Source organism: Canis lupus, chromosome 4 (assembly GCF_011100685.1).
Source record: "Canis lupus familiaris isolate Mischka breed German Shepherd chromosome 4, alternate assembly UU_Cfam_GSD_1.0, whole genome shotgun sequence".
NCBI lineage: Eukaryota > Metazoa > Chordata > Mammalia > Carnivora > Canidae > Canis > Canis lupus.
In genome coordinates, this window is record NC_049225.1 from 87335253 (window position 1) to 87451277 (window position 116025).

The window sequence follows — 116025 nt, forward strand, 5'->3', positions numbered from 1 at the left end:
AAATTGACCTGTTTCCGATGAGCACTCAACCTCTGAACTTCATTCTTAAGAATATTATTCAGGCTCAAAAGTGTTGATTTTTCCAACCAGAAGGCTAATGAAAACCTGAGAGGAAATTCATAAGACCCAAGTCGGTTAAGCCTACACTCACACCTGCATGCACATGTCCACGTATCACATAGCTTGTTTTCTCCTATCATTCTGGGCTTGAAAAATAAATTGTTCTCAAAGAGAAACAAACAGACAAACAGCTAAGAACCCTTGTAGGCTTGTCTGTAAGAACATGGAACAAAATAACTGTAAGGAGAACAGGATTCTATGAGATCATGTTGGCTAATTTCTACGTGTGCCATTGTAAACACGATCTGTAACGAGTAAAAATGAAGATAATACATTTCTTTATGGCTGGAAGATGAAAAGCGTTGCTTTGTTGATATTCACTCTTTTTATTATTGTTCTTATAAGTACCGAGACCAGCCTTAAAGCAGACTCCCATTAACAAACACCATGGTAAACACCGGTCTACAACACAACAGCAAACGTAGCTGTTCCCAACACATCAGAGGTTGCACTCATTGAAATACTTTTAAAACAGGCTCTACTCTTTCCATTGTGATAGTTTTATTGTCACAGGCAAGCACAGCTAAGTGAGCATGGTCACACGTTAATATCCGGCGGGTGTGCATGTATACATTTTTTTAAAAGCACTCTCCTTTCTCCAACTCTTACTGATTTCAGCAAAGCCATGAGAAGTTCAGAATCCTTCTCCCATAACTGCAAGCACAAAGATATTTTTAGGGTAAGCATTTTATTCCGTGAAATGAAAAGAAACACCACCAACAAAAAAAAAAGATTCAAAGCAAAACACACACACACACACACACACACACACACACAAGACAGAAATGAATCTGTCGGAAAACAGAAAACTGAAGCGTTAATTGAACATTACCTTTTTCTCATAGTGAGGAAGATGCATCATGGTCATTGCTATCTTTTCTCACTGTGCTGATTTAAAACCCCCAGCTGAGAAGGCAGCTGTGCAGAGCAAGGATCTGGTGAGCTCAGCAGGAGCTCTGCATCCTAATGCTACTCCCAGAAATTCATGCTTGCTTTCAGTTTCTGTGTTGTCATTAGTATTGCCAGAAATGTGAAATGCTGTCCTCTTTCTGCACCAGTGCCAGAGAGATCACAGAGATAGTGTCTTTAAAGACTTCAAAAGCCTGGATCACCCTCTTTTATTGTTATTTATTTTAAATGTAGCCTCCAAGGAGCAGGCGTTGGCTCCTCTTCAAGGTATTTAAAATTCTGGAGACTTTCATTAATCATGACGTTAATGGAATAGATGGCAAAACAGACGTGAAAGTTGAAACATATGGGGGAGGGAATGGTAAGGCTGCTGTTTCCCACCCCCTTCCATGCCAAAAGAAAAAAAGAAGTCTTCACTGTCATATAGTATTTTTTCCCTAGATTGCAACAATGAAATCCTTATCTTAACACAACAAAAAATGCTACATTGTATGCCTCTGACAAAGGTAGCCATACAGAAGTGACTTCAACCCAAAATAAAGTGACATTTCTTAAAGCCCTTGAAAATGGAATTAATTTATTTCTGCTTCCAGATAGTGGCATTAAAAATACTATGGAAATGACTTGAAAAATAATTACAGGGAAAGTACTGGGCAGCATAATGGCTGCAGTTGCTACCGCAGGACATGATTGATGTTACAACGTTGTCATAAGTGAATAAACCGCATCATATGAAGAGCTAGGAATTCTGGTGAGGGTTAGCCTTCAACATCAGAGGACATAAATGGCTTATGTTTTTGAAGGTAGAGATGTTAAATACATATTTTATATAATATATTCTGCAGGCATAAATGTTAAACACACAGGTAAGTGTACATATGCTTCAGGTATAAAACTACATGTATATGTACAAAATACGCACGTGTTTTGGTGTGTGTATTCGAGGACATCAGGCCTCAATATTTAAAATAATATGTACTACAAGTGCTTCAATGCCTAAAATAATTATTAAAATATTTAAAGTGAAATCTGGACGGTAACATAAAATATATAACTTATTGGCTACATTCCCTTTTTACCTGAACCTATAATCAGATATAAAAGTCAGTGCAAAATAACCAATAAAAGGGAATAGACTCTAAGTCATTTTAGGAGTTTCTTCTATTTCTATTCACTTAATTTTGTAAGTCCATTTTGGGAAAGACAAAGGGCTGAAATAGTAACATTTACTGTGGATTATGTCATTCAATAAATATTTATGAATATACTTGGTGTCCAGAATTTTACCTTGCTAGCTTAAACCAAGATTGCATTAAAAAAGATTCAAGATACATGCATCACTGAAGCATGCCCTCCTTTCAGGACGTGTCTTTTGTTTTTTAAGTTGTGTTCCAACAAAAAGTATTTGGGAAAACAGAAAACTAATACATGTTTTATTGCTGCAAACAGAATGACCACAAATTTAGCAGCTTAAAGCAAAACACAGTTGTCTTATTTGGGGAATTTAAATGTACTAATTTTATAAAGAAAAGCATGTGACTCAGAAACGTTGCCTTAGCGTCTTGTTGTATGTTTATAATAATATCCCTTAGTTTTGTATTCATTCATTCATCCATCCATCCATTTATAGTATCTATTGTTGTGATTTCTGCCAATAGTTGAAATTTTTGCCCTGACAGAATTATTTATTTTGCCTACCAACACACTGATTCTAAAAATATCAAATATTTAGTTTTAGTCTCAGCACATATATGAAAGTCTGCCTAAAGATGCTATTCTGTATGGGAAAATGAACATGAAGCATGATGGGAAATTAAATAGATAATATTTTAGGGATTCATGTTTCACCATTTTTCAAAATAATTTCAGGTAGATTAAGAAGTTCAATTTGATCATAGAGTCGAATTTGGAAGGATAGAAAGAAAATATGAAGAGCATACTAAAAAGTTCAAAGGAAGAATATTGACCAATTGGACAATATGTAATTTTTGATATTCTAAAAATTATTTTTGGCTAGATTATAAAAATCATTTTCAGCTTATTACTTGAAGAGATAATATGGACTCAGTAAGAAATATAAAAAAAAAAAGAAATATAAGGTCTCAACGGACTAATTGACAAAGAACATGAACAGATAATTTGAAAAAAGTAAATGCAACCCATAAAGACACATATAAAATAAATTCAATCTCACAAATAATTATAGAAACTCAAGTTAAAAATTTATATTCCATTTTGCCTATTAAAGAAGTCATCTTTAAAGTGTACAAATCACAATAATGGTAGAGGTACAGTATCAGATTGATACTTCAACTGATCGTTCAATCTGGTATATGGCAACTTGGCAGGATCAGAATGATAATAGGGAAAGATCAAAAGAAAAATGACCACAAGTTGATACAAATAGACGTCTCTGGGAGCCTATTCAAAAAAAAAAAAAATGCTATATGTATAGTAGTGTTCATCATACCACTCATAGAATTGAAAAATGGAAAAACTAAGAGCCCTACAATAAGTAAATATTTTCAGAAAGTGAAAATCAGCCCTGGCAGCACACTGTTAGAACTAGGCTATCATCAGGACGCCCGGATGTTACAGTTGAGTATGTGTCCGACTCTTGGTTTTGGCTCAGGTCATGATGTCAGGGTTGTGAGGTCGAGCCCCACTTCCAAGATCCACGCTCAAGAGAATCTGCTTCAGATTCTTTCCCTCTGCTCCTCCCCACTCTTATGCTCTCTGTCTTTGTCTCTGTCTCCTCTCTCCTTCTCTCTCTCTCAATAGATAAATCAATAAATCCTTTTTGAAAAGTAAGTAGTAGGCCATCATGAACAGCACACACAGAACACCACTCATCAGGGGGGTGTGGCTGTGACCACATCAAACAACTACAGAAATCCCTCTTTGTATTAACCCAAGTGACTACTACTTCTCCTATGACGGCCAGCATTTTTTCGATCTTCTCACCTCCAGGAAATGATTGCCATGACAGCCAATCTCTGTAACACCCCTGAATTCTGAAATATCCAATTTAGAAATGGCCTGAAGGGATCCCTGGGTGACTCAGAGGTTTAGCACTGCCTTCAGCCCAGGGTGTGATCCTGGAGACCTGGGATTGAGTCCCACGTTGGGCTCCTGGTGCATGGAGCCTGCTTCTCCCTCTGCCTGTGTCTCTGCCTCTCTCTCTCTCTCTCTCTCTCTCTCTGTGACTATCATAAATAAATTAAAAAAAAAAAAAGAAAAGAAATGGCCTGAAAAATCACCCAACATAAGCCCCCATCTTTTATTAGTCCTTTGCCAGAACCCTCCCCTTGAGACCCCTACGGTTCCTCTGGAGAGGACTCTCCCTCACTTCAGCGGACTAAAATCAGGCTTATTTGGCATCACATAGACAGGTTGTGATCCTTGGCTGGTGGATTTCAGTAGAGTTCACCTGTGACCACTTGCTATGTTGAGAATAATGCCGCCATTGTAATGACAGCATACAGAATGGTCAAGCATGATGATAATTACGTGAGAAGTACGTAAAGAAAGTATATCAGGTAAAGCACTGAGTTTATCAGTAGTTTTCCTCCCAATAATTTCTTGCTTATTTTCTTCTCTACATTCCTAACTTTCTTAAAGTTGAGTACATTGTATTTCTAATTAAAAAATCATTTCGTTAAAAATATGCAAAATATGAGTGCCATAATGCATTTGGGCTACTGTGACAAAAATACCATAGACTGGATGGCTTATAAAGAACTGAAATTTATAAAAAAAAAAAAAAAAAAAAAAAAAAAGAACTGAAATTTATTTCTCAGCATCTTAGAGGCTGGGAAGTCCAAGATCAAAGGGTTGGCAGATTCTGTACCTGAGGACATCTCACTTCCTGATTTACCGTGTTCTCATATGATCCGAGGGACAAGAGAGCTCTCCAGAGGGCCTTGGTAAGGGCACTAATACCATTCATGAGGGTGCCGCCAAAGGCCTCCCTCCCAATGCCATCATATTGGGGATTAGGTTCTAATATGTGGATTCTAAAAAATAAAATAAATAAAATAAAATAATAAAATAAAATAAAATAAAATAAAATAAAATAATAAAACAATAAAATAGAATAGAATAAAATAATAAAATAAAATAAAATAAAATAATAAAATAAAACAATAAAATAGAATAGAATAAAATAATAAAATAAAATAAAATAAAATAAAATAAAATAAAATAAAATAATAAAATAAAAAATAAAATAAAATAAAATAAAATAAAATAAAATAAAATAAAATAAAATAAAAGTGGATTCTTCAGGGACACAAACATCCAGTCCAATCCAGGATACAAAACAAAATCCCCTCAGTTAAATAAGAGAGTTTATATGTGCATCTTATACACTTATTTTTTTTCTTCTCAAATTATTCAACAAGAAATAAATGTCCACATAATCAATTGAAAGATATTATTAATTGACTGGATGGTCCTAAGTTGATAAACACGATTGATTAGTTCCTGTACATAATTAGTTGATTAACTGATACATGTAATGAGTTCATTGATATGCGTTGGTAATTATTTGATATGTATAACAAGGCACTAATTCCTTCCTTTACCTGTTCATTATTTTGTCTGTGCGTACCATTATTATTTCATCAAATATATATTGAGCTTCTTTACTTGTCCAGACCCAGGGCTAGGTGTTCGTAAGACAGAGTCGAACGTTCGAACGTGATTAAGTGCCTACCTGGACAGGAGCGCACTCGGTCCTGGAGAGGCAGAGAGGGCAAATATCGTATCAAACAGAGGGATACATGCTCTGTTCTCATGCAGATGGTGCCACGGGAGCAATGTCCAGGGGACACTTACTCCCTTGGGTGGTAAAAGGTGGGAGTGCTCAGGGATGACTTCAGGGAAGAGGTGAGGCTTGCCATGAGCCTTTCATAACAAGAATGTGTTTGTCAGGCAAAGGAGAGAAGGAACGGTGTTCCAGCCTGTGTCAGAGTCTATAATTAAAAGCTAAAATGAGGAAAACAATTACGGCTTCAAGAGATTAGAAAAGTTGAGATAATGTGGGTGTAAACAGTGGGACTTGTTAAAGAAGTGATACTTGACCTAAATCTTAGAAAATGAGAAGGTTTACGTGCACAAAGAGGATTCAGCTGCAGAAACCACAGAAGCCATTGCCCTGGTCTGTGACGTGGCAGGTGATGTAAATGGGGGCAGGGTGGTGTGGTTGTGTCCACGAGACAGTCATCAGATAAATTAGGAAACCAGCTTTCAGTTTGGGGGCAGTCACTCCAAGGACTGTTCTATTAACTACAAATTAAGCCAGATCTTCCATGTGATAGAACTTCCTTCTTGTGGCAGTAAAGGGTCACCAGTCTCAGGAGCTTTCTTGAGCCAAGGGACGTTCACACACAGAGTCAGCTGTAAAGCTGAGACGAGAACTTTCCGATCCAACCCAGTTGTCCCATGAAGACACCACCTACCTGACAGCATTGCTCTCACACTACTACACAGAGATTTCTGACACTCTGCTATATTTTTGTGTTCTCTGAACTCAAGAGTTAGGCCAAAAACGATAAAAGTAGGAGGAAATACTTCTTTAAAATTAATTAGCCTTAAAAAAGAAAAAAAAAGGGAAAAAAGAGATCAGTCAGATTTTGATAGAGAAAATTGATGCCAAGTTTCAAAGGCATAGAAATGCAAAATACAGAGAAGGATATTTTTCAAACTTCATTTTGGGTCTGGAAATGTTGCAGGGCTGGATACATATGGCAGGCAAACAGAGCACATGCCAAAAAAGGCAAAAGTGAGTGTGAGTAGGTGTGAAGATTGATCTGTGCATGTGAGGGAATATTAGCAAAAGAAAATATCTGCAAAGGAAATGGGCCACATTTGTATGGAAAAGAGAATCCCATAGAGGGAGAAGTTTTGAACATTATTTGAGGGAGGAACCAAACAGATTACAGCTTGTCATTTTTAACTTCAATTTTACGTGATTTTTATTTTTCCCTCTGGTTTAAATAGCACTCTTTTACTTATATTTTTCTTCAGATTTTTTATTTGAATTCTAATTGGTTAACATATAGTGTAATATTGGTTTTAGGAGTAGAATTCAGTGATTCATCATTTACATGTAACTCCCAGGGCTCAGGGGGACAAGTGCCCTCCTGAATCCCCATCACACGTTAGCCCATCCCCCACCCACCTCCCTCCTCAGTTTGTTGTTTATCTAGAACCACTCTTTTCTCCTTTCCATTCCACTAGCAGCATGTGAAACAAACCTGTTCCCCACGCAGAGTTAAATGTAGACACATCTAGTAGTAATCAGAAGGCAGAATCAAATATTTATTTTGTCCTACTTCATTTTAAGGGCACATCTTTCTTTTTTTTTCCTTCAATGACTGGGGAGTCAGCACTAATTTGGGGGAAAATCACATGAAAGTGTAATTGAATGATCATGTATCAAAGAATTCTCTTTGAAATATAGTACATTTAGAAAAGTATCATTCTGGAAAAGCAGAAGACATAAAATTTTTTGTGTCTAGTTTCAAAATTCCTATTTACAGAGATAACTGTTAACATGTATTGATTCAGGACAAAAATATTTTCACAACATTTCAATATCATCCTTCTTATTTAAAGCAGAAGTCTGAGGCATGTGTGTGGTGCAGTTGGTTAAGTATCTGGCTTTTGATTTCAGCCCAGGTCATGATCACAAAGTCAAGAGATTGAGCCCCAAGTCAAGGCCACACTGGGTGAAGAGCCTACTTGAGATTCTCTCTCCCTCTCACTTGCTTGCTCTCTGTCTCTGTCTCTCTCTAAAGAAACATAAAATAAATAAATAAATTTAAAAAGCAGATGCTCATCTGGTGACTTGGTTTTTCATTTTGTTTTTTGTTTCTGGTGACTTGGTTTTAATGGTATATAAAATGTATGATAGGATTATATTGCTGCATAACAAATTACCTCAAAACTTGGTGGTTTTTTTTTAAGATTTTATTTATTTATTCATGAGAGGCACACAGAGAGAGAGAGAGGCAGAGACACAGGCAGAGGGAGAAGCAGGCTCCATGCAGGGATCCCAACATGGGACTTGATCCTAGGACTCCAGGATCATGCCCTGGGCTGAAGGCAGGCGCTAAACCACTGAGCCACCCAGGAACCACCAAACTTAGTGTCTTAAACAGAAAACATCTATTATCTCACAGTTGCTGTGGGTCAGACACCTTGGTACAGTTTGGCTGGGTCCTTGGGCTCATGGTCTCCCATAAGGCTGCAGTCATGTCAAGACTCAACTGATAGAAGGCCTGCTTCCTTGGCCACCACTGATTTGGCTTCTGTTTTTACAGTATTTTTCAGAACCTCGTCTAACTGGAATCATAAAGTATATAGTATTCTAATACTGGTTTCTTCCACTTACTATATTCATTGAAGAGTCATTGATGTCTTCACATGGCCTGATAGTACATTCTTTTTGTTGGTGAATAATACTCCACTGTATGGATATACCACAATTTGTTTCTCCATTTGCCTTTGAAAGACATACTGATGACTTCCAGGTTTTGGCAATTATGAGTAAAACTCCTATGAACATTCATGTGCAGGTGTGCCAGCTTTTGTGTGGGCCTAAGTTCTCAGGTCAATTAGGTCACTACCTAGAAGGGCAAAATGATGGGTTATAAGATAAGTTGAGGTTTGGCTTCATGTCAACTAGAATCAGTGATGTATATGTATGCTAAGTTATACAAATTTTTAGTGTGATGTGCTTTATGCATTTTTTATCACTGTCCCCTCAAAAAAAAAGAAAGAAGAAAAGAAAAAAGCAAAGCAAAGCAAAGCAAAGCAAAGAAAAGAAAAGAAAAGAAAAGAAAGAAAATGCTTTCTCGTAAACCATAAGAAGGTTGGGAGAGAACCAGGTCAATGGTTACTGTAAGGTAGCATTTCTTAGATTTAATTCTACTGGGGAGGGGAGTAGTGGGAGACAAGGATTTAAATGGAGACAGAAAATGTCAGTTAAGTTGTAAAGATGAAAGGGCTATTTGAGGAAGTAACTATCAGGAACGGCAGGATGTGTTTCATATCTGAATTTGGGTTTTAAAATGCAGACTGGAAAGGAATAGCAGAGAGTCTATAAAAAAAAAAAAAATCAGTCCTGGGAAAAGAAAGACATATGAGAAAAAAACAGACACATAGTTAAACCAGGGAGAGAAAGAGCAGAATGACAAAAATATAAGAGTATACGTGGAGGTCCATCATGATGACTGAAGACGTGAACTCTGGAATTATTAGAAGGATGAGGATTTTGGTGTGATGGACCTCCTTGACGGCAAGCCTAATAGCAATCTCAGTTTCTTTGATTGACAGGAGACTTCAATGAATATTTTTAAAAACTGTTCCTCCCTGTGCCTTCACCCCTTTTTATGCCAATGTCTTTTATAGGAGTGTTTAACAAGTGTTCACCGAATCTCCTCACACTCCACCCACATCTACTTCTCATATATGTGGGGACTTATTATAAAAGTCATAAATGTAATAAAAAATGAAAAGCATCCAAAAAGTTGTTCTATAATCCAATCTTTATGCAGAAATGTGATGTTTAAAATGGAATTTATTGTGGCTTCTGAAATATTCCTTCTAGGAGCGTGTGAATGAATGGTGAATGAATATGTGGGCACTTAAATAATCAAATGATCATTTAAGGAAATAGGGCGCAGAAATGCTTCATCAACAGATGCAGCAGCATTGCTGTAACCATCTCACATGCTTCCCCAGGACTTGTTTTCTATACTCGCTACAAAGGAAGCGCCTGACTTGCCCCTTCTGATCTCTGAAATGATGGTAGAACTATCTGCTTCTTAAAGTTCTGATAGTTAGGAGCCCAAATTAAGATGCTCATAATGGATGCGTGATTAAGCATGTTTTGTTCATTTTCCTGGAATACATATTTTCCTTATAAACTTCTAGAATATTCTCATGAGGCTTGGTTTCTGTTTTGAGCTAGCCTCACTTAAACATGATCCTAAGTCTCAATTGTCACCAATATTTCTTCAGAACTTTGGAATATGAAGAATCAACATTATCAACTGTAAAATATATGCATAATTGAGGTAATTTGTAATTCTAGCATTGAAAAAATATAATGAGCCATTTAACATCATTTATAACCTCCCAGTTAAGTAGTAATAACCTTTTTTAAGGACAAGTTAGTGTGTTCTTTCTTAACTATTTCTCCACTTCCACCATTTCTACTCTAGGATTATCTATCTACAAAAAGTGGAGGGAAAATAAAATCTGAGCCCTTTTGTAATGGCTTTTGTGATATAGCCCTGATATATTTATATATATATATATACATATATATATATATATAAATTAGCCCTGATATATATAGTTTTATATATATATATATATAATTTATGATTTTATTTATTCATGAGACACACAGAGAGAGGCAGAGACACAGGCAGAGGGAGAAGCAGGCCCCTCACAGGGATCCTGATGTGGGACTCGATCCCTAAACGGGGATCACACCCTGAGCCAAAAGCAGACGCTCAACCGCTGAGCCACCCAGGCGTCCCTAGCCCTGATATATTTGTATTAACCTGTCATCATTTCTTGATTTCTATTCCATTAGCTTCATATTCGAAAGGCTTACAAAGTTATCTCAGATATGAGAGACATACAAGTATACATTTTTTAAATAATCAAAATGCATAAGAAGCTGAGTCTAAAGGTAGTTCTTCATTTCACTGGACAGTGAAAATCAGTGGGGTATTAAGCAGGCAGCCTTCACTGCATTAGCAATGTAGGATTCTTCTTTCATTAGGTAGAGGCATTAGATCATATAAGACAGGCCCACAGACTTGCAAGGATCCTCAGTAAAAACTCATCAATATTTTCAAAACACATCACATTCTTCTTGAGCTCCTTTGAGATACATTAGCAACCTTATTAGGTTCTCTGCTCTGAATTATCTCCCTGTCTTACTCCTTGACCTACTAATGTCTCAAAATGCATTAAGACAACAATTAGTTCTTTCTCTTTATGCTGATCGGGCATTTGGCACTCTCAGAAGCATAATACAACTCATTTTTCTTTGCCTGCTTTGTGTGATAAGGCTTTTATTTTAAATAAGCGAATATAAATTACAGCATGATGTCCAACAACTTCCACGAGGAGACTATGGGAGTGGAGATGGGATAAAAGGAACAGGGGGAAAATATTGAATTGGGAAAATATTGATGATTCAAAATAATGCTAGTCTAACCCTATTAAATAGAACAATTTTTAGACATCTTATTTTAGATTTTAAAAAACAAATTTGAAGTCTACAGTGTGCTTTATTTTCACACTATTTTTTCCTTCAGCTGAATTTCCAGTAAACAAGCTTTCTATTTCCTGTCACCACCCACAGATTCTTCTCTTTGATGTTTTATGTTCTCAATAACATAAGCCATCACTTCTCCATGTATTTTGATGATCCAAATAGAGTGCCAAAGTTCTATGTATAGACAAACATATATACACACATATACAATCAATATTATGTGTATTACATGTAAATGTAATTATACATATAATTAGTCATGAAAACAGATACTCATGCAGACTCCAAAATTGTTTCTTTTTTTTGTTTTTGTTTTTGTTTTTGTTTTTGTTTTTTTTAATTTTTTTTTCCAAAATTGTTTCTAAATCATTGCCAAATTGTTCCTTAGTCATACGGTACTTTTCCTGGTCCCTCAGAAAGCCCTTCTACACCTTTGTACTAGTCCTACATAGTAGCAGCTAATACAACTTCCAGTCAGAAATGCGGTTACTGGGGTACCTGGGAGGCTCAGTTGGTTAAGAGGGGCACTCTTGATTTCAGCTCAGTTCATGATCTCAGGGTCATGAGATTGAGCCTTGCATTGAGCTTCCCACTGGGCTTGAAACCTGCTTAAGATTTTCTCTCTCCCTTTCCTCTGCCCTGCCCCCATGCTCTCTCTCTCTCTCTCTCTCTCAAAAAAAAAAAAAAATGTAGTTACTACTGATACAAATTTTCTTGAATTATTGCTAAAAATGAGACATTTATTATTGATTCAGCTGAACCCAAAAACCTGGAACAAAAAGTAGCCCCCAAACATTCTTCTTTAAAAATGGGCTGCTGGATCCTCAGTGGATTATCTGACAAGGTGAGGCCCCACAGAGTCCTGCCCATACCAAAGAACCTCTATGGGAGACCGAGGACATGAGTTTGGATAAGGTTGCTAGCGGAGAGTAAAGTGTAAGGGCAGCAAACCAGAAGGAGCTTCAAGAAACCACCAAGGAACTTGATGTTTGTCTCTGAAGTTCATGGATGTGGCTTGATTAGGCGGTGATATTTGAAATATCAAGCAACTGTCATTCACTTGTGCTGACGGATGCTGAAGCAGGATCCTAGAGCCCTGGGGTGACAGAAAATATGTTTTGGTTACCAGATGGTGGGAGGGTAAACAGAATCACAGAGGATGGGGAATGGGGCAGAGGCTCTTGACTTGATTGGAGATTCCAGGGTAACCTATGTGTCAAACTTAGAGAAGTATTTTCACAGATGAACCAGCCTCAGGCTCTGCCACTACAAAAAGATCAGCCTTGACTAGTACCTGACTTATCTGGGCAAAATAGAAGGTCAAGAGAATCTGATGCCATTGACCTCAGCCAATAGCAAAGAGAGAGACAGAGACAAAGTTAGAGAAAGAGAGAGAGGGAGACGGAGAGAGAACTGAATTTAGAATGGGAAACACTTTCACTCTGGAGCCAAGCAGAAAGAAACATTAATTTTCAATCTCTGAATTTGATTATTACTCTGGTCTAGACATTTTAATGACTGAAGTGAGACTGTTCTTTGGAGTTTTATTTGAGCTCTTTATTAACTAAGTGTAATTGAATCAAACTCTAAGGCAACTCTGAGAGTCATGTAGGGGCAAGGAGAGGACTAACCCATAGTCCGAATAAAAAGGTTAGTGGCAGGAAAAATGAAGTTTATTTTCTATTTGCATCTCAACATCCACTCAGTAAAAAGATTACAAGAGCAAGCCATCCCGTCTGAACTTCAACTGCCATTTGGACAGGGCTGGTTGTCTCATCAACTGGCAGGAGGAGCCACGGGCATTTGTTTGACATGATGGTTTGCTGGGTTACATTTGGTTGGTTTGGGGTTTGTTTGGGGTCAGCACCAGACAAGAAAAGAGTATGGAAAACCACAACTGCCCCATGGTCAGTTGCATGAGCTCCTGACTGAGGCTTTAGGAGAACACTTCATGCAGATACAAGGGAAGTTGTTTTCACAGAAGTTCACCTGAGAAGCAGGCCATCTGCAGCACAGCTGCAAGGCAGTGGACAAGCTGGAACCCTCAGAGCACAAGAGAAAGTGTCCTCCTACTATACACACCATAGTGGACTCTGCTAGCTTGAAGATTCCAAGAGATTAACACCACATCAGAACTCTAGACCTTGGAGATTCCTGGGGGGGCTCAGCACTTGAGCACCTGCCTTTGGCCCAGGGCATGACCCCGGGGTCCCAGGATCGAGTCCCACATCAGGCTCCCTGCATGAAGCCTGCTTCTCCCTCTGCCTGTATCTCTGTCTCTCTCTCTCTCTCTCTCTCTCTCTCTTTCATGAATAAATAAATAACATTAAAAAAAAAAAAAAGAACTCTAGACCTCATACTTTGGGGAGTATAGAAGATGAATTTGTGTCCTGAACTCAGGCCAGTCCTGGTAGGTCCAGTAGCAATAGTCACTGTGAGGTGTTGCCCAAATGACTCAGAAGGATCCAGGGCAACAGAACAAAGAGAAGGTGAACCCCAAGAATAGGCTACATCAGCAGTTACTACACCTGAGGTCCAGAGACCCCCTCCACACTTTTATTTTATTATACACTGCCAAAAATCCACAGTCATTAATATGGCCCGTGCCTCAGTCAGCTCAGGCTGCTGTAACAACATATCACAGACCTAGTGGCTTAAACAACAGACATCTGCTTCTCACAGTTATGGAAGCTTCTGTGGAAGATCAAAGTGCCAGTTAATTTGGTTCCAATGAGAACACTTGTGCTGGCTGACAACAGCACCCTTCTCACTGTGTCCTCACAAAAATGACAGAGAGAGAGAGAGAGAGAGAAAGGGAGAGAGTCTACAGTCCTTCAAATAATAACCTCAACATCTCTGTCTCCATCACTCTCTTTGCTATTGGCTCAGGTCAAAAGCATCAGACTCAACTGACCATCTACGTTGTTGATAAATCAGGTACTGAGCAGGGCTGACCCTTTGTCAGAGGCAGAGCCTCGTGGTTCACCTGCGAATATACTTCTCTAACTTTTGTACATAGGTCACCCTGCATTCTCCAGTCAAGTCAATGGCCACTGCTCCATTCAGCATTGTTTGTGATTCTCCTCACTTTTCCACCATCCAGGGCACAGTCTGATCTCTCTTCCTCTTCTTCTAAAGGCTCTAACCCCATCATAGAAGCCCCATCCCCATACCTCCTCTAAACCTCATCTAAACCAAATCACCACACAGAAGCTTTGCCTGTAAGTACCATCACATTGGGGACAGGGGCTGGGTCTTCAACATATGACTCTTAGGAACCATGAACATTCATCCATAATAACCACCAATCTTTTCAGATTAGTCTTTACATATTATGAAGCTGTTAAGAAGGGATGAAAACCAGTTTTTTGAAATACTTTTCTTCATTTGAAATCTCCAATTTTATCTTAGCTACAAATATCATCTTTCATTTCCCTTGAAGTGGTGGGCTCACCTAATTCATTTTTCAGAACCATGTTTGCCAGATGTCCAAGTCTGAAAACCAGAGATTGTCTGTTGGCTGGTCTTTAAGGTGGAATGAGTATTCCATGAAAACCAACCAGTTTAGCTAATAACGCAAACATTTGCCTGAGTGTTTTTCCCTCAGAAACCATCACACATCTTCACCAGCATATTAAAAAGACATGTAGTCGAGAGGAGATTTAATAAAATCAATAATTTTCCAGCTTCATCCAAGACCGTCTCAAGTGAAACTAGCATATTTTTTTTTCACCCTGCCAGTGGATGGTGGTGAAGTAGAAAATGACTGCTAGTCAAGTTTGGTGCCACCGCCTTGAATCATGCAAAGATCCCACCAGTTTTCCACTCCATTACTTTTGCTCCTTTGGTAAAAAGGACATATTAAGTTTATTTGGCTCTTTTTTTTTAAGATTTTATTTATTTTTTCATGAGAGACACAGAGAGAGAGGCAGAGACATAGGCAGAGGGAGAAACAGGCTCCCTGCAGGGAGCCCAATATGGGACTGGATCCCAGGTCTCCAGGATCATGCCCTAGGCTGAAGGTGGTCCTAAACCACTGAGCCACTCGGGCTGCCCTATTTGGCTCTTATAATGAAAGTAATTTTTGACCTTTCAGTCCTCCCAAAAGAGTGTTGAGAAACCCTCAGGATCCATATACCACATTTGAGATCTCTTGGACTAGATTATACTCAGGCAAGGGGGACATATTCAGTGGCTCATCCGAGGGAGAGATAGCATCCTGGTGTCTTGAGGTGAATTGGCATAAGCAAAGACACAGGGCTGTCAGTGACAAAGCCAGCTTTGGATCCCAGGCACCCTGGCTGCAGATACAGGACTGAATCTTTCACACCACATTAAATTCATGATTAATTGCTCCATTCCTTGTCTCATGAGCCTTAGTTAAAGCTACATAAAGATAATCTTACATCCTTACTATTTTTCAATACCTTACAAAAAAAAAAAGAAGAGAAAGATAAAAGGTGTCAGATAAGATTATTACCCTGATTTAAACCACAGGATAAGATGCCTGTCCTGTGAGCCCTGTTGATAAATGCATTCAAGTCAGGCACTTGATATGCTTCAGGAGGGAATTTGTGCTACTGCAAATACAGTCTCTGTTAGCAGCTTGGTGACATGGTCTTAATAGAGCATAATGGCCACCAAGCGACAGGGAATGCTTAGAAAAGCATCACCGGCTTTTGGAAGAAGAGCTAAAGGAAAAAAGTTGATTGTTTTGTTTTATTAGAAAGCGTCCTCCTATACCTGAGAGTGACGGTATTTATCAAGCAGAATTGTGTCATTTCTGAGCTGCAGAATTGAAGGCCTCCCTATGACAGCCACTAAAACAAAAATACATCTTTCACCTCTCTTTTATAAAGGAAAACTAGAAGAAATCTGGAGCAATTTAATACCAGTAATAGAAGAAAATGCTATAGGGATGTGGAGGCGGGGTGGGGATGGGGTCAGAGTGGCAATAGATTTTGAACCTAGGAGGTGCTTGATATTAAGATATTAACACTTAGCTTACAAAATGAAAAAAAAAAAAAAAAAGAGCCTGCTTTGTCTAATGATCATGCAGCTTGGGTTGCCAGCACCATTTGGGCCTGAAAATATTCTCTGCTGATTGTATATGAAAGACATGAGTAATGGGAAATTTTCAAGGTAAAAACAATGAATGTCATGTGTAAAGAATGCATAAAATGCCAAGGGTACAAAGCAGTTGCAGTATTGATAGTTCTTACTTAGAATTTTCAGTACATAGGATGAAACAAAAACCAACCCTGAATATTTCATATTTGCATGTATAGTCTATATTTGTTCTATAATAGCAAATAATCTAAAATAACCCAAGCTTCAGAGATAACATAGAAAGATGGATGTCTATTACTTAAAAGGCCTTTTAAATTTACTGTATAAATGTTACTTCTTTCTCCAATTTCTGCCACCCTTCTGATTATTAAAAAATTTAGAAAAGCTATATAGTATATTTGATTAGCTTTGTAAGTGCTGAGCTGTTTCATGCTAATACATTTACCCTGCAATTTTGGAGTTATTAACCATGTCTGCGATATAGTTATTTGTGAGAATTTATTAAAAGGTTGTGCATAATGATTTTTGATATGACTATTCACTTTGACTATATAAAATAATTTTCAGTGACGAAAAATAGGACAGTATAAAGATACCGCATGGGTCAGCAAAATTATTTGCTTAAACATTATTGAAGCAATTTTCAGTACCACTGCGATTCTCCGTTTGAAAGATTTTGCAGAGATGTTTCCTAAACCAGTATTTGCTGTGTTTCCAAATGTGGAAGAAGAGATCAATAGGGGTCTACGGTCCTTCAATACGCTCAATGGCTTGTGTCAGGGTCAATGTTTGTGTCTTTCAGAATGTGTCATTTGCCCAACACAAAACTAGTTACTGTTATCCATCAATTCCATGTGTCATAAGTAAATTTGTACAGTGACATGTGTACATGGTACAGTATAGTTAGGCCCAGCTGTTTGCATGAAACACGGTAGCTATGAAATTTTGTGATTCAAAATTTTAATTTTATTAAAAATTTTAAAAAGAACTATTTCCTTATGAATGTCTTTTATTTCAGGGAGATGCTTTTTAATAAACCCCTATGCTTTGTTTCCTCCCATGCATTCAAAATTACCTTCAGAAATTCTCATATATCAAGTATGCTTAATGTCAGACTCTTGACAATGCTTTATTAAAGGCAGTAAAAGAGTTTAAGGTGATACTCAAACGAATAGAGGGTCCTATTTAAACAGTGGCAAACAAAATGGAGCTGGCCTTTCTGTTCACATTTAATTTCAGTGTGTATGATAAATTGATGAAAATAATTAATACTCAATGCAAATGTGGAAGAGAAAGGAAGTCTTGATGACTTTATCAATGTGCTTTTTATACAATCTTTCTTTCATTCCAATAGTCCAGTTCTTGGGATTCTCAAAATATTTTTTTTTATTGCCACCCATGAAAAGGGGGAAAGAAACAGCATTACTTTCTTCTAGTACATTTAGAAATAATGCTTACTCAGCTACACTCAAGGAAAAAACCTGTCATTCAAATTAAGAGGAAATAAAGAGGATCACCCACTCACCTGATAATTGCACAATTAAGCTAATTTATACAATATAACAATAAATGCCTCCAGCTGCCACTCCTGCTTCTATTCTACTGCATTCTTCCCTCCAAGTAAAATAATCTCCTTCCTTTAATATTCTATGCGCTCATGGAATACAGTGTTTATCCTGCCATAACCTGTAACTTTGCAAATAAGTTTGCACTCAACACACTATTTTCCCATAAGATGTCACATAACCTTTAACAAACAAACTCCTATCATCATTCCAACAAGTACTTTTTTAGAGCCCGCTACATACTTGATGTCGTTGGAGACACCAATTCTGATATTCCTGGCCAGAAACTTTCCATTGTCCTGACAAGGGCAGTCCCAGGGAGGCCTGAAATTAGTGATGTGGTGAGAATTAGCTGGCATTAGTAGAACCAGTACAGATGCATCACACTCATGTCATTTGCTAAATAAAACGGTAACAAATTAAAAGGAGAAATGATGTTTTTTCTTTTTCTTTTTCTTTTTCTTTTTTTTTTTTTTTACTCTTTGCTAGCTAGGCACGCCCACAGTAGTCATTTACAAACCACGGATCCATCTGATAAAAATGATGCCTTTGATCAACCCATCGTTAAAGAAGTAGCAGAAACATTCCCCACTTTCTATCACTTTCTATTTAATCGTATGAAAATGACAAAGTGTTTCTGATCACTATTATGTAAAATTGAAATGGATGGCATCTCTCTAAACTGCTAAAATATTTCTCCTAGCACGATTATAAAGCCTTTTGGTTTAATAGAAAATTTACCTCATTAAATATTTCTGTGGTCCAAAATAGCATGTTTCTGGAAGATAAAGTCCTTCTGCCACCTTTTCTGACTTTGCCTTCTCTATACCTGTATGAAGAGGAAACCAAATACACAATGTCCAGGTTGTCTTCTACCTTTCAGATTCTGTGACTTCTTTTATGTGAAATATATCCTTACTTATTCAAAAAGTCTAAAAATATACATTGCAGGCATAGCTCTAATCAACACATCGTATAAAATTCTTAGTAGGACAATACGTATTAAAGAATACAATGACTCATTGTAGTCTCTAAAATAATTTTTAAAGGCTAAACATTTTGATCTAAGAAAATTGAAGCAAAATAAGATAAATTCATGTCTATGTCATTTAGGAGTGATCTACATAAGCAAGAAGATGATTAACTTTAAGAATTTATACTTTGGGTTAAAACATTAGTATTTTCTCAAACCTGTACTTAATTTTCCTAGAGAAAGATCCTGACATAAATGTTAGAAGCATTTTTAGAACCAGTCTTAGCTTGAGGTGCTATAATACATACATAATAGACACATAGCTTCTGCCAATATCGGAGCCGAGAGTTTGGTATTATCTTTCCACACATACAAAACACAAAAAAAAAATTCATTACGATTACAGACTGAATGCTTGTTTTCCAAAAATTCATATGATGTTGACTCTATCCCCAGATATCATGGTATTAGGAGGAATGGGGGAAGCTTGGGTGGCTCAGCAGTTGAACATCTCCCTTCGGCTCAGGGCATGATGCCAGGGTCCTGGGATCGAGTCCCATGTCGGGCTCCCTGCGTGGAGCCTGCTTCTCCCTCTGCCTGTGTCTCTGCCTCTCTCTGTGTCTCTCACGAATAAATAAATCAAATCTTAAAAAAAAAAAAAAGAAGGAGGAATGATTTTCAAAGGTCGATTAGGATTGCACAAAGTCATGAGATTGGAACCCCCATGAATGGGATTAGTGCCCTTATAAATCACAAGAGAGGTTTTTTTCCCTGCTCTGCTCTCTGCCACGTGAAAATACAGTGGAAGATCATCCATCTGCAACATTGAAGAGGGCCCTCCTAGAACCTGACCGTGTTGGCAACCCGATCTTGGACTCCCAGCCTCCAGAACTGCGAGTAGATTTCTGTTGTTTACGAGCCACTTAGTCTATGGTACTGTTGTTATAGCACCTCAAGCTAAGACAGTTACCTTAAGGGATATTCATTCATGCATACATGAATGCTTTGCCCAAAAATATTTAGTGAGCACCCACTATGATGAATCTTATGCAGGCTATTTTTTCAACAGTAGTTATGCTGGGGTTCTGTTCACCATAGTATTCAGTGAGCCAGGATGATTGCAACCAACTCATGATGCCAACCTCTCAACAGGAAACCATAACTGTTTTCTGCGGCAGAGTTGAGACCACACTATTCCTCAATGATTTTTTTTTTTCTAAAAAGGACACATATCACTGTGCTTACATTTTATTGCCAAAGGAAGGCACCTGGCCATGCCTGACTTTAAGGGTCAGAGGAATGTAATCCTCTAGGGGGTCAGGAAATAAGGGGAACTAGGAGTATTGGTGAGCAAGAGTAATGTTTGTCATGAAACCCAAATTTAGCTAGCCCCCCAAAAGATATTTTGACATTTGATTGTATTCCATCCATAACTTTGAAATGTGCAGTTTAATTGTAAGAGGGCGTGTCATGTAACCCTGTAGATTTCCCAAGGTGTTGGACTATACATTGGAAACTCAAAATTACCAGAAAGAACTAATGAATTAATTACTGAACAAACAAGTAGTGAACATTTCATTGTCATCTGGGCATGCAAATGCTACAGGAAGATGAGGTTTTTTTCTAATAAAGAATAACAGGAGCAACATGAGGTCAAGTTGTGCTAATCAAGGTTGGCTGCATGCCTAGGCTGAGGGAACGAAGCATATGCAGTGAGTTGAGGGGTGAAATCCTGTCTATCCAAGAGAAACTGCCATTGCCCTGTCAAGATAACTTTCCCCTTCCCACGGAACCTAGAATTCCCATTCCTAACCAGCAGATTTATGCCTCTTTCTCTAAATTTTGAAGGCTAAGGGCATTGCCTTGAAAAGGACAGAGTCAAGGTTACTTATCATAAATGGCCATTGAGGGATGCCTGGATGGCTCAGCAGTTGAGCTCTGCTTTCATGATCAGGGCGTGATCCTGGAGTTCAGGGATCGAGTCCCATCGGGCTCCCCACAGGGAGCCTGCTTCTCCCTCTGCCTGTGTCCCTGTCTCTTTCTCTCTGTGTCTTTCATGAATATATAAATAGAGTCTTAAAAATTTAAATAAAATAAATAAAATAAATAAATGACTGTTGAACTGAATTTTTGAATAATGATGAAGTTACTAAAAAGAAACAAAAATGCAAGCTTTGACTATATTAGTAAACATTGTATATCAGAATGAGGAAGGTAACCGGCCCACTTCTCAATGCTAGTCAGGCCCCATCTAGAAGAATAGTGTGCTTGGGGAACTCTACATTTAAGAAAGTTGCCAATATACTGAAACTTACTGAAATATGAAAAGGTGAGAAGCTATATTGTAAAAAAAAAAAAAAAAAAAAAAAAAAGCCTTGAAGTCTTGAGCATCTTTTATGCCCAGAATGCCTAGAACCATCTTCTTCCAGGTCAACGGCCTGTCTTAGTCAGTCTGGGCTGCTATAACCAATTAACTTAGACTAGTTGGCTTAAATGACAGATACTTATTTTTTATAGTTCTGGACACTGAAAAGTATGGGATGCTGATTACTTGGAATATTGGTGAAAGATTTTCAGACAGCCACCTTTTCATTGTGTGCTCATGTGCCCAAGCAGGCACTAGTCTCTGTCTATTCCATAAAGGCACCAATCCCATCATGTGGATCCACTCTCATGACCCCATCTAAACCTAATTATGTTTCAAAGGTCTTACCTTCTAATACCATCCCATTGGGGGAGTGTTTCAATATATGAATTCTTTCGAGACCCAAACATTCTGTCCATAACATGGCCTTATATCTTTTTTCTAGGACAAAACAGCTGCTGTCTCATTCATCCATTAGCACCTGCTTCAGTGGGAGGGAACCCAGAGCAGCGGAGGACAGAACAACCCATCACAGGCATTTGCTCAGGTTAAGAATTAAGATTCTGACTGCCAGTTTGTTCCAAGCTGAAACCTAGTACAGACTTCAACCAAAACAGGACATCAGAGTTCAATCTTAATATATATACTCCAGTAGTGCTAAGATGATGTGCAGCACTAATTCTTTGTTTTTTTTTTTAAACTATTTTATTTATTTATTCATGAGAGACACACAGAGAGAGAGAGAGGCAGAGACACAGGCAGAAGGAGAAGCAGGCTCCCTGTGGGGAGCCTGATGCGGGACTCGATCCCAGGACCCCAGGATCACAACCTGAGCCAAAGGCAGATGCTCAACTGCCTAGTCACCTAGTGTCCCTAATGCCTTGTTTTTGACATGACTTTCATTTTAATAATTCTGAAGAGCAGATATTATAGGAAAATTGAAATCAAAAAAGAGAAAATTATATTTGAGTATGTTATTGTCCTATATATCAAGGCCAGACTATAGTATCCCTTTCCTGTGTAAGATCCTAGTCCTCCTCTAAGCATTAAATTGACAGTGACTAAAAGAAATGCCATGTCAGATTTGCAGAATCACTATCTTTATAAATAAAAAGAAGTGCTTACATCCAAAGTGGCCAGAAATAGAGGAACATGCAAATAAATGTTAATATATCAATTTAGTGGAATATCATTCCACATTTAAAATAATTATGAAGACCATGAATCAATACTGTATGATGTTAAGATTCATGGCATACTATGTAAAATGATGGCACATGTAGTAAAATGATGTTTGCATAGGAAAGATTATTAGAGGGTAATTTAGATTAAAACAACTACATTAAAACAGTTGGTATTTTAATTAAATTAGATTAAATATGTTAGTCTAGTTTACTACCAAAACTTTGCTGAGTTTCATCCATTCATTTAAAAGTCACTGTGCTACATTTGAGAAATACTGAAATACAATCACTTTTCTCAGAGCACTGAAAGATCTTTGTAAGTAAAGAAAAAAAGATGAATAAAATCAGGCATTTACAGTGCAGTGTGATAAGAATGATAGAAACAGAGGCCCTGGGAACTAAGAGAATCCACAAGAGACACCTGACCTAAACTGGGGTGAGATGGGTAGTGAATATAGAGTGAAGATTTCACAGAAGTCAGGACTCCTGACTGAAGTCTTAAGGGACAAATAGGAACCATCCAGGAAGAGAGATGGTTGTAGGAATGAGTGATCTTGGGGTAAGGAGCAAGCACCAGCAGGGACTTACGGGGACAATTGCATGTGTTCGGCACACTTGGAGCTCGGAGTGGGAGAGGACAGAAGAAGTGGCAACTGTAAGAAGCTGGCAGGTTCCTGATCACAAAGAGCTCTCAGAGCTCATCATTCTTCCAGAGACGTAGGGCCTCATCCAAGGCAGAAATAAATTCTACAAAGGGCATTTTGATATATTATGGGAAGTGGTTTCAGATTCTCACAGTTGTTCAAGAGGAAAATCATTAGAGCCTGATTGCAGTCAGGGTCAGTGAGGATGGATACAAAGAGCCCACGGCAGCAACATAGTGGATAAATGAAGCTTGAGAAAAGATCTAATTTGGGGGGCAGGAGAGAGAAGTAAATCCCAGAATGGTCCCTATGTGGATGCTTCAGTCAGCTTGATTCATTAAGGTAGAAAGTTCAGGAAGAGATGCAGGATGGGGTGGGGGTGAGTTCTATTCGGGTGTATTAGAGGTCAGGGACCCTGACAGATGTTGGATAGATGATCCAGAGTGCAGGGAAAGGTCAAGACTAGAAATAAAAATTTGAGGGTCATTTGCATATACAAGATTATTTGAAGACCTAAGCGGATCAGATGTCTCAAGGAAGCTTGGTTGTGCTGAGAACATTAGCAAATCCTGGAGGAACTCTAGCATTTACAGAGCGGGTGGAGGGAGGCAGAAGAGTCCACAGGAGACTGGGAAAGAACAACCAGAGAAGTTGAAGGAGAAGCTGGAGAGGGAGCTTTATTTATTTATCAACTAAAGATAGAGCCTCAAAATTTAGGGGGAGAAAACAGAGCCAAATGCAGCAGAAAAGACATTGTAAAATGTCTGTTGGCCTAGTAACTAGGAAAACGTGGAAGCAGCCACATGTCCTTTACCAGAGTGGTGCAACAAAAGCCAGTGCGCAGGGGATCCCAGGGTAAATAAAAGGACAGGAGGAAATGGGAAGTAGGAGGGGAGGCGGTGATCAACTTTGTCATAAACTTAGATGTGAAGCCAAAAGAGACAAAGTGGACAGGTGGAGGAGCAATGAGAATGGATGGAGAAATAGAAAAAGAGTGGAGTAATCAGATTTATGCCCCAGTGAAAAGGGAAATTGTTTAACTTACCTTAAAACCATTCCGTTATCTCCGTCCACAGGGACGCCCTCTTACATCAGCTTTCTTCATGGGGGCCAGGATTATGATAATGAGTCCCCATTCTCCTCTTGTCCCTTAAATGGGCTGTAGAGGGAGGTCTGTTTGGGTTTCCTTCTCTAGTCATGTTTTTTAAAGATGAGAGACTGTTGAGAAGGTGAAGGATCAAGAGAAAAAAAAAATCCCAAAGCTGGGAAGAATGGAAAGACTAAACATTCTCGAAAAGGGGAAAACAGAGAGTGGGAATGTGTATCGGAGGCCAACAACTCACTGCAGAGGAGGGACATTTCTATCTCTGAGCCAAAGCAAAGTGGGCAAGGAAAGGTACAGAGAGATATGCTTACAGGCAGGGAGGAGGAACAAAAGCGGAAAAAACTGTCTTTTGTGTGTGTGTTTAATTCTTTTGTCCAGCAGCATTTAGTCACTATCACAACCAATGATATATTGTGAGGTACTTATTTATGGCATGACCCTGGCTAAACGAAAAGTTTAGGCTGGTGGTTGTAGTAAAACCCCAACAAAGCCCTACGCAGCATGTAATCACCAGCAGCAAGACAAGGGGAGAACCAAAAGCTACAGAACAGCATTTCTAGGGAGATTGATCAAGGATACCCTTGAAAGGGAATCTTTAAATCACTTGTGAATTTTTTTTTTTATTAACTTTTAATGGAGAGGGCAGCCCGGGTGGCTCGGTGGTTTAGCACCTGCCTTCAGCCCAGGGCATGATCCTGGAGACCGGGGATCAAGTCCCACGTCGGGCTCCCTGCGTGGAGCCTGCTTCTCCCTCTGCCTGTGTCTCTGTCTCCCTCTCTCTCTGTGTGTCTCTCATGAATAAATAAATAAAATCTTTTTTAAAAAAGTTTTAATGGAGAAAACAGTATTATCTAATTTGCAGGAAACAATCCAGTCTATGATTCCCAAAGATCACATTGAGTGATCTGGGCCCAGGGTCAATCAGTGGCGCTACAGGGAACAAGAACAAGAGAAGGACAAGCACGTGATGGGACACACAGGGATAAGGAGGGGACAGAGCTCCAGGGAATGCCTCCCAGACCCGCACACTCGGTCACCTGGGAGCACCATCTCTGGTGACACCATCTCTGGTGACCCTGTTCTGGGTCCATTCATGCACCCAGGCATCCTCCTCCCCTACTGTGATTCCTCCTGGGCCGTGTCTTGCCTAGCCTTCCCTAGTCTCACCGTGGTTATGACCTAACTCACTTCCCTCCTTCAGGCAGAACTGGTAATTAGAAGAAAATCTACCCATTGGTAAAAACCTCCATCCCACCAATTGCACATGCTCAAAACCCAGAGTACTCCAGGATAAAGTCATGGAATGTTTCATATTCAGTCTCCCTTGAAGGAGGCTTATTCTTTGCTATTTTCCTACTCGAAATCTCGGACACTCTTCTTGAAGCGTCTGGATGTCACATTATTGACCAAATTCCCTGCTCACATGTTATCCACGCTCCCATGCAAGGAACTGGTAATACCTGTCAGTATTGGAGAATGTCTGATCTATAGTTTATTTGTTTGATTTTTTTAAAGATCAAAGTCTTGTTGGAAAGATATTTTATGTAAATACTTTATCCATGAGGAGGGGGAAGTGGTTTGCCTGTTTTAAGGAAGGGGGTGGCCACCATAATAACAATGGAAAAAGCTTGAATTGAAGAGGAAAAACATTTTAAAAATAAATAAAGAGGGATTCCTGTTTAGGTAATGTTTTCATGTGCTCTCAACGATTAAAAAAAAGAGTATGTATAGTGCTCCACCCAGTACTGGAACACAGCAGGTGTTTCTAAACCTTTTCTTCCCCTTCTTTGCAAAAAATTTCCAGTGACCACAGCCACAGGTCTCTGTGGATCCACTGCAAAATGGATACACACACACACACACACACACACAGAAAATGGATACACAAACCTACCAGTTCTACAGTATCATAAGCAAAAACCAGGAAATCCCTAGTTAATGAATGTCTTGGCAGCTGGCTTTTTTTTTTTTAATTGGGACAAGTGATAATTAGCAATAAACAAAAATTCATCATGAAACCAAAGAATTAAAAAAAAATCACCTCTCTGAGAAAAAAAGTTTAAAAAAAGATAAAGCAATGGAAGAAGGAAAAAAAAACTGAGCTGAAAATTCTCAGGCAAGAAAATGAAATTTACTACAGACATAAAAACCACATAAGGAAAAAAACAACACATAAGGAGTAACAAAAGGAGATTGGATGGTACAGAAAATATTCAGTCAGGGACGTGGACCTCAGGCTTGACAAAATGAGCAGCCGTGACCAACTTTGAGTTATCTGCTGAATTATATTCTAGACAAGTTTTCAGTTTAAAATTTACTTTTTGGCTGCTATCTGGCTCTCCTTAGGAGGTGTTATTATTTTTGTTCAGGTTATTAGTAGTCTTCCCCAGAGTCTCTGTTTCTTTAGGGCCTTCATCTGGCGGTTCCTTCCTTCTCTGGCTGTAGGCCCCCTTACGTCAGATGTCCACCAGCTGGGGGCCTTACCTACAGTCATGGAGAGTGATGGGAGTGTAGCACTCTCTCTTCTGAAAGGCAGCAAAATTCTAGGACTTTCCTATCCAGATACAGAAAAAAACCTTCCTGTATTGATCTACAGCCTTGAGATTGTAGAGGACTCTGCTGGTGACTTTAATTTCTTCTTAAGGCCCCCAAGGGTAGGAAGGAGTGGGAGAAAGAGATACATACAGACCAAAGGTGACCTTCCTCCTGAAGAACCAAGAATCTGACACCTGCATGTTCTTTCCCCCAAGACCCTCCTATATTAGCACCCAAATTCCCACCCACATCAAAGCTAAGCAGTCATTCCCCTCCAGAGGAAGCAGTAGGCCAGAACTTCTTGGCTCTGGGAAGTAGACAGGTTAAAGGAATTGAGTAAACAATCCAGAATCCACTTAAAGAGATTATCTAAAGGTGATAAAGAAAAACAGATAAAGTATATCAGCCACATGTGAGTTGCAGACAAGGACATAAAAGATAGTGAAATTGTGTCAATGTTCTTATGTTTATAGGGAAGGGCAATAGTTATTTTCTAAATGAAAAAAAAAAAAAATCCAAACTAGAATTTAATTATATTCTAAAAACTAATTGAAATAATTCTATATTATCAAGAAAAATCCAGAATGTAATGAACAAAAACTGACGAGAAAGCAAATTATCAAAGCAAAAGCAAAGAAGGAATTTATTTTTTTAAAGAAGGAATTTAGAACAGAAAATAACAGAAGAAAATATCTCATTTACAACAGCAACACACAGAAAGCGTAAGATATCTAATAAAGATTAAATCTCATAAGGCTAGGCAATAGGTCTTTGTGTGAAGAAAATATAAAAACTCTCTTGAGATACATAACGGACAACGCCAATACATTAAAATAAATACTGTGAAAAAATTAAAAGTAAAAAAATAAATATTGTGTTCTCAGAGAAAAAGAGTAAATATTTTAAATGACCCAGTTTTCTCAAAATTTATTGATCTATTTAATATTCCCAATACTATGCTATAAAAGAAGATTTTTAAAAAATCAACAACCTAATTCTAAAATTTAAATTAGAAAACAAGTAGGAATTCCCATAAAAATTTGGTATTTCCATGAAAAATGGTAATAAGATAAACTTGATAGTAAAATAACAATCAAAACATTTCAGTACTGGAGATCAAATAGAGAATTCAGAAACATCTCCAAATTTAACAAAAAAATAAATAAAAATAAAACCATGGAAGGACTTACGTGTAGGAAGATTGAGTAAACATACTTCCTGAGTGCTTCTACTAAGTACAGCTAAAAACCCTGGACGTTATCTGTAAAACAACGATTAGAAAACTTTCAAATGTGGAGAGGTGAAGGCTGATGGCTACGAACCACAGGACATGTGAGATCACTCAGTGGTGAGTCCCTTGGATTTCTTTTTGCCTCATATATCAGACACTTGTGGCTGAAGAAGCCAAAGCTGACAGTCTGGAAATACTAATGGATCCAGACAAAAAAGAAAGAGAAAGAAAAGAAAGAAAGAAAAGAAAGAAGAAAGAAAGAAAGAAAGAAAGAAAGAAAGAAAGAAAGAAAGAAAGAAAGAAAGCCAGCCTGTTCTCTAACCAAAAAGACCAGGAAAGGACACCTAGTAAGAGAGAAACTTTTGTTTTGTTTGTTTGTTTGTTTGTTTGTTTGTTTGTTTAAAGATTTATTGATTTATTTGAGAGAGAGAGTAGGCAAGCAGGGGGAGGGGCAGAGGGAGAGAAGCAGGCTCCCTCCTGAGCAGGGAGCCTGATGTGGGTGGGCTGGGTGCGGTTCCATCTCACAAACCTCAGATCAGGACCTGAGCGGAAACCAAGAGTCAGACCCCTAACCAACTGAGCCGCCCAGACACCCCAGGAAGACGGAAACCAAATACCACACAAAGAGATCATTGTCCCCACGCCACCTGCCTCAGTGGGGACTGACACGAAAAATACAGACTCCCACCCTCTCTAGGTTGTGGCGAGGACCTCACCCAAGACTGGTTTAGGGAGTAACATGAGGAGACCAGCCTTCCCCCCACAGCTGGCAATGAGAAGCCACCACCACACCTCCAGGAGAGTGTGGCCTTAGGGGAGGCCTACTGGGGTCAGGACTTTCACCACCGCCCAGCAGTAATGAGGTCACCCCACTCCTCTGTGGGATCAGTAGTGACCACGTGGACTTACTCCTAACCCTCCCAGCCAGGGAGCCCTCGAGGAACAGCGACTGGGGAACCCAGCTATAACAAAGATCCCCGACACCAACCCGACAGAGATGTTGGAATGATCTGAGGAAGACTTTCAGTCAGGCATCATAGATATTGTTCATTTGAAACTAATGATAAATGGAAAGTATTAGCAAAGAAATAAAATCTATAGAGAAGAACAAAATAAGATTTTTTAGCTTTTGATTCCAGTATAGCCAACATACAGTGTTATATGAGTTTCAGGGTACAGTAGAGTGACGCCACGATTCTATAGACACTACTCAGTGCTCATCATGGTGACTGTGCTCCTAATCCCCTTCATCCAAATAAGAATTTCAGAACAGAAAAATACAATAACTGAAATAAAATCTCAGTAGGTGGGCTCAATAGCAGAATCGAGGGGGCAGAGGGAAGGATCAATGAACTTAAAGATAAATCTATATAATTTTCAAAATGTGTAAAAAGAGAAAAAACATTGATTAAAAAAAAATAACCAAGTCTCAGGGACCTTTGGGTCTATAAAACGAAGGATCTAGCATTCTTGCCATCAGTCTGAAGAAGGAAACACAACTTAAATTTTCCAATCTGGCAAAAAGACAAATGCATAAATTCAAAATTCAAAAATGGACTGTAAAGTACCCCCCAGGAAATCCAAACCAAGAAACATCATGATCAAACTTCTAAAAATTGAAGACGAAGACAGAGGCAGAGCAGTGACCAGGCCTAGTACAATCTCTGGTCCGACTGCATTTTTCTGCCAGTGTGCTTGGGTTCTCCTGCATTCTCAGGCTCACAGAAAGATGGATTCCATCTGGGTCTCCAACCTCTTTCTCGAAGGCCCTATTTTAGGGCTGAGAACACTTTCTTTCCCAAAAGCTACCAGTAAACCTTCTGTTGTGTTTCATTTAGCCAAGTTTGGTTATATGGCCCAATTCTCAAGCAATCCCTGTGCAAGAGAAGGCCTTCTGCTGATCGGCTGTGGCTAAATTTTCAAAACCAATTTTTATGGCAAAGGCAGAAATTTCTTTATTAGATTAAACATTAAGTCCCATCCTGGTGCTCTCCTGCAGTAAATCCCTCCCAGTTTCCCAGAAGCCATCGTATTGACTTCTGTCAATGAAATATCAATCAGGTCCTATCCTCACGCTAATGGATGAGGCCAGGTTAATAGGGTCGATCTTGAATTCACCCTTTTCTTTTTCAGAGAACTCGTGCAAATCAATTGTTTTTCCTGTAATTAAAATCCCCAGCCTCTGATATTTGATATCTCTGAGAGTAAGAATTCCAACCCAAGTAGGAAGGGCAGCAGTGGGACAAGGGTGACAGAAGCAATGCTCCTTCATTTGCCTTTCTCTCATAATTTAAGAATATATGCATATTTTTTAAAGATTGTGTGTATTATTTATTTGACAGGGGGAGGGCAGAAGGAGAGGCAGACGCCCCGCTGAGCAGGAAGCCCAAAGTGGGGCTGGATCCCAGGACCCTGAGACCATGACCTGAGCTGAAGGCAGACGCTTACTGGGCTGAGCCACCCAGGAGCTCCAGGAGTATATTTTTAATAACTTGTGCCTGCCTACCGACATGTTTTTATGATGCAGACTCCCTACAATAAGTTTAGAAAAAAGTATTGAAGACATCTCATGACATCCTATGCAGACGAAGGCCTCCACTAGCCTGAGGTGGTTCTGAGAGGGCGAGGAAGCCTGGCCCGGGGCCTCCGTCTACCCCCACACGTGCTCTGCTCTGCTCGCAGCATCAGCTTCTCAGTATGGGGCAAACAAGATCCTGCACATGAAAGGTCAGGTGCCTTCCCCCTTCCCCAGCCTTATTGACAAAAGAAGAAACTATGCCTTAGAGAAATTATGACTTACCTAATGCTGTATAATTATATAATCATAATTATATGAAAGTTTCAGATTCATACCCAGCTAGCCTAACTTTCAGTTCAGGATTGTTGTCACCGTACATCTAAGATTTTTTTTTAGATCTTATTTACTTGAGAGAGAGAGAGAGAGAGAATGAGCCAAGGTGGGGGGTGGGGGTGGGGTTGGGGGTGGGGGTGGGGGGGACAGGCAGAGGGAGAGGGAGAAGCAGGCTCCCCACTGAGCAGCTCGATCCCAAGACCCTGGGATCATGACCTGAGGCGAAGGCAGACGCCTAATTGCCTAATCGACTGAGCCACCCAGGCGCCCCTCCACCTAAGACTTTTAATTAGCTGATGTTATCGTTCACCAAGATAATTTTAACTCAAAATCGTCACCGTGTGTTATTAAAAATATCTTTACATTAATAACCCCTCTGTTCTATTTCTTCTTAAATGCAAGTAACTCAGAAATAGACGTGCCTGCTGTGAGGAAGCCACCGTCACAGGTAGACATGTGGCTGAGACAAACACAGTGGGTCCTGATTTAACCATGAGGGGGCCCCAAAATATGGACTTGTGAAAGCAATATAACTGGCACCCTCGGCTCGTCTTCCCATGTCAGGGGACATGCACGACTTCTCCCTTAGAGGCCATCCTTAGGTACCAGGGGACTGTCAGGAATTGCTCTAAAACTCCTATGTCAAATGATTCAGAGGAGTGCATCCAGCGTTAGGTTCCACCAAAAATAGGGGATCCCGGGGTGGCTCAGTGGTTTAGCACCTGCCTTCGGCCCAGGGAATGATCCTGGAGACCCAGGATCAAGTCCCACATCAGGCTCCTTGCATGGGGCCGGCAGCTCTCTCTGCCTGTGTCTCTGCCTCTCTCTCTCCCTCTGTCTGTGTGTGTGTGTGTGTGTGTGTGTGTGTGTGTGTGTGTCTCATGAATAAATGAATAAAACCTTAAAAAAAAAAAGTTCCACCAAAAATAATAGAATAATAAACATTTCTGCCACGAGAAGACTTTTCGAATTCATCAATTAGTGTCATGATATCAGTCCTCTGGCCCCCAACGGAGGGATGAATTTGAGCAATTCGGCTATTGAATCGCTGTGTTACTTCATCCTTCTCTTTGTCGGTCGACACTTCATGCAGCGAATTGCAGACATTTCCCGCCAACCTGCCACACGAGGGGCACCAGATACTCCTTGTGTTCCCCAGAGCCTTGGAAAGTTCGGTGCCCATCACTGCAAAAAGTCTCCCTGCTGGGCCACCAGCAGATGGCAAGGGAAACTTCCTGATGTGCTTGCTAGTGGACGTCTAGTTCAGCGCATGCCAGCGAGAGTGGCCTAATAAAAACATGTGATTATGCATCAAGAACAGTCCTAATTGTTTTATGAATTTTACGCAGAGTGTAGAGAAATAGCACCACTGAGGGTTGTGTGATAAAAGCGTGGTCTACAGACAAACGAAACAAAATCTCAGCCTCTCCTTTCGGTGCAGCCCCATACCTGGAACTGTCTTTACAACCCATAGCCTGGAAGGGCAGTCGGTGAAGGATCTAAGAGCTTTGCGGTAAGCGGTGGAACTCCTTGCCAAAATATTTAACCTGGATTCGGGGTGACAAATTATCTGTGTTTCCCACAGCCGCCCGTAATGAGCCTGGAAGGAAATAGAGCCTCCACAGCAGCCAGGCTGTTAAAGTGAATAATAAGTGGGAAAGTTCATAAATTCAGTAAATATGACCCGTTATGGAAAAAAGCAGCTGGCTTCTGACAAATTTAAGAGTGTTCCTGGGGGTTTGTCAGTCAACGATTATTTATTGAGCACTTACTGTGTACAGACAACGTTTCTGGCACAGGGGATACAGAAGTAAACAAAATCCTGAGCATATCTATCCTTCAGAAATTTATATCCTCAGGGGTGTGAGGAGCGTGGCAGCTAATATACACAGAAACTAATAAATAAACCTGATGCTCTCAGACTCTCCAAAGAGCTACACTTAAAGGTAATATCCTACCGACGTGGAGTAGTCAGAAAGGTGCTCTCTGAAAGCGGACAGCTAGGTTCCGAAGAAGATTCACGATGCTGGAGGGGCAGGAGAGAACAAGCTCTAAGACAATTTGTGAAGCTGGAATGACCTTCTGATTCCCCCCCCCCAACCCCCCTATCATTGTTAATTCAATCTCACGTCGACACCCCCACCCTCACCCCGGGTATGAGGTGCTTTCGCATCAGAATTTAGCTAGTTCTCAGGCAACCCCGAGACAGGCATACCATCATCCCTGTTTTGCCTATTAGAGGACAGAAGCTAAACAGGGATGTTTAGCAACTCTCTCAGGGTCACCTACACATGCACAGCACAGTCTGAACGTAAACCCAGTCTCTTAATCTCAAATTCTGGGTAACACATCATCTTTCATAGATGTCAAAGCTCTGGCGTGTTAAGAACAAACTGGAGCATTTGTGAGACTCCCTTGTCATTATCATTATCCAGGATAATAAATATGTCCTTCGACATATCTTTGATACCGCTATCAAAGAAAGAAAGAATAAAGTTGTGGTTTCTTTGAGAAACCAGGTGTCACAGCTGAGCACCCGGCCGAAGGCTGAGTCCCCTTTAGTACAGTGCAGCTCGTGCAGCTGACATTTCATTGCATTTGTCACTTGCGAAAAGATAGTTTGGATTCTCTCTGTGGAGGCAAAGAGATAATAAGTAAGAAGAAAGAGGCAGAAATAAAGGAGCACAGAACTTTACGTTTCAGGTGACAAGAGGACATCATAGACCCAAAGAACAGGGAACTATTTGGATCATGTGATGCTCAGAACCATCCACAAAGATACCGTTCAGTGTCGATGGTGATCGACATTTGTACTCAATGTGGCGGAATGACTGAGCACTGACTTTTTATTGACTTTCACCAAGGTTCAAAACCACAGATGTGGGACTGAGAAAACAGAAAAAAAAATAAAATGAGTGGGGAAAAAAAAAATCAAAGACATAGGAAATTGTCATTAGTACAGCAAGGCAGCACCGTTCCATGGTATCAATGTGGTGGGCAACGTTTTTTTGTTTTTGTTTTTTTCTAATTTGATTTTGAGACATAAACCAAAGGCACGTACATAGAAGATACACATGCTCCAGTCAATTAGCAGTCCCTGAAGTCAACCTACCCATACGACTGTGCTCTGATCTTTCATGTGGGGATAGATTATGATGATGAAATCGTAGTATCAGAGGAATCAGATACTTTAGAATCTAAAGATCTGTTTGATTTTAAATTTAAATTAATAAAATAAAAATGAAAATTTAGTTGCTGGTCATACTAGCTGGATTGCAAGAGCTCAGTACCCACTGGTGGCTCATAGCTTGTGCATTGGGCAGCACAAAATAGAACGTTTCCACATCCCAGAAAGTTCTATGGGACATGACTGAACCAGATGGCATTTGTGCAATGAATCTCACATCTACTCTATTCAGTCTCTCACATGCCACGTGTTTTTCACTCCCAAAATCTCCTTGTCCCACATCTCATCCTGGTCTAATTTTGATGTGTTATCTTTAATCTCTGCCATATTAGTCATAGCATAAAGAAATTTAGATATAGAAGTGAATTTAATTCCATTTGCTCCAATACTATTATTTCATATGTGAGGAAATTGTAGTAAAATGTATCCATTAATTTAATGAATATTTAATTAGTGTCTATATATCCTAAGCAGTTAGGACAGACCAAACCCTGACCCTTGTGAAGCTTAAAATCTAATGCAAAGGACAGGCAATTAAAAAAAAAAAAAAAGAAAGAAAGAACAAAAAAGAAAAATGCATAAAGCTAGGAGGGAAGATAATATAGGACAAAGGGACAGAAGGAGGGGTTGGGGGCACAAAGAAGGGGAGTGGAGAGAGTAGCTGTAGCTCCTCCATGGAAGGAAGCCAGAGAGAGCTTCTCTGCAAAGGTGATAATTGAAACAAGATCGAAAAGGTGAAAGGACAGCCATGTGAAGGTCTAGGGTAAAAGCGTTCCAAACACAGGAAATTGCAAATGCAAAGTCCACGGATTTGAATAGGCGTGATGTGTCCAAGAATAAACAAGGGAAGAGTTTCTGGAGAAACGTGAGCAAGGGGAAAGTGAACAGAAACAAGGTCTGAAAAGCAGTCAAGGACCAGCTCCTCTAGGGCCAGCTGTATCCTCCTTACCTATTGCTGCGTAACGATTAATCCAAGACTCGGTAGGCTGAAGCAGCATTATTGTTATTCCACAGTTGATATAGGTCAGAAATCTGGGTGAACCTGGGCTGGATCCTCTGCTTCACAATCTCTCACGGGCTGCAATTCAGATGTCGGCCAGAATGGGGTTCGTCTGAGGTCTCAAGGAGGATCTCTATTGGACTCATTTACACGGTTGTTGCCAACATTCAGTTTTGTGTGGCCTGCGGTTTCTCCGCGGTTCTTGGCCATCAGGCAACCCCGATGGAAGTCACAGTCTTTTGTAATCTAATTATAGAAGTCAGGTCCCGTTACTTTTACCATATTCTGTTTGTCAGAGCAAATGGCCAGGTCTACCCAACACAGGAGGGGAAGAAATTATGTAAGGGTGTGAAGAGCAGGAGGCGGGCATCACTGAGGCACATTTTAGACGTTTGCCCAACACAGGTGTTGGGAAGGAACCGTGGTAAGGAGTTGGAGTTTTATGTTAGGAGTGTTTAGGAGGCACTGGCGAGCTTTCATCGGGACATTGATACAATCTGATCTGTTCAGGACTGGCTGTCAAATGGAGAAGGGATGTAGCAGGCCGGTCGTGGAACTAGGAGGAAGGTAAGAAGCTATTGCAACAGCTCAGGGACTATCTAGTGAAACTCCACCAAACTTGAGATCTGTTTTAAAGATAGAGCCTACAGTATTTGCTGAAGGATTGGACATGGAGAGGGAGAGAAAGAGATAGAGACTCTCTCAAAAAAGCTTGGACAGATGGACAGGTCCTCACAGAAGAATTTCCATAGAAAATGTTCCAAGAGATGCACCTCATGTTTCCCTGCACTTTCTCCTTTTTTTCTCCCTGCATTTCCTTTAACGCTTACCTGATGATCAAAGTCACTTCATAGTGTCAATGCTTAGAAAAATCTAGAGCTTCCGCATTTTTAATATGCTATGAAAGATGTCACAGTTTAAGAGCTATAGAGAAGGTGGGGCATCAAAATATAGAGGGTCCCTACCTGACGATGATGGTTCAGCTTATGAATTTTTGACTTAAGAATCATGGGAAAGTAATGCATACTCAGTAGAAACCATACTTTGAAGTTTGCGTTTGAATTTTTTCCCATCAATGACATGTGGTCGATGCTCTCTCGTGATGCTGGGCAGTGGGGGCAGCTCCCAGTCAGCCTCATGATCACAAAGGTCAACAACCGATGCGCTGACAACCATCTGTCCCCATGCAATCATTCTGTTTTTCACTTTCAACATGTTAGTCGATAAAGGACATGAGATAATCAACATTTTCTCATAAAATAGTCTTTGCATTATAGATGATTTTGCCCAACTGTAGGCTCATGGAAGTGTTCTGAACATGTTTAAGGCAGGCTGGGCTAAGTTGTGATGTTTGGTAGGTTAGGTATGTTAATACACTTTTAAAAAATGTTTTTATTAATTAATTAATTCATTCATTCATTCATTCATTCATCCATGAGAGAGACAGAGAGAGGCAGAGACCCAGGCAGAGGGAGAAGCAGGCTCCATGCAGGGAACCCGATGTGGGACTAGATCCCAGGACCCCGGGATCACAACCTGAACCGAAGGCAGATGCTCAACCACTGAGCCCCCAAGTGCCCCTGTTAAATGTATTTTTGACTTATGATATAGTAAACTTATGACAGGCTTCTGAAGATACCCCATTGTAAGTCAAGGAGCTCTATAGTTGTCATTATTTATTACTAAAAATGTGATACTATCTTTCTAAGTTTGTGCCCCAGTTTCTCATATTCACCAGTAGATTTATCCCTCATCATTCTTGTTTTCTTTAAAAACTGGAAATACTCTCATTGTCTTAAGGAAAAAAAGCTAATAATGAGAGAAAATGAATAGCTTTTTTAAGGATGTTAGGAAGCTGGTTATACATTTTTAATGTTTTGATTTCAATAACAAATCATTGTCCACTTTAAATTCACTGATGTCCAGGAGAATCTGGCTTCCAGCACCCAACCTCCCTACAGCTACTGGGAAGAACCCAACAGGTTAAACAGGGTAAAGGGCATATTTCACGCGCCTGCCTGATTCACTCGATGTCCTGTCTTAGGCCAACACTGTGTAGCCAAATGCCAGACAAACACAATTTAAACAGGTCATAGTCGGTACCAAACAATACATTTTTCTTCTCCAGGTGTGATAATTAACCCACATTACTTCACAACTACAGCAACTGGTACCATCTTTGCCCTCAGCAGAATACGATTTCACTTGGAAGTGGCTCACTTTCCCTTCCACTTCTTTTTTCTATCTCTCCCGCACACTCCCTGTACACAAGGTCATATCTTGGGGTTTTTGTTCCTCATTGGGAATAGAACCCCCCAAAGACAGTTAAGACCCACAGAAAGAAATGCCCCATAGAGCATGAGCGTCTCCCATCACTCATCCTTAATAATGTACCTGTTACCTGTACAGACAGGTAACCTTGGCAGGTAACTAAAAGCATGACGTCCTCCATTTTATATGAAACGTGTGCACTCATCCAATCTCTGGGGTTTCTAGAAGAAGTGAAATTTAACTCAATAACAAGGGAACACATTTTTCCTGACTTCCACGTTATATCCTTCAGAAAGAAAAAAAAATTTTTAGACTGCTTCTCATAATCATTCCTGATGGTTTCATTTTTCTCAGCGTAGAGAGACAAAGGAAGAGGGAGAGAGAGGGATGGAGGGAGACAGAGCAAGAGAGAAGGGGAAGGAGAAAAACAAGAAGAAGAAAGAGGAGGGGTGGGAGGAGGAGGAGGATATGGAGGATGAAGATGAAGAGGAGAAGAAGAGGAGGAAGGAAAAGGAGGAGGAGCAGGAGAGGGAGATGGAGAATATGAAAGAACAGGGTTAGCACACTGAAGTCGCAAAAGCAACAGTGGCTCCAGATTATTCCTGAAGGGCCCTTGGAAATTGACCAGCTCGTGAACTCTGTCCACGTATGTTTCATCCCAGGCTATAGCTATGGACAAACAGAGATTACGGGACATGTCTTAAGCCATATGGTTGGGGGTGGGGGGGTGGAGGGGGGATACCTGAACGATAACACGGGCTTCCTGACGGCCAGATTTCAGTGTCTAAGGCACTCACAGACACCTGGAACCTTTGTGGAGGACGACCTCAAAGACGCAGCCTTCACGTCAATGAACGCAGGGCTCTTCAAACTCTACACATCTGCCTTTTTAAACCAGTTCCTTCAAACAATACCTCTTACACCTTTAATTTTTACTGTCAATATTGATGGTGAGCAACTTGAAGTTTCTTTTTTTTTTTTTTAAAGATTTTATTTATTTATTTATTCATGAGAAACACACACAGAGAGAGGCAGAGACACAGGCAGAGGGAGAAGCAGGCTCTATGCAGGGAGCCTGACGCAGGACTCGATCCCAGGACCCCGGGTTAACACTCTGGGCTGAAGGCAGGTGCTCAACCACTGAGCCACCCAGGGATCCCTTGAAGCTTCTTTAAGTAACACACACAATGTCAGGTACGGAGAAGACAGATGAACATGAGCCCTGGAAGTCCTGTCTGCCAAGCCCCTTCTGCGATTCAATCCTGTTTTCCAGGCTGCAGCAACAGCCGCCCCCAAGACCAGCCTCCGCAGCCTGGCTTCACTCTCACTGTTCTCAAATCCACCCTTCACGCCGAGTCAGCTCGAATATACAACCTTTCTCCGCCCTGCCTTAAAACCCTTCGCTTCCCATTTCCTATGTTTCCATTTGCTCTTCTGCTACTTTTCCACATGGACCTAAGAACTTCTCATGTTTCCTTACCTAACCCCACGTCTTCCCACTACACTAACATTACAGTCTCTTCCTTTTGCCCATATGCCACTTTATGCAGGATCTTCCTTACAAAAGTCCACTCGTTCTTGAAGATGCAGGCCAAATCTCATCCCTCAAACCGACCTTCTTTCATGAACAAGTGCATGCCTGCCCTGACATTGGACATATGTCTATTTATACATTACATTATAAGCAGTGATTTGTATGTCTATCTTTCCCACCTTATTATAAGTCCTTCCCAGGAAAGATTGGATCTTAATTCATGCCCAGTGCCTCGACTAACTGCCTAACCTTTGTCAATACCCAATACAATCTTGTAAATAAAATAATGTACCGTGATAATTAATGATAATAATAGCTAATATTTACTGAGAACTCTGGCAACAGTATAGGTACCACTGTAAGCTCTTTTCATAATTTAATTAACCTAATCTTCATATCAAGCTTATGAAGCAGGACCTGTTATTATCCCCATTTTTACAGAAAAAGAAACTGAAGAGCAAAGTTAAATTGCCCAAGGCCACAAAGCTAGGAAATGACAAAGGTGGGATTTAAACCCAGGCACTCTTAACCACTGGGCACTTTGCTGGCTGTAGATTAGACATCAGCAAACTTTTTCTATTTTCTTTTTTAATATTTTGTTTATTTATTCATGAGAGACACACAGAGAGAGGCAGAGACCCAGGCAGAGGGAGAAGCAGGCTCCATGCAGGGAGCCCGATGCGGGAGTCACTCCCAGGACCCCAGGGTCACACCCTGAGCCGAAGGCAGATGCTCAACCACTGAGCTATCTAGGTGCCCCCAGCAAATTTTTTCTTAAAGGATCACATAATAAATAGTCTGGTTTCCTGGGATAGATGTAACTATTCAACTTTGCTGTTACAGCAGAAAAGGGGCTGTAGACAAAGTATAAATGAATGAGTGTGGTTGAGTTTCAATAAAACTTTATTTATAAAAATGGACAGTGGCCTGATTTAGCCTGAAACATGTGGTTTACTGACCTTTACTGTAGACTCTGCCCTATGTATCTCAATATTGTTCACTGAAAATATCAAGAGAGCACATCTAAGCACCCAAGTGCTAAAAGAGCCCCACTGATCAGTCAGAGAAAAGTAAGAGATATCCCTTATCAGCAGAAGAGAAAATAGTTGCAAATGCCAAAGACCTTTCTGGCAATTTCATCTCGGGCTTGGTGTTCGTGTGGCTCAGGAGGGGCCTCCAGAACAACCCTACTGCTCCACATCCTGTGGCTATATGCCTAGAAGATAAATTAGGACGTATGTCAAGAAAACGTCTTGGTCTGTTTCCCATCCCCTCAGCGACGGCTTCACTCAGAACCACTGCAAGCCTCACTGCTGCAATTTCCAGGCCACGCTGGCCGAAGCCCACCCGTCACAAAGAAAAACAAAATAAATGTAAAGATCTACAATCTATCTATATTCTGAAAGTGGAAGGGGAATGGCTGGTGGTGGCATCCCTATCAGATTTTCAGATTCCTGAGGAAAAGGAATTAACCCTGATATGTCTTTATAACCCGGACATCAAACCCACCAGACAACCAGTACTCTTTGTCCGTGTTAGGTGGGGCTGCCTGTTGCCCGTTGATATGGCCTGGCTCACGCCACGTGGGTTCAACCCTCACAGACTCTGGGCGGCTGCAACCCCTGATATTTTATTCTTATTGCCAAGTGCCTGCCTGTTGTTTGTTAAACTCAATAGGTTTCCTTTAAGCACTACTACTGCATTCAGAGATTTCTGAAGGACCCGCCTGGCTGCCTCTGCATTTGCAGACTGAACTCCTGAACTGATTGGATCAACTTTCAGCAACTTGCAGTCTCCTCACATTGTCCCAATCTCACATCACCCACCCTGGCCACCTGTCTGTCCTTCACTTCCTCGCTCTTCCAGTTGGACATAAACATTCTCTCTGGACTCTCAGCCTCTTTGCTTACTTTCCTGATTTGACTTTTGTCTTTTTTTCCGGGCTTGGTATTTTAGAATCATTTGGACAGCTGTGCCTTCTCATCTCAACCCAGTTCCTCCCCTTCCTCCGGGATCGCCTGGAGGCATTTGCCATTCATCAGTTTGGGGCCGGAGCAAAGAACTTGTATTGACCTTTTGTGACCTCTTATCTTGTAGGTGTGGTTCAGTCTCCCACCTGCCAGGGTCCATTCCATCCGCATAGTTTTTTGTGCTTTACAACCTTCTATAGGAGTGGAGGACTCTTCAAGGTCTTTTTAAAAATTTATTATTACTATTCAGATCTTGTTACTTCCTTGTCCAAATTCTATCCAAGAAAAAGTTAGTCAAGTTCACTGAATACTTAAGAAAATCAGTGGCTCTATGTGTGCAATTAAAAATGAAATATCTCATTGTTTACTGTCAGTATTTGCCTATAAGGGCAGGGAAAAGATGATGACATATGTTTATTATTTACTTTTTTTTCTGTAAAGAATATATAAAATGGGTTTAACGATCCATTAAATGAAGACTGTTCAGGGACTTTGCTTATATATTAAGAAACAGCTCTAAGAAGCCCAAATCTTATGTTCACTTACCGGAAGCACAAAAATTAACTCAAAAAGGAGTCTCATTGCTGATTTGATTTTATTTTTTACCCATATTTTTATTTGTAACATGATCCAAAAGAGATGAGAATATATTTGTTCTCAGTTAATTTTCAAATCACTCCAGAAAATGTCCAATGTTGTGTTTCTTTGTGCATTGTTCAGAGGCTGCTCTGGTGGCTTGAAAGAGACAAAAGACATCCCCTAGTGAACACTGCCATTCCTCTAGGGGAAAGCTCTACCCAGCTAATAGCTATTTTAAGATGTTGAAGACACATTACCACAGGCTGCAATTACTCTGTGAATTGCAATTTGAATTGAAGTATCATCTCTCAAGGGTGTAATCCCAGGGTCACATTTCCTTTTCCAGGCAAAGTCAACCATCTCTTTGACTATTCAGGACACTGTAAGAGATCTCAGACAAAGTTCCTCTTCATTTTTATGTAAATAAAATTATCTTTACAAAATAAGCAATTTGGTATTCACAAAAACAATAACCTCCAGTGATAAAAGGAGCAAATCAGCCACAAATAATCACTAATTATGGTCAAATGTTGAATGAAGATCCCATTTAACCAATGAAGAAGGTCCTTTAAGCATCATATCAATGTGGTAACATAAGAAATCTTATAGAAACCTATGATCTTTAAAACTTCAAATGGGCTTTTACAAACTCATGGTGCCATGTCTTTGTGCAACAATTCTTATTTACTGTATTTCTTCTCCCAAAATTAATGTTCCAAATGCCTTAATGCCTTTTTTCAACCAAGCGGACAGAAGCTCCAGCCTGAAATGCCCTCTCAGCTTTTTGGTCTTTATCCATGGTCTCCATCCCCTTCAAAGGAAAGCACAAAAGACCCTAGCTCTGCATGTGATCTAACAGCGTTATCTTCTAGGGCTCAGAAGGTATGTATATTAAGCACAATCCGTCATCTTGTTTTGATTTTGTTCTCAAGTGAAATAGTAAACTTACAGGTTATCAGAAAAGCGTCGCCTCTATTTACATTTCCTTGTTTCTTCTACATCTTCAATTGTGACAGCTTCATCTATTTTGCTAAGAGAAAAAAACTAAACACTAGCTCTCAATAATAAATTATCAAAAATTATTACTTTCACAAGTTTGATACAACTGACCTGCATAGAAACATATTTTTACCTGTGTCTTCTGACTGTGAAGACTCACTCATTTGGATCTTTTCTTGTTCTCTGAGACCCTTATAACAAAGAGTTTACCTGAATGACACCAAATGACTTTTTTTTTTTTTTTTTTTTTTGTATCCCTGAGCCACCACCTAAGATCAGGTGACCCATCGTCTCTACCTGGATTACCGTACCACCTTCTAATTGGCCTCCCAAGCTCTAGTCTTGTCCTATCCTCCATGGTAACCCATTCTCTGCACTTCAGTCATCATGAGAACTCCAAACACTCTAAGCAGTTAACTGAGCCCTTCACGTTCTAGCCTCTACTCACACTGGCCACCTCATCAAACCTTCCTCCCTGCTTCACCATCCAAGCCCTAGAAATACTGCAATGCTTTTTGTTCGTAGAACTTGTCACATTCTCTTCCCTGTAGGTTTGCAGGCACTGTGCTTCAGTCTGCCTAAACACTACTGCCCCTCCACATTCCTGGGCCAAGCCCTTTCACGCCTTTGAAATCTCAGCATTATTTTCATTTCTTCCCCACACTTTTTTAGACCTTTCTTCCCCATCTAAAGGCCTAAAGGCCTCTACTCTGAGAAGTACTCGAGACAAATTTTTTCTATCACATTTTACTTATTGGGCTTAATATTCTCTTCTTCCCATAAGATCAGGGCCTTATCTCTCTTGCGCACTGTTAGATCACTAGAACACAGGCTAGTACTTACAGAATGAATGACTGGTTGATCAGCTGGTTGAAAGAATGGATGGATGGATGGATGGATGAATAGATTTTGTTTTAATGTGTAGAGTTAGGATGACTACCTGAGAAAGTTAGAGACAGTAGAACTTGTAGTTGCACCTTTGAAAACATTAGTGCATCTTTAAAAATATTCCACTGACTTCAATGCACATTGCTTTGGTGTACAACATATTAATTACAAAAAAAAGAAGAAGAAGAATGTTTACAGGCTCATTTATATAATCAAGTTTTAAAGAAGTGAGTCAAAAATATTTATGTATTCATTTTAGGTATATGACAGTGATTGAGCTAGTACTTCACGATAATTAGATAAAATGTATTGTTTCTTTCCCCCAAGAAACTTAAAGCCAAGGGATGTGCTATATAATGAACTTTAAAAAAAAAAAAAAAAAAGTCTTTTTGGAGAAAAAAAATTAAGCCATAATAATTTTACATTTGTCTCTAAAAAAACAATTTTATTAATCACTTTTTTAAAGTCTTAAAGAATACTAAAAATGGCTTTGACTGGAAAAAAAATAGTTAAACTTAGACTCTAGAGTATTTCTGATTTGCCAAGTATTCAATCTTATGAATTCCAAAAAAATTACTAAAGTGTATCTACGTGAGGGAAAAAGCAAAATAAACACAGAAGGGGGAGATTTGAGAACTGGGACCTTGGAAAAATGTTCTGGAAGGGCTGAGAGCAGAATCTCACTTAAAGAAATGCTCTCTTGAGGTGTCCTGAGTAAAATACTCTCTCAGGGTCTCTTTGAAGGTCATGAACCCTGGTCACGTCCAATATGGAAACCAGGGCGGAGAGGAGGCAGCCCTGCCATTCTGGTAACGGATAGACGGTGCTTTCCAGTGATGTGAGGGAGGCTGAGGTTTCCCAAAATAACTCCAAGAACGTGAGCCCTGAACAGAGAACCCACACAGTGCCAGGCTGCCTAGAGACTCAGGAGGGAAAGCAGGTGATTTCAACAGCGCTTAATAGGCTGTCACAAAAATGTGGTTGTGGCAAAAACGAGGACTCTAGGAAGCGCTGCACGTGAGCACCTCCATGCGGCCCAGCCAAGGGCCAGTACACGTGTGATGGCAGCACTGATCACAGAGTGAGGGAGAGCCCAGGACCTTTGTCTGCATCGCGATCTGCTCCACAGCAGAACACAGAATGAGGGCAAGGGGAGGAATCTGAGCGTAACTAGTGATCTCAGCTAAGGCTTCCCTTTCCTCTTCCTTCTCTTCTCCCGCCATCCTCTCCGCCTGGGCGGTGCGCCCCTACACGCGCTCACACAGGAACTGTGCAAACTCCCTACCGCTCTGCCTCACCCACAGGTTTGCCGGGAAAGGTCGAACAACCTGCTCTCGTGGAAGAAAACTCGGGGAGGCAGACGGGTCCGTAATTCTGCTACAATCTCTCGTGAGGCAAAGGGGTGTTAGTACACAGCTTATGAAGACAATAAAATACACAGCGCTCCTTGTTGTAAACATGACGTAGCTCATTTATCTTCCCAGAATACTTAGCCTGGTTTTTGCTGAACTCTTGAGCTTGTAGCCAAACCATGATTGCAATTCAACCGTGATTTCACAAAATGAGACTATGAATAAACGCTTGATTACTTCCCAATTCAGAAGTTGTTCGTGCCATTGACAAACTGATACAGTTCCGACATAAATATTAGTTGATATTTCCATTTATCTTAATGAGTAAAACAAAAGGGGAAAAGTGTGGACGCATTGACAACTGCCCTCACTCATCAATGACATGAGGGCTTATTTGCCAGATACTAGTCTGCAAGCCCTGGAAGATATTTCCTCGATTTTTTGGTGCTATTTGTAACGTAAGGGCTGAAGATGTGACATCACATATTTACGTTTAATCTGCATCACTAACAGTGTCTCTATTACTTTCTTAAGTCTAGATAATCAACAAAACATCTAATCCTGATTAAGTGAGATGAGGGGGGAGGCATTTGCCAATTTCTGTGCTCTAAAGACTCGTGTTGTGATCAATTTTAGGCTCCAGTGTAATGTCACTGACACAGACATCAGAAGACACGCACAGCAGCTCACCACTATGTGAGACGTACATTGAGACAGAGCTAACAGACATGAAGAATCTCTACAGCATACGTAAGGCCAAATAATTAGGAAGTGATGAGTTTTGAGTCCATATTAACTTTGTTTTAATATGGTTTATTTCACGGTAAGTTTGTATAATTTAGTTTTTAATAATGCCTGTATTTAGCAGGAATGTGGCAAGGCTTTCAAAAACTTAGCAACTGCTCTGTTGACCCAGTATGAGCCATTCCAGCCCACCGATAACCCTCCCTGGGTCATCCATCCCCTCTCTTACTACATGTCACAAGCGTCGCACTATGTCACGAGTGTTTGTTTTCTCCTGAATATCAGAGAATTGGGAATGACATCTTCCTTCTCTGTGTTACACGTGCTCGCAGTGCCTGGAACGTCATCGAGGCTCAGTAGATGCTTAGTAAGTAGACTCGTAGCGAATACATGCAACGCTCAACAGTCGCCGTTTCCGGCCTGCAAGCCAGGGAAAGGCTGTTGCAAACACTTCCCAGTCTTTGCTTCTTACCTTCATCTCATCATCGACTCAGTTTAACAGAGGCCACTCTCTCTGTATTGTTTCCCATTAGGGGGAACTCACACAAATATTAATTAGGCACTTTCTGTTTGCGGCTCACCTCTAGTGCCAACCTCACAGTATCGCAGTAGAACAGCAAGGACCCTCGCACAAAGAAAGCGAGTGAAGTTTCTCACAGCTGGTTGCTCTTCGGATCCACTCCGCCTCGGTAAATCTGTACAGGAGCTGCTGTGGTGGTCGGCCCAGACCCACCCTTCTCAGTCCTCCAGCGGCTGCGGGCATTGGTAATCGAAAGTTCTCAGGTGAGTTTCACTCCAGAAACTGTCCTTGTCTGAACAAAGCCACCAGCCCAAGATCACTCCTCCCTCCCTGTGTCGGCCTGTAAGAAACGGCTGGTCACCGCAGGGGCATGAGGACCTGCTCTCTTCCTGTCCTCTGGGACACCTCTATTGGGCCAAGCTCCAGTGCTTTCTGGGGCTCCTGCAGAGATTTCTGGTGAACCAGTCTTTTCCCTCTGCCCAGTTCTGCTTCCTTAACTCTTTGGTCACCTCAGGGTCTGTTTCTTGGGGGACCCACAGTCCTGTGGCCCTCAATACTGTGTAATGCTTCTCAATGCGTACGTTAATAGAAACCTATGCCAAACAATGCACATTGTGAAAAATACTGAAATAAAAAACCTGGAGCCTAACATTCATGAATAGAACAGATAATCAATTGCGGTAGAATTTAGGATTGATTTAACAGAACCATCTCAGTTCTAAAATCATGATTTTAAGTGCATCTTTGTGGTAATAAAACTATATATCAGCTAGAATACTCCATCTTCCTATAACTCTTAATTCTGTTTTCCAATATAGAAGTCTTTCAGTGTGTTGTAAGAGTTATTTCAAGGCTTGCATGAAAGAGAACACTTTACTCCAAATAATAGTTATACTGAGCGTATTTAATCTTTTGCCTTACCAGTGCATTGTTGGGAAGACTGAGGTGAGTTGAAATCGGGTGTACAAATAATAAGAATTTGCTTAGTTACCATTAACAATCATTAAAAGGCAAAAAATACCTTAATTTCTAAAAAAAAAAAAAAAAAAAAAAAAAAGAGGAGTATAAAGATCCCTCATTAGTACTCCTTTCTTACCCAATTCCACATAGGCAGCTCCATACACAGGAAATAAAACATGGCTGAAAAATCACCATTTCAGGTGGCATGGTTCCTTCTTTTAAAGGGGTTTTTAGTTCTAAGATGTGAAAGACAAAGCTAAAAATCCTTCTCTTAATATCCTACCCCAGTTAGCCATATTCAATGCTAAATGACCGCGTGGTGTAAAGCAATTAAATGTTATATCTACACAGGCACTTAACGCAGAGAAAAAGCAGAGGACAAGTGACCTACGACCTAGTTATTTTTTCTCATGAGCATGTAGGCATTTCAACAGTTTTGCGCTTTCTGGGCACTAAGCAATGACAATGAAACGTTTGGATGACTGTAAATCGCTCAACTTATATTCACCCGTCTCAAAAATAGCCAAAGTAAATGCACTGAAATTTTTACAGATAGGAGAAATCGCTTTGAGGCCAAATGGGAAATATTAACCTCCCAAAGTGAATTTAAGACACCCTGAGTGACTTAAAATAACGCCTCTGGTTTTTAATTTTTTTTTTTTCATCCTCGACACACATCATAAAAATACACTCTTTCAAATGGTCTTTGACGGCTGTCACCTATGGTTTTCACACTTATCCTGGATACTTTTATTTATTTACTTATTATTCTTCTTCCACAAAAACAATTTTATTAGCCCGGCCGGGGAAGAGCCCCGTCCCTTTCGGCTCCCATCCCCCCCTCCCCCAGAAGGATTGGGTCGAGGGAGGGAGAAAGAAACCTGGGGGGTGGCGGGCAATGGTCTCCAACCCGTCGAGGGGAAGACTGAAGGGAGTGTGCAAGCAGGTCTTGGGGGGGGGCGCTGGAGGGGAGCATCAGACCAGGACACCAGCAGAAGAGGAAGAGGAGGATGGGGAGGGCGCCGGATCACCTGCAGACCCGGGAACGCCACCCGGGGCTGGGGCTAGGGAGCCGAAGGAGGCGGGAAGCGGGAGGCTGGAGGCCAGGAGGGGCGTCCGCTCGGTGGCGGGGGGTGCCCTCGGCGCCCCGGCCTCGTCCCCCTCCTCCTCCTGCCCCCGGGTCTCCTGGCCCGGGCCCCCCGCCCCGGGGCTCCGGCGGACGGGCTGCTTGCACACGGGGCAGGTCCTGCGCGTCTGCGTGAGCCAGGGGTCCACGCAGCGGCTGTGGTAGGCGTGAGCGCAGGGCAGCACCCGCAGCCGCTCGCCGACCTCGTAGGCGTCCAGGCAGATGGCGCACACGTCGTCCGGGGCTCCCCGCTGGTAGTCGCGCGTGGGGATCCGCTCCAGCTGCTCGCGGGTCAGCCGACTGCGCCGGAGCCGCCCCTGGTGCCGCACGAAGCGCACGACCAGCCCCGCGCCCGAGGCCACGAGCAGCAGCCCCACGACCCCCGTGAAGGGGATGAGGCAGTAGCCCAGCAGCAGGTTGTCGTCGGGCACCAGCAGCACCTGCGCCCCCTTGTCGTAGACGAACAGGGCCCGCAGGTAGTCGGCGCTCCTCTCGCCCACGAACACCGACGGGATGGCGATCTGCTGCTGCGCCTCGGCGCCGCCCCGCACCATGCTCAGCAGCGCGTCCGAGTGCACGTTGTGCACCACGGCGGCGCCGAACCCCGCGCGCTGGGCGTTCAGGACCTTCAGGTCGAAGTCGCAGCCGAACCTCCGCAGCAGCGCGATGAACACCGACCCGTTCACGGCGCCCGGGGGCGGCGGGGCCACGGCGCTGCAGGCGTCGGGCGGCCGCGCCTCCACCAGGAAGCCCTCCAGCCCCTCGCGGCTCAGCGCCGCCCCGAACAGGGCCGGGAGGTCGGCGAAGTCCATGCGGCGGCGGTGCGCGGAGGAGGCGCGGACGAGCGCGCGGGCGGGGCCCGGCCCCCCCAGCACGGCGGCCAGCAGCGCGGCCCGCAGCACCCCGAGCGCGGAGGCCGCGGGCGCCATGGCGGCGGGACCCCGACCCGGGGAGGCCCACGCCCGCGAGCGCCCCTCACCGAGGACAGGCGGAGGCGCCCCAGCGGCAGAGGCACACCCGCAGGGCGCAGGGCTCGAGCCGCCACCTCCCTCCCGCCCAGCCGCCGGCTCCCGGCTTCCCGCGAAACGGTTCCCAGGACGAGAAGCAGCGCCCCGGCCGCCCCGCCCGGCCGCCGACGGAACACTTCCGGTCTCCTCTCCGCCCGCGGGTCTCGCGAGACTGCTCTCCACCGTCCGTCCACCTGCTGAGACCTCGCCCGGGGTTCGGGCTCCTCAGGTCTCGCGAGAGTGCTCTCCACCATCCGTCCACCTGCTGAGATCTCGCCAGGGCTGCGGGCTCCTCGGGTCTCGCGAGACTGTTCTCCACCATCCGTCCACCTGCTGAGACCTTGCCTGGGGTGCGGGTTCCTCTGATCTCGCGAGAGTGCTCTACACCGTCCATCCACCTGCTGACACCTCGCTAGGGCTCTGGGCTCCTCGGGTCTCGCGAGAGTGCTCTCCACCGTCTGTCCATCTGCTGAGACCTCGCCCGGGCGAAGGGCTCCTCGGGTCTCGCGAGAGTGCTCTCCGCCGCCCGTCCACCTGCTGAGAGCCCTCTTAGCTCCGGGCTGTGTGCGCGCTCAGTCTGCTCGGAGGCAGCCCGCGGTGTAGCACGTCTTGCAAATTATTGTTTTGATGTCGGTTTTATGGCAGATGGATCTGGTTTACGAGTCCCCGTCAGTATCTACCAGTGTGAGTCCTTTGTTGGCCTACATGCCAAACAAGTGTGCAAAATCCGAGATGATTCACCAATAAATGCCACATGATGATTCAGAAACCAAGGATCATCTGTGTTTGAAAGAATTTAACATTTTAAATCTTTTTTTTTTTTAAAGATTTATTTATTTATGATAGACAGAGAGAGAGAGGCAGAGACACAGGAGGAGGGAGAAGCAGGCTCCATGCCGGGATCCCGGCGCGGGACCCGATCCCGGGACTCCAGGATCTCACCCCGGGCCAAAGGCAAGCGCCAAACCGCCGAGCCACCCAGGGATCCCCGAAAGAATTTAACATTTTAATGATTTTATCCCCATAACTCGATATGATCATTTAAACCAAGGAGTTTCTATTTCCATTCCAGACCCGGTTTGAATGGAGAGTCTTGTCTCCGTGAAATCTCACCTCTTTATGAGGACCAGTTTAGGCTAGAAGCTAACCCGCTGGGGGGTTGGACGGTACATTTGTCTAACCTGTGGCAGAGGCCTGGAAATTATGGTGCAGAATTGGGCTCTGTAACCCAGGAAATGACGAGATTATCAAATCGTGGGAAACCAAGACAGGGTCTTTCTTGTGGGCCCATTTACAACATGAAAAAATATCCGCTGGTTCTTAGACTTTACATTTCCATACAGCTGCGGTTTACATTTCCATACTATTCTACAGTTTTCTGTCTTTATGGGTAATACCTAGAAGTCAAAACCTAGATTAGAAAAGGAAATTATACACCACTTTAAATAGAGATGGGCCCGATTTGCCAAGTCAGAAATGGAAAGGTTTTATTCTGAGCTCACTGCCCTCTGGCCTTGGGTGGTCACCTCCTCACGTTACAGGATTATCCTCCCATTTTTGTACACTGGTTCCATTTGCCAAAATATTCTTTCAGACTCGTTTCATCTCCATTTTCCTTTGTTTTCCAATTTGGGAGTATAACAGGTTATTACACGCCATTCTTCCCACTTCAGCTTAATCTCGCTAAGGTAAAGCACAGAACAATAGGCTCTAAGTACACCTACAGTTGAAGAGCGATGCTAAACCATTCCTTCAGGAATTTTTAAATGGTGGGGAGGAGAGAAGACGGCCCCCACACTGGTCCTGCTGGTGTTAACTGATTGCTGACCGCAGCCTAAAAAGATCAAATGATTGAGAAGATCTCTTCAGTGCGAGTTGTCAGAGAGCTGTGTTGACCCACACACACCCATGGGGAAGCAGAGGTGATGGTTCCCTTAACCTCGAGCCAAAGGAAGGTGACCTGAGAAATTCAAGGCCTAGAGAAAAGGAGAAGGGAGTGTATTATGTCAAGCTGCATTTCCACACCCGGAGAAGTTTCTCAAAACCCAAATGTGGGCCTTCCCATGGGAAGCCCTTAAAAAGAGATCCCTTAAGCAGTTCTATCTGAAAGGGCAAAGGGACACCAAAACAGAGGGTGAGCACTAGAATGAACCTAGGGGTCAGGAGGAGTCCCAGGTGGCCAGCCCAGGGAAGATGCTGTCTTTATCAGGTGAGCAGCAGAAAAGATTCAGAAGAAAATATTGCCAAGAAATACACCAAAGCACTCATTATGTAAGAAAAAGGGGTCAGTTTGGGATAATTTGCTACACCAGCACACACCCATACCACAGTGCTACTGCACAGCCACTTGGGGTTACTCCCCCTGAGGCCAACCCCAGAGAGATCACGAGGAGAAGCTAAGTAGAGCAGGAGGGAAGCAAAGACGAGAGAAGCGTGTAATACCCCCCAACCAAACATTCGGAAACTTTCAAGTCTGACTTGGACACAACCTGGAGGAGGAGTCACTGTGTAATGCGTCTGGGGTTTTATATAATATCAGACCACACCAGCCTTATGCAATTGCCATTTTGGACTGAACACTTAAAGTGATGGAAGACAGGGATGGATTCAGGTTTTTGTTTTTTGTTTTTTTTTAGTCTTGGAGTTTATCAATTTGGAAATCTTCAATCAAAAAAACAAAACAAAACAAAACAAAACAAAACTGTGGTTTCAAAATGAGAAATAGCCTTAAAGAAGCTTGTATACATGGAGGGCCATGAGACATTGTCCCAGTCCAGGGGAGCAAGAATCTTCTCTGTTGCCTCTACTACAAGGATTCTGTCCCAGAAATGAAGTTGCTGTTTAGGAACTCTTTTTTACCATAAAATTTGTGTTAAATATGTATTTTTTACACACCTATATTTTATGTGTATAATACATGTTATTCTAGAGATATCTCTAGAGATAATATATTACATATGATACATACACATGTATAATTGTCTATACATTAATATATACTTTTAAAATATATATTTTATATACATATATACTAAATATACTTTATACACACATTTTATATTTAATAATATTATCGCTAGAGATATCATCTCTGATAATATATATTAGATCTATCTGGAGACATTATCTCTAGCAATAATATATATTATATATAAAATATATACATTTACATAATCATATACATATGAATGTATAATTTTAGAATAACCATCTCGTAAATCAAATACAAGTTCATTAGCTTAAGCTGTTAAACTGTCTTCACTTTGTGGTTAGATATTCCAGATCAAATCCTCTTCCTCAACCACAGACGAACGGTAATTGTCTCAATCTGGGATGTTTAGCTGGTAATGGTGATCAAAGCTGTATATGCCTTTGATGCTCACTATTCTTGAGATGGGTGGAATATTTTTAGGGATCTCCACATTCAGCAGGTTCCCCATCTATCTTTAACTCTTCCAAAAGAATCCAAAGCTCTTCTCTTCCTTCTCCTCTTCCTCCTCCTCCTCTTATTTAATAATGGCTTTCTGAGGAAACTTTAAACAAAAGGAAATGTCTAATGTAGAACAATAGGGCCCCTTGATATAGTATCTGACTATGCAGGGTCCTGTGCAAGCCTTCAAATCCATATTGTGTCCTTCCAGAGGGAGAAAACAGTCAGTCAATTCAGCCATGGAAAAAGAGTGAAGTTGTTGATGGGCATTGCATTATCTAAACAATTAGTGATTATATAGGGATTTTTCTCAATTTTCAACTCATTGTGTCCTTACAGCAGAGAAAAAATTATTTTATTGAAATGTAATCATTGATCACTCCAGCTTGCAAATATAAATGATTTCCAAGAGATAAAAAAAGATATGGAACGCAAAGTATTCCAACATCACAATGCTCTATGCCCAACCATCTCTCTTTGTGGTTTCCATGTCTTCTTCACCATTCTTCCCCACTGGATTCTTTTGGGTAAGATTCTTTATTTTCCAGCTTGTAAGGGATAATTTACATTTACATTATTGGAGAGAAGGGGGAAAAAAAAAGCAGAAGGAACTAAAGCAGGGTCCAGACCTCTGACTTGTCATTCCAAAACTCCCAGCCAAACAGACCCTGCACCTATGCATTAGATCCCCATCCTTTACTGCGCCGTCAAGGTCACTCATCGCGCTAGCCATTCTCCCTGTGTCTTCTCATTATTTTCCCCCTCTCTAATGGATCAATCTGTTGGCCAATAAACATTTCTCCCAGGGTTAAACATGAAAAAACGAATGAATAGGTAGATAATTGAAGGATAGATAAATAAAAGCTCTCTTGACCTCACTTTCCTTCCCAACTGTTGCTCCTTTTTCTCTTCTTTGTTTTAGCAAAACTCCTTGGAAAGGGCCTTCTATATCTCACTTTCTCCAATTTTCCTCTTTCTGTTGAACATTCAATGATGATTTGTCTCACTTGCTCCACTGAAACTACTTCTTCTCAAGGCCACTAATGATCTCCGTATCATTAAACCCAATGTTCATTTTCCAGTTTTCTCCAGAAATGATCTATCAGAAGCATGAACCCATCTGATCGCACCCTTGCCTTGGAAGTGCTTTCCTCCCTTAGCCTCCAGACCAGTACCTTCACCTGTTTTCTCCCCATCTCTCTGGCTCTTCTTTCTCCTCTGTACTCCTTTTCTTCCCCCCATGTCTGAATATTGCAATGCCCAAAACTCAGTCTTTGTACCTCTTCAATATGCTATCTGTCTTCACTCCCTTAGGGATTTCACCCAGTTCCATGGCATGAGATACTTCCTCCAAAATTCATATCTCTTGCTCAGACTTCTCTTCAAAATCCAGACCCAGACCCATATTACCATCTGCCTACCTGACCTATACTTCTGAGTATGTAGTAGGCATCTCAAACTTAATTATATCTCAAACTGAGCTCTTGGAATTTGTCCCCAAACCAACTCATCCTCAGAGCCCGCTATCATAAATAACGACTCCATTGTCTCTCTTTTAACTCCCAAATTGTCTATCAAAAATAATCACGGTGGTGCTGACTTCAAAAAAATATTCAAGATCCTGCTATTGTATATGACCAGCCTGGTCCAAGACACCATTGTTTCCTAAATTATTGTAAAAGTCTCCTGATTGAGTTTCTTGCATCTACCCTTACCTCCCTTCACTCTAGTGCTTCTTTTTCAATTCAGAGCCTGCTGAAATGTAATAAGATAATGTCAGTCCTTTACTCAGAAATTCTCAAGGGCCTCCATCTCATGCAGAATAAAGACAAAAGTCTATTACATATAAAATCACATGCATTCTCTGATCCCTCTTCTTACTAGTTGTCTCCTTCTACTCTTTCCTTCAGCCATAAAGGCCTCCTTTCCCATCCTTGGACATACCAGAATTACTCTACACACAGATTTTTTTCGTATTTGATTCTGTCAACCTGGAATGCTTTCACCTCGTATATTTACATGGCTTGCTTTTTCTTTCTTTACAACTTCTATCCAAAATCCCCTTCTCGGCAAGAAATCCACTGGCCACCACCCCCTCCAACGGATGTTGTAAACTCACTATCCTTGTTTTGGGTTCTCATTATTTATTACTATTATTTATAACTACATAACTGTATATATTTTCCTTAAGTGTCTTTTTTATTGTCTCTTTGCCACCCAAAACCCTCCACCCCCCTAGAATGAATAACAGAGGATCATGAGAACAGGACTGCTTTTCTGTTTTAGGCACCAGTATATCTTTATCACCCATCATTGCTTCAGAGACTATATATGTTCAACAAATATCTGTCATTATGTATTGGGTTTAGAGAAGATTGAGTGGAGACTGAGATGGGAATGGAGACCAGTTTGAGGACTGGAGAGTGAGGGACATGGAAAAGCAGCTACAAGATATGGGAGATACTGACAGAGAAAGGAGTGGAGGAGAGGATTTTAAGATGTGTTACTGCCGTTTGCAAATTAGTGCCCTTCCAACATTTTTAATATCAATTTAATCTCTTTTAATTAATTTTTATGACTGGACTGCGTTTCTTTTAATGTGATCTATGTAGACAGCATACCACTTAAGACCAGGTTTCTTAATTAAATAAAATCTAATCACAAACGTTTACTTTTGTGTATATCATTAAAAGAAATACAAATTTACCCTTGTTGCAAATCTTAATTCTGTTTGACCTCTATCTACCCTTGACTCAGGTTTCAGCTCCTTTACCAGCTTCTGTAAGAAATCCAACTGCCCATAGAATAAGGTAAAATTAAGGTAGGATTATTGAAAGTTTATTTCAACAGGATCCTTGGGATGCCACTAAAAAGAAATCTTCATTGAACTATCTCTTGTCTTAAGTGCTTTCCATCCCCAGTCATTTGCTGCCCATCCCTCTTGCCCCTGCACCATTGTACCCATTCCTACCCCCTCCCTGCTGTTACTTATGGCAAGGAGCCCTCTTCTCCTGGAACCTGAATGTGGAAAGTGTCTTTGCAGCAAAGCTGATCTCCTCCTACAATGAATATCTTTAGGAGTTGCTAAAAATCTACTTGCTCTATGTTCGTAGACTAAGAATGGAACAAGAAAATCCGAAAAAAAAAATATTAATTGAAAAAAAAGAAAAAGAAAGAAAAAGGGAGAGATGTCAACTTGTCTGAAACTATATATGTAAACCATATAAACTTTAAAAGTCATCACAAGAACACTTAGACTAACATTTTTTCCTTTTTTTTCCTATTACTAAATTGGATTTAAAAGCTTGGCACTGAAACCCCCAAAGTTTGGAATTTATAGAAATGTATTAGGTTTCTTAGGATTTGGGGGACTAATGTAAAATTCATTAAAAAGGCATTATTCACAGGATGAGAGTGCATCGAGGGATTAAATTAAAACATAGGTTTATTTTTAGGAATAACTCACCATAGGAAAAAATAACACTGGTCTTCAGCCAAAAACTTAACTTAATGTGCTAAAATTAAGTAAATATCACTTATTGTTATGAGGAACCATCCCTGGGAATACTCCATGTTTGTTTAGTTTAAAATTTAAGCTCCCTAAATTCATAAAAGTAACAAACCTAAAATTGTAATACCAAGGTGGAAGAAAAACTAGCTAATGTTTACTAATAATAACCGAACTAATAGGTTGCAACTCAAAGTAATTGTTTTCACTAAAGAAAGAAATGGAATATAGAACATTACAGATTATTTCTTAATTAATAGTATGATACTATTTGCTCTATAGTAACCTTACTCCCAACTCAGTCACCCCACTTAAAAACTACAGAAAGAAAGAAAGAAAGAAAGAAAGAAAGAAAGAAAGAAAGAAAGAAAAAGAAAGAAAGAAGAAGAAAAAAAAAGTCCTTCTAAGTCTTTCACTGACTCAGGAGTTGTCAGCCTCGGTCTTAAGACTCTTTTGGTCTGCTCTGCAGTCTTTTATGATATATTTCATGTATGATTTCTGAACTAATAGTAGCTTATTGCCCATAATTTAGACAAAATGTAGTCTATACCCTCAATGATCTTAAACCTTAAAGCAACTTGGAAAAGAAAAATGAATACACATTCAACAAAATTCATGTATTCAGGCCATATGTCAAAAACTTCCTTGAGGGAACCATACAGGATTCAAAGCCCATAAGCCAAAATGTGTCCCCATACCCTCACTTTGCTATATTTTAGCCTAGAACTAGAACATTTAAATAATGTGTTCCTTTTAATTTGAATTTAAGGACCCCAGTTCAACAAAATGGATAATAAATATGAGCAGAAACAGTTTTTCAGGAAGTAACAAGATTAATCCCAGAAGAAGTGATGGTCTGTGGAGCCTACATGTCCAGGAAAGCCCTGAGCCCAAATGAATAAACTTGACCCAAGAAAGCTTAACTCATGAACATAAAGAAAGTGTCAAAAGCAGTACAAAGAAGTTTAACTTCTCAACCTTGAACATGTCATAAACCTTCTGTTAACCACAAGTTTGTCACTCAGAAACCAAGAAACCCTCCATGTGGGAATAAGCTCTGCACATTCCCACCATCACATAGGTGTGGGCTCTGTTACAGATAGACGTACTGTTAAACCATGTGGCCTTGTTGTGCCCAAGATTGTGAATCCAAGAAACCACCAAGGAGCCGATACCGATGCAAGCACACTAGGGTTTATTAACAGGCTCGAGCTTGGGTCCAAGTGTACCCGACACAGCAGAGCAGGGACTTTGACCCCAAAGTGGGTTACAGCTGGGTTTTTTATGGGCTGGTCTAAGGGATTTTCAGAAGGGGTAGAGGAATTTCTCAAGTTCTGTTAACATTCTGATATGGGGCTTTCAAGGACATTGAGCTCTGTTCTCATTCTAATATGGGACTTTCTACCATGGGTATGGGCTCTGTTGTCTTTCTGATATGGAATTCTCTGCCGAGGGCAATTCTGATCTCTGTTGTCTTTCTGATATGGGATTCCCTGCCAAGGACACTGAGGACATTCTGCAGTTTTTCCTGTAAAGTTCAGCTCTTATTCCCAAGGGCCTAAAATGGCTGGACTTGAGCTAATGCTAAACTTGAGGTGGGATGGCCTTGATTTTTCTCAGCCTCCACAGCCTGACTCTGACTTTTATCCATTTTGATACTCCTTTCATCTCTTTTCCAGCAGAGCAACTTAGCTTCCCCTAGCTCAGCCTGGCCTAAGTAGACTAGCCTGGGCATATGCTCGATACTCTCCTTATTTGGCAGCGAAAAGCCCCAACCATGAGTTGTTCAGGGCAACCTGCTTCTGCCTTTGGAAGGAGTTTGTCTCCCTCTGGACCGACAAAGGGCTCGCCAGTACCCATGAGGAGCTGGTCAGTATCCATTTTTGTCCTTTCGAGGGCAATTTTATTTTCTGCCACTCAAGTAAGCAGTGTCTTTCGTGCCTTAGCGACTCTATAGGGAGATCTAACTAGTTAGAAGCAGCAGATGAACTGCTCAGAGTTGTACTAAGAGAACATCTCGGTGTTTGGGAGGAAGATCAGACTACAGAGCCACCCAAGGCCCTAAGGGCGGGGTAAACAAATAGGCGCTTACAGTGGCGTGGTTGCCATTGGAAGGAACCCGAACTGCTTGCACAAAAACAGAAATGTATGGATTCATGAAATTCCAACAGATAAAACAGCATACACAGAGTGAAATGGGGGTGCAGGTGGTAGTGCCATGGGTTTATCTAGGGCAGAACCATACCCGCTCCTGCTTCTGCATTTCTGTATTCATTAGCCTCGTTCTCCTTCAAAGCAGACTGGCTGCCTTCACTCAGCAACAGACATGGGCCCTGACAGCTGAGCCTGCAAAGATAAAAACAAAACCTTCATAGGAGCCAAAAGATCATTGCATAGATTCCGCTTGAATAGAATACATTTTAACCTTCTTCTGAAAGAAAAAAAAAATATTTCCCAGATTTGTCATTACATGTGTTTTCATAAAAGTTATTCTAAAAGATAAAAAATTTGCCCCAGAAACTATTACAAAATCAACTCATGAAAATGCCAAGGCAACAAAAATGACCAGGATGGTAGGATGGTGACTTAGAAAAAAGATACAGCCAGTTTCTGTTTTGAATGCTTGTTTTGAAGTGCAAATTTTGTTCCACCACAATTGATATGTTAGGGGGAAATTTGAGCTTAACAAGAGTCTTGAATTTCTCAGTAGCTTGTAGTTTCATCTGCAAGAAGCACTAGGTGAAAGTAGAAAATATAACTATGCTGAACTGCGCTGAGTGGAAATACAGAAAACTCACAAAGGAGCATTTGCCAGCTACCTCAGTCTATTCTGGGGCTCGGAGCTCGCCCATCCACACGTGGAATTGACCTTCCTGTGACTTCAGAATGACTGTCCTTCCACCACTTCACAGGTACATGAGCTATAACAAGCCTACAAGCAAACTTAAGATTAAAGTGCCATATTTATTGTATTTATGCACCGTGTATGTATTCTTATATTTCTTAACCCTTCCGTATGTATGGGATCATGCTGCCTGTTTTATCCAGTTTCCATCTTTTTATGTGTCAGTGATGAAGATTTTGAATGTTACATGCCTAAACCTCATTTCCCCCACAAACTCTTTGTCTTTTATTTTGTGTGATTTTTGCATAGGAGGATGTTTGTCATGTTGTAGCAGAACTGACTGTACTTGTACTTTTCATACCTTGGGGAAAGTTTAGCAAAATAAAAACCATTTAGCGGCCAACAACATGCTCCGGAGCGCTGGGTAACATGGAAATCCAGTCTTGAAGCCCATGAGAGACCCTCACTCCCCTGAGAGATCTTGTTCCACAAGGATTATATGTAAATTAGATCTGCAGGCCAGACACATATTAGAGCAGGACTCAAACGTAGCCCTCAACGTCACTGTGTCTTTCATGATTAAGGTAACTCTACTTTTCTGAAGAACCTCCTTGAGAAATAATTTGTACTCTAAACCCTAGGATAGGAGCAGAAGTGTGGATTGGTGAAAACAAAGGCGTACAATCAATTTAGTTACCCGAAAATGAAATTAAACACTTTCATTCATACTTGATTATGGACCAGAACAGAGCCATTTGCAAATAACCCATTCTCATAGGTTTGCAGAATTTAGTTCCTAAAGTCACATTTTATGCAACACAGCACCAGTCAAGGGCTTATGCCCTGGAGCAACTCTTTTCACTGTAATGTTTTGGGAGGGGTTTTTTGTTGTTAGTCTGTTGTTGGTTTTGGTTTTGGTTTTCTGCTTCTTTATCTTGGGTACAAGAGAAAAAAAACCTGGCAGCTGAACAACTAGTCTATTTCTTGTGTTCCTAAGAATTTAATACTGTCTTGGGTTTGAATTTATAAGGCACTGTTTTAATATCTCTGTAAGGACAAAAGTTGGATTTGTTAACAAAATCTATCTGAAGCCGGTGATACAACCACTCTAGAAGTTATTTATGTTTTTATTTTCTTTAGGGGAGGGGTGTAGTGCTTTTAAAAATAAAATCTTGTCTTAATGCTGCCAGAATGTGACAGAAAAAGAAAAATGTGGGAATGCCTATCAGTTAAGATGTCACTAAACCTTTACAAGAAAAATGTGATCTAATTTTCTCCTTTCCTATCAGAAAGAAGGGTAGACTAGACAAGAAGCAAAGTGAAAATCTCACCTTCTCCTCTGGTTCCATCAACCAGGACAGGACTGGGTTTCCCAAAAAGAATGACCAACCTCATGGGTCAGGCCTTTTCTCCAAGCCTCAGGCTTCCATGTCTTTAGTTTATATTGGGTCTCACTCACACCATCTCGTTCTGACCAGAACAGGCCTATCACTCAAGTGCCTTTGTACTTGTCCACTGCCACGGATTTAGGCACAACGTGGATCACAGTAAATTCTTTATGCTAATAGGTCACTATGCAGCTGAATAGACACCAGAATCCTCACTCTAAGTGCTCCCTTTTTCCTGTGACCCAGCTTTTTCCTGTGACCAGAAACTTCTCTTGATTTCTTTCTTGAAGACCTTGTCACTCCCAACCAAAGTAGTCAGTAATTACCACCACACACACACCCTCCGCCAACAATGACCAGGATTTGTCTCTTTTTTCTTATTGTCCACAAGCAAAAAATTAAGTCATCATCAACGAAACAGGAAGAGAATAAGACTATTTCTAAGAAGTCATCACATTTTTCAAGAGCACATTAAAGACCTAAACCTAAAGGATCTGATGAGGATCAGATGGAGTTCATTCATAAATCCAAAGAAAGAATATGATGCTCCAAGGTGGGCTTGGTGAGTCATGGAAGCTGCAAAGAAGAGACAGAAAGGTATGCATACACGACTCATCACAACATTTTGAACAAGCGATAGGCTTAGCCAGCAGGTCCAGAATACTGTGGTCCATTGTCAAGATCTTTCTTACAGCGGTGAAAACAATAGCCTAATTTAGCCTATTGACAGGAAACACTGCAGTACATCAGATCAACGCTCCGCCTTCTGATCCAAGTATCCTGACCAGAACTTAGCTTCCCTTACAGGCTGACCTCCAGGGAGAGGATGCTGGGGGGTTGGGTGCTCTGGTTTCCACGACAGTTACATCCTTCATGACAAATGGATGAATTTACTCTCTATGTCCATGTATCAGCCTCAAGGTCAATTACTATGAACCTGAGCCTTAGACGATTCTCAGTTGCCTGACAAAACCAAGCTTCCAAGTCTGTAAGCCTGAGTAGCTTAATAACTTGCTAGGCTACACCTCCTTGGTAGGTGCAGACATAAAGTTGTTTGAACGAGTGAGTCATTTCTTATTGAGATTTCTAAATTCCAACCTGCTCATTTGTTGGATCCATATTGCTACTTACTCACCTGACTTCATACAGGAAGGGCCATCTGAATTTTCTACTGTATAGACATCTACTCACTAGCACTACCACTATCACCAGGCTCGGCTTCTCAGTCACCAACACCTTCTGAAATCAAATATAAACTTACCGCATTCATTGGCATAGCAAAAATGTATTCCTACTCTTGAGATTGTTGTCTGCAACAGGGTCTTGTTTCTTTGCCTCATCCCAACCCTCTCGTTTTGACAAAACTTTACATGGGGTGTCCATACAGCAATAAATAGCTTTAAGACAAAATGTTCTAAGGTGCGCTGCCTACCTGCCTGTAGCCTGCTCTAGGTGGAACATATTTTTCTAGGTGGAAAATATTATCTAGGTGGTCCTCTACTAATCGTGGTTTGTACCCCGTCAGGTGTCTGTACAAATAGTACCTATAAAACATTGTGAACGTGGCAAATAAATGGGAAAGGTTGAACCCATACGCTACCATGAAAACAATAAGAGTTCGTTAAGCATCATGAGTGTGGCAGGGAAATCTACTCTGAGTACGTGTATTTCAGATTCAAGTTCCTCCCAAAGGACTAGTGATTATCACAGCCTGTTATGGGGAACAAAATTGTTCTAGAACAGCTTCGATGCTTTCAGAGTGTCCCTTATTACACTTCTCCATGACTTACATTGGACTTTCTGTAACTTGCTTCAGGGAGCTTATTAAAAAAGTCTTAGACTTACTAATATACCTGATCAAAATACGACTTTTTAGACGGGAATGTTTAGCAGCAAACTTCAATGAGAAGCTTTGCTTCTCTGAAACATGATCACCTAGTGTTAGCGTTGGCTTTGCCAACCTGTCTCTAAAACCCAAATATTTCCTGCTCCTCCTTTCATTCTCTTCAACATTAAGGTTTCCTCCAACCCGATCAAGCTTCCCCTTTGGGATCAGCATCCCTTCTGCTGTATAGACAGTACCGGGCTGGGTGTGATGGTAAAAAGAGGTGAAGAGTTAAGCCCTGCCTCAGTGAGCTTCCACTATAAAGGGATATCAAGCAGCGTCATATAAAACAATTCTATCTAGAAAAAGGAACGAAGTCAGTGCCACGGGATTAGTAATAAATAAAATGTATCTGTAGCAGAAGAGATCATTTTTGAGGCAGAATGGCCCTTCAGATTTCTTAGAAAAAGCAAAGTTTGATTTGTGCATCAAAGGATGTGTAGGTTTTAGATAAACAAAGGATAAAGAAGGAAGACCTGGGGCAGAGAGGAGGTTAAGAGGAGTGACAGAGAAGTGCTTTATGTCAGACATGTATGGGATGTGGAAAATAATAACACGCACAATCCATTTGTTGGTAATCTCCTCATGAATTCACTGATTTTTGCAACCACCAACTCTAACACATTCAGACTCTGAATTTCCATGCGTAGCCAAAAAGACTCCATTCTTCCCAAATGCATCACTGAGCAAGGTAAAGTTAGCAGGAGATTTTGCAGGGAAGATAAGGGGTGGGGAGGAGTGGTTTCCATGCTACAATCACCAGGGCGCAAATATGGACCTTCATTCAGATGGTTTCTTCTCTGGGAAATCGTAGCCAGAGAAGCCAAGATCCCTTCTTCCTGAAACCGTACCCCGTGCCCCGTGGCACCTCCTCCTGTACCTTTCCCCTGTTATGCAGAAGGGCTTCCCTATTTCTCTCTCTATGTACGTGCCTTCCTAAGGATCACTTTTCCCTTTGGGGAGACCCACCAAGACCTCTTCTTCAAATAGCCATTAGTATCTTTGAGATGCTAAGGAAATGGATTTCCCCCCCTCTATTCTCCATTAATTAGGCAGAAGGAGCTTCAATTAGTAGAAGCATGAAAAAAAAGCAAGGATGGAAAGTCAGATTTTGGCCAAAAGGTAGAGCGTTCTTGGAATTCAAACATTACTAGGGGCCATTTAGAAATGTATAGGCAGAGTCACAAGATGGAAAGAGTGTTTTATGGAAATTACTCCAGGGTCTGTGGTCGGTATCTGACGTATGCCACCTGTGCAGCCAGCCACACCGGCCCTGGGCTCAGAGAGCCCCACACATGCTCTCATACCCTGTTCTTGCCAGGGTGAAATTCTTAATTATTTCTGAATGTGGGGCCTCGCGTTTTCATTTCACACTGGGTCCCTCAAAAATGTAGCTCTTCTTGCCAGAGACAGACTGGTGCCAGCCCCTAGCAAAACACCTGGTACATTTAGTTACATATTTGTGAGATGAAAGAACAGCTATTTTTTTCTTCAATAAATTGTGCACAGGAAATTGAGAAGGGAAGCTATCAGAATCCAGAGGCCTTTTGCAGAGGTCCCAGTAGAAGGTAATGCAGCCTGACCAAGGAGAGGTCGTGTGTAGCTAGGATGACCTCCACAGCCTCACTGGGGACTTTTCTAATAATATTTGAGTATATTTTCTGAAGAAGATAACTGTGGAAGATATTGCAAGATACACACACACACACACACACATATAAACACACATACATGTATATATAGAGAGAATATGTACATATGAGTGTATAGTCATTTTAAAATATATAGAATCTGAGAAGGAGGTGAGGCCCACAGAAAGAGGAAAGAAGCCAAATATGGCACAAGAATATAAATAAAGTTCCGGGACCAGGTCAAGTCCCACCTAACGAGCAGTTGATCCAACCCAAGGAAAGTGTCCAACAGAAAAGAGGCACTCGATAAACTCAATAAACCATTTTTTGAACCAAATGTTTTCTTCTTCAAACATTTAACAAAAGCTACAGTTACAGTTCCTGGTCACACTTAAGCACATGCTTTCTTTCTTCCTTCATTTATAAATCCAGAGCCATCTATTATTTATGGTTTGGGCTTATTTACATCCACCCCTTAAAATGTTATTTGTGAAGAGATATTTGGATGCTCAAGAAGATTTGTGAGCCTTTTTAAAGAATATTTATTGTTAGAACTCATGGTGCAGTGCGATGCCAAGTCTATAAACACCACAGACCTATGAGTCTAAACTTAGCACCGGGTCTTTCCATCTCAAAAATGGCCTTGAAGTTGCCAAAGTGTCCATCTCTGCCTTGAGTCTTTATTAGCATCCAAAATGCCTTGGAGGGGATCATAAATATTAAAATATATTGGGCAAAAATTTCCTATAGAGAAGACATTGAATTTGGTCCGTGGTGTTGGAGCCATATGCCCTATTAAAGCACGCTGAATATCAACTTTTGTGCCTGCCCTGATTCTGTTGCTCCAGATGAAGTTTTCTGGCCATGTGAAATCACTGTTGACAGCAGAAACCCAAACGTAAACATATGGTTCCTAGCCCGGCTGTGTAATCAAATGCCGATATCCCCATATTTTGTTCATCTCAAAAGACACATTCGCAACTACTACTACGTTGTCGATATTAGCCATCTACTTAGTAGGTTTTCCGTAACAGTTTTAGAAACCAGCACTAAATTTTACTATGGACATTTCAATCGATCACTAACATCATTTATTAAACTGAAAGTTATTAGTTTCACACAATCAAATTAAACCTCAAAAGTACAAGAATACCCAGAGTCTATTAAGCCCTTGATTAGGAAATGTCCTCGGTAGCCAATTATTATGTTTTCTGCTTGCCAGTGAAATGCCGTGGTTTCCAATTATAACACACACACACAAAGCAACTCTGCTTATTCCAGACCATGAATCCAGTACCTAATATCAGCCCATCTGTGCACTATATTATTGTTTGTATATTTGTACAGAGCATTACTGCCTTACTCACCTATCTAAGCCCATTTCTGTTCGTTCTGTTATTAATTTGATTTTAAAATATTCTCTACTCTGGTACCATTTCAAAATGTCCTAATTAATGCTATTTGCTTCCACACTCTCATCATTAAAATGAATGTAGATATGAAGTTCAAGATCAGGATTAGAGAATGCAATTTGGCAGGTAATTTTCCCCAAAATCACCATTTCCTTTGTCTGTCAGTGCAAAACAGACATTGATCTCCTCTGATCTCACCCTTCCCCTTTCCCGGCCGCAGCATCCTAAACACTTCTAACCAGAAGTCATACATTTCTTTGGTTTTCTTGACATCACCTTTTGTGACTGTACTCCCTCAGAAATGAAACAGAAGTGTCTTCTTTCAAATAAATGAGAAAATATTTAGAAGCTAAGAATAGTCAAGTATGTCAACAAGCATGGTGAGTTTGGGGCGAGTGGGCAGGGAGCTGTGTACTTGTATCACCTCTTAATCACTACTGTTTGCAATTACTTTAATAAAGGAAAAAGCCTTTATTCAACATTCAGAGAAGCGCTTACATTTTCCTATGCTGGAGAAGAATAGCATGGTGTGTTTTTTTTTTTTTTTTTAAGATTCAATTTATTTATTCATGAGAGACACAGAGAGAGAGAGAGGCAGAGGGAGATGTAGGTTCCCTGTGGGGAGCCCGATGTGGGACTCGATCCGGGGACCCTGGGATCACGCCCTCGGCCGAAGGCAGACGCTCAACCGCTGAGCCACCCAGGCCTCCCTAGCACGGTTTCTTAAACTCATAGGACACAGTTTATTATATGTGTCCGTATATGCATGGTGCTAGGTTCCATCACCGTGGTATAAAATGAGACGCACCCGCCACCAAAGGGCTAAGTGCTGCTTTGGGAAGCGATTAGAAAAATTGTGAACTCATTTCGACTAGAACTGACTGGCTTCGACCAGAGCCAGCCCGCAGAATGACTGTCACAGTCCATTTGAACCAAGATAAATGGCCATGGTGCTTGCACTAGAATCCCCACTCCCCAGGGCCCCTGCCCGGGCACGAGCTGCATCAGCTTGACTGTGCTCGGGATAACCTGCTTCATCATGGAAATCACCAGACTCATCAAGCTCACCATGGGCCACAACTGAAAAGAATATTCTATATGCTTAACTCTGCATCCTCAGGCCCAAATGGACAACAATATGATTCAGTGCTCCACGTGCCACTAAAGTGTGAAGCCATTAAACAATACAACATCAGTGAAGCAGAAAACAGATGGCCTGTACCTCAGCTCTCAGAGCCAATAGGATGTTTGATCTCCGCAGCAGGGCCGGGGGGTGCACCCCAGAGCGCACAAAGCAGTTTATGGGACTGGAAGAGAAAAACACTTAGAACATCCATTTTTGTTTTTATGTTGACCTTTTAAAATTCTGTTACCTGTGTGTTTGTCGTGTACACAGTTATGCGTGCACGTAACTTATGATTTTGTGCACACAATAACTATACACGCACCTACGTATCTGTGTGAGACGACAAAGAGGTGTGACGGTAAGGTTTGGGGGCCCGTGTGCCCCTAGGACCAGTGTTCTCTACAGGAATACAAGTTTTCCTGGGCAAACTTCAACCCAAATTTCTTTTCCCGTCAAACCTCAAGACATTTACCAAGCCTGCGTCACCACAATATTTCAAAACACTTAGACATATTTGGGAGAAGCATTCCACCCTAATTGTTGGTTTTTGGGTTTTTTTGTTTTTGTTTTTTGAGAGCAGTTCTCAGGGGGAGAATGTGTCACATTAGAGGAGAACGACACTCCTGGTTTTCCACAGGATTTTGAATTGGCAAATAAAAAATAAGAATGGAGCAATATAAAAACGGTAAGTGGACAAGTCTTTCGAAAAGGGAGGGACGATGGAAGTGGGTGGGAGAGAAAACTCAACCTTTGTGTCATTGGAAACTGCCCCCCCCAAATAGACCACTCTCAACCTGGTATTAATAACCCCAGGAATCCACCGGATCAACGTAGGACACAGACACAGCCACGGTGTATCCGCAGGTGAGTGAAACGAGCAAGACAGCGGTACAAGAGCGAGGTCCAACTCTGCGCCTATATCCTACCCTAGACAGTCTTTTCAGAGGTACTTAACACTAACCCGAGAGTACTGCTACCAGAATATCACACCACAGCTCGCAGCGGCGCTCCGCGGGCCTACGTCGATGTCCATCACCCGTGTCTCAAATTCCAGTAAATATCAGTTCTTATCAAAAAATGTGGTCAGGGGCACTCAGGTGGCTCAGTTGGTTGGGCGTCTGCCTCCGGCTCAGGTCAGGATCCAAGGTCCTGGGAATTAAACCCCACGTCCGGGTCCTGGCTCAGCAGGAAGCCTGCTTCTCCCTCTACCTGCTTGTCCCCTCTCTCCTCTCTCTATCTCTCTTTCAAAAAATAAATAAATAAAACCTTTTAAAAGAGAGTGGTCAGATTCAGAAGATATTTCAAGTGCAATTAAAAGAAATCTGAACCTGTTGGCTCCCAGTGATATTGGGAGTCACATTCTTGTACGGATACATGGCGCTGCCTGAAAAAGGCTCATCACCACGTGATGGACTCACATCTTGGAGAAAGGCCACAAAACCTGATAAAATATTTTTAAAAATGTGTCTTGCTCTTCCCTGTCACCCCCTGCGGTGCTAAGCTAGCATATATATTATTTATTTTTGTCATGTTCGGGCCACATGGAACCACTGGGCCTTGTCATCTCACTTCATGAGTTTCTCGTGAATGAAACCCAGGGGTGGACAAACCAGCTCGCAGGCCGGTGCTGTCCTGCCACGTGTATTTACACAGCCTGCAGACTTAGAACCGCTTTCCCGTTTTTAAATGCTTTGGGGGAAGAAAACATCCAAAGAAGGAGAATATGTCAGGATATGTAAAAATTACATAAAGTTCAAAGTTAGCAGTGTCTGTGAACAAAGTCTTACTGAGCACAGTCACAACCGTTACCTCTCACGACGTCTACGCAGGCTTTCCCACGAGAACTGCAGAGTCCACACACATCTTATTACGGTTTAATGCTTGATACTAAAATTATTGTCTTTCTCTTCCAAAAAAAAAAAAAAAGAACCACAGAGTCGAATTGTTGTCGCACAGGCCTACGGCCCTCGCGCCTAAAATGCGTGTTCCTAGGCTTCCTCTCCTTTACCGGAACAGCCTGCCGACCACCAATTTAAGTGGAAAAAAAATCTGAGACCATGATTTTTCACCTCTTATTTTAGTTCAGGCTGCACTCGCCTTCTTAAAGCCTAGTTGAGTCTTCTAATAATTTTTCAAAGGAGATAAATTTGGAACGGCTTTACTGTGATTAGGCAGGAAAAGAAGGGCAGATTTATCTTAGGTATCCAGGGCTATTCTAATTGCCCACATGGGTCATTTGTTCTAGTGCCCGCCTTTACCTTAATTAATTTTAGTGGGTAATTAAGATGCTAATTGACCTCACAATCGTGCCACCTTCTGCAGCACTTTCATCTGATGCATCCTGACACCTGAGCCAGACTTGCTGATTTAGGTCTTATCAAAATGAGCATAAGGACATGTTCAAATGGAATTAGATTGGCAGAGGAGACGTTTTGTTTCTCTCTAAACACTGGCATGTGTCCCCCTTTCAAAATACTATCCACACAAGGGCGAGGCAGCCCTAGATTGAGAGCACTTTCAGAAATACGACTAGCATGAAATTACCCCAGAAACATGGCTCTACACATCGCACAGGATCGGATGGACAGTGGGCTGTCACTCGCCAGCTCTATTGCCTTAAAAAAAAAAAAAAAATCAGGACACCGGGGGGGCTTAGTGGTGGAGCGTGTGCCTTCAGCTCAGGGAGTGACCCCGAGTCCCTGGATCGAGTCTCGCATTGGGGTCCACAGGGAGCCTGCTTCTCCCTCTGCCTGGGTCTCTGCCTCTCTCTGGGTCTCTCATGAATAAATAAATAAATTCATTTAAAAAAATCACAAGAGACCAAAAAATGGCAACAAGATGCAATGAAACATATAGAACAGTTGTGAGATATTTGTCTTTTCTCCTTATGGTTTTTCTCTTTCCTTTGATTCTTCCCTTCCCGAAATGTCCTCTCTCCCAGCCTCCTGCTACTTCAGGTCAGAGCTCATGACCCTGCAGTGACATCTCTCTCTGTTTTATCAAAGCGTATTACCTATGTCTTTATGGAAACACTTGTCACTCGATACTACAGCTACTTTTTACTGTGCTGCATTTCTAATTTGCTGGTGTCTTTGCTTGGACGATCACTTTTTAGAGGACGACATGTGTTCTTTGTACCTTTGGTCCTAAACACCAGCCAGAGTCGGGTGCATAGTAAGTGCCCTGTAAAAAGCAGGTGAAGTGATTTAATGTTTTTCTTTTACCATTTTGAGTATTTTTTTCAATAGACTCATTCCTCATTATTCCCACTAGTGAGACATTGATTGCACCCCTACCCAAAGCAAATATTTAGCTATAAAATGGAAAAATTGATGTATTTCAATGAAATAATTTATCATTAAAAGATTAAAATTCTTAGAGTATCATAGTGATTAACTATTAGAGGGGAAACCAGAGTGTTCTCTTCCCTCTCTCTCTTCTCTCTGTCTCTCTCCACCCTCCCTCCCACACCCCCCTCCCCAGGTAAATACATTGTACATTGGTAGGAAAGCCTGAGACATCCACAGCCCTTTCATATACCACCCAGGGCTCCTTAGGAACTCCCTTTCTCCCATGTGTTGTGTATCAGGGGAGAGGCTGTGCCACCCACCACACAGGCCAGACCCTCTGTCTCCAGCCCCATGCAGCCAGTTGAAATGGGGCAGATGCCTCTCCTGGGCCCCTGACCCCCACCCTCTGGGAGGAGCACAGGATCTGAGGATGGATGGATGCGGTTGGCCGTGGCAACAGTGTCCAGGCTGCTCCTGCTGGGTGACTCCAGGAGCAACTCCTGATTCCAGAATTGTGGCTTCTCTTGGTTCCTGGCCATTCCCAGAGCTGGACTTCCAGCCTTGCTCTGACTCCCCAGCAGTATTCGTCCAAAAAAGCCCTAAGATGACAAGTATCGCCTTCTCTGGCTCACATACAAAAGTCCTGGCTGATACAGGTGGTCTCAGATAAGACTATGTAGGCTAAGCTCAAATTGAGCTGAGTCTGGAAAGATAATGTATTTAGTGAAGAAGAAGAATTATTTTTATTTATAAATATAATTATTTTTATTATATTTATTACATAACATAAATATATAAGTAATATAACTATGTTTCAGGAGTGATTATCATTTTGTTTCATTTTATTATTATAGTTCATTATTATTGTTGTAGTTTATACATAGTCACCCTTCACTATGTGCATTGAATCCTCACAGAAGCTCTTTCAGGTGAGGTGGTTCCCTCATTATCATCTTCTGTGGGTAAGAAAATGAAGGCAGAGAAAGGAGAAATCAGTGGTGTAAGGCCATGTGGCTCATAGAGATGAAGCTTGACTACAAATCTAGGCAACCTGTCTTTATATTATTCATTCTCAATAATAATAATAGTAATAATAATATAGTCATTATTATTAATACCTGATATTTATTATGCACTTACTACGTATGAGTGCTGATAATTTATTCTTCACAATCTTGCATACCTTATAAAGTCCCTTCTAAAAAAAAAAAAGTCCCTTCTAATCTTACCATGTATAATCCTTATTTTACAGACAAGTAAACTGAAAAATAGTAAGATTAAATGACTGGCCCAGTTTTCCATGCTAGGAATTGGTAAAACCAAGACTTGAACTCGGGCAATCCACACCCACACACCCACTCACCTTGATGGACTCCCAGACAGGAGCTTTCCCACTATGGAGACTCAAGCTCTAAACCTACACTTGCATGAACTCATCAAATACCTGTGGATTTCAATGGTAACTTAGTTTCTTCACCTTGTGATGGAGATAATATTAGCCACAACTAATATAACTTACAAGACTTTTATGAAAGAATAATAAGATGTGATTTTCAAGTGCTTCTGAAAACTGCTAATTGTGTGAATAGCTATTAGATTTTTTTCACCTGTTTGGTTAGAACTTTGAATGTCTTGGCCATGCTGTTTATTGTTGTTGGGTTGCAGCATCTAAAATAAATGTGCACATGGATGAGACCTATTTATGGGACATCACTGAGTGCATTTTAGAGAGCCAGAACATTCCAGAATGCCTAGGACAGTTCTCACAACAAAGAAATATCCTGCACAAAATGTCAATAGAGGGGTACCTGGGTGACTCAGTTGGCTAAGCTTCTGACTTTGGCTTGGGGCATGATCCCAAGGTCCCAGAATTGAGCCCTACTTTGGGCTCCCTACTCAGTGGGGAATCTGAATCTCCCTCTCCTTCTGCCCACCCCTTCTCATCTGCATGTGTTCTCTCTCTCTCATAAATAAATAAATAAATAAATAAATAAACAAATAAATAAATAAATAAAATAAAATAAAATAAAATAAAATAAAACCTTTTTCCCCCAATGTCAGTAGTGCCAAGTTTGAGAATCCCTGGTTAAGCCCTTACACTGTTGTTATGTAGAACTTTGTTCCAGAAGAGACTTTTGGCTGAGAACAGTGTATTTCTGTTTTGCTTTGTGTTTTCCCCCAAATTGGCATCTGGAGACTTTAAAGGACACATATCCATTTGAGTTCCATGTAGATAATTGGGAATTACCCAACATAATTGTGTTTATGCAAGGCTTCCTGCCCAAATGATTAGATATAAATGCTACTGATGAATCACTTGATACATGATATCAAATTCCAATCAGGCAAATTGAAAGGAAATTCAAGTGGGAAAATTATGGTTTCTTTCTGAAACCTTAGGACAAACACCAAAACATCCAGCAGTGATTCCAAAATCAAAGAGGAACATCATAAGGTGAAGACAGAGGAATGAAAATATTTCCCTACTTTAGCCCTGAAAAGCAAGAGAGAGGAAAGTAAAGCTCAGTCAATTCCTAGCCTGGAAGCAATCTGTTTTAATCCAACCCCGAATTTTTTCTCTCAGTACATGCATTCCACGACTGGAGCTCAGAGAGATAGTGCATCACACTGACTTCCAAGTCTCAATCCTCTCACCCAACGCTTAATGGCTGTTGAGAAGCCAATGGTGTCACCGCTGTCCTTGGTCCTGAACTCAGTGTCTCCATCCTCGTCCCCAGGGACAGGGTTAGTTCCCAAATTGCCTTGATGGTATGTTAATGCCCACGACTACGACTGCTGGGCTCCCAGAGAAGTGTCTAAATACAGATAGAACGAGTCCACAGTTCACCGGGTGCACTTACCTCCACGAAAAGCATACAAAAGCCAAATAATTCTTCCATGCTTTAAAATCTATATCTATGTCAGGTAAATATCAAGGTAAGCATCAACATAATTTGGAAGCCACATCCAAGATAAACGCTGTGTGCTTAACCTCCTCATCATCCTTCTATATCATATCAGATTTATACCCATAAGATGGATCAAAATGTCCTGAAGCCTTTCTGAAAAGAAAAACATCAGATTTTCTTAAAGACATTAAATACTGACACTAATAACATTTATAATAGGAAAGATACAGTATAATACAAATATCTTAAACTATATTTGTTTGGAAATATTGCAAATAAAATTTTTTTTTTAAATAAGACTCTACCAGCTTTATTGCCAGATATTAGCTTTCATGTACCCATCCCCTAGCTCTGTGAGATCATCGTATAGAATAATATGGCTATGAGGAACAGGAGCTCTGCAGAAGGCTACCCACCTTCCAAGCCTGGCTCTGACATTTCTTAGCTGTGTGATCTTGGACTTCCTGAATCTTCTCTTAGTTCTTTTATCTGCAAAATACGGACAATAATAGCAATTCATAGGTTGTCATTATGATCAAGTGAGTGATTTCAGAAAAGTGCTTAGAGCAACGCCAGGGACAGAGCATTTAATCATGTGTTAGAGGTAGTAGTGATCATAACGGTAGTAGTGGTGGTGGTGCTGGGGTTAGTAGTAGTAACGGCGTTATTACCATTCACATTAGTGTTCCTGTTTCAGACATCTTATCTTGCTGCTGGACCTTTGCCTCCGCTGCTGATATCACTTACACTATCATAGTCTGCAGAGGTCGTTGTTCACATCCAGTCAATGCTTTGGGAATCCTTGTCTCTAGTCTGGGAGTAGGACATTTCCCATGTTGGTTTCTTTCTGAACATGGAAACAGGTTCCCTTTTCATTCTTTATTTACAAGTGAAATCAAGTGACAAATTTTAACAGGCTATGCTGGAGGTCAGGACCCTAGATGGGGTTCAGAGTGAGAGGCTCACAGACCTGGGAGCCTCTTTCACTTGAACAATGATATCATTGCCCCATCACACACCCAACAGTCCCTCCACTGGATCTACTCCAGAAGTCTTCGTGCTTCAGAGTCTAGACGCAGACTCACTCCTAACCCCCAAGTGAAGAGATGCTTTTTACCTCACCTCTGTTTTATGTCCTTCTCCCAAATCCCTCTTTCAAAATGACTGACAAAACAAGGTGCACCTGGGTGGCTCAGTTGGTTAAGGATCTGCCTTTGGCTCAGGTCATAACCCAAGGATTGAGCCCTGCATCAGGTTCATGGCTGAGCACAGAGCCTGCTTCTCCCTCTCTTCCCTACTTGTGCTCTCTCTCACTATGTCTGTCTGTCTCTCAAATAAATAATAATAAAAATCTTTTTAAAAAATGACTGACAATAAAAACATCAAGTGTCCATGGGAAGCCTGACAGCAGAATGGTCTAACCCTACAGACTCAAAAATACAAGTAACATTTCCTATTAAAACTCTCCAAATTTAGAATAGATTCAGATAAAACTGGCAAAATGGGTTCCATTTAGAAGAAAGGTATACTTCAATTTTCTTTCTTTTTTTTTTTTTTATACTTCAATTTTCAAACTCTTACTACTTGGTATCCAAAATGCAGGACACGAATGGGTTCAAATAATTCACAATGGTCCTTGTTACCTGAACTTACTACTGGAACTCTCACTATCCCATCTTAGAGACTGAATAGGTTTCAATAGCAAAGGATAAACGCATTATAATAATAACATAGTTTCAAGTTGGTATATTTCTTAGAATCTGGATTTTTTTTTTCATTCTTATCTACATCTTCCTCATTAAGGTAGATCTACTTAATGAAGCTGGAATACTGTAATATAGAACTCTAGAAAAGAGAGCACACCAAAAAGAGAGGGAAAAAAAGAGAAGAAATATAAAAAAAAATAATAGGTTCCCAATGCTTGTTGTCTTTAGTTAAATGAGCATAATTTCGGATTACTACTTCCTTGCAAATAAAAAGCTAAGCAAATATGATATGTCCTGATACATGCTGTTCTTTCGAATGCCTGTTCCTAAGAGAAAAAAGATTAGAAACTTAACACCTGATGCCAAAAAATCCTTAATTAAAAAATCTTCCTTGGGGCACCTGGGCTCACTCAGTCAGTTGAGTGACTGCCTTAGTCTTGGGTCATGATCCCAGGGTCCTGGGATTGAGCCCAACCTTGGCCCCCTGCTCTGCAGGGAGCCTGCCACTCCCTCTCCCCCTGCCTGCCACTCCCTCTGCGGTGCTCTCTCTCTCTCTGTGTCAAATAGGTGAGTAAAATCTTTAAAAAAAAATCTTTCTAGTTCATTCTATTTTTCAGATTATATTTTTGATCAGCCTTTATCAAAATTAAGTTCTGAATTTATGCCATGTTTTGGATTCTTTCAATGATCATAAAAATACATTAATCTAAGAATGAATATGGAAGGGCCTCATTTTGCTGAAATTAGCTAAAACACACATCATTTAGAATATTTCTTAATAATTTTTCCAGCAGTTAAACAGTAGAACTAATGTATATTCATGTGTGCATGAGCCATGGGACAAGAATAATTAGTAGTACCAGCAGAAATCACGGACATTGCAAACCTTCTGCTCTTCCCTGAGCCACATGAGTTTTAGGACTCAGTCCTTTGAGTAAGTCGGTGGATTGGCCAGCTTAGAGATAGTGAGTCAGATGAGAAATAAGGATTCGGATCCCTGGGAAGAAGCATAAACCCTGTAGAACAGATGCCCACACAGATGGAGGAATAGGGGACAACCAGTGACCACAGTATTCAAAGGACTTTGGAGTTTCCTGGATACAATAAGCTAATTGAACACAACATTAGAAAAATAAGCAATAGAATAGAAGCATGGCATCTGTGTCACCAGAGGCAGATGATTTAACATACCCAACACTCATTTTCCTCACCAATTAAGTAAGGAAGTTAGATGAATTGTAAATCTCTTTTTAATTCTAAAAGTCAACAGTTTTGGGGCACCTGGGTGGCTCAGTGGTTGAGTGTCTGCCTTTGGCTCAGGGCATGATTCCGGGGTCCTGGGATCGAGTCCCACATCGGGCTCCCCGCAAGGAGCCTGGTTCTCCCTCTGCCTGTGTCTCTGCCTCTCTCTCTGTGTCTTTCATGAGTAAATAAATAAATATTTTTTAAAAATAAAATTCAACAGATTCAAATCACTTCCTTTTACTCGTTGGTACATAAACACTGTCAACTATATCGATTAGTAGAGGAAAATAGTGAACTACAAGATAAAAAAATCATTTATAATGAGCTTCTACTATCATGCTGTGGGAGCATTTATGGCAATAATTTTCTATTATGTTTTAATCACATTATTTTTGAATTAGCAATTTCACATCAAGGATGAATTTAAAAAGACAATAGCTGACTCAGAAGCAAATGAGTAAGAGAAACTAAAAAGAATAAACAAATCTGTGTTTGTATTGCAACCTCCTCATAAGGCATTACAAAAATCCATAAATTATGAGTTGCTTTATCTTGAACCACTGACCTTTAGTTGTTGCCCATTTGGTGTTGATAAAAATTCTTCCATTTATAAATAAGCCACTATTTCTTGAAGCATCTTTCCATCATGCTTCATTAGCAATGACATAGAAATGAAGGCAATTGATAAAAGGTTTTCATATAAAAATAAATATTAATATTTTTTAATTTCCCACAAATTCAATCTAAAGGTATAGTTTCAGGATCATAAAGATAAATGTGACATCAATTTAGGTAGAAAAAAATAGACATAAGATCCATTTATTTGAACTTGATTTATTATGTAACCAATATGTTATTAACCTACTCATCTTCTGTCCTGAGCTCATTGAATTTGTTTAAATTTTCACCATTTGAAGAACAAAGGCTAGTGTTCCCACTTTTATGATTTCTGTAGAATCATTTGTTCTGACTCTCATTTTGTTACAAATTAAGGAGAGCAAGTTAGATTATACCAACTGTTGGTTTTCATTGGCCATATCCAAACTAGTCATACAGAATGTGGGCTCTTTATGGTACATTGCAGTAAAAAGAATTGTCTTTTTCTCCTTATTTTTTAGTAGAAATTTACATATTATTACTTGAACTACCTTGACATTGTACTTTATGTTATTTAAACTGTTATCACTTTGGCATGCAGCCTTCTAAGCTGGCTGACTGATCCTACTACTTCATTTTTATGAATGTCAGGATATCATTTTGTTAAAGGAAATCTCATTTTTATTACCAGGGTCCAACAAATGAAGTGCTTGCAAATGTGTTATGTGCAAGCCGTAGGTGCTAATAAAATTCATTTTCTGGAAGGAATGAAAGCACACATAATAAGTCATCGTTTCTTTACTGGTATTAGAGCATGAGCCACATACCCAAGCAAGGGCAGAGAACAAGGGATAGTAGGAAGGCCAATAGTTTCCTGGAAACTCAGAGTGTTCCCCTCAAAACAGAAGCAAAAGGGCAAGCGTTCTGAAAAGACAAATGTATTTCAACCAAGTGATTTTCCTCTGTTCTCTCTTCAGTGTCTTCATTACTTAATAAGTTCATTTTTCTTGATCAGATTCTCTGATCTGATCTTTAGCATTCCTGCAGTGTTAATTTTAGAGGGACTTTAAGCTAAATGTTCAGATTTTCATATCAGCCTGGAAAGCCTCATTTTATGCTGTCACTAACTAAATGTCTACTATATATGTTTAGATCCCGAGAAGTTCATGGAGAAATTTTTGAACACGTCCTTCAGACAGGTTTGGGAAAATCAAGTTCCCATCCCTTGCTTGACCTCACTCTCAGCACCAGGCTTCTTCCACACATAGCTGCTTTTAAAAGTTGTGAATGTTTCTTTTAATCATGGCAACAGAATTTTCTTTCCAAATACCCTTCTCTGACTTTGCTCCCAGAGAAAAAAAGGTGTCATGGTAGATGAAGCATAAAAAGAAAAACTCTTTTGAAAATTCTTCAAACGCCGAATACCTCTTAGAAGTTTCATCTAAAGGTAAAGAAAAATAATTAGAGGTATAATACATCATTTTCTCCAATCATGCTCCTAATTAGCAAAGTCCTTTCCCCTCCGGTGCTAGGAAAGGAGAAAACTCTATTAAATATTTGTTGACACAGCATACACTGATGGGAGCGGATCAGAAGTCACTCATGAATATCAGGAATATCAGATTTTTTAAATATATTGTTGGTCATCCACAGAAAGGGGTAGATGAGGGCTGCGTCATATTGCAGGACAGAAGAGGTGTTTCTGTCCTGCAATAGTACAGTCACAAGATTACTTCAGAGAGAAGCCTCTGATGGAATTTCAGCCATGAGCACGAGAAGGTGAACATCGTTAGATATCCGCTCACACATACAGTCATATACCTGTTCTGCAAACCACATCAAGTCTTTTCTCTCTGACCTTAGGGCACACAGATCCCACTTTGTCTAATAAGTTCACTCAAAGCAGATGTGACAATATCCTGGCAGCAGGATTTGGCTAATGACCTGGGCAGATTGAACTGCAAGATCCTCTGCATGCAGCTGCCACAGAAATGATGCGAATCCTAAGCCTACGGTACTGCTTAGCACGTCTGTCAGGCTCACTAGAATCTTACACCTTCCCACAAGGGTGGTCATTGCTGCATAATATTCCTATCAAAATTCCAATGGCGTTTTGTATAGAAACTCTTAAAAGTCCTAAAATTAAAAAAAAAAAATCCTAAAATTTGTGTTGAAGACTAGAAGGCTCTGAAGAGGCCAAGCTGAGAAAAAAAGAACAAAACTGGAAGTGGCACATTTCCTGATTTCAAACTATACTCCAAACCTATAATAATCAAAAGAATACAGTGCTGGCATAAAAATAGACACATGGACCAATGGAACAGAATTAAGACCCAAGAAATAAACCCCTGCATATACAGTCAACTAATATTTGACAAATAAGCCAAGAATACTCACTAGGGAAAGGATAGTCTCTTCAAGAAAGTGGTGTTGGGAGAACTGGACAATCACATGCAAAAAAAAAAAAGAGTGGAACCCTATCTTGTGCCACTCATGAAAAAGAATTCAAAATGGACTAAGGACTAAGCATAAGACCTGACATCATAAAACTCTGAGAAGAAAACCCAGAGGACAGCTTCTTGACATTCATCTTACCAGTGATTTTTAGATATGACACCAAAAGAACAAGCAACAAAGAAAAAAATACATAAGGTGAATTACATCAGGCTAAAAAGCTTTTGTACTGCAAAAGAAGCAATAAAATGAAATAGCAACCTACAGGATGAGACAAAATACTTACAAGCCATAGATTTGGTAAGAGGCTAATATCCAAAAATTATAAAGAACTAACACAATTCAGTTGCAAAAAAACATTTTAAAAAGCAATTTTAAAATGGGCAGGGGGACCTGGGTGGCTCAGTTGTTTAAGTGACTGACTCTTGATTTTGGATGAGATCATGATCTCTAGATCTTGAGATCTAGCCCAGCATCATGCCCCACCCACCCCCAACTTCATCTCAGGCTCCACACTGGGAGTGAGGCCAACTTAAGATGCCCTCTGCCCCTCCCCACCCCTCTTAAAATAAAATGGGCAGCAGAATTGAATAAACATTTTTTCTTCAAAGAGTGACCAACAGGAACATGAAAAGATGCTCAATATCTCTATTAGGAAAATGCCAATCAAAACCACAATGATATATCATCTCACACCTGTTAGAATGGCTGACATCAAAAGACGGATGATAATAAGTGTTGGCGAGGATGTGGAGAAAATCCTACACACTGTTGGTGGGAATGTAAACTGATGCAGCCACCGTTCAAAACAGTATGGTAATTCCTCAAAAAAATTAAAAATAAATCTAATATCATTCAGCAATCCCGTTCCTGGGTATATATCCAAAGGAAATGAAAACAGGATCTTGAAAAGGTATCTGCATTCCTATGTTTATCACGACATTTATTCACAATAGTCAAGATATGGATACAAAATAAGTGTGCATCAATGGATGAAAGGATCAAGACAATATGGTACAGGTGTACAATGGGATAGTATTCATCCATGAGAAAGAAGGAAACCCTGTCATTTGTGACAACGCGATGAACCTTGAGGCATTGTGCTCAATGAAATAAGTCAGAGAAAGACCAACACTGTATGATAGCCCTTATATGTGGAACCTCAAAAAGATAATTCATAGGAAAAGAGTAAAATAGTGATTACTGGGCTGGGGTTTGGGGGAGAGGGGGCAGGAATGCAAAGATATTGGTGAAAGGTACAGATTTCCAATCCTAAAATGAATCAGTTCTGGGGATCTATGCACAGCATCGTGGTCACCAGGCAGTTAATGATACACTATATGACATACTTGGAAGTTGCTAAGAGAGTGATCTTAAACGTCCTCACCACAAAAGAGAACCGGTAATTATGTGACATCACGGTGTTAGCTAACTCTGTAATGGTAATCACATTACAATATATGATTATATTAAATCAACACATGATACACCTTAAACTTACACAATGTTATACGTCAACTATATTTCAGTAGAGCTGGAAAAAATATTTCCAGCCAATTCAAATATTTTGAGCATAATTATTTCACCAACATCCACTATGAAAATTTTGTGACTTTCTAGGATTGATGAGAAAAAAAAGTTCGCTGGCACACTTTTATTCAGCCACCCCTGGAGACATCAGGGTTTAGTTTTTCAAGTGCTAATCAACCACTTCAGTATGTATTTCTGGTTAGAATACTATTAATATTAATTAATTGATCCAAGAGATAGAGGATACTCTGTATGTGTTTGTGTACATCTGACTAAGCTAAAGTATCTCAAAATAAATCACATTCAATATAGTCATTTTCAGGGATTCAGAATGAATCTGATACTCAGCACAAATCATAGATCTGACCTGAGAGATATGAAATAAGTAAGGGTTGCCGAATTAGTCCCCTTTCCCCCAAAACCCACTACCCCAATTACTATAAATACCATATGGGAATAATCAACAAACATTTATTCAATTGAAATGAATTGAATTGAATTGAATTGAATTGAATTGAATTGAATTGAATTGAATTGACTTAGGAAGAACCGAGGCTCCAACAACAAAACAACCAGCAACCACATGGAGCCTGATTTATTGTTGATATTGTTTATTGTCAAGGCTAAGACCCCAGAGTCAGGTTCAAATAGGAGCTAAGGTATCCTATGGGGACTTGTGATGATAGCCCATATCCCAGGGCTCAGACTTTCCTTTAAATAAGATTTCAGTTTTATTTTTTTAATTTAATTTAATTTTTAAATTTTATTTATTTATTCATGAGAGACACACAGAGAGAGTCAGAGACACAGAGGGAGAAGAAGGCTCCATGCAGGGAGCCTGACGTGGGACTCGATCCCGTGTCTCTAGGATCACACCCCAGCCTGAAGGCGGCCCTAAACCTCTGAGCCATCCGGACTGTCCAAGATTTCAGTTTTTGAAAATGCCATCAAATATTTTATGTTTGCAAAAGCTTCAGATACCATGTATTTCTGTATTTCTTCTGCCATTTTTCCCTCTGCTTAAAAAAAAAAAAAAAAAAAAAAAAGTTTAAAAAGATTGCCAGTATCCTAAGAAAAAAATGTTTTTCAAAGAGTATAAAACTATTCACATTTGATAGCTCTTGCTCAAGAACTTGAAACAACCTCCTTCCAGAGCTCATTGGCTTTTGCTGCTGGTAGACAATTGAATGGTGACAGGTCCTTAGTGTTTTGCTTGGTGGGACATTTCTGCTTGCCTCCCAAACTGTGTGACTCCTGGGAAACCTGCCAAACTTGAATGTTTCCTGCCAGATCTAATTGATTTTACAACCAACCTCCTCTTTGTTGGAGCTCTATGTCTCACACCTGACTATTGAGAAGGGCCGCCGTTGAAGACAGAAGCATCTTTAGCTGCTCACAATCTGAAGGAAAAGAGATTCAATTCACCCCCATCCTCCTGGTATTTAGTAGCAAAACCAATTTATTTCAAAATCAACATTCACAGTGCATGGTGTTCAGTGTTGCTGTCCATATTCAGACAAGGATCACCTAACAGTGCTACGTGAATCTGTAACCACACTGCGGATTTGTGCTGACACTAGCTTCTTTCCTACCTTGCTCGAAAAGATCACCTTTAACCCCACTTCAGCTCGCATCATTCTCTACACAGAACACTAGCATTAAATAACAATAATAAATGAAATTATCATCAGAATTATTCATGTATGCTTATCTATCCCCAAGCACACAAACTCTTTAAAAACAGAAGATGCACAATTGTACCCTTAGCACTTAGCACTGTGCTTAGCTTATTGTCAAAATCCTTGATGGGTCCAGGGGTCTTTGAATATTATGCACTTATCCCTGTCACTGCTAGCAAGTTCTTGGTCCCTCAGATTCACCCCGTGACTCCATGGGCCCTAAGTATATAATATCCAAGCAGTGGGATGAATTCATCAGGAGCAGAAAAATAAGTGGTTTTTCTCTCTCTAGGATTTAAATCTCAGAGAAGATGAGCAGAACAAAAGGAGTGAGTATTTCCAATGTTCTTGTTGAAAGAGCAAGAACAAGTCTGGGTCGACTGGAAATGGTATGCATTTGCTGCCAGGTTAAGAAAGGTGCCTGGCAACGTAGAGCAAGAGGAACGGTAAGAGGAGGAAAGGCACCCGAACGGACTTCGCTGAATGTAACATAATGTTTTGTGTTGGCTCTGGCAGTAAAGTACCATTAGGAAAAACTTGAAAGCAAAAGAAATAAAGAACCAATCTCAAAAACAAAATGGCAAGTGAAAAAAATGTAACAAAATAAGAATTCCCTGATCTAAACAGAAAACCATAAATCACTACAGCTAACACAGGCCAATTTTCCAAACTCTACTACTCTATGAATGCTAGATGGGCTGTTAGCCATTCAATTAATCATACTACAAATATGAAATGTGATAGATAGTTAGATAATCTACCATGACTTCAAAACACAAGGTGGAGTCTAGAGAACATTATGCCGAGTGAGGTAAATCAGTCAGAGAAAAAAGGATACCATATAATTTTTCTCATATGTGGAATTTAAGAAACAAAATAAATGAGCAAAGAAGGAAAAAAAAGAGGGAGGGCAAACCAAGAAACAGATTCTTAACTGTAGAGAACAAACGGATGGTTCCCAGAGGGGAGGTGGCGGGGGTAGGGGGGTAGATAGGTGAAATAGGCGATGGGGACGAAGGAGGGCACTTGTGATGAGCACTGAATGCTGTATGGAAGTGCTGAATCACAGTATTGTACACCCGAGATTGATATTACACTGTGTGTGAACTAACTGGAATTTAAATAAAAATTTTAAAAAAACAATTATTACATGGATCAGGAGAGGAAAGTTACTTGAAATTGAGCACTGTAATGGATCATGAACAAGGAAGTAAGCAACACCCAGCTGTGAGGTGGAGCCTGATTTCATATTTTGATTTCACGTGGCTTCCTTTTCAGTTGTCAGCTGTCAAAAGAATGAGATAAAAAGATGAAGGCTGACCCCTGTTAGCCCAATTTTGTTGTGCTGAAAGTCCAAAGAAGGAAAGAAAGCACAATATTAAAAGGACAGAAAAAGAAGTGTATACCCAATTAAAAGAAACTCTTTTATTCAAAGACATAGAAGTTAGCACTTAAAAAAATTTACTGTTTGCAAAACCACTTCCAATTCGAGGCATTCACATGTGATTTTCATTAACGTGTTGAGACCTAAACTTCGTGGCCATGCCAGCTAAGGAGATGGGAATTAACCTTCTCTAAACCAGTTACAGCCTCACAGAGTGTAGACGTGTCAGATAAAATTCACGACAGTAATTTCGAATTTCAGATCAGGCGTGATTTTCTTTTTCTTTTTTTCTTTTTTTTTAGAATAAGTCTATCTTAAATATTTCATGGAGTACTCCTAGTCTAAAATTATTTGTGGTGTATCTAAAATTCAAACGTAATCACACACTCTTTGTTTTCATTCACTAAATCAGGCAACCCTACCTGTGTGTAAACTTAGACCTGAATCCCTACACACAACAAAAATATCATGTAGCTTGTCATAAAATGACTAATTTTTTCTATAAAATTTTATATTTTTATATAAAATTATATGATTTTATTTTATAACTAAATAAATAAAATTACAGTCAAATGTTCTCATTCTGATAGATTATTCAGAGGTTAGTATGTTTTCCTGTCACTTGGAGCCAAAACTGAATGTTGCCGGCATTTTAAATTTCTAACAACAAATAACGTTAAAGAAGGAATCACAATTCTTGTCTCCCTTCAGTCCCTGAAGTCCTGGCCATGCTGTTTCCCTTGCTTTTGATAGTGGATCAGCAATGCAACATAAAGTACCCCATAAAGTTGTAAGGCGGGGAATGTGAAAGGGTACGCGGGGTAGTCCAAATTTAGGGAAAGAGACCAAAAAACTCACTAATCAAACCAAACAACTTTTTAATGAATTACTTTGAAAAATCAAAATTAATGTAAACACTTCACAATGAATAAAATATCAAAAATTTAAGTGAAGACAGAATCTGACCCCACATTTTAAGAATTTGGCCCCACTTGCCTCTCCCTACCCCCAGCCCTGGTTCCTCACCTTCAAGACACTGATGGAGACCCACGTCCACCTTGAAGCTTTTCCTGCCCACTCTGCTGGTAGTGGGAACTCTGTGCTCAGCTTCTGGGGTCCAGCCACACATGTGGTTATCTCCGTCAGCCGGACTAAGATTCCCTGAAACCAGCCCGGGGCCCCTCTCACATCAGCAGGCTGAGCGGGGCACAGCAGGGCCATATCTAATGGGACCCCTCCTTCACTATAGCCAGGAGAGAGAAGGACAGTTTTCTTTTTTCGAATCTGCGTTAAAATGCCCTATGGACAAGCACGGACTCCGGTGCTTTTAACATTGGGTCTTAACTGGTAAGGTACATACAGCCTTTCAACTGGAAAGTGCTTCTTTCAATAGGGACATATGGGATGTTCGCAGACCCTCACTGCAGGTGCAGGCAGGTCCTCCTCTTGCATGGCAGTACGGACCATGTAAACAACTGAGCAAGGTGAAACCACGCGAAGTGATCTTACTAATTAATGGATAGAATTGCAGTTGTTCCATGACTTTCAAAAATCTTTGTCAAAATATTAAAACTTCCCTGTTGTTGGTTATAACAGAGTAAAATTAATATTTATTTAATACACTGTGGTTTAAAACATTAGAAACATGGAGAATTAAAATGTTTAGTTTTAAAAATATTTTATTTATTTATTCATGAAAGACACAGAGGGAGAAGCAGGCTCCCACAGGGACCCCAATGTGGGACTCCATCCCAGGACCTCAGGGTCATGACCTGAGCCGAAAGCAGATGCTCAACCACTGAGCCACCCAGGTGCCCCTAATGTTTATTTCTTTGTTTAAAAAAAGAGCTTATCAAGAATAGTTTGAACAGCTCTTGATTTTTCTTCATCATGTAATTTACAATATGATAATTGAGTGAGGTGTTTTTTTTTTTTTTTCCCTATTTGGGCAAACTGTCATACTCTTTCATGTTTGGATCTGTTTGCAACATATTTTTCCTTTACATTTTCAATGTCGTGCGATATCTCTGAGAGTTCCTCTGCCGTGAAGTTTGCTAGCATCACTTCCTCTGAGACATCACCCTTTTCACCTCAACCGCTTTCCTCATTTGGGTGAGTAAATCTCCATCGCTAAGCTGTTCTCACCACCACCCCCAGGGTCTCTCAACTGGTGGCCGCACCCGTGTTCCCATGATCAGCCAGTTCTACAGCCGCTGGTGACTTTCCATGGGAATCTTACTGTCAATATTATCACTTTGTGTTTCTCCACTACGCTTTCATCTTTGTTGGCCAATTTCCTCTTCCTGCTATCTAGTGTTTGTGAAATGTCGTGTGGGTTTGTTACCGAAGTCAAAGAACAACACAACTGCATGCTTTGCTCCTGGTGTGCGAATCGGCCAATGCACAATGGCCAGTTACCAACAGGCTCTGTAAGAAAACACATGACCAGTCATTGATCAGGACACCCATCAGTGATTGATGTAGTGATCTGTGCAGTGAAGAGCTGGCCGTGAAATTTCTACTTTATGCAACCACACACGGTGATACACTGCGGTGACCGAGACGTAAGCCATATTGTCATTATCTAACTAAACGGTGGCAACTGATACTCATGCATATTGGAACTCTGCAAAGTGAAGACTGCCCATATTCTAATCCTTCTCTTAATACTCCTTCTAGAATTAAAATAGAATTGTCTGTATATGAGCCAAGTTACATAACTGAATTTAGTAGGTTATTCCCATTCAAAGTGCATTTTATACCAAGTATATTTTCTTAGTTTCTCCATCACTTTCCTCTTTGGAAATGATATACATTCTAATAAACTTGTCCCTACTGACAACTCAGGAAAAAATGGCAAAGAGGATTGCTAGGGCCCTGTCTCCCTCCCAGACATATTCAGATTACTGTCTATCTCCTCTGCAACGATGCTGAGCCCACCCCCATGCCGACCTCCTTGCAGAGATGAGGCCCTGAGACTTTCATAGCTTCCCCTGAAATGCGGGTTCTGCACATGAACCATCAACTACACAGATGTAGCCATTGAGACTTGGAAGATGGAAGTCAGCACCAAGAGCCTCAGTGTGCCCATGCGTGGTCTTCTGTGGGGATAGCAGCAGGGAATTTTAAAGGTTCGGTGCCTAGTGCTGTGGGTGCCGAGGAGCAAGGACAGCAGTGGCAGTAGATTTCCACTGGAAGAGTCCCAGGTCTGGATGCCGCATATGTGCTTGGTATCTGGCACTCCTGGAAATTACATAAGTAGCCCTACACCCTCTAGTAAATTCCTTTCTGCTTTAACTACCTAGACTGGAAATTATTATCTGCAACAATCATCCTGAGAGATACAGGTGTTAATTTGCCAACTAGCTCAAATGGTACCACATAGCCACATGCTTTCTTTCCTGTGTAGGTTTTCTGGAAACAAAAACAATTTAAGTGAGAGAGAAATGATCTCACACAAGTAAAAATTGTTTTACCTAAATGCAGTGAACTATGTATATATTCTATCTTTTGTTATCCAAACTTCTTAAAATTAAATCAACGAGCTGGAAAATTCAGACATCTTTAAGTTCAAAGGTGTTTTGATTTTCCCAGGCTGATTAAAACTGATTTCCAGTTCCTTCCATGATGATTCCCTCTTAATTCTACAACCCATATCCTCCATTAATGACAACTTTACAAAGCAAACAACTCAGGACAAAGGATGGAGGTGAAAGAGAAAACAATAAGCAATTGGCCACTTTATCCCTTCAAAAGAGAGGGGCCACAATTAGTTCCAGAAGAGAAGATAATAAATAAATAAATTTCTTCACAAATGTTATGGGTGGGGCACCTGGGTGGCTCCGGTGGGTTAAGCGTCTGACACTTGATTTTGGCTCAGGTCATGATCTCAGGGTCCTGAGATCAAGCCCTGCAGCAGGCTCTGCACTCAGCAGGGAATCTGCTTGAGATAATCTCTCCCTCTCTCTCTGCCTCTCCCTCCCACATATATGCCTGTTCTCTCTCTCTCTCTGTCTCTCTCTCTCTCTCTCATTCAAAATAAATCTCTCTTAAAAATGTGGTGGAAACATTTATCTCCAATAAGAGGTTAGGTTTATTTTTTTTTTACTCTAAAATGTTGAAAGCATCTTATTCTTCACTAGTCTCCCTGAGGCCACGATTACCTAATGCTTAAAGTCCAAGTTAAGCAATGGAAAGACCCATGTTTTTATCCAAGTTTTGATACCAACTGCCTCATGAGTGTCTACTTCCCAATGTACAAAACGAGGACAATGGTATAAATGGCCTCCCAGATTTCTTCCAGTGCTAACTTGGTTTGTTTCTATGATGCCAAATGTAAGATTTATGAAGGCCAGAGCCAAAAAATGTCATCAGGACCGTGAACTCATTGCGCACCTCCAATGGAAGAAAGTAGATACCGTCAGAACAGAAGCATTCAGTTCTTTGCAGAATTTCTAACTAATAAAATAGTTTATTCTGGGTCATAGATTTAATCATATTCTCTTTAACAAAGGCATGTTTTCAGCTAAATGAGTCATTTTTAACTAATATTTGGTGATCATTATCAAACACTGCCAACACTGTATGTATATGATGTCATTTGTCACAACCTCTGATGTGTTGTCCATTTCTTACACATGAAACAACTGAAACAGACAAAAATAACTAAGCTGATGCAGGAAATAGACTTTCTGAGTAGAAATTCTGGGATCCAACCCTCACAATTAGACTCCAGAGTTCACATTGAACACCAATGCAAGATTCTTATCCCTCACTAATAATGATATACGAAATAATACAGAAATAAGTAAATAAAAAATGCAGGTATAACCATATTTTTAAAGATTTTTTACATGAAAGGTTAATATCTTTAAAATGCTTTAGAATAGAAGCTTTTATTTTTCTCTTTAAGACTCTATTAGAAAAAAAAAAGACTCTATTAGAAGATGTAAAATGACTAAGTCGAACCAGATCATTTCTGATATTCCTCTTAGTTTTAAATGTCTTTAGGAGAAGAATCTTTAGCAGCCTTTCTTTATTGATTTCCAAATTCTGTGACCCACCTCCTGTTAAAAAACACTTCATATCGAACACATTACCTTCTTGTCTTCATCTTATAGTCACTATCATGACCAAGATATGCCTTTCTTTCACATGATTGCAATCTTCAAATTCCCTGACCCTTGATTTTGACCCCTTCAGATTCCCAAGTGACATATAGTCAGCCCTCTCTTTGAACACTATAGAGTTTCCTCATTGTGCTGCCTGAACCATAGAAGCCATAGTAGTGAAAGTCACCCATGGCAAGCAACAAGATAGGAGCATGGCGCCCTCCCACCATAGAGCTTTCTTTACAGCAGCCCTGGAATCCACCTTGGACTTTACGTGACAGAGCAGTAAGTTCTATCTGCCTTAAGCCACCATAATTTGAGATTTTCTGTCACATGTAGTTGAATTTAGCCTTAACTCTATAGACAAATATTTACTTATGTTTTTAAAATATTTACGTAGTATAAAATATTTTGCTGCAGAATAATAACATAGCTTGACAAGAAATATAAAACTATTTCATTCTTTTTCATGGCTGTATTTGTTCCATTAAAGAACCATGTATAGGGATCCCTGGGTGGTGCAGCGGGTTAGCGCCTGCCTTTGGCCCAGGGCGCGATCCTGGAGACCCGGGATCGAATCCCACATCGGGCTCTCGGTGCATGGAGCCTGCTTCTCCCTCTGCCTGTGTCTCTGACTCTCTCTCTCTCTCTCTCTGTGACTATCATAAAAAAAAAAAAAAGAACCATGTATAGAGTGGGTACACCCATTCAATGCTCTTTAATCATTCCTCAACACTAACAGTTGTTTCCCAGTTTGGGCCATTATGAACAAAAGCCCCAATCAACATCTTTGACCATGCCTCTTTTTACACATAGGAAAGCATTTCACTAGAAATCATTCCCTGGTGTAATTGCTGAGTCCAAAAGTATTTACTGTTCCATTCCTTATAGAAACTCCAGGTTGCCTTTGTAAGTATCTCCGTAGTGTATTCATCAACCAGTGGTATGCCATTTATGAGCAGAGGTGATGTGTATCAATCAGATCTGGCATTTTTAAATTATATAGCCCCCCTAAAGCTTCTCTTTTAAAGACTAAAAATTCCCTGTACCTTTTCCTTTACTTCATGGCATAGGTTTCAGACTTTCCAGTGTCAAAGCAGCTCACACCCATGTAGTCATAACCTTTCAAACTATGCCAACCCAAACTGTTCATATTGCCACAAACCAAGAGTTGACAAACTTCCTTAAAAAAAAAAAAAGAAAAGATTTTATTTATTTATTCCTGAGAGACACAGAGAGAGGCAGAGACACAGGCAGAAGGAGACGTAGGCTCCCTGTGGAGGGGGAGCCCAATGTGGGACTCGATCCTAGGACCCTGGGATCACTCCCTGAGCCAAAAGCAAACACTCAACCACTGAGCCACCCAGGCATCCAGACAACCTTTCTTATGAAGATTCAGATAGTAAATACTTTAGGTTTTGTGGGTTAGAAGATTTCTGTTAAAACCGATCAACTCTGGGCCACCTGGGTGGCTGAGATAGAGTCCCCCATTGGGCTCCTTGCAAGGAGCCTGCTTCTCCCTCTGCCTGTGTCTCTGCCTCTCTCTGTGTCTCTCATGAATAAATAGTAAAAAAAATGAATGTCTATGTTCCAATTAGTTTATTGGAGAAAACAGGCAGTTAGTCAGATTTGACTCATAAGCTATAGTTTGTTATAAATTATACTCTTACTATAATTTATCCTGATCTGAAAAACAAACTGATAGGTAGTAGGAATTAGGTGTGTCTAAAAGGAAAATAAATTTAATTTAGAGACTAGCATACAGTAGGTGCACACTAAATGTTTGTTGAATTAATAAGTAGGACAATTATGTATGAGGTCTGTGAATAATCCTACACCTAACAGAAAAGGAGAATACATCTGAAAAAAAAACACTGCAGGAGAAAAAATTAGTAAGAGAATATCTTCTCAGTGTTCTCACTAAGATGCAAGAATAGATGTGTTATATAAAACTGAAGTGGGAATTCATAGAAGAAAATATGCTGAGATGAATACAAAGATGAAGAGGAAGCTAGCTGAAGAAACTCAGAATGCAATCACAAAATGTGAGTCTACTTTCAAGGCAATAAAGTACAGAATTGAGATGCATTCTATCACAGAATTTTGTATTTTGTGATTACAAATGAGGCTGGTCCTTTACTTTCTAAATGAATGTATCTTTATAGGCTACCGAAGACTCATATTCACTCAAACAAGCGTAAATTGAGTGCCTACCGCACATCACCCACGGAATAAGGAACTCTCCATCATTGTCTTATTGAATCACAGCAACAGTATGAATACAGTAGGGTTTTTAAATCATCAAATGAGAGCTGAAGGAAGAAGCTCAGGTAACTGTACCAATGTCACAAAGCAACTGCACTACTTAGAGTAATGCTCACTGCTCAAGAAAAAAAAAAAAGGACTCAAAAGCCTTTTGGTGCCTATTAAAAACCACTTTATATTCTCTCATGATTTTTAAGTTGACTGGTAGGTTCTCCCTCTTCCCATAATGATTACTGAGGCTACCGTTGTCTGAGACATGACCGGGCTGGCTCCTTGGCCTGCTGAAAATGTGGCCTGGCTATTGCCTGGGAAGTCAGCTGGAGCTGTCGCCCAGAGAGCCTCAGTTCTCCACGTGGAGTCTCCATGCTGCATGAGCTTCTCACGATAGGGTGTCTGGGTCCCAAGTAGCAGAAAGTAAAAGTGCTAGACCTCTTGCATCCTGAGCTAGAACATCTTTTCCACTGCATGCAGTAGTCAAAGCCAGCCAGCCAGATTCAAGCAGAAGAGAAATAAGCTCTGCCTCTGGAGGTAAGGAGTGACAAATGTGTGCCAAGAGTGAAGAAACTACTGGTGGCCACCCTTGGAGATGACTATCACACAATAATTCATAACAACATATAAGCAAGAAATAAACATCTCACCTAAATGACTATCAAAAGTGAAAGGTTCCTGGCCATCAGGCAGCTCAGCTCCCCTCTGTGCAAATAATTCAGAAACCAAAGCCTTTCACAATTTACTGGCTCACAATCATTTTTATCAAGCAAAAGGAGGAAAGGAAATATGGAGAAGCCACCCTCACTTCTTAAAAGCCTCAGAGGAAGTGATATACACCTTTCCAATGACAACCCATAATCGGTAATCACATAACCATAACCAAACATGTACAGGGTTAGGAAATATTCTGAATCACCGGCTGTACAGCCGTTCTGTCCCTCTTTGACTCCTTCCCCCAAAAAACCAGCTTGGCTAATCATCTTTGCCAACACTAGTAAGGGGAAAAGCCAGAACCAGAGCCTAGATCTACATCATTCCAGAACACGTGCTGTCTCCGTTGTGCCTAGAGGATAAAGGAATGCCTACTGTAAAAGCCTTGTGGGAGGAGGACAAATAAACTAAATAAAAAATATGCTGTCATAATTGCTGCAATTATGATATACATTTGATCCTATACATTTAATACGGCATTAAAAAAAGGAGAGTGGCGTAAGATGAGGCTAGAGAAATAAAAAGCCAGATGGGGAAAAGATGCTATATGTGACAATGGAAAACCACTGAAGGATTTTAATAAAACTGGCTCAGTCAGTTAAGTGTCCAAGTCTTAGGTCACGATCTCAAGGCCGTGAGATCAAGCCCCACCTTGGGCCAAGCTCAGTGGGAAGTCTGCTGGAGATTCTCTCCTTCTCCCTCTGCCCCTCCCATGCTCACTCGATCTCATAAATAAATAAATAAATAAAAAATAAATAAATAAATAAATAAATAAATAAATAAATAGTCTTTACAAGATATATCATTCTGTCCATATGCTCAACATAAAGATTGAACGATAGCTCCTCGATGGAGCCTTAATTTCTTTCATCAGAACAAAAGTCACTTATCTGGGGGATAAAATCTTCTCATGAGAAGGATTTAAATGGTCTCTATTGTTGATGTCTTGTACCTCATTTTCATTTCTCTTGTAACCTGTCTATGCTACCCTTTCCAAGATGGAGATCATTCTTAGTAGAAAAGGCAAAAGAAAATAGGACTTGAAAAGCGGTTTTGTGTGTGTGTTTTATAAAAAGACAGCTTGTTCTTTTTGTTTCAGATGTAGCTTTAGATATCTTTTCAAGTATACATCACATTTTTTAACATTAATTCTGACTGAAAGGACCAAGTAAGGTACCACAAAGCTGTTGAGATAGGTTTGGAAGAGGAAGCTAATGGAGTGATAAAAATGTGAGGGGATATAATCACAGAATTCCACGTCACATCTTTGGAAAGAATGAGGAAGCTCATTATGTGAGGGAAGGGGATGAAACTAACCTTATCGTGGAGATCATTTCATAATATGTATGTGTATCAATTCATCACCTCGTATACCAGAGACTGACATATTTTACATGTCAATAATATCTCAGTAAAGCTGAAAAAAATGCAGAAACACTAAAGACTTTGTGGAGATTCATCTTACCTAAGCTGTGTTTTGAGAAGGTAACCGGAGCATGATTTGGTAAATAAGAGGATTGAAATTAAAGTACGGTCTTCGTTTGGGCTGCTCTAATAGAATACCACAGACTGGATGGCTCATAAGCAACACCAATTTATTTCTCACGATTCTGAAAGCTGGAAGTCAAAGATCAAGGCCCTGCAGATTCAGTGTCTAGTGAGAGTGCGCTTCCTCCTTCATAAATGACATCTGCTCGCTGTGTCGTGCAAGGAGTTAGGTTGCTCTCAGAGGCTTCTTTTAGAAGAATGTGAATCCCGTGTACAAGGGTTCTGCCCTCATGACCATAATCACCTCCCAAATGGTCCACTTCCTAATATACTGGGAATTAGCTTCTGCCATATGAATTCTGAGGAGGACACAAACACTTAGACTGTAGTGGGCACCTAGAGCCCCAGTTACCAAGATATTAGTTAGACAGGTAGGAGACCGTGCGTGAAGGACTCACTAAGCAGTGCCAGAGGGGAGTGAAAAGAATCTGAGCGTTACAGGGGAAGTTGGGGAAATGGCACTCAACTCTAGGGTTTCACCTCAATGAAACTCAAAGAATGGTAAGGCCGTGAACCCAGATAGGTCACACTCGAGTTTGGAAGGATTAAGGGGAAATTTCTTTTAACAATTTATTTGTGGGTTTTTTAAATATTTATTTATTTATTTATTCATGAAAGCCACACAGAGAGAGGCAGAGACACAGGCAGAGGGAGAAGCAGGCTCCATGCAGGGAGCCCGACGCGGGACTCGATACCCGGGCCCTGGGATCATGACACCTTGAGCTGAAGGCAGAGGCCCAACCACAGAGCCACCCAGGTGTCCCTCTTTTAACAATTTGAAATAGAGGTTTTGATATGAAATCACTATGGGAAATCAAAGAAAATATTATAGATTCACAGCCGGTGACCAGGAAAGAGATCGAGGTTACATAACTTTGAGGACAAGAATAGCTGGTTCTAGTTTCCTAGCTACTGGTTCCTAGAAACTGGTTTTTGGCACTATCCTCTAAGCATGAGTCAATAAAATTTCCCACATATATGGAATTTGTCTGCTTGAGATTTTAGGTATAGGGAGTGTGTGTGTGTGTGTGTGTGGGTGTGTGTTCTAGGATGGTGGGAGGGTATACATGTGCACGCACACACACATGCACCTATGCATTTTTTTCTTGGCCAGTGTAAGAAAATAAACAAATCAGGAATAAAAATTATAAAAATTATTGACTCAAAACTTTCCAACCTCCTAGATTACTACCCTGGGATCCTCAGCACGGTAACAACTGAATCGTTCATAGCAAGGAGAGTGTATTTTCCTTCACAGTAAAAATTGCCGCCTAACAATTTTTTTTCTTTTGCTATCCCTCATTTACTTGGACTCCAAAGGATTAGCGCACAGCAGAAAGAGCGCATAGTTATTGTGTCTCTATCGAATTAACTTTTTATATCCCTCCAATCACAAATTCCTACAGATCAAGGCTCTGACTACTACTACTGAGGAAAAAGTTGCTTTTGGACATGATCATAAAACTAAAATCTTTTAAGTTCTTATGAAATATGAAGTCAATAAAAGTCGCATGAAATAATCCCCTGCATATAGAAATCTACTGATTTACATTTTAATGAAAACGGAGCAATACATAGAAAAAATAAACTTTAAAAAAGCATATGAAAATAAATTCATTTTGGAATACTGGCCTGGAGTCCTGAAAATTCCTCTGGTCTTTGAAAACACACACCCTCAGAAATTCTTCTGAGGCCCAGAATTCACAGACATACTTCACTCTTCCCATCCCTACCCCTTATCTCTCTTTTTATAATCCTAATTTACAACATTTGTCAAGCCCAGATAGGATGAGAGTAATGTAAACAGGCAGCTATGGGCAGATTTTGTTGTAAAAATAGAAACTAAAGGCTTGGAGCTGTATCTGAGCCTCCTTTGCTTGGCAGTGATGTAGAAGTTCAGACAGGACAAACTTTCACTGGAAGGTACGGCTATAAATAAAAATGTGCCAAGGAGAAAGTAACAAAATGGCACCTCTTTCCATGTGAGCCTGCAGTGGATTGGATCCTTTCCTCCCCCCTGTTAATCAGACTCCAGCTGGGCTTCCTAATGGCTACATGAAAGACATGCACGAAGCCCTCTTATAACCTGGAGCAATACTCCTTACTATTAACATGAACTGACCCATTTTATAGGTAGTCAGGAATTTCAGGAATTTAACTTATAAGGAGAGGAATTTAAAGGCCATTCAGCTAGTAGTTGGTGCGATGAAGGATTGGGAGCTCCAACCAGGGCCTTCTACTGTCCCAGGACCCATCGCTGCCGACTCTAGTTCACACTGGGTAAGATACCGCCCCGCTCGGTGTTCTAGCACCTTCTGTCTCCCCCGTGGCAATAGTCATTTCAACTCATTTTTACTGGGTTAAAAAATCGTTCCGATAACTGACCGGTCAAGCGATTCTTGGGAGCATCCTTGGCTAAAAGAAATTATAAATCATAAAGGATGAATAACGTTATCACTCTTTCTGGGGGAGGAGACCGTTCTACTCCACTGGAAATGTATGTGACCCATATATTTTAGGAACTAGAAAGCCAAGCGATGATGAATGGTGACAGAGGAAAGGAGAAGTGATATCGGAGGCTGATGGCAGATTAAGGCAGCAGAGTCAGGATGTGACCAAAAACTCACATTGTCTAGATAAACAGCACACTGAACTAGCCCCACGCAGATGAGGAAGCTGTCTGAGAACAAGAGACCTTGCTTTGGCTTTCAGCCCGGAGCTCTGAAAGTGACCTAAGGCCAGCTTCCTCCTTAGACTTTCAGAAGGCACACTCCCTTCCACCCCTTTCATGAGCAATTCAAATCTCATATCCTTTTTCAAATACAGAATTATGTGCAAATATAGGTATTTCTTCATTTTAGAAATGTAAGTAATATATTAAATGTAAAGTTTCAAACGATGCACGCTCCACTCCGATAGTGTGCTCTGCCCTTCTAGGGAGTCTTCTACAATCAGGTGGTCCGTGGCTGTGGCCTTCCCGGTGACTGCAGGTTCTAATTGCATTGGCTGCTGCGCACTTCACGTTACCGGGGTAGGTAGATTGGATGCAAATTGGCAACTATAGATTGTGACTGGGGAGCCGGCCCCCTTGACACTGGTTTCCCTGTGTCGGAAACATCTCACCAAAAAAAAAATCCGATGCCATCACATACCCTTTTTCACGTTTTTTTTTTTTTTTAATTGAAGTATAGTTGAATGTAATATAAATTAGTTTCAAGGGCACAACATAGTGTTTGACACTCACATACATTATAACATACCCACCATAGTAAGTTTACTTCTCGTCTGGCATCAGAAAGTTAGTACAGTATTTTTGACTGTATTCCTTATCCTGTACTTTTTATCCCCGTGACTTATTTATCTTATAACTTTGTACACCTTAATCCTCTTCACCCCTTTGGCTGTCCCCCACTCGCCTCCCCTCTTGCACCTAGTAATATAGTTGCAAGAACTAGTTTGTTCTTTATATTTATGGGTCTGTTTCTCTTTTTGGTGTTGGTTTGGTTTGTTTTGCTCTTTTAGGTTCCATGTATAAGTGAAATCATGTGATACTTGTCTTTCTCTGTCTGATTCATTTCACTTAGCGTAATATCCCCTAGGTTTATCTATGTTGTCACAAATGGCAAGATTTCATTCCTCTTATGGTTGATTAATATTCCATTGTCACCTCTTTCTCTTCCTGTTTTGTTTTTGCCTTTTTGTTTTCTTTTTTCCCCTTTTTATACTGAAGTTGAGTTGACACACAATGTTACCTGAGCTTCAGGTGGACAACATAGTGACTTGGCACGTCTATGTTTGATGCCGTGCTCACCACAAATGGAGCCACCCTCTGTCACGACACAACACTCGTACAAGTCCATTGACTCTATTCCTGTGCTCTACCTTTTATCTCCATGACTGATTCAGCATCTCCCACTCCCCTCCACCCATTTTGCCCCCCACCCCACTCTCCTCCGCTCTGGCAACCATCAGTTTGCTCTCTTATACCATGTCTTCTTTATCTACTCATCTATTAAGGGATACTTAAGCTGCTTCCATACATACGTAGTTTTAAAAACTCCATCTCCTTCCTGTTGCCTAAAGGATGAATTCCAAACGCGACATACCTTATACAGTCTTTCACAGCTGACCTCAACCTCACCTCCCATAGTTCACATCTTTCTCACAAAATCTAGCTTCCAACTAAAATGATGCCCCCTGTCCATCCATAACATCACCTATACCTTCATCTGTGTTATCATCCCTAGTAGGAATAAAATCGACTTCTTTGCTCCTAGTGGCAAAACACGTGTTTCTTTGTCATGTCCCCGCTCAAAGCTCATATCTTTTGTTGTGGCCTCCACAACTACTCAAAGCAAAAACAACCACCCCGACCTCTACGCCCACAATATCTATTTATAGCATGGTTACAAAGTTGAAACTGACTGTCACATATCCTGGCATTCAGAGTCTAGGATCTCTCCATTTATTAGGTACAAGGCATTTGTGCTAGATACAAAAGGAAGACCAAGGTAAGAAAGACACATTCCTGTCATTAAGATGCTAAAAGGCTTGTACATAAATAATCATTAATTGAGGCAAAATAAGGATCCCCAAAAGTATAATCAACACATTATTGAAGTTCAAAGATAAATATAATTATATCTCAATGTGGGGATCAGAAAAAAACTTACAAGATCTTGAATTTGAATGAGCTGGAAGCTTAGGTCAAACTAGTCAAAGAGATTGGATTAAGGAGGAGAGGAAACGAGTCTGGAAAACGTAGAGTCCTCTCATCGGCCTGGAGCATGGACAGGTTAGGGAAACAAGGCAGCAAACTTTCTATGAGGTGTTCCTCTCCAACGTGGTCATGCAGGCCTGACTGAGAAATGCATGTCTTGTTTCCATAGCAACCAGAAGCCCTTAAAGGCTTTGGGGCAAGGAAATCTCAGGATCAGAGCCTCCTTCAACCCAAGAAAAGGTCCCTGTGAAACTTTCAGGGATTGAGAAACTGTCTCTGCCAACTTTAAAAAGCAGAAGAAATAATTTGAGCACTGATTTATGTCGCTCGATTCAAATGAGTTTGGAGCTAACAAGAATAACTGTCCCCAAATGATTCCACAAGCTTCAGCAGAGACAGTATTAAGTAGAAAATTAAAATTTTATAAATCGTACTATTTGGCCATTAAAAATAGATAAAATGGCATATGTGCATGCTTGAATTAGGATAAACAGACTGTGGCTATATTATGTCAATACAAACTGTATATTGTGTCAGCAGAATTAAAAAGTTGGTGAAGTAAAATTAATTAATCAAACCAATTAACACCAAGTAAGTGAAGCAACTGGTACTATAACACTTTTGTTATTAAATTTTTTTGTTGTTGTTTTGTTTTCGACTGGAAACCATGGTTAAGGAGTCTCCTCACACTCAGGGTGTCAGAAATATAGCCAAATCCAGAACAAGCTTACCTCCAAATTTCTACTTTAACAATTACAACCCCTAAATTAAACATTTATGTTCAAAATAATGGTCCCAAATACTATTCTAGATATTTTTATTATGCAGAAGTTAATGTGGTAGTTTATTGTCATAAATTTAAAAAATAATTCACTTCTCAAAAAGGGCAAAGTAATGACTTTTGAACCTGCTGGAAAAACAAATCTTCAGATAGAAAACAAAGATGAGACAGATGGACTTATCAAAAAAGAAATAGAGGCCTGAGAGAATTATGACGATTTCTCGGTAACCAGGAAATACTTCAATTTTGCAAGTCTTAAACTGATCATTTGACTGATACCTACTAGCGTGTATTTAGTCACGGTGGAAAACAACTTTTTCATTCGATTAATTTCACTTCAAGCCTTGACCAACCTGTTTTCGACAGTGACCACAGCTGCTTATGCTCACGAACAATCTAGAAATAAACTTAATTCTCTGTCAGCATTTTGAGTTATAAATATTAGTTTCTGCTATTTACAAGGGAAAAAAAAGATTTTATTAAGTCATTGGTGCTGAAGAAGACAAGGCTAAATGCTATTCATTTTCCTTCGAATTCCAGGAACATATGTTAATCCTAAAACAGGATTAAACTAGCAAACTTAAAAGTTAGCAAAAAATTGTATATCACTTCACCCCCACTGAATTTTCTCTGGTTAAGAAGGAAAAAGGAACCATTAAGGAAGACCATGCATCTCCTAGAGGCATGACTTAGCAGCCACTGCAGGCACGAATGCCATTAACTCAGGCAAGAGTTAGCAGAAAGTCATCTAAGGAGATATATATATGCATTCACACATAGACATATAAAAGCCATATAAATAGGCACTAAACCGCATACCCAGAAATTTAAAGGAGTCACGCACAACTGAAATGGCCAAAAATATATAACTTAATAGTGTCTCGGTGAGAGGTTGCTTTGGAACATCAGTTGGATCTCTCATGCCAGGATCCTCATCGAATCAATCCCCAAATGGATTGTTTAACATGAAATCATGCCGACAGAGCACGATGATTGAGAGCTGAATGAAAATTATCCAGGGTGTGGTGTACACAGCATTCAAGATCGGCTGCTATTTTGAATTATAAATAATACGAATATTATCACAATGAACATTGATTGCAATGTGGTTCTGAGGTTAATGACCTGTTGCCCAACGATGTCAGGTCCTTACCTGGGACAAGAGAGTATCATCGCATGGAGATCTTCTCCTTTTCACAGGGCCTGCCCCTCTCTGCATCTCGCTTATTTCTCCGTCCTTCGCTCCTTCACACTAAATTGATCACTTCCTTGTATTAAACCAATATACTTACTGCAGGCTGTTATTATCTGTCAGAATTGCTCCAAGTCCAATTTTTAAAATATATGCCTTCTGCCTCAACCACCAATAGTTCTTGCTTTCTATTTCTGTTTCTCTCGACACTGCCTTTTTTTTGTTTCTAATTGCACCAATTAGAAAATCTGTACAACGAACGCTGCAGCCGCAGGAGGTATGACACTCCTGAGTAACTTCCTTGGAATGCAAATGTGTTGGGCTAATGCCTTTTGCTATGACTGTCAAAGAAGGAATTCTACATTTTTTCACAACTTCAAAATCATAAAGAAGAAATCTTCAGAGGGTTCCCGAAAATATCCTTCCCCCATGGTCAGGATGCTTCTCGTCTCTCCTCGGCTCTTATCTCAAGTCACACAAGTGGCTGAAGTTAAAACCTCGTCCTTAGGATGTTGTTTCAAATTTCCAAATCTAACTGTGTATAGATACAAGAGTAAAATGTTTTCTTTGGGACACATTTGAAAATATAGGGGCTGTATTTGTTAGAAAACATCATCATCTGTTCCAGGCAGATCACCAACACTCATTTGTTGAACAACCATTACACATTGAGCAACAATAATGTGTAAGTCACTGAGAGGTTATACAAAGAAATTCAAGATAAGATCTGTGCCCTTATGAAGTTGTTGATCTGTTTATGAAGATAAGCGAAGTCGCAAAAAAGATAAATAACACGAATGCCAAATGAGAGTATCGAGCTGTATATGTACTTAGCACTTGACAAAGCATTCTTGAATCCATTATATTTAATTCACACGTTAACCTCATGAGACAGGAAGCTCCATATTAAAAAAGAAAAAAAAAAGTAAGTGTCGGAGGGGTGAAATTAGTTGCTCAAAGACATAGCTCATAAACAGCAAAGTTGGAATTGTTTTTAAGTTCTTCCTTTGCTACATACAGAGCTCTTTCTGCTGTATCACTCTACCAGTTCAGGTCTAGTGAGGAAAATGGAGATAATGCCAAGAAGTTCCACAGCAGGAATTTGCCTTGCAGTTACTGTTTGCACGAGCTTCAAGGTCAATTGGGAAAAGGGGAGGCATGCCTAAGATTAGCAACGCCAGCATCCCTCCAGGAAGGACATACAGGTGGTGTAATGATGTTGCCACTGCCAGTGGCCTAGCCCAGGGCTTCCTGGAGAGCACCAGCCCTAGTGAAAGCTGCCCAGAGGGCTGGGACCGGGAGGGATGGGCTTCCCGGAGGAAGCTAGAGCCTCACACGTCATGCCCTGAAGCATGTGGGAGAGAATGCAGAGGGAATGAAAAGAAAAGAAGACCTTAGAACCAAAGAATGGAATTCAGTAAATTTACTTCCAAGCCGTGAATCTGATACAACACAGAGGTAACATTCCAGGGAAATCAGATCAGAAGCTCTCAGAAGCCTACATGATTCAAGCTCTTGCCACTTATATTTTCCTAGGTGATCCCTTCACTTCTCTTGGATTTAAATTTTTATCTTCATAAAGATAGTCCTAAATTTCATGCTCCAGCCTGATTTCTCCTCTGGGCATCAGGATCTGGAGGGAATGACAGTATTTTGAAATCCATGGTGGAGAAGGGAGACTATTCTGGGAATGTGGTGGCGAATCTTAAGTCAAAGAGGAGAATAAAAACTAGGGCAACAGAAACAGTTATAGATTTTGTACAGTACAAATGATCATGTATGTACTTCTAAATTGAGATAAACGTTACGAGAAAAATTAAAAGGGGAGAGAGTAGCAAAAGGAAACCTACACTTTTAGGTTGGTCAGAGGGGCAAGGAAGATCTTTCGGAAATTAAACGGAACCTGAGAGATGAGAAGGGGCAGACTTCCAAAAGACAGATGTTTGGACAAAGAGCAGAGGAGAGAGTCAGGTGAGAGAGAAAGATATTTCAGACAGAAAAGCAGCATGCACGAAGGCTCCAAGGTGAGAAGGCTCCTGGTAGGCCTAAGGGATCGGGAGGTTCCTGCGTTGGAGGAGAGCTGTGGCCCATGGAGACGTAACAGGTAGGCGGGGGTGACATGATAAGGGTCTTCCAGGTTCACCACCAGCTCGAAGCCCACTTATAGCTCGGTTCTGAGAGCCCAAGAGCATCTCTTTCAATCTTTCCTCCCTGGGTTGATCTATCTTTACAGCCCAACAACCTAGGCTACAGCTCTCTATCTTTTCTTTCTCTTTGCCGGAACAGTTCCTTCTCCTGTCTCCCCTTTCTCTACCTTGCAGTCTTTCACTCATTGTTCATGTGCCATCCCAAATGGCAAGCAGGGGCAGCCGCTCCATTCTCCGATGCCTATAGCATAGTCCCTTGTCATAGCTCTATTTTAATGCTTGCTGCCATGTATATGTAATTTATCTTTATATGCTACTAGAATCTGATCTCCTCGAGTTCTTTAACCATCCATTATTCATCTTTGTGCCTTCGGTGCTTAGTCTCGGCAAAGATCAATAAACGTTCCTTGAGGAATGGAAATATTTGTAGGCGAGGGATAAATATTAATGAGCTAAAATAGTGTATGTTTAGACAGATGTGAGTTGTATGGACCACATCGAAAAGAAGAAGAAGAATCAATTCCGTGTTTTAAAATCTCTTGCATAGGGGCTGAGACGATTTGCATTTTTCTGAGCTGAGAGAACCCCGTGCTTTTTGTTGGCCACCATGTTAAGGAAATCAATGATTCTTTTAAGGCAGTCTGAGTCTTTGAAATATTAATATAAATGTCTTCCGTGGCCTGCATGTGAGTCCTAGTCCTTCTTCACAGTCCTTCATGCACCTTCATTATTTGGATGATATTCAGCGAATTGAGGAAAGCTGATGTAGAGAAAGAAGAGGAGAGCTACAGAGATAAAAGGCGAGTTTAACTGCTTCCTCCACCCCTGGCAAGAGTGAAGGCTCTCATCACCATCCAGCTGCACCGAAATACTAGCACGAGAGGGTTTCTTTCATTCTATATCACATCCCTCCATTAATGACAGGGACAGCTACCAAGTGACCCGGCCACTGGAAAGGGAAGAGTCCATAAAAGACGTTTGGGATGGGATTGAGAAACATAGGAGAACACAAGCCAACAGCCAGTCTGTTGGAGGGGTCACGCAGGCCGCCACCAAGAGGAGCCATGCTGGTCCTTAGCACAGCTAAAGCTCAGGTGTGAAAACGAGAAAAGGAAACCCATTGAGAACAGAGCCAGGAAGCCCTGAAGGGGGAGCTCTCACACAAGCACCACCAGGTGCAGCCTGCAGAACCAGTGGGAAGAGGGAGGGCAATTCTTATCTTGCAGAGGGAGGACTCGGTTCACTTAGGAATTTTATCTCCTGCTCCTAAGAAGAGGGAAGATCTCCTCCTGCCCCAGCGACAGTGCACTAACCACCGCCTGCAGCCAATGAGAAACCGCCACAACCTCAAACTCTTGCTCTTCTCCAATGGACTTTTCCAAACAACCCTCCCCGATTTCCTCCTGAAGCCTGACAAAAGCTGCTCTTGCCTTTGTCCCTTTGGACTTGCCCATGACTCGCCAGTTTGCTTGTCCCAAGTTGCAATTCCTCTGCTCTTCCCTAATAAACTCATCGTGTTAGCAAAGTAACTGGCTCTTTTATTTTTAAGGTCAATGCAGGCCTTCCTTGGATGGCCACAGGGCACCTACAGTCATCGGCTGGGTTTCCATGCACGCAGTCTCCATACCACCAGGTACGGTCCACACACCCAAAGACCCACAGACCTTTGGCAAAGCCAAATGCCGTCAAACTCTTTCCGACACCCAAGAAGCCAAGACTCTCTCACCTAGACTCCTAACGAGTCAAAGTCTAGATTTCTTCTATTCCCTTTCCCACTGGTTATTATGACAAACTCTCTATCTTGCCACCCTCTGGGGTGAATCCTTTTGATTCTCAAGAGCATTTCTTCTCACAGGAACACGAAGTTCTTCTGGACACTGACTGGTTCTCTCACATTCCTGGCACAACAGTCACAACTCAACTCTTTGCAAAGTGGAAGCCTCCTTGGTCACGGGAAGGGTCACACACAAAGAAGGACAGAAGACTTTGTATGCGTATGATTAATAGATAACATTTCAGAAGATTATCTCCCAGTGTATGTAAGCCCTTGGTCTCATTTACCCAGCCTCAAAATGGAGATCATATCTGCCTTTTCTGCTTCATGAGATGGTTGTGACAGTCACAAGAAATAATGCATGAAAATATGTAAATGGAGCCTCATCGTAGGCAGGGCTTTGGTTCCTAAAGAGCAAAATAAAAATCCTAAGTTTAAAAAAAAAAAAAAAAAAAGACCGTTGAACATCTCTTCAACTGTCAATAAAGGATAGCATGCAGGTTTTGTGCCTCAAACCCTGTGCCTTCATTCTTAGGCACACGAAATGTTGAGAACCACCCATGGTAGGTGGAAACAGGAAACAAAAGGAAAATCGATATGCAGATTTTCATTTTGTATTTAAGAAAATTATCAAGCCCCCAAACAATGACCAGGAAAAGGATGAAAAGTTTACTTGTTCTTTTTGCCTACCCGGGTTCGTCCAATTGGGTTAATATTAAGCCATTATAGTATCAATAGGTGGGCGGGGGGAGGGAGATTGTAAACATGTGAAAAACAAATAGACAGGGACGCCTGGGTGGCTCAGTGGTTGAGAGTCTGCCTTCTGCTCAGGGCGTGACCCCGGGGTCCCGGGATTGAGTCCCACGTCCGGCTCCCTGCATGGAGCCTGCTTCTCCCTCTGCCTGTGTCTCTGCCTTTCTCTCTGTGGGTCTCTCATGAATACGTAAATAAAGCCTTTAAACAACAACAAAAATAGACAAAACTATAGTCCATTGCTTTCTATTGAGACCCCAAATATTGGAGACACCTCTGCAAACCCTAAGACACTGTGCCAAGGAGTCAACTCACAGTGCGGTGTCACCCCCTGTGCTCAGTGACTGGGCTTAGACCAGAGCTCTCATCTGCAAATATCCCTGCTCCCCTCTGAAAGAGCCCAGATCAAGGCCCCACTGTCAACAGCCAATCCTCTTGCCCCAGGCCACACCTCTCCTTTTGTGAAAACACTGGCCCAGCCATTTAACAACTTCTTACTCTTAAGATCTAATTTTCTTGAAGACTCAGACACCAATAACTCACTTCTCACTTTAGTGCCAGGCCGATGGTGACAGCCCATAGGCGCTCCTAACAGTGTGGACACAGCTGGCAGGCATTTTCCTCTAATCACAACCACCTGACACAGAAGACTTATGGAGTTTTCTGGTGCCTTTTATCTGGAATACTTCAGATGAGTGTAGGAGAGCTGAAAGCAAAACCTTCTTAGAAATTCTAAGCACTGGCCAGAACTTTCAGAACTGGAGTTAACTCTTTCCATATCAGTGGGAAAAATATGGAGATGCAAGCCCTACATTTAGCAATCACCACCCCCCTATTGTGCTGCGGAAACAAAGATCCATCATATACCAACCAGGACATTCGCTTTACCTTTAGTGGCACTGAAACCTGTTCATTGCAAATCTAATGGCCAGGGCGGCTATGGCTCTTCCAAATCTTAGAGCTCTGAATTTTATCCTAGCCAGTACAGGAAGGATGTAAGCTCTGAAGATCAAGACACATTACTGCACATTACCAAAAAATAAATGGCTTAAGGGTTTAAGGACAGGGGCAAGGAAGGTGGATGTTGCTTTAAGGAACATAAAGAAATAAAGAGGTAAAGAAATCTTTGTGATAGTAGGACTGTTCTGTTTCTTGGTCGTGGTAGTGGTTACAGAAATCCATACATGTGATAAAGTCACATAGAGCTTCATATACACACAACTGCGTGTATGTAAAGCTAGTGAGATCTGAGCAAGGTTTTTCTCTAACTAGACTAACGTCAATTTTTGAATTTTGATGTTGTCTATAGTAAGCAGGATATTGCTGTGAGGGTAACTGGATGAAGGATGCGTGGAAGCTACATTCTAAACCCTACAGGTCTTTATTTCTGCTAATTAGTAGTCATGGTTTACCATATTTAAATCAAATTCTACAATATCAGAAACTATAAGAATAGCCTTTTCATTTCATTAGCAGAAAAGCTGAAGATTTGTCTCTCCTTACCTTTTGCACAAAGGCATGTAAAATAATAAATCTGGTAGATTTATAACCTTTAAACTACATGTCGGAGTGATTTTTAGCCCATCAATATCCTATGCCAGTTGTTCTCAAATTGTGGTTTCTAAGCCATCGGTATCAGAAATCTTGGTAGAAATGCAAATTATCTGTCCCTCGTCATCCTCAGTCTTGTGAGGCTGAGGAAAGGCAGGGAATCTGTTTTAACAACAAATCCTCTAGACTATTTTGATGCACTTTAAGGTTTAAGAACCACCCACTACATTATCATTGCTAAAAGATTCATATTTTAAAAAAAGAAAACAAAATATTATGCTTTTTAAAAATATATTTAATTTATTTATTCATGAGACACAGAGAGAGAGGCAGAGACACAGGCAGAGGGAGAAGGAGGCTCCATGCAGGGAGCCCGACGTGAGACTAGATCCCAGGACCCCGAGATCACGCCTTGAGCTGAAGGCCGACGTTCAACCACTGAGCCAGCCACCCAGGGGCCCACAAATGTGCAATCTTAACTTCTGGTGTAGTGCTCTCTCTGTGTCGCACCTCCTTCCACAATACTGAACTCCTGATGCTCCCTGAAGACCCAGTCCCATCATGCCAGGTCATATAGAATTCCAAATTACTCATTCTCGAATAATTCCTAAAGGCTCATCAAAAATATTGCATGTAAACAAGGTCTGGTTCACAGGCAGCTGATTCTGTTCAATTGATGTTTGAAAACTGTTGTCTTGGTGATAGGAAGTGACTTTCACATCCCTCCATTATCATTTTCCCAATAAATATTGATTATACTTTTTCATATACCCTCTTTTGGCTCCAGAATTTCTACAGACAAACTGTTGATGGTCAAGACTAATGGAGTACTCCAATATGGATAATCCAAATCAAATAGTCTCAAAGTAACTTCTGTTTAACATAGAGGCAAGCATAGGATTTTTCTCGTTTATTTATTTGGGAGACAGTAAATTTTCTTCTTAATTATATTCTTCTTGGGCTGATACCAGCGTGAGTTTACGGTGCTGGAATGAGTAGAGTTAGCCAGCAACATTCTGAGTGATGTTAATAAGAAAAGACAGTACTAAAATTGGCTACCTTTAATCCCCGAAGTCTGTTTCTATATTTTCATTCTAGCCAGTGTCCCACAAGGGGAAGTCACCTAGTCATTTCTTTCAATCAGCTTCCACATTTATAACAGATGTGTAATTGTCCCAGATGCTATACAGTTAATTACTGGAGATCAAATATACCGAGACTGGTAAAATGTAAGCCTTTAAAATGTAGGGCTTTCTGAAAAGAAATAGAATAAGGATGGCTGTGGGCCCAAACTCATCCTTATAGTTACTCAGACTGGTAAGAGCAATACTATTTTTCACATGTAATCTCAAGATGTTTCAACGGAACAAGAAGCATAACTCATATTTACAAAATGCAGATCTTAGAACGAGGCATTGAGAAATACTCCAAATTGCAGAAGATATCTGTCTGTAGTATAAAATAAGCCGCCTCCACTTTGAAGACAAAAATTAGGATAAAATGGTTAAGAAATGTGAACAAGATTTTCACACGGCAAAGGTATTCTTCAAAATGATGATAGGCTTCAGGCACACTATGAGACTTGAGCTTAATTGATTTAAGAACTTATTTTAATTTTTATTACGAAAATCAATATTTGCTCTTTGAGAAAAAGTAAATTAAGAAAATCAGAAAATAAAATGAAACACAAAATAAATACAAATACCCATAAAATCCCCCAAAGGAGAAGTAAAATATGACCTTTTGTTTTGGTTTGGTTTTTTGTTTTTTTGTGTTTTTTTATAATAAATTTATTTTTTTATTGGTGTTCAATTTGCCAACATACAGAATAACACCCAGTGCTCATCCCGTCAAGCGCCCTCCTCAGTGCCCGTCACCCATTCACCCCCACCCCTGCCCTCCTCCCCTTCCACCACCCCTAGTTCGTTTCCCAGAGTCAGGAGTCTTCATGTTCTGTCTCCCTTTCTGATATTTCCTACCCATTTCTTCTCCCTTCCCCTCTATTCTCTTTCACTATCATTTATATTCCCCAAATGAATGAGAACATACACTGTTTGTCCTTCACCGATTGACTTACTTCCCTCAGCATAATACCCTCCAGTTCCATCCACGTCGAAGCAAATGGTGGGTATTTGTCGTTTCTAATAGCTGAGTAATACTCCATTGTATACATAAACCACATCTTCTCTATCCATTCATCTTTCGATAGACACCGAGGCTCCCTCCACAGTTTGGCTATTGTGGACATTGCTGCTAGAAACATCGGGGTGCAGGTGTCCCGGCGTTTCATTGCATCTGCATCTTTGGGGTAAATCCCCAGCAGTGCAATTGCTGGGTCGTAGGGCAGGTGTATTTTTAACTCTTTGAGGAACCTCCACACAGTTTTCCAGAGTGGCTGCGCCAGTTCACATTCCCACCCACAGTGCAGAGGGTTCCCTTTTCTCCGCACCCTCTCCAGCATTTGTGGTTTCCTGCCTTGTCAATTTTCCCCATTCTCACTGGTGTGAGGTGGGATCTCATTGTGGTTTTGATTTGTATTTCCCTGATGGCAAGTGATGCGGAGCATTTTCTCATATGCATGTTGGCCATGTCTATGTCTTCCTCTGTGAGATTCCTCTTCATGTCTTTTGCCCATTTCATGATTGGATTGTTTGTTTCTTTGGTGTTGAGTTTAATAAGTTCTTTATAGATCTTGGAAACTAGCCCTTTATCTGATATGTCATTTGCAAATACCTTCTCCCATTCTGTAGGTTGTCTTTGAGTTTTGTTGACTGTATCCTTTGCTGTGCAAAAGCTTCTTATCTTGATGAAGTCCCAATAGTTCATTTTTGCTTTTGTTTCTTTTGCCTTCGTGGATGTATCTTGCAAGAAGTTACTATGGCCGAGTTCAAAAAGGGTGTTGCCTGTGTTCTTCTTTTAGTAAAATATGATCTTGTCCCATCTTTCAGGGCTACTCACCTGGGAGTAAGACCATGAGAGGTGCCCTGCTGGCTGGCACTTTAGACAGAAAAATGCAGTTCTTATTACAATACAACTACTTTGGCTAAAAGCATCATAGCAAAACAAATAGAGGAACTCAAATAGAACAATAAAAATAATATGAGGCCACTGTGCCCTGTTACTGATAACAGCAGCAATGTGTGTTTGCCATGAGGAAAGCCATAATGGGCCTTGAAAGAAGTGTGAGTGGGGCACGCATGTTCCTTAATTCATTCTAAAACTAGGTACGGCACGCCTTTGAAGTGCTGGGGATAGAGCAGTAACCAAGATATAAACTCCCGGCTCTCTGAGATATTACAAGCTAACAGGAGGGACCAGAGGCAAATTTACCCCGAAGCCAAGGAAGCAAAGCTTCCTGGCTCCTCGCTAGCATGGGTCTTTCCAAGAGAACTTGTATCTAATTTTGTACATCTAATTTTGAATTATTTTTTAAAGGATCAGTAAAATTGTGTGAGCTTCAGACCCTGCAAAATCTGGACTCACCTTGGACTGGACAGATTATAAACAAATGAAGATATAAGCAAGATGATTTCAAGCCCTGACAAGTGCTGTGCAGGAAATCAAAGCGGTCGAGCTGAGAGAGGGTGACAGGACTGTTGTAGATGGGGGATCAAAGAACAACTGGAGCCTAGGCCTAAATGAAAATGCCTTAGAGGAATTCGGATGAAGTTTTTACATATTACTTTACATTGAATTTATTTACATATTTAATGTGTATTAGATAAAAATTATCTTTGCAGTTGAATGATGTCAAATTCAGAGACATTAATTAAAATTTGCAAAAGTTAAAGCCTGCTCATATTTTGTTTTCCATAGGTATGTTCCGTAGAATTCACAAAAACTGATAATTTTCGTGACTTCCAGATTTTAAAATGAATAAATTAATATTTTTTCTAGTTATTGTAATTATAATGTTTCATGACTCTTCTCCTGGAAACATTTGAGAGTTTAACAGCCAATAAGTAAATACATGTTATATGCTTTTTGTTTTAGCAAGACTAGTGATTTAAATCCTTCTGAATTAAAATACAATGTGTGCATTCGTATGTGTGCCTCGTTCTAGATTTTATAATCATCTTCATTATTCATTATAATCTACATGCGAAAAATAAACAAAAAAATGTTCTGAAAGTAAAGGATAGAATTAACATTTATAAAACCTTTAAATGACTTTTATGTCTTGTGCTGTAAATGGGGTAACTAAGAAGTTAGAAATGGTTAGGTCCCAAATATCACCTTTCAACTCTAGCAGCAATATAAAAATATTAACTGTGGTAGTTTACATTCATCCTCACCAAGCAGTATTCTTTATATCTTTTCATATTAAGAATTAGAGACACCTTGCTATAAGGTGGTCTTTTTTGTTCACTACAATATTTTGTCTAGTATAAAATGCTTACACTGCTACACCTATACTTCTTCTGACCCCAGAAGTAAATATTTATAAGGCTATTTCTATAATGCTAACTTTCAAGTCAACACATTTCAAAGCAAGATCTATTTAGAAGATATCTATGTTGTTAGAATTAATTAATTAATCAAAAAATAGCCTCCTTCTGATTTACACCTACCTACAACATTACAATTCCATTGTAATAATGAAAAGCATATTGAGATTGCAATGATTATGTCAGGAGCTAAAGAGGAGAATGAATTAAAAAAAAAAAAAAACAGAAGCAGAAGGATAAAAAATAACAGAAAGAAAGGACAAGAGGGGGATGTACAGGGAGTTAGAACTCCATACAACAGGAGAAGCCGGGCCTTGGGTAGGCATCAACCCTCAGACTTTCTTTGGTTTGTCTTCTATTCATAAGCTGAACTTCTATTCTCTGTTTATTAAGGTGGTCAACTCCGCTTCTGGTGCCTCAAACTCACCCTTGAGGTCATTGGAAGTCTTGTGCCTTTTCATTTCCTTCTGTACTACACACCGTCTAATTTTTCACAATCTCCTTTTGCAAAACAACCAACTCCCCAGTCCACAATTCAACATCTTCCTGGTCTTAGAATTTTCACATCATGGAATCCTGTCTGACTCCCTAGAATCAATTCTACACTCTGGTAAACCATGCTGCTTCCCTTGAAAGCATTTTTATTTAGGTAAGGGAGTCTTTTTTTTTTTTTTTTTTTTTTTTAAGAGAGAGAGAGCACAAGCGGGGTGGAGGGCGAAGGGAGAGGGGGAAGCAGACTCCCTACTGAGCAGCTGAGCTTGGAGCCTGAAGCAGGGCTCAACTCTAGGACCCTGAGATCATGACCTGAGCCCAAGTCAAATGCTTATCCAAATGAGCCACTCAGGTGCCTGGCATCTCTGTTTAGTTAAAGGAATAGTATGTTTCTCTTGAATACTAGTGTTGAATTATATTCCTTCAAATAAAATAACTGTATGTTGAAAAGTTTGATAGAATATAGTGTCTCCATAAGATAAGCGATAGTGTTACTCCCTCATCGTGAGATCTACAGTCTCCATATAAAAGTGGAGACTTTTTATCACATAAAAATTTTAATTACCATAATATTTTATATCATGATTTCAAACATTCTGTATTTATGTGGGTTCTCTACATATTAGAATATACAGCAAAAAAAAATGTGTCAAATCTGTTTAAAGTTGGAAGTGTTGGTAACTGGATTTTATTGATGCAGCAGCTCAGAAAAACAAAGGAGTCCAGCACTAAACAGGAAAATTTTAGAAGTACAAAGAATGAAATTTGTTGTTTGGAGTTAAGAATAAGAATTTGATGATTATTGTAGGAGGACAGAGATACAAAAAGAATCTGCTTAGCAAGTTAGAGTTTAATGAATATTTTGGCCCAGGAAAAACACATCTTGAAAAAAAAATAATTTCTTAGATGAAAAGCAACTGAAAAAATTGACTTGTTTCATGCCAAAAGAATCAGATCTTTGTTGGTAACTCTAGCCTCTTACTATTCAGGGTGTGGCCTCCAGACTAGCAGCACTAGCATCATCTGGGAGCTTGTTAGAAATGAGGGATCATGGGGTCCATCCCACATCCACTGGGTCAGAAATGGTATTTTAACAAGATACCCAAGTGATTTATATGAATTTTAAAGATCCCACAATCCCCATAAATAAGTCTATACCTACATAAAGGGGTTGTGAATATATTTGGATAAGTAATAATTAATATGACTTTTTGTAACTGGTATCTGCCATATTGTTGATTTCTAGTAGCCACTAAACAGAAATTATTTGTATAACATCATTTAGAAATATCTTTTAAAATTACATAATGCAAGGATGCCTGGGTGGCTCAGTGGTTGGGCATCTGCCTTTGGCTAAGGGCGTGACTCCCGGGGTCCTGAGATCGAGTCCTACATTGGGCTCCCTGCAGGGAGCGTGCTTCTCCCTCTGCCTATGTCTCAGCATATCTCTCTGTGTCTCTCATGAATAAATAAATAAATTTATTTTAAAACTAACATAATTCAGTGGACTTGCTATATAATAAGCAAACCATAGGAGTAAACAAGGGTCACGTATAAGTTAATGTGTGTATCTAAAATCTAGAGCACAGAAACACAAAAAAGTAGGAAAAATAAGACTTCTGTTTCACAAATGAATTCTGGATCTTGATTAGAAACTACTGCTGTTAATAGCAAAGATGCTGACATTTTCAGATACAAAGGTGAATTCTCAACTCATAAAGACATCTCTGAACGTATGACAATATAATTATTATACACTTAAATGTCAAAAGTTAGCCTTTCAGTTTTTATAGCAGAGATTATCTAATTACAAAGACCTTTTATGGTACTAAGACTATAGCTGCATCAGTTCCAAATCCAGTCCCCCTAGATTCCTTTCTAGAGGATTCCATATGTTCCCATGGATTTCACCCATTTTTTCTTTCTCAGACATCTTGTCTATAAAAGTTATCAATCCATTTGGGGCTCAAAATGTTAAGAGAAAGCCAATAGAAATAAGAACTGATACTGTAAAATGGTGATACCTCTGAGGAAAGCAGTATAGCAGTTCCTCAAAAAGCTGAAAATAGAATTATTGTATATGATCCAGCAATTCCACTTCTGGAATTATACTCAGAAGAATCAAAAACAGGATCACAAAGAAGTATTTATACACCCATACTTATAACATCATTATTCACAATAGCCAAAAGATGGAAATGACCCAAGGGCCCATTGAAAGATGAAGGGATAAACAGAATGTAGTGTGTATATGAATATATGAATATATAGAGTGGAATATTATTCAGGCTTAAAGAGGAAGGAATTTCTGATCACATGTTGCAACATGGATTAACCCAGAGGACATTATGCATATTATAAAATTACACTAGTCAACAACAAAAACAAAAAGACAAATACTGTTATGATTCCAGTTATATGAGGCAACTAAAGTAGTCAAATTCTTAGAGAGAGACTGGAAGGGGTTTTCCGAGAGTTTTGGGAGGGGAAAACAGAGAGTTCTGTTTAATGGGCACAGAGCTTCAGTTTTGCCAGTTGAAGAAATTTCTTAAGATTCATTGCACTACAACATGAATTAACATTACTGAACTTTACACTTAAAAATAGTTAAGGTGGTAGGGGTACCTGGGTGACACAGTCAGTTAAGTGGGTAACTTTTGGTTTGGACTCCAGTCATGATCTCCAGGTCATGATCTCAAGGTCATAGGATCAAGCCCAGCCTTGGGCTCCTTGCTCAGTGCAGTCTGCTTGAGGATTCTCTCCCCGCCGCCTCCCCCCACCCCATGCTTGCTCTCTCTCTCTCAAATAAATAAAAATTTTAAAAAATAACTAAGATGACAAACTTTGTTATGTGTATTTTGCCATTAATTTTTAATTTTTTTTTGAAGGGGAAAAAAAAACAATACAGCAGACACAGTACCCAGGTGTTTATTGTAGCATTATTCACCATGGTAAAACACCAGAGTATGATGGAAGTTCATCACTAAGAGAAGGACTGAATAATTTAGGATGTATCCACACCACAGAATGATATGAAGACACTGACTCACAGTAATTCTGTTGGTTTGGGAGGAGTTCCACGAACTCTAACCGAGTGAGGTAGGTAAGATGGAGAAAGGTAGGTAAGATGGAGATGGAGAAAATCGTGCAGACACGATCGTATTTCGAAAAGCAGGCTATTGACGAATTTAATAATAATAACATAATAATCACTGATACTACTGAATTTTCATTATGTAATAGGTACTTTTCTAAGCACATGGCACAGAATAATTCACTTCTTCACAACATCTTTCTTAACCTACCTCACTTTAAAAATAAGGAAGCTGGGGCATCTGGGTGGCTCAGTCGGTTAAGCATCTGCTTCGCCTCAGGTCATGATCCCAGAGTCCTGGGATCCAGCCCCATGTCGGACTCCCTGCTTAGCGGGGAGTCTGCTTCTCCCTCTCCCTCTGCTGCTCCCCTTGCTTACGCTCTCTCTCTCTGTCAAATAAATAGATAAAATCTTTTAAAAATAATAACAAATTTTAAAAATAAGGAAGCTGAGTCACTGAGACATTAGAAAGCCTCCCTAAGGTCGCACAGCAAGTAATCGCACCAAGGGGCGAACCTGAGAATTTGACCTCCAGAAGCCTGTCCTCCAGTGTTTGGGTGTGTGGATGTGTCTTCCTCTGTGTGAGTCCAGACATGTGGTTGCTGTCTAACAGGTTGATGATGTGAATTATGTGGAGTAGAGTCAAGAATGCTAATGTGGGTAAAGGGAGGAATGTAGGGAGTGAAGAAAAGGAAAAAGAAGGTGAACCACATTTATTCACTGAAATAACATCATATATGTGTAAGGGGAAACAGTAAAATTTTTTAAAAGACAAATTATTTTTTTTACTTCCTGAAACCTCAGCAACACTACTGAAATTGGAAATTATCAGATAATATAACTATAGGCAGATTTCTATAATTGCACTTGTTTTCTATATTTTAGTAAATGAATGGAAATCAAAACTTTGTAACAGTTTACATATGCTTTTCATCTTGTTTCAAAAGACTGTGATTAGTCCTTCCAGTGTTTCCAAAAATAATAGTGAATATGAATCCGTGATCCATGGAGTGATAATAGGTGTTTATGGCTGGGGGACAAAGGGGCAGGCTGGGGTTGGGGCAGGGAATGACATGCTTTGTGATTAAACAGTATGAAAGATATAGGGTTAAAGGAAGTTAAATAGATCATTTGCACCTCAACTAACCCTATACTACTTAATATGCTAGTGTTTATTGTGAATTTCCAAATGGAGTAAGGAACGCATCACTTTTTAGCCTTCTTGAGCTAGAGGACCCTTTTTTTTTAATGCCATGCCTGCTAAACCTTCTCCAAAAAATGATTTCACAAAGCAGAATCAAGGAGCCAGTCACCTACAATATAGCTTTTCTTAACCTTCGGGTCGCCAGAAAAGTTGTCTGCTGGAAGGAGGCAATCAAATGGATAATAGATGTACGTAGAAGTTTTGTTCTGTTTTGTTTTTGTTTTTGTTTTTGTTTTGTTTTGTTTTGTTCTTTAGTTCACCAAGTCATGTTTTCATGCTCAATATTTTACCATGCACAGTATATTGATAGCAGAAGGCCAAAGTTGAGCTCAGCCAAACGTTTCATTTATCTTTTTGAAAACACAGCGTTTGCTCACATAAGTCAATATATTATCCGGCAGTATTACGTACCTGATTTCCAGGTATGAAGGTATGAGCTTCCTATTATTCATAGACTGGTCTGTCTACAGCTGTTTATCTATTAACATCTAATTTACGTCCTTTTACCATGTCAAAAGTTTTGTTGTCAAGCCTTAATAGCTTACTTCAAAGTAATGAAAAAGCCCCCCAAACAAATCAACTAAGTCCCCTATAACTGCTCTGGTCTAATCATGAACATGTAGGCAATAATCAATACTTAAAATTTGTGTGAAATGTATTCAATAAGTATCTATGTTTAAGGAGTTTCAGCAAGGGCATGGAATCCTAAAGCAGATACCTTACACTTCCCTCAAGGAGTTTACGATCTACTAACTAGTCAGTACAGTGACTGAAATAAGTTTAAGGAAGTAGGAATTTAAAAAAGAAAAAGAAAAAGAAAATGGATTGTATAGTCCGGTCAAGGAGCTCAGGTCTAATAATGAACTGCCTTTCTTAGATGTTTGACAGCCACACTGGCAGCAAGACTAATGTGTTGTGAAACCTTATCTTAAAAAGCTGTTATTGCTGTACTTCCCAAAGACCACAGCTCACTATTGAGATGAACATGGATATTCCCACTCTTTCAACTTCATTGGGTTTTTGTGAATATTGAGTGAAAAACAGATATGAAAGAGTTTTAAAGATTTCCTAAATATAAGATGATTTTGTTGTTAGAACTAAAGATTATGCTTGTTTTCTAATTGTAAGAAACAGGGTTCCATGACAGTGACTCCCACTTGTCCTCCAGAATTGTCCTCCTTCTTCTCTGCATATGGCAGCTCAGCCTCATTTGTAGTTACAAGTAT

General features: G+C 40.5%; 2 long non-coding RNA genes and 1 pseudogene across 2 annotated transcripts in view; all 3 read right to left on the bottom strand.

The window, feature by feature from the left end:
* The window catches only part of LOC111095665, a 7788-nt gene extending 6465 nt beyond the window's left edge, over nt 1-1323 (bottom strand). Inside the window, exon 1 of the long non-coding RNA XR_005357671.1 lies at nt 953-1323. This is a non-coding gene — a long non-coding RNA (uncharacterized LOC111095665). The remainder of the gene's footprint in view (nt 1-952) is intronic.
* A 46113-nt stretch (nt 1324-47436) lies between these two features.
* Nucleotides 47437-48815, bottom strand: LOC489258 (annotated as a pseudogene).
* Nucleotides 48816-72371: 23556 nt separating this feature from the next.
* Nucleotides 72372-99415, bottom strand: LOC111095743. Its single transcript, XR_005357673.1, has 3 exons — nt 99298-99415; nt 72836-72908; nt 72372-72572 (listed from the first exon to the last, which is right to left on the bottom strand). It is a non-coding gene; the product is annotated as an uncharacterized LOC111095743 (long non-coding RNA).
* Nucleotides 99416-116025: the final 16610 nt, after the last annotated feature.